Here is a 135,419-nt window from a genome sequence, read left to right as displayed (position 1 = left end):
TAGTTGAGTGAACGTCACCAACTAGTTCTCCCAAAGTAAGAAAGACATTTCAAACAATGCGATATTTACGTATAGAAATTAATTTTAATAGAGAAGTTTAGATGGTGCACCGCAATGTTTACAAAACAAAGTGAAAAGGCGAGAACGAGCGAATGAAGGCAAATTGAGAAAAGCTGTCTGGAATCAATACCTTTTTAGACTAAATTCCATATTTGGCACCAGTAACATGATGTGGCGGTTCGCTTAGCAGCGGGGGGGCGATTGATGATGTTAGTCCGGCCGTTAGTATTATCGAGGGAGGGATCTCGGGGGCTAGCGACCCCCACAAATTGGTGTCAGAAGTGGGATGGACCCCCGCGTTACCTCACGCTAAAATAAGACTAATATTTACCGGCAGGGGGGCCCCTTCGTGGAAGGCATTCGCCCGCAATCTCTTAGGGGCTAAGGAAATTAATGGATGGACGGACGTGCAGGCAGTACGTCAACTTAATATGAATCTTGATGGGCGGGCAGCCGATTTTGTAGAAGCGTTACCCGCGAGCGCACAGACACAGCTAGAGGAGCTGATGCGCCGACTCGATCAGCGTTTTGGCACGCGTGACGAGGAGGAAGCAAAATCGGCCTTAGAGGCGCGCCGTCGCCAACCTGGCGAAGATCTCCGTGATTACGCCGAGGATGTGCGCGAGTTAACAAAGATCGCACGCCCGGGGTACGCAACGGAGGTTATTGAGGAACTGGCTGCCGAGAAAATCCAGCGGTACCTGTCTCGCACGGCGTGGTGGCAGCCAGACCTGAGCTGCCCACGTCTTCCCTTTAACACCCTTGTCGAGCGCGCACGTAAGTGTGAAAGAATTCACAGCGAACGCGCGCAGCTCCGGGGGCTGGGACGAGAGCGCGCCATTGCGAGCCTGCTCTCGGAAGACGAGGAGGAGGAACAGGAGCTCGCGAGGACGGTAAGGGGCCGGGAAAGAGAGCCTCCAGTGTCCCGCGAGACAACCCCGGGATGGGTTGCCGGTATACAAACGGGTATAAAGGATGTCTCCGGCCAGGTAACCCAGATAGACAACAAGGTAAACCAAGTAGGTGAGGAAACGAATAAAAATATGGCCAAACTGCAATCCTCCGTTGAGACCATCCGATCCGAAATGGGGGACCTACGCGCCACGGTGGGAGGGTTATCTGGGAGGGTAGCCCGACTAGAGGCGGAGGGTGGACAGCGGCGTAATGGGGGGGGAGGGAGTGGGCAGGGGGCCCACTACGGAGCCGCCCCCCCTCCCCGGGCATGTTATATGTGTGATCGCCGAGGGCATCTAGTGAGAGACTGTCCTGAAATCACCCGAGCTAGGCAGGCGCGGGGGTTAAACTCCAACGCCTCCTAGTGAGCGGACCAACTAGGGGTGCAATCGACGCGGTCCCGATACAAATAGACGGTAATGAGAATAATGGCGAGCGAGTGATCCATAAACAGGTTACAACAACAACACCCAAGGGCGCGGGGACCTCGGGCGATTGGCTGCGGGAGCTGGTGGCAGGGATAACGGGAGCCACGTCGCTGGTGGAAGGCCAGGTGAACGGGCAGCGCACCCGGATCCTGCTGGACACGGGCGCCGTGGCCTCTCTCATGAGCGCCGCGCACTGCAGCATGCTCGGGGTGGACGTGGGCTGCCTGCAGGCCCCGGATCGCGCGCTGCACACGGCAAGCGGAGCCGGGATGGGGTTGCTGGGGAAGGTCTCCCTCGAGGTCCGTCTAGGAAACCAGGTGTGCACACAGGAATTCTACGTTTCGAGTGTGTTGTGCCACGAGTGCATTGCAGGAACGGACCTCCTGGAAAAGTTGGGACTTAACGTACAGCCCCGGCAACGATGCGCTACGGTGGAGGGCAGCGGGGAGCGGATTCCGTTCCTAGGACAGGAGCCGAATCGCCCACGCTTCACACCCGTGGCCGCTACGCTGGTGTCGGCCGTCACCATCGGGCCTCTCGCCGAGATGCTGGTGCCAGTGGCAACCCTCTCCACCGACCCAACCCACCGACCATCGGGCGAGGTAATGCTGACTCCTCACCCAGAGTTGGCATCGCGATACGGGGTGGTAGGGTCAGCCACACTGGTAAACGCAGATGGGGGCCGGCTGTTTATACGTGTGTTTAACCCACACAGTACCCCGGCAATGATACGACGACGCACCCCGGTAGCCACTGTACACCCCCTGCATGCTCGCCACTCGAACGACTCGGTGTTTGCACTCTGGGCGGAGGACCCTGGCCGCCCCGAGGACAGCCAGGATCTGGCCTGGCGGGTCGGCCCGACCCCCCGAGCCGAGATTGTTCCCCTGCAGGATGCGTTACATGTGCCTTGGGCAGCCTTACCTAAGGGGGGGGCCGATCAGCTGCGCGGGTTATTGCGGGAGTACGCCGACGTGTTCAGTGAGCACGATTCGGACGTGGGCCGGACCGACCTGGTCAAGCACCAAATTGACACAGGTGCAGCCCGACCCATCAAACTCCCCGCATACCGAGTGGGCGCGCCTGAACGGACCCAGATCAAAGAGGCAGTCACGGATATGCTACGCGATAACATAATCCAGCCCTCCGCGAGCCCTTGGTCTGCCCCGGTGGTACTGGTAACGAAAAAGGATGGGTCAACCCGGTTCTGCGTCGATTACCGTAAACTAAATGCAGTCACGCTCGGCGATGCCTTCCCCATACCCCGCATCGACGACACCTTCGACAGTCTCGCAGGAGCGCGGTATTTTTCCACCCTCGATCTGGCGTCCGGTTACTGGCAGGTGGAGATGACGGAGGAAGATCGGCCGAAAACCGCATTCACCACCCCGATGGGACTATTCGAGTTTCGAGTACTCCCGTTCGGACTCACCAATGCGCCTGCGACGTTCCAGCGGCTGATGGAGTTGGTGATGCGGGGCTTGCAATGGGAACAGTGCCTGATTTACTTGGTCGATGTGATAGTGTTCAGTAGATCTTTGTCTGAGCATTGGTCCAGGCTTCGAGAGGTGTTCCAGCGACTGCGAGCGGCTCATCTCAAGCTCAAGCCACGTAAGTGTTACATCGCACAACGCGAGGTGGGGTACCTCGGGCATCGCGTCAGCGAGGCAGGCGTGCACACCGATCCAGAGAAGGTACGCGCCGTAGTGGAGTGGCCACGGCCAAGGAATCTGACGGAGATCAGATCATTTTTGGGGCTCGCCACCTATTATCGTCGATTTGTAAAAGGATTCAGCGAGATTGCACGCCCTCTCACCCAACTCACCTCCCCTAAGCACCCCTACCAGTGGACGGGGGCCTGCCAGACGGCCTTCACCACTCTCAAAGACCACCTCACCCACGCCCCCACCCTCGCTTTCCCCGATTTTACCACCGATTTCATTTTGGACACCGACGCCTGCAGCAGCGGGCTGGGCGCGGTGTTGTCACAGGTACAGGAGGGGACGGAACGAGTCATCGCGTACGCCAGCCGGACCCTGAGTGGGGCCGAGCTGAACTATTGCGTGACCCGCCAAGAGTTGTACGCCGTAATTTTCGCATGCAAACAGTTCCGGCCGTATTTGTACGGCAGGAGATGTCGCGTACGCACTGACCATTATGCTCTGCAGTTCCTTCTTACATTCAAGGAGCCGCGGGGGCAGATGGCCCGGTGGTTGGCGCAGTTGCAGGAGTACAACCTGCAAATCGAGTATCGGGCTGGCCGGACGCATGCAAACGCGGACGCCTTGTCGAGGCGACCCACGGTGTTCGCCGAGACGAGGGCGGAGGAGGCCTGCCCGTGTTTCACGGGGGGACGCTGCCGGCAGGCAACGGACCCCCGCGCGGCCGCGGCCACTGACCCCCCCCCAGCGAGAGAGAGTGCAGTGTGCGCCACAGAGACCCTCGCAGGTGGCACCGAGGATCCCGTCGACCGCCCGGCAAGCGCGGGACCCGCAGCTCGGGACCCGATCGGACGGATCCAGGAGGACGTCGGCTGCGCCTTCCCGGGCCTGAACGACGAGCAGCTGAGACAGACCCAGCAGCGAGATCCGGATCTGGCGGCGGTGGAGGCGGCACTGCGAGAGAAGGAGGATGCACTACCAGGGCCCTGGAGCGGTTTGTATGCCCGGTTGTGTGTGGAAAACGGGGTGGTGAGGGAACTGGCCGACGCTGGGCAGCCTGGGTGCATCTGCGTTCCCGCCCATGTGCGACCCCAACTACTACGACTGGTACACGACCACCCGCTCGGGGGCCATGATGGGGAACGGCGCACCCGGGAGACTCTGCGTCGCCAGTATCTCTGGCCTAAATTGGCGCAAGATGTGGCCGCCTGGGTGCAGGGCTGCCGGGCCTGTCAGCAGTGTGGGCAAAAGCCGGCGAGGTACCAGGTACCCCTGAGGCCGTTCCGAGTCAGTCGGACGAATCAGTTGGTCGGAATCGACCTGCAGGGGCCCTTTCCACGATCCCACCGGGGCAACCGATATATTCTTGTAGCGGTGGAGTACTTCACCCGCTACCCCGTGGCGGTGGCTATCCCGGATAAAACAGCCCTCGTAGTGGCCCGGGCCTTCGTGGAAAACTACGTACTTAAGTGCGGGATCCCCGAACGAGTCATTACCGACCAGGGTAGTGAATTCGAGGCCGAACTATTCCAGGCGCTGTGCCGAGAGTTCGGGATCCAGAAGGACCGAACCACGGCATATCACCCCCAGGCGAACGGGATGGTAGAGAGGATGAACCAGACTCTGGCCGGGAAGCTTAAACGCATGGCGGCCGCGAATCAACAGGACTGGGACGAACACCTCCCCTATGCCCTGTTCGCCTACACCACCGCCGTTCACACATCTACAGGACAGACCCCGTTCCTAATGATGTTTGGTCGCGAGTCTCGCCTGCCCGCAGATCTGCTGTTCGGTGTCCCTCCGCCGCAACGGGAGGAAGGGAGCCACCCCGTGGAGCACTTGCTGGAGACCCTGCGAGGGGCCAGGGGCCGAGCCTACCCGCACGGAGAGGCCGCGCACCAGCGGCAAGAGCAGGGCGCCCGACCCCGTATGGAGCTCCCCTTCTACACTGCGGGCTCCGAGGTGTGGCTGTACACTCCCCGCGTCGGTGCCGGACAGGTGGGGAAGCTGACCACCTACTGGCGAGGACCCTGGATTGTGAGACGGCAGATCTCACCATGGACGGTGCTGATTCAGGGAGGAGAGAGGGGCCGGGAGATGGTGGTCAACATCCGCCGACTGAAGCCGTGGCGAGCGGCCCCCGAGGGGGGGAGCCCCGCCGTCCAAGTACCCCGAAACCCCGGGGTCCCCCCACCCCCCGTGCCCGGGGGCCTCGCGCAGTATATGGGCCCCACGGAGCCCCGGGCTCCGAGGGGCCCCGGGCGGGGCCGGGGGCGACGAGGACGGCGACCCTTAAACCCCACCGCCTCTGAGTTTGTCCCCCAGCCCGCAGGTGCCGGAGACCGAGGGGAGCCGTTGGAATGGAGGAGGAGACCACCGCCGGAGCCCCAGGAGACGGAGCCGCCACCCCCGAGGCCAGCCACAAGGGCCGGGCGAATCCCGCGGACCCCGCGGCGATACCTCGTGGGGGCAACCCAGGCGAGGTGCTCCAGTCAACCCGGGACGGGGACTGGCACCCCGGGGGGCTATGTGGTGCCACAGCGACGGGGCCGCTCGGCCGAGCCAGGGAGCCGCCCGGCTTCCACCGCCGCACTGCCCCCCATCACCCCCCCCACATAAACACGCACCCGCACCCACGTAGGGCCTCGTGGTCGGGTCACCTACCCTGAGTTTTCACCCGAGGGCCCCCTAGGGGGGTTACCCCACGGTTTCTCAGGGCCAGGGAATTGGACAGGACCCTTCCCAGGCCAAGTAACACTGCGGCGCCGTGGGCGGATTTGAGATCGCACGACCACGGCGAGCTCAGAGAGCCCCGCAGTTAGAAACGCATACAAACACAAACACGGGTCAGCAAGGCAGATAGCTGGGATCAGGACCCGGGACGACTGATTGGTCGAAAGTTCAAAGGCCGGCGGGATCGCAAAAGAGCGGGAAATCCTAGGCTCAGGATTGGTCGAGAGACCAAGGCGGTCGGGACGGGGGCGCCTAGCCTTTGATGTGAATAGTTTAAAAGAAAACGCAGGGGCAGTAGGGAACTCTCTTCTTCTGGAGTTTGGACACGGGGTCAGCGACGAAGGAGTCATCGGGCGAGCCGCTAGATTGTCTGCAGGACGATCTGAGCGCCGCAAGGTCACCAAGGACTACAGACGGTATCGTGTTGCGCGCCTTACAACACCTCAGAGCGGAGGGTAGGATCCGTAGGAGAGGGTTAGTTCGGGGTAAGGACGAGTAGGAAAGCGGTTTAGCAGAGAGCGCAGCATAGAATAGGGCTACACGGCACCAGAGTGTGGGTTAGAAGCGCCTTGCTGTCCCGCACACACACACGGGTGGCTCGGTTGGTTAGCAAGGGCTAATAAAATCTCGAGCGTAGTAACAAAACCGTGTTGTTGGGTGTTTTTGGAACGTGGTATTAGCGTGCACTGCATTCGCGAGTGTGTGGTCGTTGTACGCATAAAGGCCGTGGTCTCTGTACGATTGTGCGGGTACGGAGGTGTGTGCGTTAACGCCCGGGGAGAGCACTTTTGGTGTGTTGGCGTGACTACGCAGCCGTGTGAGAGGAGAATCGTCCTTGTACGATATTTGTGTTGACGTGCACGCGCGAGTGGGGGAGGGGACGAGTCGTCGTGTCGGCGTGTGCCCCGCTTGCGTGCGCTCGTTACTTGCGTAAGCTCTCGGCGTGCGTAATCGGCGTGCCCAAGGTGCGCGATCGTAACGTGGGCGGCCAGCGCGGCGCAGAGCGGCGCAGGAGTGGGTATCGCGTGTGGAGCTGTATGCGTGTGTGCGCGCACGTTCACGACGTGTGTAACACAGGTGCGCGATCCTAACGTGAGTGGTCAGGGTTGGGTGAGTGCCGTGCAGAGCTGTGTGTGGGTGTGCGCGTGCGTGGTTATCCATGCCTGCTACGCGGACCCGCGGTGGAGGGGAATCCTCGGGTGACGGCTCCCACACCCTGGGTGAGGAGCCTAGCGGCGGTTCGCTTAGCAGCGGGGGGGCGATTGATGATGTTAGTCCGGCCGTTAGTATTATCGAGGGAGGGATCTCGGGGGCTAGCGACCCCCACACGTTAACGCACACACCTCCGTACCCGCACAATCGTACAGAGACCACGGCCTTTATGCGTACAACGACCACACACTCGCGAATGCAGTGCACGCTAACACCACGTTCCAAAAACACCCAACAACACGGTTTTGTTACTACGCTCGAGATTTTATTAGCCCTTGCTAACCAACCGAGCCACCCGTGTGTGTGTGCGGGACAGCAAGGCGCTTCTAACCCACACTCTGGTGCCGTGTAGCCCTATTCTATGTTGCGCTCTCTGCTAAACCGCTTTCCTACTCGTCCTTACCCCGAACTAACCCTCTCCTACGGATCCTACCCTCCGCTCTGAGGTGTTGTAAGGCGCGCAACACGATACCGTCTGTAGTCCTTGGTGACCTTGCGGCGCTCAGATCGTCCTGCAGACAATCTAGCGGCTCGCCCGATGACTCCTTCGTCGCTGACCCCGTGTCCAAACTCCAGAAGAAGAGAGTTCCCTACTGCCCCTGCGTTTTCTTTTAAACTATTCACATCAAAGGCTAGGCGCCCCCGTCCCGACCGCCTTGGTCTCTCGACCAATCCTGAGCCTAGGATTTCCCGCTCTTTTGCGATCCCGCCGGCCTTTGAACTTTCGACCAATCAGTCGTCCCGGGTCCTGATCCCAGCTATCTGCCTTGCTGACCCGTGTTTGTGTTTGTATGCGTTTCTAACTGCGGGGCTCTCTGAGCTCGCCGTGGTCGTGCGATCTCAAATCCGCCCACGGCGCCGCAGTGTTACTTGGCCTGGGAAGGGTCCTGTCCAATTCCCTGGCCCTGAGAAACCGTGGGGTAACCCCCCTAGGGGGCCCTCGGGTGAAAACTCAGGGTAGGTGACCCGACCACGAGGCCCTACGTGGGTGCGGGTGCGTGTTTATGTGGGGGGGGTGATGGGGGGCAGTGCGGCGGTGGAAGCCGGGCGGCTCCCTGGCTCGGCCGAGCGGCCCCGTCGCTGTGGCACCACAGGTATCGCGTGTGGAGCTGTATGTGTGTGCGCGCACGTTCACGACGTGTGTAACACAGGTGCGCGATCCTAACGTGAGTGGTCAGTGTTGGGTGAGTGCCGTGCAGAGCTGTGTGTGGGTGTGCGCGTACGTGGTTAACTATGCCTGCTACGCGGACCCGCGGTGGAGGGGAATCCTCGGGTGACGGCTCCCACACCATGGGTGAGGAGCTTAGCGGCGGTTCGCTTAGCAGCGGGGGGGCGATTGATGATGTTAGTCCGGCCGTTAGTATTATCGAGGGAGGGATCTCGGGGGCTAGCGACCCCCACACAAGCAAGCGAACTTAATATAAAGGATTTTAAAACCCACGCTCAAAACACAATATACTGTATTGGGTTTTCTACTCATCCTTTTTAAAACAAAGGCAATGCCATGGCTGCAATTCACTAATATACATGTTTGGACATTACATTGTGTTATATTCACAAGTCCTTTTTGCAGTAAAAATCGATATTAAAGTGAACATCGCGTCCGCGTTTCTCATTGGACGCTGATGGAGAGGGAATGTACTAAAAGAGCCACTCAGCAGCGCCGCGCACTACGATCCTCTGATTTGCATCTCGCCTCCTATAAAAGGAGCTCATCGCCCGACCGACATCCACATTCGCTTCCCGTCTGTTCTGACCTGAAGCTGCGTACGACGCGTCGACATGCCCGATCCTCCTGCATCAAAGAGCGCTGGGCCGGCCAAGGTTCCTGCTCCCAAGAAGGGCTCCAAAAAGGCTGTGACCAAGGCTACGCGCAAGGATGGCAAGAAGCGACGCCACCGCAGGAAGGAGAGCTACGCCATTTACATCTACAAGGTGATGAAGCAGGTGCACCCCGATACCGGCATCTCGTCCAAGGCAATGAGCATCATGAACTCGTTCGTCAACGACATCTTCGAGCGCATCGCTTCCGAGGCGTCCCGCCTGGCGCACTACAACAAGCGCTCCACCATCACTTCTCGGGAGATCCAGACCGCAGTGCGACTGCTGCTCCCCGGCGAGCTGGCCAAGCACGCCGTGTCGGAGGGCACCAAGGCCGTCACCAAGTACACAAGCTCCAAGTGAAGCCTCGACTCCCATTAATTACAAAGGCTCTTTTCAGAGCCACCCACCTCTCCGAACCTGCTTGTACCAGTCCTAGCAGGAGTACAAAACGAAACTTCCAACAAAGCCCCGGTGCACGCGGGGACATGGTTCGCTCATTGAGTGAAATGGAGAGGTCGAACACATTTTAAGCTGTTTCCACGTGAATAAAAGCGATAACAATATTCATGGCACATCATATTCACCAGCAGGCATTTCTTGGACTTGTTTGTCCATTGATTTCATCTGCAGCCCATTCAGATATTACATTGGATATTTGGCGCCAAAACCTTGCAATGCAATATATTTAATTCGTGGTTGTATTTTCGGGCAGGAACTAACATTTTGCACGTGTACATATATGTAAAAGTAAGCGCCTAGCATGGATGACTCGTGCAGTATAATTGATCATCATCTCAATGCCAAGAGAATATATATCTATTCCTGTGATCACCTCTTTCCGACATTTTTACGTATTACTGTTTCCAATGACGTGCAGTTTCTTCACACTTTATTTAGATCATGCAGAGCACTGTAAAGTTGTTTTCGGAAAGGTGTTTGCTTGAGAAAAGAACATCCGTTAAAGACATCGACGGCGCTCAAACGGTACTACTGCATCGTGATGCGGCATTCTGAAATGATCCAAACTGTGAACATTTTGTTGATTAAGAAGAGTTGACGACTCGAGATCATTGCACGCTGCCAACCAATCAGCACGCTCCCCTTCTTCGCACGTCACGACTCCGCTGACCAGTGAGCGCGCGCTCTGGGCTACATAAGCCGCCTTCTCCCCGCCTGTGAGAATCTTTGCCCTCACCAAGCCATGGCTCGCACCAAGCAGACGGCTCGCAAGTCCACGGGCGGCAAGGCCCCCCGCAAGCAACTCGCCACCAAGGCGGCCCGAAAGAGCGCTCCGGCCACGGGCGGCGTCAAGAAGCCTCACCGCTACAGGCCCGGCACCGTCGCTCTGCGCGAGATCCGCCGCTACCAGAAGTCCACCGAGCTGCTCATCCGCAAACTGCCCTTCCAGCGCCTCGTCAGGGAGATCGCGCAGGACTTCAAGACCGACCTGCGCTTCCAGAGCTCCGCTGTCATGGCTCTGCAGGAGGCCAGCGAAGCGTACCTTGTCGCGCTCTTCGAGGACACCAACCTGTGCGCCATCCACGCCAAGCGCGTCACCATCATGCCCAAGGACATTCAGCTCGCCCGCCGCATTCGTGGCGAGCGCGCTTGAACGCCCAGCTCGGCCCTCAAAGCACAACACAAAGGCTCTTTTCAGAGCCACCACTTACTCATGAAAACGCTTCCATGTGTGTTCTTCAAAGTTCGGGTGCCGGAAACCTTCGTTTGCTGGTCACTGCTCTCACGAGTCGTCAGGCGTAAGCGACAATGAAGTTCATTTTCTATACCCCGCCGCTCATATTTTTCAACATCACACGTTGGTGTCGTATATAAGCGTTGTGAAACCATGCTTACATAATGTTCAACAAAAGGGTTATTTTGGTGAAATATATTAACTATTAAACCCAAAGATATTGGTTTATGTTGTTTCAAGCCCGAGCTGATAAGAAGTTCACATTTTGCAAACTAAGAGACTGAATTATTCACGCACATATATTTTTAGGCATTGCCCGAACAGGCGGTTAAAGGAAAATATATATACACCGTATAGGCACGTGGGCGATCAATCACGAGCTCAAGGCTATCACAATGATTTCTTATAACCAATGCGGTCCCTCAAAATGATTATTATAATCAATAATACATTGATATTTGCGGAATCCGCTTATAAGTTTGACTTGCCAGCACGTGCCCATTAATTAACTCTATCATGCTTAAAACTTGAACCTATTAAGTACGTGTATCGCATTGTTTCATTCATAAGATGCGTGCCCGCATTAAAATATATATGGATACAAATAATTAAAGTCAACATCGAATCCTCGCGTCCCGGCTTTTCATTGGTGGCTCAAGGAGAGGGCGGGACTCGACCGAGAGGAGCCAATCAGCAGCGGCGCGCTCTACGATCCTCGTCTCCGCTATAAAAGCCGCTCCGGTGGTGCGTGTTAACGTCACAAATCGTTCGTACTTTGTCTCCAGTGCTTTTTGCATCCTAGGTCGCTTAACAATGTCTGGACGCGGCAAGACCGGTGGCAAGTCTCGCGCCAAGGCAAAGTCCCGCTCTTCCCGCGCCGGCCTGCAGTTCCCCGTGGGTCGCGTTCACAGGCTGCTCCGCAAGGGCAATTACGCCCAGCGGGTCGGCGCTGGAGCACCCGTCTACCTGGCCGCCGTGCTCGAGTACCTTTCTGCCGAGATCCTCGAGCTGGCTGGCAATGCTGCCCGCGACAACAAGAAGACGAGGATCATCCCCCGACACCTGCAGCTCGCCGTGCGAAACGACGAGGAGCTCAACAAGCTCATGGGCGGCGTGACTATCGCCCAGGGCGGTGTGCTGCCCAACATCCAGGCCGTGCTGCTGCCCAAGAAGACCTCTCAGGCAAAGAAGTGAACGCGCCGCCGCCTCTACCACCACAACAACGGCTCTTTTCAGAGCCACCCACTTACTTGCAAAGAGCTCGGACAGTCGTACACAGGAGTTTTGTTATACTGGTAGGAACGAAGTGGACCAGACCACCAATAGATTAATGTGTCCGTCCGTCAACATCGCCCCCTACTGCAAACATTTGGCATGACCCTACGAAAACCTTGACTCAGTGACGCTATCCTGGCTAAACAAGTGTAACATTCCCTTATAATTCCCTCAGCTTTTAATTAAAACATTTAAATTAATGAGGCTTTCCTGGCTAAACACGTGTAACATTCCCTAATAATTCCCTGAGATAGCTTTTAATTAAAACTTTGAAATTAAATAAAACAACTAACAGCGCCCTAATAATTCCCTGAGATAGCTTTTAATTAAAACTTTGAAATTAAAAAAAAACTCACAGCGCCCTAAAGCCTACAGCTAGGCCTAAAGCCTAGAACTAGGCCTGAAACTCTCCATTCGTGTCGTACCCCCGCGTGTGTGAAAGGGAGTTATGTTTAACAATGTTACATTCCCTCATGTTTTTAAATAGAAACATTTAAATTTAAAGCTTTTACATGAATCATTAAATCATTTAAATTAAAAATTAACTCACAGCGCCCTAAAGCATACAGCTAGGCCTAAAGCCTAGAACTAGGCCTCAATCTCTCCCTTCGTATCGTCCGATTAGGTGTAGCAACATCGCCCCCTACTGCAAACACTTGGCAGGACCCTACAAAAACCTTTTGACTCAGTGGGGCTTTCCTGGCTTAACAAGTGTAATAATACATTATGTTTATATTATTTGGTTATTCGTTCCTACCAGCCCACCCCGCAGGGTCCTGTTTAATAAGGACACCGTCGTCGAGTTGCCCTCGTCCCAAATTGCTCGCAATTAAACGAATGCTCTGCTCATTCCAGATACCCTTTATGTCTTATTTAGGAACGGTATTTGAGCAGCATTCCAACATTGCATCAATCATGGAACATGGTTTAGAATAAATTGGGATGCCTATTGGAAGAAAGAATCGTGTTTTTTAAAGAATAAAACTCGCTCTTTTTGAGCGGTCAGAAAAGGGATCAAATGAGCACATCAGCTCAGGGTTGTGGCCGGTGTTAGCTGATAGTAAGCAAAAAAGTACTGGTAAACGCTGGGGATGTCAACACTCGGTAAAGTATAATATTACTTGTCAAATAAGATGGTACAAATATGTGTAGTTAAATATTTTTTACATGGTTAATAACATCTTTCCAATGATTACTCATTCGTGTTACTTAGTGCAGTAAATACGTGTTACTTATTGCAGTAAAAACAACCCATCGGATGAACCATCCTGCGCTCCTAGAATATCAACTCTGTCGGTGCATTTGTGGGGGTCGCTAGCCCCCGAGATCCCTCCCTCGATAATACTAACGGCCGGACTAACATCATCAATCGCCCCCCCGCTGCTAAGCGAACCGCCGCTAGGCTCCTCACCCAGGGTGTGGGAGCCGTCACCCGAGGATTCCCCTCCACCGCGGGTCCGCGTAGCAGGCATGGATAACCACGCACGCGCACACCCACACACAGCTCTGCACGGCACTCACCCAACCCTGACCACTCACGTTAGGATCGCGCACCTGTGTTACACACGTCGTGAACGTGCGCGCACACACGCGTACAGCTCCACACGCGATACCCACTCCTGCGCCGCTCTGCGCTGCGCTGGCCGCCCACGTTACGATCGCGCACCTTGGGCACGCCGATTACGCACGCCGAGAGCTTACGCAAGTAACGAGCGCACGCAAGCGGGGCACACGCCGACACGACGACTCGTCCCCTCCCCCACTCGCGCGTGCACGTCAACACAAATATCGTACAAGGACGATTCTCCTCTCACACGGCTGCGTAGTCACGCCAACACACCAAAAGTGCTCTCCCCGGGCGTTAACGCACACACCTCCGTACCCGCACAATCGTACAGAGACCACGGCCTTTATGCGTACAACGACCACACACTCGCGAATGCAGTGCACGCTAATACCACGTTCCAAAAACACCCAACAACACGGTTTTGTTACTACGCTCGAGATTTTATTAGCCCTTGCTAACCAACCGAGCCACCCGTGTGTGTGTGCGGGACAGCAAGGCGCTTCTAACCCACACTCTGGTGCCGTGTAGCCCTATTCTATGCTGCGCTCTCTGCTAAACCGCTTTCCTACTCGGCCTTACCCCGAACTAACCCTCTCCTACGGATCCTACCCTCCGCTCTGAGGTGTTGTAAGGCGCGCAACACGATACCGTCTGTAGTCCTTGGTGACCTTGCGGCGCTCAGATCGTCCTGCAGACAATCTAGCGGCTCGCCCGATGACTCCTTCGTCGCTGACCCCGTGTCCAAACTCCAGAAGAAGAGAGTTCCCTACTGCCCCTGCGTTTTCTTTTAAACTATTCACATCAAAGGCTAGGCGCCCCCGTCCCGACCGCCTTGGTCTCTCGACCAATCCTGAGCCTAGGATTTCCCGCTCTTTTGCGATCCCGCCGGCCTTTGAACTTTCTACCAATCAGTCGTCCCGGTTCCTGATCCCAGCTATCTGCCTTGCTGACCCGTGTTTGTGTTTGTATGCGTTTCTAACTGCGGGGCTCTCTGAGCTCGCCGTGGTCGTGCGATCTCAAATCCGTCCACGGCGCCGCAGTGTTACTTGGCCTGGGAAGGGTCCTGTCCAATTCCCTGGCCCTGAGAAACCGTGGGGTAACCCCCCTAGGGGGCCCTCGGGTGAAAACTCAGGGTAGGTGACCCGACCACGAGGCCCTACGTGGGTGCGGGTGCGTGTTTATGTGGGGGGGGTGATGGGGGGCAGTGCGGCGGTGGAAGCCGGGCGGCTCCCTGGCTCGGCCGAGCGGCCCCGTCGCTGTGGCACCACATAGCCCCCCGGGGTGCCAGTCCCCGTCCCGGGTTGACTGGAGCACCTCGCCTGGGTTGCCCCCACGAGGTATCGCCGCGGGGTCCGCGGGATTCGCCCGGCCCTTGTGGCTGGCCTCGGGGGTGGCGGCTCCGTCTCCTGGGGCTCCGGCGGTGGTCTCCTCCTCCATTCCAACGGCTCCCCTCGGTCTCTGGCACCTGCGGGCTGGGGAACAAACTCAGAGGCGGTGGGGTTTAAGGGTCGCCGTCCTCGTCGCCCCCGGCCCCGCCCGGGGCCCCTCGGAGCCCGGGGCTCCGTGGGGCCCATATACTGCGCGAGGCCCCCGGGCACGGGGGGTAGGGGGACCCCGGGGTTTCGGGGTACTTGGACGGCGGGGCTCCCCCCCTCGGGGGCTGCTCGCCACGGCTTCAGTCGGCGGATGTTGACCACCATCTCCCGGCCCCTCTCTCCTCCCTGAATCAGCACCGTCCATGGTGAGATCTGCCGTCTCACAATCCAGGGTCCTCGCCAGTAGGTGGTCAGCTTCCCTACCTGTCCGGCACCGACGCGGGGAGTGTACAGCCACACCTCGGAGCCCGCAGTGTAGAAGGGGGGCTCCATACGGGGTCGGGCGCCCTGCTCTTGCCGCTGGTGCGCGGCCTCTCCGTGCGGGTAGGCTCGGCCCCTGGCCCCTCGCAGGGTCTCCAGCAAGTGCTCCACGGGGTGGCTCCCTTCCTCCCGTTGCGGCGGAGGGACACCGAACAGCAGATCTGCGGGCAGGCGAGACTCGCGACCAAACATCATTAGGAACGGGGTCTGTCCTGTAGATGTGTGAACGGCGGTGGTGTAGGCGAACAGGGCATAGGGGAGGTGTTCGTCCCAGTCCTGTTGATTCGCGGCCGCCATGCGTTTAAGCTTCCCGGCCAGAGTCTGGTTCATCCTCTCTACCATCCCGTTCGCCTGGGGGTGATATGCCGTGGTTCGGTCCTTCTGGATCCCGAACTCTCGGCACAGCGCCTGGAATAGTTCGGCCTCGAATTCACTACCCTGGTCGGTAATGACTCGTTCGGGGATCCCGCACTTAAGTACGTAGTTTTCCACGAAGGCCCGGGCCACTACGAGGGCTGTTTTATCCGGGATAGCCACCGCCACGGGGTAGCGGGTGAAGTACTCCACCGCTACAAGAATATATCGGTTGCCCCGGTGGGATCGTGGAAAGGGCCCTTGCAGGTCGATTCCGACCAACTGATTCGTCCGACTGACTCGGAACGGCCTCAGGGGTACCTGGTACCTCGCCGGCTTTTGCCCACACTGCTGACAGGCCCGGCAGCCCTGCACCCAGGCGGCCACATCTTGCGCCAATTTAGGCCAGAGATACTGGCGACGCAGAGTCTCCCGGGTGCGCCGTTCCCCATCATGGCCCCCGAGCGGGTGGTCGTGTACCAGTCGTAGCAGCTGGGGTCGCACCTGGGCAGGAACACAGATACACCCCGGCTGGCCGGCCTCGGTTAACTCCCGTACCACTCCGTTCTGTACACACAACCGGGCATACAAACCGCTCCAGGGTCCTGGTAGGGCGCTCTTTTCCTCCCGCAGTGCCGCCTCCACTGCCGCCAGATCCGGATCTCGCTGCTGGGTCTGTCTCAGCTGCTCGTCGTTTAGGCCCGGGAAGGCACAGCCGACGTCCTCCTGGGTCCGTCCGATCGGGTCCCGAGCCGCGGGTCCCGCGCTTGCCGGGCGGTCGACGGGATCCTCAGTGCCACCTGCGAGGGTCTCTGTGGCGCACACTGCACTCTCTCTCGGGGGGGGGAGTTTAGTTTCCGCGCGCTCCTTGGGTTCTGCTGCCTGGCGGCAGCGTCCCCCCGTGAAGCACGGGCAGGCGTCTCCCTCCCTCGTCTCAGCGCGCACCGCGGGCCGTCTTGACAAGGCGTCCGCGTTCGCGTGTGTCCGCCCCGCTCGGTACTCGATCTGCAGGTTGTACTCCTGCAGCTGCGCCAGCCATCGAGCCATCTGCCCCCGCGGTTCCTTGAATGTAAGGAGGAACTGCAGTGCATAATGATCGGTGCGCACACGACATTTCCTGCCGTACAAGTACGGTCGGAACTGTTTACACGCGAAAATTACAGCATACAGTTCCTGACGGGTTACACAATAGTTCAGTTCGGCCCCGCTCAGGGTCCGACTGGCGTACGCGATGACCCGCTCCGTCCCACCCTGCACTTGCGACAGCACCGCGCCCAGCCCACTGCTGCAGGCGTCAGTGTCCAAAATAAAATCGGTGGTGAAATCTGGGAAAGCCAAGGTGGGGGTGTGGGTGAGGTGGTCTTTGAGTGTGGTGAAAGCCGTCTGGCAGGCCTCCGACCACTGATAGGGGTTCTTAGGGGAGGTGAGTTGGGTGAGGGGGCGTGCAATCTCACTGAATCCCTTTACAAATCGACGGTAATAAGTGGCGAGTCCCAAGAATGACCTGATCTCCGTCAGGTTCCTCGGCCGCGGCCAATCCACTACGGCACGCACCTTCTCGGGATCGGTGCTCACCCCTGCCTCGCTGACTCGGTGTCCGAGGTACCCCACCTCGCGTTGCGCAATGTAACACTTACGTGGCTTGAGCTTGAGATGGGCTGCTCGCAGTCGCTGGAATACTTCCCGCAGCCTGGACCAGTGTTCGGACAGCGACCTACTGAACACTATTACGTCGTCCAGGTAAATCAGGCACTGTTCCCACTGCAAGCCCCGCATCACCAACTCCATCAACCGCTGGAACGTCGCGGGCGCGTTAGTGAGTCCGAACGGCAACACTCGAAACTCAAACAGGCCCATCGGGGTGGTGAATGCTGTTTTTGGCCGATCCTCCTCCGTCATCTCCACCTGCCAGTAACCGGACGCCAGATCGAGGGTGGAAAAATACCGCGCTCCTGCGAGACTGTCGAAGGTGTCGTCGATGCGTGGGATGGGAAAAGCGTCGCCGAGGGTGACTGCGTTCAATTTTCGGTAATCAACGCAGAACCGAGTCGATCCGTCCTTTTTCGTTACCAGTACCACCGGGGCAGACCAAGGGCTCGCGGAGGGCTGGATAATGTTATTGCGTAGCATATCCGTGACTGCCTCTTTGATCTGGGTCCGTTCAGGCGCGCCCACTCGGTATGCGGGGAGTTTGATGGGTCGGGCTGCACCTGTGTCAATTTGGTGCTTGACCAGGTCGGTCCGGCCCACGTCCGAATCGTGCTCACTGAACACGTCGGCGTACTCCCGCAATAACCCGCGCAGCTGATCGGCCTCCCCCTTAGGTAAGGCTGCCCAAGGCACATGTAACGCATCCTGCAGGGGAACAATCTCGGCTCGGGGGGTCGGGCCGACCCGCCAGGCCAGATCCTGGCTGTCCTCGGGGCGGCCAGGGTCCTCCGCCCAGAGTGCGAACACCGAGTCGTTCGAGTGGCGAGCATGCAGGGGGTGTACGGTGGCTACCGGGGTGCGTCGTCGTATCATTGCCGGGGTACTGTGTGGGTTAAACACACGTATAAACAGCCGGCCCCCATCTGCGTTTACCAGTGTGGCTGACCCTACCACCCCGTATCGCGATGCCAACTCCGGGTGAGGAGTCAGCATTACCTCGCCCGATGGTCGGTGGGTTGGGTCGGTGGAGAGGGTTGCCACCGGCACCAGCATCTCGGCGAGAGGCCCGATGGTGACGGCCGACACCAGCGTAGCGGCCACAGGTGCGAAGCGGGGGCGCGTTGGTTCTCGTCCCAGGAACGGTATCCGCTCGCCGTTGCTCTCCATGGTGGCGCATCGCTGGCGGGGTTGCACGTTGAGTCCCAGCCGTTCTAAGAGGTCGGTACCTGCGATACACTCGTGACACAACGCACTCGACACGTAGAACTCCTGGGTGCACACCTGACTGCCTATGCGGACCTCTAGGGTGGCTCTCCCCAGCAGCCCCATTCCGGCTCCGCTCGCCGTGTGCAGCGCGCGGTCCGGTGCCTGCAGGTGACGCACGTCGACCCCGATCGCGCTGCAGTGCGCTGCGCTCACGAGCGAGGCCACCGCCCCCGTGTCCAGCAGAATTCGGGTACGCACTCCGTTTACCTCCCCTTCCACCAGCGACGTGGCCCCCGTGATCCCCGCCACCAGCTCCCGTAGCCAGTCGCCAGGAGTCACCGTTTCCGTGGGCGTTGTTGTTGGAACCTGTGTGGAGATCACTCGCTCGCCATTATTACCGTCTTTTTGCATCGGGACCGCTTCGAATGCACCCCCAGATGGTCCACTCTCTAGGGGGCGTTGGGGTTTAACCCCGGCGCGTTTCTAGCGCGGGCGATCTGCGGACAGTCTCTCACGAGATGCCCTCGCCGGTCACACAGGTAACACGCACGGGGGGCCGTCCCGTAGGAGCCCCCCCGTCCGTTCCCTATCCCCCCTCCGGCACGCCGCTGCCCCGACTCTGCCTCCAGTCGAGCCACTCTCCCAGTTAATCCTCCTACCTCGGCCTGGACCGTCTCTACCATTGTCTCCAGCGCAGTCATGTGTGCCCGTACTTGGGTTACCTTGTTGTCTACTTGGGTTACCCTGTCACCTACCTGGGTTACCCTGTCACCTACCTGGGTTACCTGGCCGGAGACATCCTTTATACCCGTTTGTATACCGGCAACCCATCCCGGGGTTGTCTCGCGGGACACTGGAGGTTCTCTTTCCCGGCCCCTTACCGTCCTCGCGAGCTCCTGTTCCTCCTCCTCGTCTTCCGAGAGCAGGCTCGCAATGGCGCGCTCTCGTCCCAGCCCCCGGAGCTGCGCGCGTTCGCTGTGAATTCTTTCACACTTACGTGCGCGCTCGACAAGGGTGTTAAAGGGAAGACGTGGGCAGCTCATGTCTGGCTGCCACCACGCCGTGCGAGACAGGTACCGCTGGATTTTCTCGGCAGCCAGTTCCTCAATAACCTCAGTTGCGTACCCCGGGCGTGCGATCTTTGTTAACTCGCGCACATCCTCGGCGTAATCACGGAGATCTTCGCCAGGTTGGCGACGGCGCGCCTCTAAGGCCGATTTTGCTTCCTCCTCGTCACGCGTGCCAAAACGCAAATATCGTACAAGGACGATTCTCCTCTCACACGGCTGCGTAGTCACGCCAACACACCAAAAGTGCTCTCCCCGGGCGTTAACGCACACACCTCCGTACCCGCACAATCGTACAGAGACCACGGCCTTTATGCGTACAACGACCACACACTCGCGAATGCAGTGCACGCTAATACCACGTTCCAAAAACACCCAACAACACGGTTTTGTTACTACGCTCGAGATTTTATTAGCCCTTGCTAACCAACCGAGCCACCCGTGTGTGTGTGCGGGACAGCAAGGCGCTTCTAACCCACACTCTGGTGCCGTGTAGCCCTATTCTATGCTGCGCTCTCTGCTAAACCGCTTTCCTACTCGGCCTTACCCCGAACTAACCCTCTCCTACGGATCCTACCCTCCGCTCTGAGGTGTTGTAAGGCGCGCAACACGATACCGTCTGTAGTCCTTGGTGACCTTGCGGCGCTCAGATCGTCCTGCAGACAATCTAGCGGCTCGCCCGATGACTCCTTCGTCGCTGACCCCGTGTCCAAACTCCAGAAGAAGAGAGTTCCCTACTGCCCCTGCGTTTTCTTTTAAACTATTCACATCAAAGGCTAGGCGCCCCCGTCCCGACCGCCTTGGTCTCTCGACCAATCCTGAGCCTAGGATTTCCCGCTCTTTTGCGATCCCGCCGGCCTTTGAACTTTCTACCAATCAGTCGTCCCGGTTCCTGATCCCAGCTATCTGCCTTGCTGACCCGTGTTTGTGTTTGTATGCGTTTCTAACTGCGGGGCTCTCTGAGCTCGCCGTGGTCGTGCGATCTCAAATCCGCCCACGGCGCCGCAGTGTTACTTGGCCTGGGAAGGGTCCTGTCCAATTCCCTGGCCCTGAGAAACCGTGGGGTAACCCCCCTAGGGGGCCCTCGGGTGAAAACTCAGGGTAGGTGACCCGACCACGAGGCCCTACGTGGGTGCGGGTGCGTGTTTATGTGGGGGGGGTGATGGGGGGCAGTGCGGCGGTGGAAGCCGGGCGGCTCCCTGGCTCGGCCGAGCGGCCCCGTCGCTGTGGCACCACACATTAAACGTAAGATTATATATTTTCTTTAAACATTCGACTGCAGAGTCACTTGAGTTGAATTTGAGTGGTGATGATTGTGCACCGTGCCTCGATCTTGTTCAAGGCGCGCGACCCTTCTGCAGTGCGTGAGCTACTCACCTCTTGCCACGTAAAATGTTAAACTTTCTATTTAATGTCGGTTAATTTTGAGTAATTTTCTTCAGTTTGTTGTCCATCTGAAAATCCATATATTTATTCATTTCAAAGTTCGATTAAAACGTCCAGTTAAAAGTTCGGTGACAAGGGACTGTTGACATGGCGCGCAGTTGTGGTGCCACAGCGACGGGGCCGCTCGGCCGAGCCAGGGAGCCGCCCGGCTTCCACCGCCGCACTGCCCCCCATCACCCCCCCCACATAAACACGCACCCGCACCCACGTAGGGCCTCGTGGTCGGGTCACCTACCCTGAGTTTTCACCCGAGGGCCCCCTAGGGGGGTTACCCCACGGTTTCTCAGGGCCAGGGAATTGGACAGGACCCTTCCCAGGCCAAGTAACACTGCGGCGCCGTGGGCGGATTTGAGATCGCACGACCACGGCGAGCTCAGAGAGCCCCGCAGTTAGAAACGCATACAAACACAAACACGGGTCAGCAAGGCAGATAGCTGGGATCAGGACCCGGGACGACTGATTGGTCGAAAGTTCAAAGGCCGGCGGGATCGCAAAAGAGCGGGAAATCCTAGGCTCAGGATTGGTCGAGAGACCAAGGCGGTCGGGACGGGGGCTCCTAGCCTTTGATGTGAATAGTTTAAAAGAAAACGCAGGGGCAGTAGGGAACTCTCTTCTTCTGGAGTTTGGACACGGGGTCAGCGACGAAGGAGTCATCGGGCGAGCCGCTAGATTGTCTGCAGGACGATCTGAGCGCCGCAAGGTCACCAAGGACTACAGACGGTATCGTGTTGCGCGCCTTACAACACCTCAGAGCGGAGGGTAGGATCCGTAGGAGAGGGTTAGTTCGGGGTAAGGACGAGTAGGAAAGCGGTTTAGCAGAGAGCGCAGCATAGAATAGGGCTACACGGCACCAGAGTGTGGGTTAGAAGCGCCTTGCTGTCCCGCACACACACACGGGTGGCTCGGTTGGTTAGCAAGGGCTAATAAAATCTCGAGCGTAGTAACAAAACCGTGTTGTTGGGTGTTTTTGGAACGTGGTATTAGCGTGCACTGCATTCGCGAGTGTGTGGTCGTTGTACGCATAAAGGCCGTGGTCTCTGTACGATTGTGCGGGTACGGAGGTGTGTGCGTTAACGCCCGGGGAGAGCACTTTTGGTGTGTTGGCGTGACTACGCAGCCGTGTGAGAGGAGAATCGTCCTTGTCCGATATTTGTGTTGACGTGCACGCGCGAGTGGGGGAGGGGACGAGTCGTCGTGTCGGCGTGTGCCCCGCTTGCGTGCGCTCGTTACTTGCGTAAGCTCTCGGCGTGCGTAATCGGCGTGCCCAAGGTGCGCGATCGTAACGTGGGCGGCCAGCGCGGCGCAGAGCGGCGCAGGAGTGGGTATCGCGTGTGGAGCTGTATGCGTGTGTGCGCGCACGTTCACGACGTGTGTAACACAGGTGCGCGATCCTAACGTGAGTGGTCAGGGTTGGGTGAGTGCCGTGCAGAGCTGTGTGTGGGTGTGCGCGTGCGTGGTTATCCATGCCTGCTACGCGGACCCGCGGTGGAGGGGAATCCTCGGGTGACGGCTCCCACACCCTGGGTGAGGAGCCTAGCGGCGGTTCGCTTAGCAGCGGGGGGGCGATTGATGATGTTAGTCCGGCCGTTAGTATTATCGAGGGAGGGATCTCGGGGGCTAGCGACCCCCACAAATTGGTGTCGGAAGCGGTACGGACCCCCGCGTTACCTCACGCTAAAATAAGACTGATATTTACCGGCCGGGGGGCCCCTTCGTGGAAGGCATTCGCCCGCAATCTCTTAGGGGCCAAGGAAATTAATGGATGGACGGACGCGCAGGCAGTACGTCAACTTAATATGAATCTTGATGGGCGGGCAGCCGATTTTGTAGAAGCGTTACCCGCGAGCGCACAGACACAGCTAGAGGAGCTGATGCGCCGACTCGATCAGCGTTTTGGCACGCGTGACGAGGAGGAAGCAAAATCGGCCTTAGAGGCGCGCCGTCGCCAACCTGGCGAAGATCTCCGTGATTACGCCGAGGATGTGCGCGAGTTAACAAAGATCGCACGCCCGGGGTACGCAACTGAGGTTATTGAGGAACTGGCTGCCGAGAAAATCCAGCGGTACCTGTCTCGCACGGCGTGGTGGCAGCCAGACATGAGCTGCCCACGTCTTCCCTTTAACACCCTTGTCGAGCGCGCACGTAAGTGTGAAAGAATTCACAGCGAACGCGCGCAGCTCCGGGGGCTGGGACGAGAGCGCGCCATTGCGAGCCTGCTCTCGGAAGACGAGGAGGAGGAACAGGAGCTCGCGAGGACGGTAAGGGGCCGGGAAAGAGAACCTCCAGTGTCCCGCGAGACAACCCCGGGATGGGTTGCCGGTATACAAACGGGTATAAAGGATGTCTCCGGCCAGGTAACCCAGGTAGGTGACAGGGTAACCCAGGTAGGTGACAGGGTAACCCAAGTAGACAACAAGGTAACCCAAGTACGGGCACACATGACTGCGCTGGAGACAATGGTAGAGACGGTCCAGGCCGAGGTAGGAGGATTAACTGGGAGGATAGCCCGACTAGAAGCAGAGTATGAGCAACAGCGCACGGGGGGAGGAGGGAGTGGGCAGAAAGTTCGCCACAGAGCCGCCACTCCTCCCAGGACGTGTTATGTGTGCGACCGTCGAGGGCATCTCATGAGGGACTGCCCTCAGCGCGCCCGTGCGAGGCCGATGCATAGGTCAAACACTAAGCCCCCCCTAGAGAGGGGACCACCAGGGGATGAAATCGACGTAGACCCGACCCAAACCAGCTGTAATAATAATGGCGAGCGAGTGATCCATAAACAGGTTACAACGACAACACCCAAGGGCGCATGGACCTCGGGCGATTGGCTGCGGGAGCTGGTGGCAGGGATAACGGGAGCCACGTCGCTGGTGGAAGGCCAGGTGAACGGGCAGCGCACCCGGATCCTGTTGGACACGGGCGCCGTGGCCTCTCTCATGAGCGCCGCGCACTGCAGCATGCTCGGGGTGGACGTGGGCTGCCTGCAGGCCCCGGATCGCGCGCTGCACACGGCAAGCGGAGCCGGGATGGGGTTGCTGGGGAAGGTCTCCCTCGAGGTCCGTCTAGGAAACCAGGTGTGCACACAGGAATTCTACGTTTCGAGTGTGTTGTGCCACGAGTGCATTGCAGGAACGGACCTCCTGGAAAAGTTGGGACTTAACGTACAGCCCCGGCAACGATGCGCTACGGTGGAGGGCAGCGGGGAGCGGATTCCGTTCCTAGGACAGGAGCCGAATCGCCCACGCTTCACACCCGTGGCCGCTACGCTGGTGTCGGCCGTCACCATCGGGCCTCTCGCCGAGATGCTGGTGCCAGTGGCAACCCTCTCCACCGACCCAACCCACCGACCATCGGGCGAGGTAATGCTGACTCCTCACCCGGAGTTGGCATCGCGATACGGGGTGGTAGGGTCAGCCACACTGGTAAACGCAGATGGGGGCCGGCTGTTTATACGTGTGTTTAACCCACACAGTACCCCGGCAATGATACGACGACGCACCCCGGTAGCCACCGTACACCCCCTGCACGCTCGCCACTCGAACGACTCGGTGTTCGCACTCTGGGCGGAGGACCCTGGCCGCCCCGAGGACAGCCAGGATCTGGCCTGGCGAGTCGGCCCGACCCCCCGAGCCGAGATTGTTCCCCTGCAGGATGCGCTACATGTGCCTTGGGCAGCCTTACCTAAGGGGGAGGCCGATCAGCTGCGCGGGTTATTGCGGGAGTACGCCGACGTGTTCAGTGAGCACGATTCGGACGTGGGCCGGACCGACCTGGTCAAGCACCAAATTGACACAGGTGCAGCCCGACCCATCAAACTCCCCGCATACCGAGTGGGCGCGCCTGAACGGACCCAGATCAAAGAGGCAGTCACGGATATGCTACGCGATAACATAATCCAGCCCTCCGCGAGCCCTTGGTCTGCCCCGGTGGTACTGGTAACGAAAAAGGACGGATCGACTCGGTTCTGCGTTGATTACCGAAAATTGAACGCAGTCACCCTCGGCGACGCTTTTCCCATCCCACGCATCGACGACACCTTCGACAGTCTCGCAGGAGCGCGGTATTTTTCCACCCTCGATCTGGCGTCCGGTTACTGGCAGGTGGAGATGACGGAGGAGGATCGGCCAAAAACAGCATTCACCACCCCGATGGGCCTGTTTGAGTTTCGAGTGTTGCCGTTCGGACTCACTAACGCGCCCGCGACGTTCCAGCGGTTGATGGAGTTGGTGATGCGGGGCTTGCAGTGGGAACAGTGCCTGATTTACCTGGACGACGTAATAGTGTTCAGTAGGTCGCTGTCCGAACACTGGTCCAGGCTGCGGGAAGTATTCCAGCGACTGCGAGCAGCCCATCTCAAGCTCAAGCCACGTAAGTGTTACATTGCGCAACGCGAGGTGGGGTACCTCGGACACCGAGTCAGCGAGGCAGGGGTGAGCACCGATCCCGAGAAGGTGCGTGCCGTAGTGGATTGGCCGCGGCCGAGGAACCTGACGGAGATCAGGTCATTCTTGGGACTCGCCACTTATTACCGTCGATTTGTAAAGGGATTCAGTGAGATTGCACGCCCCCTCACCCAACTCACCTCCCCTAAGAACCCCTATCAGTGGTCGGAGGCCTGCCAGACGGCTTTCACCACACTCAAAGACCACCTCACCCACACCCCCACCTTGGCTTTCCCAGATTTCACCACCGATTTTATTTTGGACACTGACGCCTGCAGCAGTGGGCTGGGCGCGGTGCTGTCGCAAGTGCAGGGTGGGACGGAGCGGGTCATCGCGTACGCCAGTCGGACCCTGAGCGGGGCCGAACTGAACTATTGTGTAACCCGTCAGGAACTGTATGCTGTAATTTTCGCGTGTAAACAGTTCCGACCGTACTTGTACGGCAGGAAATGTCGTGTGCGCACCGATCATTATGCACTGCAGTTCCTCCTTACATTCAAGGAACCGCGGGGGCAGATGGCTCGATGGCTGGCGCAGCTGCAGGAGTACAACCTGCAGATCGAGTACCGAGCGGGGCGGACACACGCGAACGCGGACGCCTTGTCAAGACGGCCCGCGGTGCGCGCTGAGACGAGGGAGGGAGACGCCTGCCCGTGCTTCACGGGGGGACGCTGCCGCCAGGCAGCAGAACCCAAGGAGCGCGCGGAAACTAAACTCCCCCCCCCGAGAGAGAGTGCAGTGTGCGCCACAGAGACCCTCGCAGGTGGCACTGAGGATCCCGTCGACCGCCCGGCAAGCGCGGGACCCGCGGCTCGGGACCCGATCGGACGGACCCAGGAGGACGTCGGCTGTGCCTTCCCGGGCCTAAACGACGAGCAGCTGAGACAGACCCAGCAGCGAGATCCGGATCTGGCGGCAGTGGAGGCGGCACTGCGGGAGGAAAAGAGCGCCCTACCAGGACCCTGGAGCGGTTTGTATGCCCGGTTGTGTGTACAGAACGGAGTGGTACGGGAGTTAACCGAGGCCGGCCAGCCGGGGTGTATCTGTGTTCCTGCCCAGGTGCGACCCCAGCTGCTACGACTGGTACACGACCACCCGCTCGGGGGCCATGATGGGGAACGGCGCACCCGGGAGACTCTGCGTCGCCAGTATCTCTGGCCTAAATTGGCGCAAGATGTGGCCGCCTGGGTGCAGGGCTGCCGGGCCTGTCAGCAGTGTGGGCAAAAGCCGGCGAGGTACCAGGTACCCCTGAGGCCGTTCCGAGTCAGTCGGACGAATCAGTTGGTCGGAATCGACCTGCAAGGGCCCTTTCCACGATCCCACCGGGGCAACCGATATATTCTTGTAGCGGTGGAGTACTTCACCCGCTACCCCGTGGCGGTGGCTATCCCGGATAAAACAGCCCTCGTAGTGGCCCGGGCCTTCGTGGAAAACTACGTACTTAAGTGCGGGATCCCCGAACGAGTCATTACCGACCAGGGTAGTGAATTCGAGGCCGAACTATTCCAGGCGCTGTGCCGAGAGTTCGGGATCCAGAAGGACCGAACCACGGCATATCACCCCCAGGCGAACGGGATGGTAGAGAGGATGAACCAGACTCTGGCCGGGAAGCTTAAACGCATGGCGGCCGCGAATCAACAGGACTGGGACGAACACCTCCCCTATGCCCTGTTCGCCTACACCACCGCCGTTCACACATCTACAGGACAGACCCCGTTCCTAATGATGTTTGGTCGCGAGTCTCGCCTGCCCGCAGATCTGCTGTTCGGTGTCCCTCCGCCGCAACGGGAGGAAGGGAGCCACCCCGTGGAGCACTTGCTGGAGACCCTGCGAGGGGCCAGGGGCCGAGCCTACCCGCACGGAGAGGCCGCGCACCAGCGGCAAGAGCAGGGCGCCCGACCCCGTATGGAGCCCCCCTTCTACACTGCGGGCTCCGAGGTGTGGCTGTACACTCCCCGCGTCGGTGCCGGACAGGTGGGAAAGCTGACCACCTACTGGCGAGGACCCTGGATTGTGAGACGGCAGATCTCACCATGGACGGTGCTGATTCAGGGAGGAGAGAGGGGCCGGGAGATGGTGGTCAACATCCGCCGACTGAAGCCGTGGCGAGCAACCCCCGAGGGGGGGAGCCCCGCCATCCAAGTACCCCGAAACCCCGGGGTCCCCCCACCCCCCGTGCCCGGGGGCCTCGCGCAGTATATGGGCCCCACGGAGCCCCGGGCTCCGAGGGGCCCCGGGCGGGGCCGGGGGCGACGAGGACGGCGACCCTTAAACCCCACCGCCTCTGAGTTTGTTCCCCAGCCCGCAGGTGCCAGAGACCGAGGGGAGCCGTTGGAATGGAGGAGGAGACCACCGCCGGAGCCCCAGGAGACGGAGCCGCCACCCCCGAGGCCAGCCACAAGGGCCGGGCGAATCCCGCGGACCCCGCGGCGATACCTCGTGGGGGCAACCCAGGCGAGGTGCTCCAGTCAACCCGGGACGGGGACTGGCACCCCGGGGGGCTATGTGGTGCCACAGCGACGGGGCCGCTCGGCCGAGCCAGGGAGCCGCCCGGCTTCCACCGCCGCACTGCCCCCATCACCCCCCCCACATAAACACGCACCCGCACCCACGTAGGGCCTCGTGGTCGGGTCACCTACCCTGAGTTTTCACCCGAGGGCCCCCTAGGGGGGTTACCCCACGGTTTCTCAGGGCCAGGGAATTGGACAGGACCCTTCCCAGGCCAAGTAACACTGCGGCGCCGTGGGCGGATTTGAGATCGCACGACCACGGCGAGCTCAGAGAGCCCCGCAGTTAGAAACGCATACAAACACAAACACGGGTCAGCAAGGCAGATAGCTGGGATCAGGAACCGGGACGACTGATTGGTAGAAAGTTCAAAGGCCGGCGGGATCGCAAAAGAGCGGGAAATCCTAGGCTCAGGATTGGTCGAGAGACCAAGGCGGTCGGGACGGGGGCGCCTAGCCTTTGATGTGAATAGTTTAAAAGAAAACGCAGGGGCAGTAGGGAACTCTCTTCTTCTGGAGTTTGGACACGGGGTCAGCGACGAAGGAGTCATCGGGCGAGCCGCTAGATTGTCTGCAGGACGATCTGAGCGCCGCAAGGTCACCAAGGACTACAGACGGTATCGTGTTGCGCGCCTTACAACACCTCAGAGCGGAGGGTAGGATCCGTAGGAGAGGGTTAGTTCGGGGTAAGGACGAGTAGGAAAGCGGTTTAGCAGAGAGCGCAGCATAGAATAGGGCTACACGGCACCAGAGTGTGGGTTAGAAGCGCCTTGCTGTCCCGCACACACACACGGGTGGCTCGGTTGGTTAGCAAGGGCTAATAAAATCTCGAGCGTAGTAACAAAACCGTGTTGTTGGGTGTTTTTGGAACGTGGTATTAGCGTGCACTGCATTCGCGAGTGTGTGGTCGTTGTACGCATAAAGGCCGTGGTCTCTGTACGATTGTGCGGGTACGGAGGTGTGTGCGTTAACGCCCGGGGAGAGCACTTTTGGTGTGTTGGCGTGACTACGCAGCCGTGTGAGAGGAGAATCGTCCTTGTACGATATTTGTGTTGACGTGCACGCGCGAGTGGGGGAGGGGACGAGTCGTCGTGTCGGCGTGTGCCCCGCTTGCGTGCGCTCGTTACTTGCGTAAGCTCTCGGCGTGCGTAATCGGCGTGCCCAAGGTGCGCGATCGTAACGTGGGCGGCCAGCGCGGCGCAGAGCGGCGCAGGAGTGGGTATCGCGTGTGGAGCTGTATGCGTGTGTGCGCGCACGTTCACGACGTGTGTAACACAGGTGCGCGATCCTAACGTGAGTGGTCAGGGTTGGGTGAGTGCCGTGCAGAGCTGTGTGTGGGTGTGCGCGTGCGTGGTTATCCATGCCTGCTACGCGGACCCGCGGTGGAGGGGAATCCTCGGGTGACGGCTCCCACACCCTGGGTGAGGAGCCTAGCGGCGGTTCGCTTAGCAGCGGGGGGGCGATTGATGATGTTAGTCCGGCCGTTAGTATTATCGAGGGAGGGATCTCGGGGGCTAGCGACCCCCACATAACACTTACGTGGCTTGAGCTTGAGATGGGCTGCTCGCAGTCGCTGGAATACTTCCCGCAGCCTGGACCAGTGTTCGGACAGCGACCTACTGAACACTATTACGTCGTCCAGGTAAATCAGGCACTGTTCCCACTGCAAGCCCCGCATCACCAACTCCATCAACCGCTGGAACGTCGCGGGCGCGTTAGTGAGTCCGAACGGCAACACTCGAAACTCAAACAGGCCCATCGGGGTGGTGAATGCTGTTTTTGGCCGATCCTCCTCCGTCATCTCCACCTGCCAGTAACCGGACGCCAGATCGAGGGTGGAAAAATACCGCGCTCCTGCGAGACTGTCGAAGGTGTCGTCGATGCGTGGGATGGGAAAAGCGTCGCCGAGGGTGACTGCGTTCAATTTTCGGTAATCAACGCAGAACCGAGTCGATCCGTCCTTTTTCGTTACCAGTACCACCGGGGCAGACCAAGGGCTCGCGGAGGGCTGGATTATGTTATTGCGTAGCATATCCGTGACTGCCTCTTTGATCTGGGTCCGTTCAGGCGCGCCCACTCGGTATGCGGGGAGTTTGATGGGTCGGGCTGCACCTGTGTCAATTTGGTGCTTGACCAGGTCGGTCCGGCCCACGTCCGAATCGTGCTCACTGAACACGTCGGCGTACTCCCGCAATAACCCGCGCAGCTGATCGGCCTCCCCCTTAGGTAAGGCTGCCCAAGGCACATGTAACGCATCCTGCAGGGGAACAATCTCGGCTCGGGGGGTCGGGCCGACCCGCCAGGCCAGATCCTGGCTGTCCTCGGGGCGGCCAGGGTCCTCCGCCCAGAGTGCGAACACCGAGTCGTTCGAGTGGCGAGCATGCAGGGGGTGTACGGTGGCTACCGGGGTGCGTCGTCGTATCATTGCCGGGGTACTGTGTGGGTTAAACACACGTATAAACAGCCGGCCCCCATCTGCGTTTACCAGTGTGGCTGACCCTACCACCCCGTATCGCGATGCCAACTCCGGGTGAGGAGTCAGCATTACCTCGCCCGATGGTCGGTGGGTTGGGTCGGTGGAGAGGGTTGCCACCGGCACCAGCATCTCGGCGAGAGGCCCGATGGTGACGGCCGACACCAGCGTAGCGGCCACAGGTGCGAAGCGGGGGCGCGTTGGTTCTCGTCCCAGGAACGGTATCCGCTCGCCGTTGCTCTCCATGGTGGCGCATCGCTGGCGGGGTTGCACGTTGAGTCCCAGCCGTTCTAAGAGGTCGGTACCTGCGATACACTCGTGACACAACGCACTCGACACGTAGAACTCCTGGGTGCACACCTGACTGCCTATGCGGACCTCTAGGGTGGCTCTCCCCAGCAGCCCCATTCCGGCTCCGCTCGCCGTGTGCAGCGCGCGGTCCGGTGCCTGCAGGTGACGCACGTCGACCCCGATCGCGCTGCAGTGCGCTGCGCTCACGAGCGAGGCCACCGCCCCCGTGTCCAGCAGAATTCGGGTACGCACTCCGTTTACCTCCCCTTCCACCAGCGACGTGGCCCCCGTGATCCCCGCCACCAGCTCCCGTAGCCAGTCGCCAGGAGTCACCGTTTCCGTGGGCGTTGTTGTTGGAACCTGTGTGGAGATCACTCGCTCGCCATTATTACCGTCTTTTTGCATCGGGACCGCTTCGAATGCACCCCCAGATGGTCCACTCTCTAGGGGGCGTTGGGGTTTAACCCCGGCGCGTTTCTAGCGCGGGCGATCTGCGGACAGTCTCTCACGAGATGCCCTCGCCGGTCACACAGGTAACACGCACGGGGGGCCGTCCCGTAGGAGCCCCCCCGTCCGTTCCCTATCCCCCCTCCGGCACGCCGCTGCCCCGACTCTGCCTCCAGTCGAGCCACTCTCCCAGTTAATCCTCCTACCTCGGCCTGGACCGTCTCTACCATTGTCTCCAGCGCAGTCATGTGTGCCCGTACTTGGGTTACCTTGTTGTCTACTTGGGTTACCCTGTCACCTACCTGGGTTACCCTGTCACCTACCTGGGTTACCTGGCCGGAGACATCCTTTATACCCGTTTGTATACCGGCAACCCATCCCGGGGTTGTCTCGCGGGACACTGGAGGTTCTCTTTCCCGGCCCCTTACCGTCCTCGCGAGCTCCTGTTCCTCCTCCTCGTCTTCCGAGAGCAGGCTCGCAATGGCGCGCTCTCGTCCCAGCCCCCGGAGCTGCGCGCGTTCGCTGTGAATTCTTTCACACTTACGTGCGCGCTCGACAAGGGTGTTAAAGGGAAGACGTGGGCAGCTCATGTCTGGCTGCCACCACGCCGTGCGAGACAGGTACCGCTGGATTTTCTCGGCAGCCAGTTCCTCAATAACCTCAGTTGCGTACCCCGGGCGTGCGATCTTTGTTAACTCGCGCACATCCTCGGCGTAATCACGGAGATCTTCGCCAGGTTGGCGACGGCGCGCCTCTAAGGCCGATTTTGCTTCCTCCTCGTCACGCGTGCCAAAACGCTGATCGAGTCGGCGCATCAGCTCCTCTAGCTGTGTCTGTGCGCTCGCGGGTAACGCTTCTACAAAATCGGCTGCCCGCCCATCAAGATTCATATTAAGTTGACGTACTGCCTGCGCGTCCGTCCATCCATTAATTTCCTTGGCCCCTAAGAGATTGCGGGCGAATGCCTTCCACGAAGGGGCCCCCCGGCCGGTAAATATCAGTCTTATTTTAGCGTGAGGTAACGCGGGGGTCCGTACCGCTTCTGACACCAATTTGTGGGGGTCGCTAGCCCCCGAGATCCCTCCCTCGATAATACTAACGGCCGGACTAACATCATCAATCGCCCCCCCGCTGCTAAGCGAACCGCCGCTAGGCTCCTCACCCAGGGTGTGGGAGCCGTCACCCGAGGATTCCCCTCCACCGCGGGTCCGCGTAGCAGGCATGGATAACCACGCACGCGCACACCCACACACAGCTCTGCACGGCACTCACCCAACCCTGACCACTCACGTTAGGATCGCGCACCTGTGTTACACACGTCGTGAACGTGCGCGCACACACGCGTACAGCTCCACACGCGATACCCACTCCTGCGCCGCTCTGCGCTGCGCTGGCCGCCCACGTTACGATCGCGCACCTTGGGCACGCCGATTACGCACGCCGAGAGCTTACGCAAGTAACGAGCGCACGCAAGCGGGGCACACGCCGACACGACGACTCGTCCCCTCCCCCACTCGCGCGTGCACGTCAACACAAATATCGTACAAGGACGATTCTCCTCTCACACGGCTGCGTAGTCACGCCAACACACCAAAAGTGCTCTCCCCGGGCGTTAACGCACACACCTCCGTACCCGCACAATCGTACAGAGACCACGGCCTTTATGCGTACAACGACCACACACTCGCGAATGCAGTGCACGCTAATACCACGTTCCAAAAACACCCAACAACACGGTTTTGTTACTACGCTCGAGATTTTATTAGCCCTTGCTAACCAACCGAGCCACCCGTGTGTGTGTGCGGGACAGCAAGGCGCTTCTAACCCACACTCTGGTGCCGTGTAGCCCTATTCTATGCTGCGCTCTCTGCTAAACCGCTTTCCTACTCGTCCTTACCCCGAACTAACCCTCTCCTACGGATCCTACCCTCCGCTCTGAGGTGTTGTAAGGCGCGCAACACGATACCGTCTGTAGTCCTTGGTGACCTTGCGGCGCTCAGATCGTCCTGCAGACAATCTAGCGGCTCGCCCGATGACTCCTTCGTCGCTGACCCCGTGTCCAAACTCCAGAAGAAGAGAGTTCCCTACTGCCCCTGCGTTTTCTTTTAAACTATTCACATCAAAGGCTAGGCGCCCCCGTCCCGACCGCCTTGGTCTCTCGACCAATCCTGAGCCTAGGATTTCCCGCTCTTTTGCGATCCCGCCGGCCTTTGAACTTTCGACCAATCAGTCGTCCCGGTTCCTGATCCCAGCTATCTGCCTTGCTGACCCGTGTTTGTGTTTGTATGCGTTTCTAACTGCGGGGCTCTCTGAGCTCGCCGTGGTCGTGCGATCTCAAATCCGCCCACGGCGCCGCAGTGTTACTTGGCCTGGGAAGGGTCCTGTCCAATTCCCTGGCCCTGAGAAACCGTGGGGTAACCCCCCTAGGGGGCCCTCGGGTGAAAACTCAGGGTAGGTGACCCGACCACGAGGCCCTACGTGGGTGCGGGTGCGTGTTTATGTGGGGGGGGTGATGGGGGGCAGTGCGGCGGTGGAAGCCGGGCGGCTCCCTGGCTCGGCCGAGCGGCCCCGTCGCTGTGGCACCACAGAAGTACTCCACCGCTACAAGAATATATCGGTTGCCCCGGTGGGATCGTGGAAAGGGCCCCTGCAGGTCGATTCCGACCAACTGATTCGTCCGACTGACTCGGAACGGCCTCAGGGGTACCTGGTACCTCGCCGGCTTTTGCCCACACTGCTGACAGGCCCGGCAGCCCTGCACCCAGGCGGCCACATCTTGCGCTAATTTAGGCCAGAGATACTGGCGACGCAGAGTCTCCCGGGTGCGCCGTTCCCCATCATGGCCCCCGAGCGGGTGGTCGTGTACCAGTCGTAGTAGTTGGGGCCGCACATGGGCGGGAACGCAGATGCACCCCGGCTGCCCAGCGTCGGCCAGTTCCCTCACCACCCCGTTTTCTACACACAACCGGGCATACAAACCGCTCCAGGGCCCTGGTAGTGCATCCTTCCTCTCTCGCAGTGCCGCCTCCACCGCCGCCAGATCCGGATCCCGCTGCTGGGTTTGTCGCAGCTGCTCGTCGTCCAAGCCCGGGAAGGCGCAGCCGACATCCTCTTGGATCCGCCCGGTTGGGGTGGGATGATCCGTCTGTCCCCGGGCTCCTTCTGCAGGGGTTCCTGCGGCGCACACTGCACTCTCTCTCGGGGGGGGGAGTTTAGTTTCCGCGCGCTCCTTGGGTTCTGCTGCCTGGCGGCAGCGTCCCCCCGTGAAGCACGGGCAGGCGTCTCCCTCCCTCGTCTCAGCGCGCACCGCGGGCCGTCTTGACAAGGCGTCCGCGTTCGCGTGTGTTCGCCCCACTCGGTACTCGATCTGCAGGTTGTACTCCTGCAGCTGCGCCAGCCATCGAGCCATCTGCCCCCGCGGTTCCTTGAATGTAAGGAGGAACTGCAGTGCATAATGATCGGTGCGCACACGACATTTCCTGCCGTACAAGTACGGTCGGAACTGTTTACACGCGAAAATTACAGCATACAGTTCCTGACGGGTTACACAATAGTTCAGTTCGGCCCCGCTCAGGGTCCGACTGGCGTATGCGATGACCCGCTCCGTCCCACCCTGCACTTGCGACAGCACCGCGCCCAGCCCACTGCTGCAGGCGTCAGTGTCCAAAATAAAATCGGTGGTGAAATCTGGGAAAGCCAAGGTGGGGGTGTGGGTGAGGTGGTCTTTGAGTGTGGTGAAAGCCGTCTGGCAGGCCTCCGACCACTGATAGGGGTTCTTAGGGGAGGTGAGTTGGGTGAGGGGGCGTGCAATCTCACTGAATCCCTTTACAAATCGACGGTAATAAGTGGCGAGTCCCAAGAATGACCTGATCTCCGTCAGGTTCCTCGGCCGCGGCCAATCCACTACGGCACGCACCTTCTCGGGATCGGTGCTCACCCCTGCCTCGCTGACTCGGTGTCCGAGGTACCCCACCTCGCGTTGCGCAATGTAACACTTACGTGGCTTGAGCTTGAGATGGGCTGCTCGCAGTCGCTGGAATACTTCCCGCAGCCTGGACCAGTGTTCGGACAGCGACCTACTGAACACTATTACGTCGTCCAGGTAAATCAGGCACTGTTCCCACTGCAAGCCCCGCATCACCAACTCCATCAACCGCTGGAACGTCGCGGGCGCGTTAGTGAGTCCGAACGGCAACACTCGAAACTCAAACAGGCCCATCGGGGTGGTGAATGCTGTTTTTGGCCGATTCTCCTCCGTCATCTCCACCTGCCAGTAACCGGACGCCAGATCGAGGGTGGAAAAATACCGCGCTCCTGCGAGACTGTCGAAGGTGTCGTCGATGCGTGGGATGGGAAAAGCGTCGCCGAGGGTGACTGCGTTCAATTTTCGGTAATCAACGCAGAACCGAGTCGATCCGTCCTTTTTCGTTACCAGTACCACCGGGGCAGACCAAGGGCTCGCGGAGGGCTGGATTATGTTATCGCGTAGCATATCCGTGACTGCCTCTTTGATCTTGGTCCGTTCAGGCGCGCCCACTCGGTATGCGGGGAGTTTGATGGGTCGGGCTGCACCTGTGTCAATTTGGTGCTTGACCAGGTCGGTCCGGCCCACGTCCGAATCGTGCTCACTGAACACGTCGGCGTACTCCCGCAATAACCCGCGCAGCTGATCGGCCTCCCCCTTAGGTAAGGCTGCCCAAGGCACATGTAACGCATCCTGCAGGGGAACAATCTCGGCTCGGGGGGTCGGGCCGACCCGCCAGGCCAGATCCTGGCTGTCCTCGGGGCGGCCAGGGTCCTCCGCCCAGAGTGCGAACACCGAGTCGTTCGAGTGGCGAGCGTGCAGGGGGTGTACGGTGGCTACCGGGGTGCGTCGTCGTATCATTGCCGGGGTACTGTGTGGGTTAAACACACGTATAAACAGCCGGCCCCCATCTGCGTTTACCAGTGTGGCTGACCCTACCACCCCGTACCGCGATGCCAACTCCGGGTGAGAAGTCAGCATTACCTCGCCCGATGGTCGGTGGGTTGGGTCGGTGGAGAGGGTTGCCACTAGCACCAGCATCTCGGCGAGAGGCCCGATGGTGACGGCCGACACCAGCGTAGCGGCCACGGGTGTGAAGCGTGGGCGATTCGGCTCCTGTCCTAGGAACGGAATCCGCTCCCCGCTGCCCTCCACCGTAGCGCATCGTTGCCGGGGCTGTACGTTAAGTCCCAACTTTTCCAGGAGGTCCGTTCCTGCAATGCACTCGTGGCACAACACACTCGAAACGTAGAATTCCTGTGTGCACACCTGGTTTCCTATGCGGACCTCTAGGGTGGCTCTCCCCAGCAGCCCCATTCCGGCTCCGCTCGCCGTGTGCAGCGCGCGGTCCGGTGCCTGCAGGTGACGCACGTCGACCCCGATCGCGCTGCAGTGCGCTGCGCTCACGAGCGAGGCCACCGCCCCCGTGTCCAGCAGAATTCGGGTACGCACTCCGTGTACCTCCCCTTCCACCAGCGACGTGGCCCCCGTGATCCCCGCCACCAGCTCCCGTAGCCAGTCGCCAGGAGTCACCGTTTCCGTGGGCGTTGTTGTTGGAACCTGTGTGGAGATCACTCGCTCGCCATTATTACCATTACCGTCTATTTGTATCGGGACCGCGTCGATTGCACCCCTAGTTGGTCCGCTCACTAGGAGGCGTTGGAGTTTAACCCGCGCCTGCCTAGCTCGGGTGATTTCAGGACAGTCTCTCACTAGATGCCCTCGGCGATCGCACATATAACATGCCCGGGGAGGGGGGGCGGCTCCGTAGTGGGCCCCCCGCCCACTCCCTCCCCCCCCATTACGCCGCTGTCCACCCTCCGCCTCTAGTCGGGCTACCCTCCCAGATAACCCTCCCACCGTGGCGCGTAGGTCCCCCATTTCAGATCGGATGGTCTCAACGGAGGATTGCAATTGGGTCATATTTTTGTTCGTTTCCTCGCGTACCTGGGTTACCTGGCCGGAGACATCCTTTATACCCGTTTGTATACCGGCAACCCATCCCGGGGTTGTCTCGCGGGACACTGGAGGTTCTCTTTCTCGGCCCCTTACCGTCCTCGCGAGCTCCTGTTCCTCCTCCTCGTCTTCCGAGAGCAGGCTCGCAATGGCGCGCTCTCGTCCCAGCCCCCGGAGCTGCGCGCGTTCGCTGTGAATTCTTTCACACTTACGTGCGCGCTCGACAAGGGTGTTAAAGGGAAGACGTGGGCAGCTCATGTCTGGCTGCCACCACGCCGTGCGAGACAGGTACCGCTGGATTTTCTCGGCAGCCAGTTCCTCAATAACCTCAGTTGCGTACCCCGGGCGTGCGATCTTTGTTAACTCGCGCACATCCTCGGCGTAATCACGGAGATCTTCGCCAGGTTGGCGACGGCGCGCCTCTAAGGCCGATTTTGCTTCCTCCTCGTCACGCGTGCCAAAACGCTGATCGAGTCGGCGCATCAGCTCCTCTAGCTGTGTCTGTGCGCTCGCGGGTAACGCTTCTACAAAATCGGCTGCCCGCCCATCAAGATTCATATTAAGTTGACGTACTGCCTGCGCGTCCGTCCATCCATTAATTTCCTTGGCCCCTAAGAGATTGCGGGCGAATGCCTTCCACGAAGGGGCCCCCCGGCCGGTAAATATCAGTCTTATTTTAGCGTGAGGTAACGCGGGGGTCCGTACCGCTTCCGACACCAATTTGTGGGGGTCGCTAGCCCCCGAGATCCCTCCCTCGATAATACTAACGGCCGGACTAACATCATCAATCGCCCCCCCGCTGCTAAGCGAACCGCCGCTAGGCTCCTCACCCAGGGTGTGGGAGCCGTCACCCGAGGATTCCCCTCCACCGCGGGTCCGCGTAGCAGGCATGGATAACCACGCACGCGCACACCCACACACAGCTCTGCACGGCACTCACCCAACCCTGACCACTCACGTTAGGATCGCGCACCTGTGTTACACACGTCGTGAACGTGCGCGCACACACGCATACAGCTCCACACGCGATACCCACTCCTGCGCCGCTCTGCGCCGCGCTGGCCGCCCACGTTACGATCGCGCACCTTGGGCACGCCGATTACGCACGCCGAGAGCTTACGCAAGTAACGAGCGCACGCAAGCGGGGCACACGCCGACACGACGACTCGTCCCCTCCCCCACTCGCGCGTGCACGTCAACACAAATATCGTACAAGGACGATTCTCCTCTCACACGGCTGCGTAGTCACGCCAACACACCAAAAGTGCTCTCCCCGGGCGTTAACGCACACACCTCCGTACCCGCACAATCATACAGAGACCACGGCCTTTATGCGTACAACGACCACACACTCGCGAATGCAGTGCACGCTAATACCACGTTCCAAAAACACCCAACAACACGGTTTTGTTACTACGCTCGAGATTTTATTAGCCCTTGCTAACCAACCGAGCCACCCGTGTGTGTGTGCGGGACAGCAAGGCGCTTCTAACCCACACTCTGGTGCCGTGTAGCCCTATTCTATGCTGCGCTCTCTGCTAAACCGCTTTCCTACTCGTCCTTACCCCGAACTAACCCTCTCCTACGGATCCTACCCTCCGCTCTGAGGTGTTGTAAGGCGCGCAACACGATACCGTCTGTAGTCCTTGGTGACCTTGCGGCGCTCAGATCGTCCTGCAGACAATCTAGCGGCTCGCCCGATGACTCCTTCGTCGCTGACCCCGTGTCCAAACTCCAGAAGAAGAGAGTTCCCTACTGCCCCTGCGTTTTCTTTTAAACTATTCACATCAAAGGCTAGGCGCCCCCGTCCCGTCCGCCTTGGTCTCTCGACCAATCCTGAGCCTAGGATTTCCCGCTCTTTTGCGATCCCGCCGGCCTTTGAACTTTCGACCAATCAGTCGTCCCGGGTCCTGATCCCAGCTATCTGCCTTGCTGACCCGTGTTTGTGTTTGTATGCGTTTCTAACTGCGGGGCTCTCTGAGCTCGCCGTGGTCGTGCGATCTCAAATCCGCCCACGGCGCCGCAGTGTTACTTGGCCTGGGAAGGGTCCTGTCCAATTCCCTGGCCCTGAGAAACCGTGGGGTAACCCCCCTAGGGGGCCCTCGGGTGAAAACTCAGGGTAGGTGACCCGACCACGAGGCCCTACGTGGGTGCGGGTGCGTGTTTATGTGGGGGGGGTGATGGGGGGCAGTGCGGCGGTGGAAGCCGGGCGGCTCCCTGGCTCGGCCGAGCGGCCCCGTCGCTGTGGCACCACACGTGGTGGACGTTTGCTTGTTGAGTTGGCGAATCTTCATCTGCTTGCACATGAATGAAAGAAATCAAGGTATTCGCGACACGTCACATTTAACAAGGCGTGATTCTTGAACGCGTTAATACAGTACCCATTTCTGGTATTTCACCGAGCGCTTGTATTTTTCCAAATTGCGTTCATAAAACGCCCGTGCGCCGTATTAGACGAGTGGTGAAACAATCCCTCGTAAGAAACAAAAAAACCCACGCTCAAAACACAATATACTGTATTGGGTATTCTCGTCATCCTTTTTAAAACAAAGGCAATGCCATGGCTGCAATTCACTAATATACATGTTTGGACATTACATTGTGTTATATTTGCAGTAAAAATCGATATTAAAGTGAACATCGCGTCCGCGTTTCTCATTGGACGCTGATGGAGAGGGATGGTACTAAAAGAGCCACTCAGCAGCGCCGCGCACTACGATCCTCTGATTTGCATCTCGCCTCCTATAAAAGGAGCTCAACGCGCGACCGACATCCACATTCGCTTCCCGTCTGTTCTGACCTGAAGCTGCCTACAACGCGTCGACATGCCCGATCCTCCCGCATCAAAGAGCGCTGGGCCGGCCAAGGTTCCTGCTCCCAAGAAGGGCTCCAAGAAGGCTGTGACCAAGGCTACGCGCAAGGATGGCAAGAAGCGACGCCACCGCAGGAAGGAGAGCTACGCCATTTACATCTACAAGGTGATGAAGCAGGTGCACCCCGATACCGGCATCTCGTCCAAGGCAATGAGCATCATGAACTCGTTCGTCAACGACATCTTCGAGCGCATCGCTTCCGAGGCGTCCCGCCTGGCGCACTACAACAAGCGCTCCACCATCACTTCTCGGGAGATCCAGACCGCAGTGCGACTGCTGCTCCCCGGCGAGCTGGCCAAGCACGCCGTGTCGGAGGGCACCAAGGCCGTCACCAAGTACACAAGCTCCAAGTGAAGCCTCGACTCCACCATTAATTACAAAGGCTCTTTTCAGAGCCACCCACTTAGTTAAAAAAGTGAACCAGATGCTGCTGCGCTTCAATTAGTTCATCGTTAACACATGACAGTGTATTACGTTGCTGTTGAATGCGTGCCATATTCTGTAAGTCAAACCCATTTACGGCGTGGCGATGGTTGCTCGCCTTGCCTCGGCCCTGATCAAGGAGCTCGACGCTTGGTGCAGTTCAATCGTGAGGATTTGTGTAGATTGGATAAGTTACGTACATTCGCCAAATTAACTATAACATTTTACCCACTCGATGTGTTTTAAGCATTGATGTGATGGGAGTAATCGAGCCCGAAAGCAGGGATCACAAACACAGGCGAGGCGGGTGGCAGCTCCCTCACTCGAACGGAGTGCAGAGTAATCTCAGCGACGTCCGAATTATGTGTTGCACCTCTTCATTCCGTCATCATGTTACTGGTGCCAAATATGGAATTTAGTCTAAAAAGGTATTGATTCCAGACAGCTTTACTCAATTTGCCTTCATTCGCTCGTTCTCGCCTTTTCACTTTGTTTTGTAAACATTGCGGTGCACCATCTAAACTTCTCTATTAAAATTAATTTCTATACGTAAATATCGCATTGTTTGCAATGTCTTTCTTACTTTGGGAGAACTAGTTGGTGACGTCCACTCAACTATTGTGTTGGAAGCCGTTTAGCTTCACACGATTATAAAGTTAGTTCATCTTGTTCACTTGAAAACAAGACCTTACACCGATTATTCACTCCACGTGCAATCTTGCAACAGATCGCGTTCCTCTCGCGTTCGCTGCGGGTGTGCCAATATCATTACAGAGTGCTTCGAAGAAGGGTCATTGCCCAAAACGTCGCATATTATACATGTCAAGGAAGTGTTATTGACGACAGTGGAGGGTTTTCTTCGTCACAGAGGTTAAAGGTCTAAGGTTTAAGGCGGAGCCATCGCGGAGGGCAGGGGTGGTCGGTGACGTCACCACGCTTCGGGTATAAAGGCGGCTGCTGCTGCAAGCTGAGCGCGCAGTCTCTCGCGAGCTTTGTCAGAAGTAGTCGGAATGTCTGGACGCGGTAAAGGCGGTAAGGGGCTCGGCAAGGGAGGCGCAAAACGCCATCGCAAGGTGCTGCGCGACAACATCCAGGGCATCACCAAGCCCGCCATCCGCCGCCTCGCTCGCCGCGGCGGTGTGAAGCGCATCTCGGGCCTCATCTACGAGGAGACCCGCGGCGTCCTGAAGGTCTTCCTTGAGAACGTCATCCGCGACGCCGTCACCTACACGGAGCACGCCAAGCGCAAGACCGTCACCGCCATGGACGTGGTCTACGCCCTCAAGCGCCAGGGCCGCACTCTCTACGGCTTCGGAGGCTGAGCGCCCATCTCTCGCACACTAAGCCAACCCAAAGGCTCTTTTCAGAGCCACCCACCTCTTCGAAACTGCTTGCGCCAGTGTTGCCAAACACTTTCTAAATGGAGCACATGTCCTGGGTTGTTGCGCGCCAATTCCTCGTGAGCGTGGTGGACGTTTGCTTGTTGAGTTGGCGAATCTTCATCTGCTTCCACATGAATGAAAGAAATCATGATATTCACGACACGTCACATTTAACAAGGCGTAATTCTTGAACGCGTTAATACAGTACCCATTTCTGGTATTTTTGCGTTAATTATTTCCAGCTGCAGCCGATTCCGATATTACGTGGAGCATTTGGCGCCACAATCTTACAGCACACTCGTCCTAATTGACGTAGCGTGCCGGAATGCTAATCTCCACCTGTACAGCACAACAGCGAAGTTATTTTTCTCCACCGAGCGCTTGTATTTTTCCAAATTGCGTTCTTAAAACGCCCGTGCGCCGTATTAGACGAGTGGTGAAACAATCCCTCGTAAGAAACAAAAAAACCCACGCTCAAAACACAATATACTGTATTGGGTTTTCCAGTCATCCTTATTAAAACAAAGGCAATGGCCATGGCTGCAATTCACTAATATACATGTTTGGACATTACATTGTGTTATATTCACAAGTCCTTTTTGCAGTAAAAACGATATTAAAGTGAGCATCGCGTCCGCGTTTCTCATTGGAGGCTGATGGAGAGGGATGGTACTAAAAGAGCCACTCAGCAGCGCCGCGCACTACGATCCTCTGATTTGCATCTCGCCTCCTATAAAAGGAGCTCATCGCCCGACCGACATCCACATTCGCTTCCCGTCTGTTCTGACCTGAAGCTGCCTACAACGCGTCGACATGCCCGATCCTCCCGCATCAAAGAGCGCTGGGCCGGCCAAGGTTCCTGCTCCCAAGAAGGGCTCCAAGAAGGCTGTGACCAAGGCTACGCGCAAGGATGGCAAGAAGCGACGCCACCGCAGGAAGGAGAGCTACGCCATTTACATCTACAAGGTGATGAAGCAGGTGCACCCCGATACCGGCATCTCGTCCAAGGCAATGAGCATCATGAACTCGTTCGTCAACGACATCTTCGAGCGCATCGCTTCCGAGGCGTCCCGCCTGGCGCACTACAACAAGCGCTCCACCATCACTTCTCGGGAGATCCAGACCGCAGTGCGACTGCTGCTCCCCGGCGAGCTGGCCAAGCACGCCGTGTCGGAGGGCACCAAGGCCGTCACCAAGTACACAAGCTCCAAGTGAAGCCTCGACTCCACCATTAATTACAAAGGCTCTTTTCAGAGCCACCCACTTAGTTAAAAAAGTGAACCAGATGCTGCTGCGCTTCAATTAGTTCATCGTTAACACATGACAGTGTATTACGTTGCTGTTGAATGCGTGCCATATTCTGTAAGTCAAACCCATTTACGGCGTGGCGATGGTTGCTCGCCTTGCCTCGGCCCTGATCAAGGAGCTCGACGCTTGGTGCAGTTCAATCGTGAGGATTTGTGTAGATTGGATAAGTTACGTACATTCGCCAAATTAACTATAACATTTTACCCACTCGATGTGTTTTAAGCATTGATGTGATGGGAGTAATCGAGCCCGAAAGCAGGGATCACAAACACAGGCGAGGCGGGTGGCAGCTCCCTCACTCGAACGGAGTGCAGAGTAATCTCAGCGACGTCCGAATTATGTGTTGCACCTCTTCATTCCGTCATCATGTTACTGGTGCCAAATATGGAATTTAGTCTAAAAAGGTATTGATTCCAGACAGCTTTACTCAATTTGCCTTCATTCGCTCGTTCTCGCCTTTTCACTTTGTTTTGTAAACATTGCGGTGCACCATCTAAACTTCTCTATTAAAATTAATTTCTATACGTAAATATCGCATTGTTTGCAATGTCTTTCTTACTTTGGGAGAACTAGTTGGTGACGTCCACTCAACTATTGTGTTGGAAGCCGTTTAGCTTCACACGATTATAAAGTTAGTTCATCTTGTTCACTTGAAAACAAGACCTTACACCGATTATTCACTCCACGTGCAATCTTGCAACAGATCGCGTTCCTCTCGCGTTCGCTGCGGGTGTGCCAATATCATTACAGAGTGCTTCGAAGAAGGGTCATTGCCCAAAACGTCGCATATTATACATGTCAAGGAAGTGTTATTGACGACAGTGGAGGGTTTTCTTCGTCACAGAGGTTAAAGGTCTAAGGTTTAAGGCGGAGCCATCGCGGAGGGCAGGGGTGGTCGGTGACGTCACCACGCTTCGGGTATAAAGGCGGCTGCTGCTGCAAGCTGAGCGCGCAGTCTCTCGCGAGCTTTGTCAGAAGTAGTCGGAATGTCTGGACGCGGTAAAGGCGGTAAGGGGCTCGGCAAGGGAGGCGCAAAACGCCATCGCAAGGTGCTGCGCGACAACATCCAGGGCATCACCAAGCCCGCCATCCGCCGCCTCGCTCGCCGCGGCGGTGTGAAGCGCATCTCGGGCCTCATCTACGAGGAGACCCGCGGCGTCCTGAAGGTCTTCCTTGAGAACGTCATCCGCGACGCCGTCACCTACACGGAGCACGCCAAGCGCAAGACCGTCACCGCCATGGACGTGGTCTACGCCCTCAAGCGCCAGGGCCGCACTCTCTACGGCTTCGGAGGCTGAGCGCCCATCTCTCGCACACTAAGCCAACCCAAAGGCTCTTTTCAGAGCCACCCACCTCTTCGAAACTGCTTGCGCCAGTGTTGCCAAACACTTTCTAAATGGAGCACATGTCCTGGGTTGTTGCGCGCCAATTCCTCGTGAGCGTGGTGGACGTTTGCTTGTTGAGTTGGCGAATCTTCATCTGCTTCCACATGAATGAAAGAAATCATGATATTCACGACACGTCACATTTAACAAGGCGTAATTCTTGAACGCGTTAATACAGTACCCATTTCTGGTATTTTTGCGTTAATTATTTCCAGCTGCAGCCGATTCCGATATTACGTGGAGCATTTGGCGCCACAATCTTACAGCACACTCGTCCTAATTGACGTAGCGTGCCGGAATGCTAATCTCCACCTGTACAGCACAACAGCGAAGTTATTTTTCTCCACCGAGCGCTTGTATTTTTCCAAATTGCGTTCTTAAAACGCCCGTGCGCCGTATTAGACGAGTGGTGAAACAATCCCTCGTAAGAAACAAAAAAACCCACGCTCAAAACACAATATACTGTATTGGGTTTTCCAGTCATCCTTATTAAAACAAAGGCAATGGCCATGGCTGCAATTCACTAATATACATGTTTGGACATTACATTGTGTTATATTCACAAGTCCTTTTTGCAGTAAAAACGATATTAAAGTGAGCATCGCGTCCGCGTTTCTCATTGGAGGCTGATGGAGAGGGATGGTACTAAAAGAGCCACTCAGCAGCGCCGCGCACTACGATCCTCTGATTTGCATCTCGCCTCCTATAAAAGGAGCTCATCGCCCGACCGACATCCACATTCGCTTCCCGTCTGTTCTGACCTGAAGCTGCCTACAACGCGTCGACATGCCCGATCCTCCCGCATCAAAGAGCGCTGGGCCGGCCAAGGTTCCTGCTCCCAAGAAGGGCTCCAAGAAGGCTGTGACCAAGGCTACGCGCAAGGATGGCAAGAAGCGACGCCACCGCAGGAAGGAGAGCTACGCCATTTACATCTACAAGGTGATGAAGCAGGTGCACCCCGATACCGGCATCTCGTCCAAGGCAATGAGCATCATGAACTCGTTCGTCAACGACATCTTCGAGCGCATCGCTTCCGAGGCGTCCCGCCTGGCGCACTACAACAAGCGCTCCACCATCACTTCTCGGGAGATCCAGACCGCAGTGCGACTGCTGCTCCCCGGCGAGCTGGCCAAGCACGCCGTGTCGGAGGGCACCAAGGCCGTCACCAAGTACACAAGCTCCAAGTGAAGCCTCGACTCCCATTAATTACAAAGGCTCTTTTCAGAGCCACCCACCTCTCCGAACCTGCTTGTACCAGTCCTAGCAGGAGTACAAAACGAAACTTCCAACAAAGTCCCGGTTCACGCGGGGACATTGTTCGCTCATTGAGTGAAGTGGAGAGATCGAACGCATTTTAACATGTTTCCACGTGAATAAAAGCGATAACAATATTCATGGCACATCATATTCACCAGCAGGCATTTCTTGGACTTGATTGTCCATTGATTTCATCTGCAGCCCATTCAGATATTACATTGGATATTTGGCGCCAAAACCTTGCAATGCAATATATTTAATTCGTGGTTGTATTTTCGGGCAGGAACTAACATTTTGCACGTGTACATATATGTAAAAGTAAGCGCCTAGCATGGATGACTCGTGCAGTATAATTGATCATCATCTCAATGCCAAGAGAATATATATCTATTCCTGTGATCACCTCTTTCCGACATTTTTACGTATTACTGTTTCCAATGAAGTGCAGTTTCTTCACACTTTATTTAGATCATGCAGAGCACTGTAAAGTTGTTTTCGGAAAGGTGTTTGCTTGAGAAAAGAACATCCGTTAAAGACATCGACGGCGCTCAAACGGTACTACTGCATCGTGATGCGGCATTCTGAAATGATCCAAACTGTGAACATTTTGTTGATTAAGAAGAGTTGACGACTCGAGATCATTGCACGCTGCCAACCAATCAGCACGCTCCCCTTCTTCGCACGTCACGACTCCGCTGACCAGTGAGCGCGCGCTCTGGGCTACATAAGCCGCCTTCTCCCCGCCTGTGAGAATCCTTGCCCTCACCAAGCCATGGCTCGCACCAAGCAGACGGCTCGCAAGTCCACGGGCGGCAAGGCCCCCCGCAAGCAACTCGCCACCAAGGCGGCCCGAAAGAGCGCTCCGGCCACGGGCGGCGTCAAGAAGCCTCACCGCTACAGGCCCGGCACCGTCGCTCTGCGCGAGATCCGCCGCTACCAGAAGTCCACCGAGCTGCTCATCCGCAAACTGCCCTTCCAGCGCCTCGTCAGGGAGATCGCGCAGGACTTCAAGACCGACCTGCGCTTCCAGAGCTCCGCTGTCATGGCTCTGCAGGAGGCCAGCGAAGCGTACCTTGTCGCGCTCTTCGAGGACACCAACCTGTGCGCCATCCACGCCAAGCGCGTCACCATCATGCCCAAGGACATTCAGCTCGCCCGCCGCATTCGTGGCGAGCGCGCTTGAACGCCCAGCTCGGCCCTCAAAGCACAACACAAAGGCTCTTTTCAGAGCCACCACTTACTCATGAAAACGCTTCCATGTGTGTTCTTCAAAGTTCGGGTGCCGGAAACCTTCGTTTGCTGGTCACTGCTCTCACGAGTCGTCAGGCGTAAGCGACAATGAAGTTCATTTTCTATACCCCGCCGCTCATATTTTTCAACATCACACGTTGGTGTCGTATATAAGCGTTGTGAAACCATGCTTACATAATGTTCAACAAAAGGGTTATTTTGGTGAAATATATTAACTATTAAACCCAAAGATATTGGTTTATGTTGTTTCAAGCCCGAGCTGATAAGAAGTTCACATTTTGCAAACTAAGAGACTGAATTATTCACGCACATATATTTTTAGGCATTGCCCGAACAGGCGGTTAAAGGAAAATATATATACACCGTATAGGCACGTGGGCGATCAATCACGAGCTCAAGGCTATCACAATGATTTCTTATAACCAATGCGGTCCCTCAAAATGATTATTATAATCAATAATACATTGATATTTGCGGAATCCGCTTATAAGTTTGACTTGCCAGCACGTGCCCATTAATTAACTCTATCATGCTTAAAACTTGAACCTATTAAGTACGTGTATCGCATTGTTTCATTCATAAGATGCGTGCCCGCATTAAAATATATATGGATACAAATAATTAAAGTCAACATCGAATCCTCGCGTCCCGGCTTTTCATTGGTGGCTCAAGGAGAGGGCGGGACTCGACCGAGAGGAGCCAATCAGCAGCGGCGCGCTCTACGATCCTCGTCTCCGCTATAAAAGCCGCTCCGGTGGTGCGTGTTAACGTCACAAATCGTTCGTACTTTGTCTCCAGTGCTTTTTGCATCCTAGGTCGCTTAACAATGTCTGGACGCGGCAAGACCGGTGGCAAGTCTCGCGCCAAGGCAAAGTCCCGCTCTTCCCGCGCCGGCCTGCAGTTCCCCGTGGGTCGCGTTCACAGGCTGCTCCGCAAGGGCAATTACGCCCAGCGGGTCGGCGCTGGAGCACCCGTCTACCTGGCCGCCGTGCTCGAGTACCTTTCTGCCGAGATCCTCGAGCTGGCTGGCAATGCCGCCCGCGACAACAAGAAGACGAGGATCATCCCCCGACACCTGCAGCTCGCCGTGCGAAACGACGAGGAGCTCAACAAGCTCATGGGCGGCGTGACTATCGCCCAGGGCGGTGTGCTGCCCAACATCCAGGCCGTGCTGCTGCCCAAGAAGACCTCTCAGGCAAAGAAGTGAACGCGCCGCCGCTTCTACCACCACAACAACGGCTCTTTTCAGAGCCACCCACTTACTTGCAAAGAGCTCGGACAGTCGTACACAGGAGTTTTGTTATACTGGTAGGAACGAAGTGGACCAGACCACCAATAGATTAATGTGTCCGTCCGTCAACATCGCCCCCTACTGCAAACATTTGGCATGACCCTACGAAAACCTTGACTCTGACGCTATCCTGGCTAAACAAGTGTAACATTCCCTTATAATTCCCTCAGCTTTTAATTAAAACATTTAAATTAATGAGGCTTTCCTGGTTAAACACGTGTAACATTCCCTAATAATTCCCTGAGATAGCTTTTAATTAAAACTTTGAAATTAAATAAAACAACTAACAGCGCCCTAATAATTCCCTGAGATAGCTTTTAATTAAAACTTTGAAATTAAAAAAAAACTCACAGCGCCCTAAAGCCTACAGCTAGGCCTAAAGCCTAGAACTAGGCCTGAAACTCTCCATTCGTGTCGTACCCCCGCGTGTGTGAAAGGGAGTTATGTTTAACAATGTTACATTCCCTCATGTTTTTAAATAGAAACATTTAAATTTAAAGCTTTTACATGAATCATTAAATCATTTAAATTAAAAATTAACTCACAGCGCCCTAAAGCATACAGCTAGGCCTAAAGCCTAGAACTAGGCCTCAATCTCTCCCTTCGTATCGTCCGATTAGGTGTAGCAACATCGCCCCCTACTGCAAACACTTGGCAGGACCCTACAAAAACCTTTTGACTCAGTGGGGCTTTCCTGGCTTAACAAGTGTAATAATACATTATGTTTATATTATTTGGTTATTCGTTCCTACCAGCCCACCCCGCAGGGTCCTGTTTAATAAGGACACCGTCGTCGAGTTGCCCTCGTCCCAAATTGCTCGCAATTAAACGAATGCTCTGCTCATTCCAGATACCCTTTATGTCTAATTTAGGAACGGTATTTGAGCAGCATTCCAACATTGCCTCAATCATGGAACATGGTTTAGAATAAATTGGGATGCCTATTGGAAGAAAGAATCGTGTTTTTTAAAGAATAAAACTCGCTCTTTTTGAGCGGTCAGAAAAGGGATCAAATGAGCACATCAGCTCAGGGTTGTGGCCGGTGTTAGCTGATAGTAAGCAAAAAAGTACTGGTAAACGCTGGGGATGTCAACACTCGGTAAAGTATAATATTACTTGTCAAATAAGATGGTACAAATATGTGTAGTTAAATATTTTTTACATGGTTAATAACATCTTTCCAATGATTACTCATTCGTGTTACTTAGTGCAGTAAATACGTGTTACTTATTGCAGTAAAAACAACCCATCGGATGAACCATCCTGCGCTCCTAGAATATCAACTCTGTCGGTGCATTAAACGTAAGATTATATATTTTCTTTAAACATTCGACTGCAGAGTCACTTGAGTTGAATTTGAGTGGTGATGATTGTGCACCGTGCCTCGATCTTGTTCAAGGCGCGCGACCCTTCTGCAGTGCGTGAGCTACTCACCTCTTGCCACGTAAAATGTTAAACTTTCTATTTAATGTCGGTTAATTTTGAGTAATTTTCTTCAGTTTGTTGTCCATCTGAAAATCCATATATTTATTCATTTCAAAGTTCGATTAAAACGTCCAGTTAAAAGTTCGGTGACAAGGGACTGTTGACATGGCGCGCAGTCCTCACCATAGCGCGAGAGGAGGAATCGCGAGCGCGCGAGGCAAAACTTAAATAGAAAATATTTCGTTGGAATTAAATATGAGTAGTCTGTTGAAGCATCTTGTCTTGCAAAAAATTCGAGTGCGTTTAAAATAGTGTTCATCAGTAACACTTTTGAAAACCGACAATCGTCATAGCATGCCCTGACCGAACAATGTCTCCCAAATGTTGGTTGTTCACTTGTTTTGAATTATAATTTATATCGTGAGCATTGTCGTATATTGCATAAGTAACGTACATTAAAGAAGTGATCTTCGTGATAATGTATCAACTAGATGCATGTAAGTATGAACGTTACGGGAGTAATCGAGCCCAAAGGCAGGCGTGATAAACACAGTGAGTATGGTGGCAACTCCCTCACCAGAGCTGAGTTCTGGATGATCTCAGCGACGTCCGCATTCAGTACGCCGCTTCTATAATAACCTCGGGCCTGGAGAACACTCGTTTCGAATTCGTGAGAGCGCTGATTTCGATTTCAAAGAGGCGAGGCGATAAAAGCGACGTCTTGAGATGGCGGAAACTGCTCCTGCTCAACCACCAGCTGCGGCTACTTCAGCGCCTAAAAGCCCCAAGAAGAAGCGCGCCGCTCCAAAGGCCAAGAAGGTCGGCCCCAGCGTGTCCGAGCTCATCCTCAAGGCTCTGGCCAGCAGCAAGGAGAGGAACGGCGTGTCTCTTCCTGCGCTCAAAAAGTCGCTTGCTGCCGGAGGATACGACGTGGAGAAGAACAATGCCCGCGTGAAGTTGGCCATCAAGAAGCTCGTGGCCAAAGACGCCGTGGCGCAAGTGAAGGGCAGCGGCGCGTCTGGCTCTTTCAAACTCAACAAGGAAAAGGCTGCCGCAAAGGCGAAGCCCAAGTCGTCAACGGCAAAGCCCGCAGCTAAAAAGCCCGCGGCAGCCAAGAAGGTGAAGAAGCCCGCGGCAGCCAAGAAGACCGCGCCCAAGAAGTCTCCCAAGAAAGCAAAGAAGCCCGCGGCTGCCAAGGCGGCCAAGAGCCCCAAAAAGGTGAAGTTGGCTGTTAAGCCCAAGAAGGCGGCGAAGAGCCCAGCCAAGCCCAAGGCTGCGAAGCCCAAGGTCGCTAAGCCCAAGACCGTCAAGGCCAAGGCCGCCAAACCCAAGGTGGCCAAGCCCAAGAAGGCCGCGGCCAAGCCCAAGAAGACTGCGCCAAAGAAGTGAATCCGATCGGACGACGCTCGATTCACTCCACCTCAACGGCTCTTTTCAGAGCCACCCACTTAGTTAAAAAAGTGAACCAGATGCTGCTGCGCTTCCATTAGTTCATCGGTAACACATGACAGTGTATTACGTTGCTGTTGAATGCGTGCCATATTCTGTAAGTCAAACCCATTTACGGCGTGGCGATGGTTGCTCGCCTTGCCTCGGCCCTGATCAAGGAGCTCGACGCTTGGTGCAGTTCAATCGTGAGGATTTGTGTAGATTGGATAAGTTACGTACATTCGCCAAATTAACTATAACATTTTACCCACTCGATGTGTTTTAAGCATTGATGTGATGGGAGTAATCGAGCCCGAAAGCAGGGATCACAAACACAGGCGAGGCGGGTGGCAGCTCCCTCACTCGAACGGAGTGCAGAGTAATCTCAGCGACGTCCGAATTATGTGTTGCACCTCTTCATTCCGTCATCATGTTACTGGTGCCAAATATGGAATTTAGTCTAAAAAGGTATTGATTCCAGACAGCTTTACTCAATTTGCCTTCATTCGCTCGTTCTCGCCTTTTCACTTTGTTTTGTAAACATTGCGGTGCACCATCTAAACTTCTCTATTAAAATTAATTTCTATACGTAAATATCGCATTGTTTGCAATGTCTTTCTTACTTTGGGAGAACTAGTTGGTGACGTTCACTCAACTATTGTGTTGGAAGCCGTTTAGCTTCACACGATTATAAAGTTAGTTCATCTTGTTCACTTGAAAACAAGACCTTACACCGATTATTCACTCCACGTGCAATCTTGCAACAGATCGCGTTCCTCTCGCGTTCGCTGCGGGTGTGCCAATATCATTACAGAGTGCTTCGAAGAAGGGTCATTGCCCAAAACGTCGCATATTATACATGTCAAGGAAGTGTTATTGACGACAGTGGAGGGTTTTCTTCGTCACAGAGGTTAAAGGTCTAAGGTTTAAGGCGGAGCCATCGCGGAGGGCAGGGGTGGTCGGTGACGTCACCACGCTTCGGGTATAAAGGCGGCTGCTGCTGCAAGCTGAGCGCGCAGTCTCTCGCGAGCTTTGTCAGAAGTAGTCGGAATGTCTGGACGCGGTAAAGGCGGTAAGGGGCTCGGCAAGGGAGGCGCAAAACGCCATCGCAAGGTGCTGCGCGACAACATCCAGGGCATCACCAAGCCCGCCATCCGCCGCCTCGCTCGCCGCGGCGGTGTGAAGCGCATCTCGGGCCTCATCTACGAGGAGACCCGCGGCGTCCTGAAGGTCTTCCTTGAGAACGTCATCCGCGACGCCGTCACCTACACGGAGCACGCCAAGCGCAAGACCGTCACTGCCATGGACGTGGTCTACGCCCTCAAGCGCCAGGGCCGCACTCTCTACGGCTTCGGAGGCTGAGCGCCCATCTCTCGCACACTAAGCCAACCCAAAGGCTCTTTTCAGAGCCACCCACCTCTTCGAAACTGCTTGCGCCAGTGTTGCCAAACACTTTCTAAATGGAGCACATGTCCTGGGTTGTTGCGCGCCAATTCCTCGTGAGCGTGGTGGACGTTTGCTTGTTGAGTTGGCGAATCTTCATCTGCTTCCACATGAATGAAAGAAATCATGATATTCACGACACGTCACATTTAACAAGGCGTAATTCTTGAACGCGTTAATACAGTACCCATTTCTGGTATTTTTGCGTTAATTATTTCCAGCTGCAGCCGATTCCGATATTACGTGGAGCATTTGGCGCCACAATCTTACAGCACACTCGTCCTAATTGACGTAGCGTGCCGGAATGCTAATCTCCACCTGTACAGCACAACAGCGAAGTTATTTTTCTCCACCGAGCGCTTGTATTTTTCCAAATTGCGTTCTTAAAACGCCCGTGCGCCGTATTAGACGAGTGGTGAAACAATCCCTCGTAAGAAACAAAAAAACCCACGCTCAAAACACAATATACTGTATTGGGTTTTCCAGTCATCCTTATTAAAACAAAGGCAATGGCCATGGCTGCAATTCACTAATATACATGTTTGGACATTACATTGTGTTATATTCACAAGTCCTTTTTGCAGTAAAAACGATATTAAAGTGAGCATCGCGTCCGCGTTTCTCATTGGAGGCTGATGGAGAGGGATGGTACTAAAAGAGCCACTCAGCAGCGCCGCGCACTACGATCCTCTGATTTGCATCTCGCCTCCTATAAAAGGAGCTCATCGCCCGACCGACATCCACATTCGCTTCCCGTCTGTTCTGACCTGAAGCTGCCTACAACGCGTCGACATGCCCGATCCTCCCGCATCAAAGAGCGCTGGGCCGGCCAAGGTTCCTGCTCCCAAGAAGGGCTCCAAGAAGGCTGTGACCAAGGCTACGCGCAAGGATGGCAAGAAGCGACGCCACCGCAGGAAGGAGAGCTACGCCATTTACATCTACAAGGTGATGAAGCAGGTGCACCCCGATACCGGCATCTCGTCCAAGGCAATGAGCATCATGAACTCGTTCGTCAACGACATCTTCGAGCGCATCGCTTCCGAGGCGTCCCGCCTGGCGCACTACAACAAGCGCTCCACCATCACTTCTCGGGAGATCCAGACCGCAGTGCGACTGCTGCTCCCCGGCGAGCTGGCCAAGCACGCCGTGTCGGAGGGCACCAAGGCCGTCACCAAGTACACAAGCTCCAAGTGAAGCCTCGACTCCCATTAATTACAAAGGCTCTTTTCAGAGCCACCCACCTCTCCGAACCTGCTTGTACCAGTCCTAGCAGGAGTACAAAACGAAACTTCCAACAAAGCCCCGGTTCACGCGGGGACATTGTTCGCTCATTGAGTGAAGTGGAGAGATCGAACGCATTTTAACATGTTTCCACGTGAATAAAAGCGATAACAATATTCATGGCACATCATATTCACCAGCAGGCATTTCTTGGACTTGATTGTCCATTGATTTCATCTGCAGCCCATTCAGATATTACATTGGATATTTGGCGCCAAAACCTTGCAATGCAATATATTTAATTCGTGGTTGTATTTTCGGGCAGGAACTAACATTTTGCACGTGTACATATATGTAAAAGTAAGCGCCTAGCATGGATGACTCGTGCAGTATAATTGATCATCATCTCAATGCCAAGAGAATATATATCTATTCCTGTGATCACCTCTTTCCGACATTTTTACGTATTACTGTTTCCAATGAAGTGCAGTTTCTTCACACTTTATTTAGATCATGCAGAGCACTGTAAAGTTGTTTTCGGAAAGGTGTTTGCTTGAGAAAAGAACATCCGTTAAAGACATCGACGGCGCTCAAACGGTACTACTGCATCGTGATGCGGCATTCTGAAATGATCCAAACTGTGAACATTTTGTTGATTAAGAAGAGTTGACGACTCGAGATCATTGCACGCTGCCAACCAATCAGCACGCTCCCCTTCTTCGCACGTCACGACTCCGCTGACCAGTGAGCGCGCGCTCTGGGCTACATAAGCCGCCTTCTCCCCGCCTGTGAGAATCTTTGCCCTCACCAAGCCATGGCTCGCACCAAGCAGACGGCTCGCAAGTCCACGGGCGGCAAGGCCCCCCGCAAGCAACTCGCCACCAAGGCGGCCCGAAAGAGCGCTCCGGCCACGGGCGGCGTCAAGAAGCCTCACCGCTACAGGCCCGGCACCGTCGCTCTGCGCGAGATCCGCCGCTACCAGAAGTCCACCGAGCTGCTCATCCGCAAACTGCCCTTCCAGCGCCTCGTCAGGGAGATCGCGCAGGACTTCAAGACCGACCTGCGCTTCCAGAGCTCCGCTGTCATGGCTCTGCAGGAGGCCAGCGAAGCGTACCTTGTCGCGCTCTTCGAGGACACCAACCTGTGCGCCATCCACGCCAAGCGCGTCACCATCATGCCCAAGGACATTCAGCTCGCCCGCCGCATTCGTGGCGAGCGCGCTTGAACGCCCAGCTCGGCCCTCAAAGCACAACACAAAGGCTCTTTTCAGAGCCACCACTTACTCATGAAAACGCTTCCATGTGTGTTCTTCAAAGTTCGGGTGCCGGAAACCTTCGTTTGCTGGTCACTGCTCTCACGAGTCGTCAGGCGTAAGCGACAATGAAGTTCATTTTCTATACCCCGCCGCTCATATTTTTCAACATCACACGTTGGTGTCGTATATAAGCGTTGTGAAACCATGCTTACATAATGTTCAACAAAAGGGTTATTTTGGTGAAATATATTAACTATTAAACCCAAAGATATTGGTTTATGTTGTTTCAAGCCCGAGCTGATAAGAAGTTCACATTTTGCAAACTAAGAGACTGAATTATTCACGCACATATATTTTTAGGCATTGCCCGAACAGGCGGTTAAAGGAAAATATATATACACCGTATAGGCACGTGGGCGATCAATCACGAGCTCAAGGCTATCACAATGATTTCTTATAACCAATGCGGTCCCTCAAAATGATTATTATAATCAATAATACATTGATATTTGCGGAATCCGCTTATAAGTTTGACTTGCCAGCACGTGCCCATTAATTAACTCTATCATGCTTAAAACTTGAACCTATTAAGTACGTGTATCGCATTGTTTCATTCATAAGATGCGTGCCCGCATTAAAATATATATGGATACAAATAATTAAAGTCAACATCGAATCCTCGCGTCCCGGCTTTTCATTGGTGGCTCAAGGAGAGGGCGGGACTCGACCGAGAGGAGCCAATCAGCAGCGGCGCGCTCTACGATCCTCGTCTCCGCTATAAAAGCCGCTCCGGTGGTGCGTGTTAACGTCACAAATCGTTCGTACTTTGTCTCCAGTGCTTTTTGCATCCTAGGTCGCTTAACAATGTCTGGACGCGGCAAAACCGGTGGCAAGTCTCGCGCCAAGGCAAAGTCCCGCTCTTCCCGCGCCGGCCTGCAGTTCCCCGTGGGTCGCGTTCACAGGCTGCTCCGCAAGGGCAATTACGCCCAGCGGGTCGGCGCTGGAGCACCCGTCTACCTGGCCGCCGTGCTCGAGTACCTTTCTGCCGAGATCCTCGAGCTGGCTGGCAATGCCGCCCGCGACAACAAGAAGACGAGGATCATCCCCCGACACCTGCAGCTCGCCGTGCGAAACGACGAGGAGCTCAACAAGCTCATGGGCGGCGTGACTATCGCCCAGGGCGGTGTGCTGCCCAACATCCAGGCCGTGCTGCTGCCCAAGAAGACCTCTCAGGCAAAGAAGTGAACGCGCCGCCGCCTCTACCACCACAACAACGGCTCTTTTCAGAGCCACCCACTTACTTGCAAAGAGCTCGGACAGTCGTACACAGGAGTTTTGTTATACTGGTAGGAACGAAGTGGACCAGACCACCAATAGATTAATGTGTCCGTCCGTCAACATCGCCCCCTACTGCAAACATTTGGCATGACCCTACGAAAACCTTGACTCTGACGCTATCCTGGCTAAACAAGTGTAACATTCCCTTATAATTCCCTCAGCTTTTAATTAAAACATTTAAATTAATGAGGCTTTCCTGGCTAAACACGTGTAACATTCCCTAATAATTCCCTGAGATAGCTTTTAATTAAAACTTTGAAATTAAATAAAACAACTAACAGCGCCCTAATAATTCCCTGAGATAGCTTTTAATTAAAACTTTGAAATTAAAAAAAAACTCACAGCGCCCTAAAGCCTACAGCTAGGCCTAAAGCCTAGAACTAGGCCTGAAACTCTCCATTCGTGTCGTACCCCCGCGTGTGTGAAAGGGAGTTATGTTTAACAATGTTACATTCCCTCATGTTTTTAAATAGAAACATTTAAATTTAAAGCTTTTACATGAATCATTAAATCATTTAAATTAAAAATTAACTCACAGCGCCCTAAAGCATTCAGCTAGGCCTAAAGCCTAGAACTAGGCCTCAATCTCTCCCTTCGTATCGTCCGATTAGGTGTAGCAACATCGCCCCCTACTGCAAACACTTGGCAGGACCCTACAAAAACCTTTTGACTCAGTGGGGCTTTCCTGGCTTAACAAGTGTAATAATACATTATGTTTATATTATTTGGTTATTCGTTCCTACCAGCCCACCCCGCAGGGTCCTGTTTAATAAGGACACCGTCGTCGAGTTGCCCTCGTCCCAAATTGCTCGCAATTAAACGAATGCTCTGCTCATTCCAGATACCCTTTATGTCTAATTTAGGAACGGTATTTGAGCAGCATTCCAACATTGCCTCAATCATGGAACATGGTTTAGAATAAATTGGGATGCCTATTGGAAGAAAGAATCGTGTTTTTTAAAGAATAAAACTCGCTCTTTTTGAGCGGTCAGAAAAGGGATCAAATGAGCACATCAGCTCAGGGTTGTGGCCGGTGTTAGCTGATAGTAAGCAAAAAAGTACTGGTAAACGCTGGGGATGTCAACACTCGGTAAAGTATAATATTACTTGTCAAATAAGATGGTACAAATATGTGTAGTTAAATATTTTTTACATGGTTAATAACATCTTTCCAATGATTACTCATTCGTGTTACTTAGTGCAGTAAATACGTGTTACTTATTGCAGTAAAAACAACCCATCGGATGAACCATCCTGCGCTCCTAGAATATCAACTCTGTCGGTGCATTAAACGTAAGATTATATATTTTCTTTAAACATTCGACTGCAGAGTCACTTGAGTTGAATTTGAGTGGTGATGATTGTGCACCGTGCCTCGATCTTGTTCAAGGCGCGCGACCCTTCTGCAGTGCGTGAGCTACTCACCTCTTGCCACGTAAAATGTTAAACTTTCTATTTAATGTCGGTTAATTTTGAGTAATTTTCTTCAGTTTGTTGTCCATCTGAAAATCCATATATTTATTCATTTCAAAGTTCGATTAAAACGTCCAGTTAAAAGTTCGGTGACAAGGGACTGTTGACATGGCGCGCAGTCCTCACCATAGCGCGAGAGGAGGAATCGCGAGCGCGCGAGGCAAAACTTAAATAGAAAATATTTCGTTGGAATTAAATATGAGTAGTCTGTTGAAGCATCTTGTCTTGCAAAAAATTCGAGTGCGTTTAAAATAGTGTTCATCAGTAACACTTTTGAAAACCGACAATCGTCATAGCATGCCCTGACCGAACAATGTCTCCCAAATGTTGGTTGTTCACTTGTTTTGAATTATAATTTATATCGTGAGCATTGTCGTATATTGCATAAGTAACGTACATTAAAGAAGTGATCTTCGTGATAATGTATCAACTAGATGCATGTAAGTATGAACGTTACGGGAGTAATCGAGCCCAAAGGCAGGCGTGATAAACACAGTGAGTATGGTGGCAACTCCCTCACCAGAGCTGAGTTCTGGATGATCTCAGCGACGTCCGCATTCAGTACGCCGCTTCTATAATAACCTCGGGCCTGGAGAACACTCGTTTCGAATTCGTGAGAGCGCTGATTTCGATTTCAAAGAGGCGAGGCGATAAAAGCGACGTCTTGAGATGGCGGAAACTGCTCCTGCTCAACCACCAGCTGCGGCTACTTCAGCGCCTAAAAGCCCCAAGAAGAAGCGCGCCGCTCCAAAGGCCAAGAAGGTCGGCCCCAGCGTGTCCGAGCTCATCCTCAAGGCTCTGGCCAGCAGCAAGGAGAGGAACGGCGTGTCTCTTCCTGCGCTCAAAAAGTCGCTTGCTGCCGGAGGATACGACGTGGAGAAGAACAATGCCCGCGTGAAGTTGGCCATCAAGAAGCTCGTGGCCAAAGACGCCGTGGCGCAAGTGAAGGGCAGCGGCGCGTCTGGCTCTTTCAAACTCAACAAGGAAAAGGCTGCCGCAAAGGCGAAGCCCAAGTCGTCAACGGCAAAGCCCGCAGCTAAAAAGCCCGCGGCAGCCAAGAAGGTGAAGAAGCCCGCGGCAGCCAAGAAGACCGCGCCCAAGAAGTCTCCCAAGAAAGCAAAGAAGCCCGCGGCTGCCAAGGCGGCCAAGAGCCCCAAAAAGGTGAAGTTGGCTGTTAAGCCCAAGAAGGCGGCGAAGAGCCCAGCCAAGCCCAAGGCTGCGAAGCCCAAGGTCGCTAAGCCCAAGACCGTCAAGGCCAAGGCCGCCAAACCCAAGGTGGCCAAGCCCAAGAAGGCCGCGGCCAAGCCCAAGAAGACTGCGCCAAAGAAGTGAATCCGATCGGACGACGCTCGATTCACTCCACCTCAACGGCTCTTTTCAGAGCCACCCACTTAGTTAAAAAAGTGAACCAGATGCTGCTGCGCTTCCATTAGTTCATCGGTAACACATGACAGTGTATTACGTTGCTGTTGAATGCGTGCCATATTCTGTAAGTCAAACCCATTTACGGCGTGGCGATGGTTGCTCGCCTTGCCTCGGCCCTGATCAAGGAGCTCGACGCTTGGTGCAGTTCAATCGTGAGGATTTGTGTAGATTGGATAAGTTACGTACATTCGCCAAATTAACTATAACATTTTACCCACTCGATGTGTTTTAAGCATTGATGTGATGGGAGTAATCGAGCCCGAAAGCAGGGATCACAAACACAGGCGAGGCGGGTGGCAGCTCCCTCACTCGAACGGAGTGCAGAGTAATCTCAGCGACGTCCGAATTATGTGTTGCACCTCTTCATTCCGTCATCATGTTACTGGTGCCAAATATGGAATTTAGTCTAAAAAGGTATTGATTCCAGACAGCTTTACTCAATTTGCCTTCATTCGCTCGTTCTCGCCTTTTCACTTTGTTTTGTAAACATTGCGGTGCACCATCTAAACTTCTCTATTAAAATTAATTTCTATACGTAAATATCGCATTGTTTGCAATGTCTTTCTTACTTTGGGAGAACTAGTTGGTGACGTTCACTCAACTATTGTGTTGGAAGCCGTTTAGCTTCACACGATTATAAAGTTAGTTCATCTTGTTCACTTGAAAACAAGACCTTACACCGATTATTCACTCCACGTGCAATCTTGCAACAGATCGCGTTCCTCTCGCGTTCGCTGCGGGTGTGCCAATATCATTACAGAGTGCTTCGAAGAAGGGTCATTGCCCAAAACGTCGCATATTATACATGTCAAGGAAGTGTTATTGACGACAGTGGAGGGTTTTTTTCGTCACAGAGGTTAAAGGTCTAAGGTTTAAGGCGGAGCCATCGCGGAGGGCAGGGGTGGTCGGTGACGTCACCACGCTTCGGGTATAAAGGCGGCTGCTGCTGCAAGCTGAGCGCGCAGTCTCTCGCGAGCTTTGTCAGAAGTAGTCGGAATGTCTGGACGCGGTAAAGGCGGTAAGGGGCTCGGCAAGGGAGGCGCAAAACGCCATCGCAAGGTGCTGCGCGACAACATCCAGGGCATCACCAAGCCCGCCATCCGCCGCCTCGCTCGCCGCGGCGGTGTGAAGCGCATCTCGGGCCTCATCTACGAGGAGACCCGCGGCGTCCTGAAGGTCTTCCTTGAGAACGTCATCCGCGACGCCGTCACCTACACGGAGCACGCCAAGCGCAAGACCGTCACTGCCATGGACGTGGTCTACGCCCTCAAGCGCCAGGGCCGCACTCTCTACGGCTTCGGAGGCTGAGCGCCCATCTCTCGCACACTAAGCCAACCCAAAGGCTCTTTTCAGAGCCACCCACCTCTTCGAAACTGCTTGCGCCAGTGTTGCCAAACACTTTCTAAATGGAGCACATGTCCTGGGTTGTTGCGCGCCAATTCCTCGTGAGCGTGGTGGACGTTTGCTTGTTGAGTTGGCGAATCTTCATCTGCTTCCACATGAATGAAAGAAATCATGATATTCACGACACGTCACATTTAACAAGGCGTAATTCTTGAACGCGTTAATACAGTACCCATTTCTGGTATTTTTGCGTTAATTATTTCCAGCTGCAGCCGATTCCGATATTACGTGGAGCATTTGGCGCCACAATCTTACAGCACACTCGTCCTAATTGACGTAGCGTGCCGGAATGCTAATCTCCACCTGTACAGCACAACAGCGAAGTTATTTTTCTCCACCGAGCGCTTGTATTTTTCCAAATTGCGTTCTTAAAACGCCCGTGCGCCGTATTAGACGAGTGGTGAAACAATCCCTCGTAAGAAACAAAAAAACCCACGCTCAAAACACAATATACTGTATTGGGTTTTCCAGTCATCCTTATTAAAACAAAGGCAATGGCCATGGCTGCAATTCACTAATATACATGTTTGGACATTACATTGTGTTATATTCACAAGTCCTTTTTGCAGTAAAAACGATATTAAAGTGAGCATCGCGTCCGCGTTTCTCATTGGAGGCTGATGGAGAGGGATGGTACTAAAAGAGCCACTCAGCAGCGCCGCGCACTACGATCCTCTGATTTGCATCTCGCCTCCTATAAAAGGAGCTCATCGCCCGACCGACATCCACATTCGCTTCCCGTCTGTTCTGACCTGAAGCTGCCTACAACGCGTCGACATGCCCGATCCTCCCGCATCAAAGAGCGCTGGGCCGGCCAAGGTTCCTGCTCCCAAGAAGGGCTCCAAGAAGGCTGTGACCAAGGCTACGCGCAAGGATGGCAAGAAGCGACGCCACCGCAGGAAGGAGAGCTACGCCATTTACATCTACAAGGTGATGAAGCAGGTGCACCCCGATACCGGCATCTCGTCCAAGGCAATGAGCATCATGAACTCGTTCGTCAACGACATCTTCGAGCGCATCGCTTCCGAGGCGTCCCGCCTGGCGCACTACAACAAGCGCTCCACCATCACTTCTCGGGAGATCCAGACCGCAGTGCGACTGCTGCTCCCCGGCGAGCTGGCCAAGCACGCCGTGTCGGAGGGCACCAAGGCCGTCACCAAGTACACAAGCTCCAAGTGAAGCCTCGACTCCCATTAATTACAAAGGCTCTTTTCAGAGCCACCCACCTCTCCGAACCTGCTTGTACCAGTCCTAGCAGGAGTACAAAACGAAACTTCCAACAAAGTCCCGGTTCACGCGGGGACATTGTTCGCTCATTGAGTGAAGTGGAGAGATCGAACGCATTTTAACATGTTTCCACGTGAATAAAAGCGATAACAATATTCATGGCACATCATATTCACCAGCAGGCATTTCTTGGACTTGATTGTCCATTGATTTCATCTGCAGCCCATTCAGATATTACATTGGATATTTGGCGCCAAAACCTTGCAATGCAATATATTTAATTCGTGGTTGTATTTTCGGGCAGGAACTAACATTTTGCACGTGTACATATATGTAAAAGTAAGCGCCTAGCATGGATGACTCGTGCAGTATAATTGATCATCATCTCAATGCCAAGAGAATATATATCTATTCCTGTGATCACCTCTTTCCGACATTTTTACGTATTACTGTTTCCAATGAAGTGCAGTTTCTTCACACTTTATTTAGATCATGCAGAGCACTGTAAAGTTGTTTTCGGAAAGGTGTTTGCTTGAGAAAAGAACATCCGTTAAAGACATCGACGGCGCTCAAACGGTACTACTGCATCGTGATGCGGCATTCTGAAATGATCCAAACTGTGAACATTTTGTTGATTAAGAAGAGTTGACGACTCGAGATCATTGCACGCTGCCAACCAATCAGCACGCTCCCCTTCTTCGCACGTCACGACTCCGCTGACCAGTGAGCGCGCGCTCTGGGCTACATAAGCCGCCTTCTCCCCGCCTGTGAGAATCTTTGCCCTCACCAAGCCATGGCTCGCACCAAGCAGACGGCTCGCAAGTCCACGGGCGGCAAGGCCCCCCGCAAGCAACTCGCCACCAAGGCGGCCCGAAAGAGCGCTCCGGCCACGGGCGGCGTCAAGAAGCCTCACCGCTACAGGCCCGGCACCGTCGCTCTGCGCGAGATCCGCCGCTACCAGAAGTCCACCGAGCTGCTCATCCGCAAACTGCCCTTCCAGCGCCTCGTCAGGGAGATCGCGCAGGACTTCAAGACCGACCTGCGCTTCCAGAGCTCCGCTGTCATGGCTCTGCAGGAGGCCAGCGAAGCGTACCTTGTCGCGCTCTTCGAGGACACCAACCTGTGCGCCATCCACGCCAAGCGCGTCACCATCATGCCCAAGGATATTCAGCTCGCCCGCCGCATTCGTGGCGAGCGCGCTTGAACGCCCAGCTCGGCCCTCAAAGCACAACACAAAGGCTCTTTTCAGAGCCACCACTTACTCATGAAAACGCTTCCATGTGTGTTCTTCAAAGTTCGGGTGCCGGAAACCTTCGTTTGCTGGTCACGGCTCTCACGAGTCGTCAGGCGTAAGCGACAATGAAGTTCATTTTCTATACCCCGCCGCTCATATTTTTCAACATCACACGTTGGTGTCGTATATAAGCGTTGTGAAACCATGCTTACATAATGTTCAACAAAAGGGTTATTTTGGTGAAATATATTAACTATTAAACCCAAAGATATTGGTTTATGTTGTTTCAAGCCCGAGCTGATAAGAAGTTCACATTTTGCAAACTAAGAGACTGAATTATTCACGCACATATATTTTTAGGCATTGCCCGAACAGGCGGTTAAAGGAAAATATATATACACCGTATAGGCACGTGGGCGATCAATCACGAGCTCAAGGCTATCACAATGATTTCTTATAACCAATGCGGTCCCTCAAAATGATTATTATAATCAATAATACATTGATATTTGCGGAATCCGCTTATAAGTTTGACTTGCCAGCACGTGCCCATTAATTAACTCTATCATGCTTAAAACTTGAACCTATTAAGTACGTGTATCGCATTGTTTCATTCATAAGATGCGTGCCCGCATTAAAATATATATGGATACAAATAATTAAAGTCAACATCGAATCCTCGCGTCCCGGCTTTTCATTGGTGGCTCAAGGAGAGGGCGGGACTCGACCGAGAGGAGCCAATCAGCAGCGGCGCGCTCTACGATCCTCGTCTCCGCTATAAAAGCCGCTCCGGTGGTGCGTGTTAACGTCACAAATCGTTCGTACTTTGTCTCCAGTGCTTTTTGCATCCTAGGTCGCTTAACAATGTCTGGACGCGGCAAGACCGGTGGCAAGTCTCGCGCCAAGGCAAAGTCCCGCTCTTCCCGCGCCGGCCTGCAGTTCCCCGTGGGTCGCGTTCACAGGCTGCTCCGCAAGGGCAATTACGCCCAGCGGGTCGGCGCTGGAGCACCCGTCTACCTGGCCGCCGTGCTCGAGTACCTTTCTGCCGAGATCCTCGAGCTGGCTGGCAATGCCGCCCGCGACAACAAGAAGACGAGGATCATCCCCCGACACCTGCAGCTCGCCGTGCGAAACGACGAGGAGCTCAACAAGCTCATGGGCGGCGTGACTATCGCCCAGGGCGGTGTGCTGCCCAACATCCAGGCCGTGCTGCTGCCCAAGAAGACCTCTCAGGCAAAGAAGTGAACGCGCCGCCGCCTCTACCACCACAACAACGGCTCTTTTCAGAGCCACCCACTTACTTGCAAAGAGCTCGGACAGTCGTACACAGGAGTTTTGTTATACTGGTAGGAACGAAGTGGACCAGACCACCAATAGATTAATGTGTCCGTCCGTCAACATCGCCCCCTACTGCAAACATTTGGCATGACCCTACGAAAACCTTGACTCTGACGCTATCCTGGCTAAACAAGTGTAACATTCCCTTATAATTCCCTCAGCTTTTAATTAAAACATTTAAATTAATGAGGCTTTCCTGGCTAAACACGTGTAACATTCCCTAATAATTCCCTGAGATAGCTTTTAATTAAAACTTTGAAATTAAATAAAACAACTAACAGCGCCCTAATAATTCCCTGAGATAGCTTTTAATTAAAACTTTGAAATTAAAAAAAAACTCACAGCGCCCTAAAGCCTACAGCTAGGCCTAAAGCCTAGAACTAGGCCTGAAACTCTCCATTCGTGTCGTACCCCCGCGTGTGTGAAAGGGAGTTATGTTTAACAATGTTACATTCCCTCATGTTTTTAAATAGAAACATTTAAATTTAAAGCTTTTACATGAATCATTAAATCATTTAAATTAAAAATTAACTCGCAGCGCCCTAAAGCATACAGCTAGGCCTAAAGCCTAGAACTAGGCCTCAATCTCTCCCTTCGTATCGTCCGATTAGGTGTAGCAACATCGCCCCCTACTGCAAACACTTGGCAGGACCCTACAAAAACCTTTTGACTCAGTGGGGCTTTCCTGGCTTAACAAGTGTAATAATACATTATGTTTATATTATTTGGTTATTCGTTCCTACCAGCCCACCCCGCAGGGTCCTGTTTAATAAGGACACCGTCGTCGAGTTGCCCTCGTCCCAAATTGCTCGCAATTAAACGAATGCTCTGCTCATTCCAGATACCTGTGGTGCCACAGCGACGGGGCCGCTCGGCCGAGCCAGGGAGCCGCCCGGCTTCCACCGCCGCACTGCCCCCCATCACCCCCCCCACATAAACACGCACCCGCACCCACGTAGGGCCTCGTGGTCGGGTCACCTACCCTGAGTTTTCACCCGAGGGCCCCCTAGGGGGGTTACCCCACGGTTTCTCAGGGCCAGGGAATTGGACAGGACCCTTCCCAGGCCAAGTAACACTGCGGCGCCGTGGGCGGATTTGAGATCGCACGACCACGGCGAGCTCAGAGAGCCCCGCAGTTAGAAACGCATACAAACACAAACACGGGTCAGCAAGGCAGATAGCTGGGATCAGGAACCGGGACGACTGATTGGTCGAAAGTTCAAAGGCCGGCGGGATCGCAAAAGAGCGGGAAATCCTAGGCTCAGGATTGGTCGAGAGACCAAGGCGGTCGGGACGGGGGCGCCTAGCCTTTGATGTGAATAGTTTAAAAGAAAACGCAGGGGCAGTAGGGAACTCTCTTCTTCTGGAGTTTGGACACGGGGTGAGCGACGAAGGAGTCATCGGGCGAGCCGCTAGATTGTCTGCAGGACGATCTGAGCGCCGCAAGGTCACCAAGGACTACAGACGGTATCGTGTTGCGCGCCTTACAACACCTCAGAGCGGAGGGTAGGATCCGTAGGAGAGGGTTAGTTCGGGGTAAGGACGAGTAGGAAAGCGGTTTAGCAGAGAGCGCAGCATAGAATAGGGCTACACGGCACCAGAGTGTGGGTTAGAAGCGCCTTGCTGTCCCGCACACACACACGGGTGGCTCGGTTGGTTAGCAAGGGCTAATAAAATCTCGAGCGTAGTAACAAAACCGTGTTGTTGGGTGTTTTTGGAACGTGGTATTAGCGTGCACTGCAGTCGCGAGTGTGTGGTCGTTGTACGCATAAAGGCCGTGGTCTCTGTACGATTGTGCGGGTACGGAGGTGTGTGCGTTAACGCCCGGGGAGAGCACTTTTGGTGTGTTGGCGTGACTACGCAGCCGTGTGAGAGGAGAATCGTCCTTGTACGATATTTGTGTTGACGTGCACGCGCGAGTGGGGGAGGGGACGAGTCGTCGTGTCGGCGTGTGCCCCGCTTGCGTGCGCTCGTTACTTGCGTAAGCTCTCGGCGTGCGTAATCGGCGTGCCCAAGGTGCGCGATCGTAACGTGGGCGGCCAGCGCGGCGCAGAGCGGCGCAGGAGTGGGTATCGCGTGTGGAGCTGTATGCGTGTGTGCGCGCACGTTCACGACGTGTGTAACACAGGTGCGCGATCCTAACGTGAGTGGTCAGGGTTGGGTGAGTGCCGTGCAGAGCTGTGTGTGGGTGTGCGCGTGCGTGGTTATCCATGCCTGCTACGCGGACCCGCGGTGGAGGGGAATCCTCGGGTGACGGCTCCCACACCCTGGGTGAGGAGCCTAGCGGCGGTTCGCTTAGCAGCGGGGGGGCGATTGATGATGTTAGTCCGGCCGTTAGTATTATCGAGGGAGGGATCTCGGGGGCTAGCGACCCCCACAAATTGGTGTCGGAAGCGGTACGGACCCCCGCGTTACCTCACGCTAAAATAAGACTGATATTTACCGGCCGGGGGGCCCCTTCGTGGAAGGCATTCGCCCGCAATCTCTTAGGGGCCAAGGAAATTAATGGATGGACGGACGCGCAGGCAGTACGTCAACTTAATATGAATCTTGATGGGCGGGCAGCCGATTTTGTAGAAGCGTTACCCGCGAGCGCACAGACACAGCTAGAGGAGCTGATGCGCCGACTCGATCAGCGTTTTGGCACACGTGACGAGGAGGAAGCAAAATCGGCCTTAGAGGCGCGCCGTCGCCAACCTGGCGAAGATCTCCGTGATTACGCCGAGGATGTGCGCGAGTTAACAAAGATCGCACGCCCGGGGTACGCAACTGAGGTTATTGAGGAACTGGCTGCCGAGAAAATCCAGCGGTACCTGTCTCGCACGGCGTGGTGGCAGCCAGACATGAGCTGCCCACGTCTTCCCTTTAACACCCTTGTCGAGCGCGCACGTAAGTGTGAAAGAATTCACAGCGAACGCGCGCAGCTCCGGGGGCTGGGACGAGAGCGCGCCATTGCGAGCCTGCTCTCGGAAGACGAGGAGGAGGAACAGGAGCTCGCGAGGACGGTAAGGGGCCGGGAAAGAGAACCTCCCGTGTCCCGCGAGACAACCCCGGGTTGGGTAGCTGGGTTACAGACCGGCATGGGAGATATAGCCGGCCAGGTAACCCAGGTGCAATCCTCCGTTGAGACCATCCGATCCGAAATGGGGGACCTAGACTCCGCGGTAGGAGGGCTAACTGGAAGGATAGCCCGACTAGAAGCAGAGTATGAGCAACAGCGCACGGGGGGAGGAGGGAGTGGGCAGAAAGTTCGCCACAGAGCCGCCACTCCTCCCAGGACGTGCTATGTGTGCGACCGTCGAGGGCATCTCATGAGGGACTGCCCTCAGCTCGCCCGTGCGAGGCCGATGCATAGGTCAAACACTAAGCCCCCCCTAGAGAGGGGACCACCGGGGGATGAAATCGACGTGGACCCGACCCAAACCAGCTGTAATAATAATGGCGAGCGAGTGATCCATAAACAGGTTACAACGACAACACCCAAGGGCGCAGGGACCTCGGGCGATTGGCTGCGGGAGCTGGTGGCAGGGATAACGGGAGCCACGTCGCTGGTGGAAGGCCAGGTGAACGGGCAGCGCACCCGGATCCTGTTGGACACGGGCGCCGTGGCCTCTCTCATGAGCGCCGCGCACTGCAGCATGCTCGGGGTGGACGTGGGCTGCCTGCAGGCCCCGGATCGCGCGCTGCACACGGCAAGCGGAGCCGGGATGGGGTTGCTGGGGAAGGTCTCCCTCGAGGTCCGTCTAGGAAACCAGGTGTGCACACAGGAATTCTACGTTTCGAGTGTGTTGTGCCACGAGTGCATTGCAGGAACGGACCTCCTGGAAAAGTTGGGACTTAACGTACAGCCCCGGCAACGATGCGCTACGGTGGAGGGCAGCGGGGAGCGGATTCCGTTCCTAGGACAGGAGCCGAACCGCCCACGCTTCACACCCGTGGCCGCTACGCTGGTGTCGGCCGTCACCATCGGGCCTCTCGCCGAGATGCTGGTGCCAGTGGCAACCCTCTCCACCGACCCAACCCACCGACCATCGGGCGAGGTAATGCTGACTCCTCACCCGGAGTTGGCATCGCGATACGGGGTGGTAGGGTCAGCCACACTGGTAAACGCAGATGGGGGCCGGCTGTTTATACGTGTGTTTAACCCACACAGTACCCCGGCAATGATACGACGACGCACCCCGGTAGCCACCGTACACCCCCTGCACGCTCGCCACTCGAACGACTCGGTGTTCGCACTCTGGGCGGAGGACCCTGGCCGCCCCGAGGACAGCCAGGATCTGGCCTGGCGGGTCGGCCCGACCCCCCGAGCCGAGATTGTTCCCCTGCAGGATGCGTTACATGTGCCTTGGGCAGCCTTACCTAAGGGGGAGGACGATCAGCTGCGCGGGTTATTGCGGGAGTACGCCGACGTGTTCAGTGAGCACGATTCGGACGTGGGCCGGACCGACCTGGTCAAGCACCAAATTGACACAGGTGCAGCCCGACCCATCAAACTCCCTGCATACCGAGTGGGCGCGCCTGAACGGACCCAGATCAAAGAGGCAGTCACGGATATGCTACGCGATAACATAATCCAGCCCTCCGCGAGCCCTTGGTCTGCCCCGGTGGTACTGGTAACGAAAAAGGACGGATCGACTCGGTTCTGCGTTGATTACCGAAAATTGAACGCAGTCACCCTCGGCGACGCTTTTCCCATCCCACGCATCGACGACACCTTCGACAGTCTCGCAGGAGCGCGGTATTTTTCCACCCTCGATCTGGCGTCCGGTTACTGGCAGGTGGAGATGACGGAGGAGGATCGGCCAAAAACAGCATTCACCACCCCGATGGGCCTGTTTGAGTTTCGAGTGTTGCCGTTCGGACTCACTAACGCGCCCGCGACGTTCCAGCGGTTGATGGAGTTGGTGATGCGGGGCTTGCAGTGGGAACAGTGCCTGATTTACCTGGACGACGTAATAGTGTTCAGTAGGTCGCTGTCCGAACACTGGTCCAGGCTGCGGGAAGTATTCCAGCGACTGCGAGCAGCCCATCTCAAGCTCAAGCCACGTAAGTGTTACATTGCGCAACGCGAGGTGGGGTACCTCGGACACCGAGTCAGCGAGGCAGGGGTGAGCACCGATCCCGAGAAGGTGCGTGCCGTAGTGGATTGGCCGCGGCCGAGGAACCTGACGGAGATCAGGTCATTCTTGGGACTCGCCACTTATTACCGTCGATTTGTAAAGGGATTCAGTGAGATTGCACGCCCCCTCACCCAACTCACCTCCCCTAAGAACCCCTATCAGTGGTCGGAGGCCTGCCAGACGGCTTTCACCACACTCAAAGACCACCTCACCCACACCCCCACCTTGGCTTTCCCAGATTTCACCACCGATTTTATTTTGGACACTGACGCCTGCAGCAGTGGGCTGGGCGCGGTGCTGTCGCAAGTGCAGGGTGGGACGGAGCGGGTCATCGCGTACGCCAGTCGGACCCTGAGCGGGGCCGAACTGAACTATTGTGTAACCCGTCAGGAACTGTATGCTGTAATTTTCGCGTGTAAACAGTTCCGACCGTACTTGTACGGCAGGAAATGTCGTGTGCGCACCGATCATTATGCACTGCAGTTCCTCCTTACATTCAAGGAACCGCGGGGGCAGATGGCTCGATGGCTGGCGCAGCTGCAGGAGTACAACCTGCAGATCGAGTACCGAGCGGGGCGGACACACGCGAACGCGGACGCCTTGTCAAGACGGCCCGCGGTGCGCGCTGAGACGAGGGAGGGAGACGCCTGCCCGTGCTTCACGGGGGGACGCTGCCGCCAGGCAGCAGAACCCAAGGAGCGCGCGGAAACTAAACTCCCCCCCCCGAGAGAGAGTGCAGTGTGCGCCGCAGGAACCCCTGCAGAAGGAGCCCGGGGACAGACGGATCATCCCACCCCAACCGGGCGGATCCAAGAGGATGTCGGCTGCGCCTTCCCGGGCTTGGACGACGAGCAGCTGCGACAAACCCAGCAGCGGGATCCGGATCTGGCGGCGGTGGAGGCGGCACTGCGAGAGAGGAAGGATGCACTACCAGGGCCCTGGAGCAGTTTGTATGCCCGGTTGTGTGTAGAAAACGGGGTGGTGAGGGAACTGGCCGACGCTGGGCAGCCGGGGTGCATCTGCGTTCCCGCCCATGTGCGACCCCAACTACTACGACTGGTACACGACCACCCGCTCGGGGGCCATGATGGGGAACGGCGCACCCGGGAGACTCTGCGTCGCCAGTATCTCTGGCCTAAATTAGCGCAAGATGTGGCCGCCTGGGTGCAGGGCTGCCGGGCCTGTCAGCAGTGTGGGCAAAAGCCGGCGAGGTACCAGGTACCCCTGAGGCCGTTCCGAGTCAGTCGGACGAATCAGTTGGTCGGAATCGACCTGCAGGGGCCCTTTCCACGATCCCACCGGGGCAACCGATATATTCTTGTAGCGGTGGAGTACTTCACCCGCTACCCCGTGGCGGTGGCTATCCCGGATAAAACAGCCCTCGTAGTGGCCCGGGCCTTCGTGGAAAACTACGTACTTAAGTGCGGGATCCCCGAACGAGTCATTACCGACCAGGGTAGTGAATTCGAGGCCGAACTATTCCAGGCGCTGTGCCGAGAGTTCGGGATCCAGAAGGACCGAACCACGGCATATCACCCCCAGGCGAACGGGATGGTAGAGAGGATGAACCAGACTCTGGCCGGGAAGCTTAAACGCATGGCGGCCGCGAATCAACAGGACTGGGACGAACACCTCCCCTATGCCCTGTTCGCCTACACCACCGCCGTTCACACATCTACAGGACAGACCCCGTTCCTAATGATGTTTGGTCGCGAGTCTCGCCTGCCCGCAGATCTGCTGTTCGGTGTCCCTCCGCCGCAACGGGAGGAAGGGAGCCACCCCGTGGAGCAATTGCTGGAGACCCTGCGAGGGGCCAGGGGCCGAGCCTACCCGCACGGAGAGGCCGCGCACCAGCGGCAAGAGCAGGGCGCCCGACCCCGTATGGAGCCCCCCTTCTACACTGCGGGCTCCGAGGTGTGGCTGTACACTCCCCGCGTCGGTGCCGGACAGGTGGGGAAGCTGACCACCTACTGGCGAGGACCCTGGATTGTGAGACGGCAGATCTCACCATGGACGGTGCTGATTCAGGGAGGAGAGAGGGGCCGGGAGATGGTGGTCAACATCCGCCGACTGAAGCCGTGGCGAGCAGCCCCCGAGGGGGGGAGCCCCGCCGTCCAAGTACCCCGAAACCCCGGGGTCCCCCCACCCCCCGTGCCCGGGGGCCTCGCGCAGTATATGGGCCCCACGGAGCCCCGGGCTCCGAGGGGCCCCGGGCGGGGCCGGGGGCGACGAGGACGGCGACCCTTAAACCCCACCGCCTCTGAGTTTGTTCCCCAGCCCGCAGGTGCCGGAGACCGAGGGGAGCCGTTGGAATGGAGGAGGAGACCACCGCCGGAGCCCCAGGAGACGGAGCCGCCACCCCCGAGGCCAGCCACAAGGGCCGGGCGAATCCCGCGGACCCCGCGGCGATACCTCGTGGGGGCAACCCAGGCGAGGTGCTCCAGTCAACCCGGGACGGGGACTGGCACCCCGGGGGGCTATGTGGTGCCACAGCGACGGGGCCGCTCGGCCGAGCCAGGGAGCCGCCCGGCTTCCACCGCCGCACTGCCCCCCATCACCCCCCCCACATAAACACGCACCCGCACCCACGTAGGGCCTCGTGGTCGGGTCACCTACCCTGAGTTTTCACCCGAGGGCCCCCTAGGGGGGTTACCCCACGGTTTCTCAGGGCCAGGGAATTGGACAGGACCCTTCCCAGGCCAAGTAACACTGCGGCGCCGTGGGCGGATTTGAGATCGCACGACCACGGCGAGCTCAGAGAGCCCCGCAGTTAGAAACGCATACAAACACAAACACGGGTCAGCAAGGCAGATAGCTGGGATCAGGAACCGGGACGACTGATTGGTCGAAAGTTCAAAGGCCGGCGGGATCGCAAAAGAGCGGGAAATCCTAGGCTCAGGATTGGTCGAGAGACCAAGGCGGTCGGGACGGGGGCGCCTAGCCTTTGATGTGAATAGTTTAAAAGAAAACGCAGGGGCAGTAGGGAACTCTCTTCTTCTGGAGTTTGGACACGGGGTGAGCGACGAAGGAGTCATCGGGCGAGCCGCTAGATTGTCTGCAGGACGATCTGAGCGCCGCAAGGTCACCAAGGACTACAGACGGTATCGTGTTGCGCGCCTTACAACACCTCAGAGCGGAGGGTAGGATCCGTAGGAGAGGGTTAGTTCGGGGTAAGGACGAGTAGGAAAGCGGTTTAGCAGAGAGCGCAGCATAGAATAGGGCTACACGGCACCAGAGTGTGGGTTAGAAGCGCCTTGCTGTCCCGCACACACACACGGGTGGCTCGGTTGGTTAGCAAGGGCTAATAAAATCTCGAGCGTAGTAACAAAACCGTGTTGTTGGGTGTTTTTGGAACGTGGTATTAGCGTGCACTGCAGTCGCGAGTGTGTGGTCGTTGTACGCATAAAGGCCGTGGTCTCTGTACGATTGTGCGGGTACGGAGGTGTGTGCGTTAACGCCCGGGGAGAGCACTTTTGGTGTGTTGGCGTGACTACGCAGCCGTGTGAGAGGAGAATCGTCCTTGTACGATATTTGTGTTGACGTGCACGCGCGAGTGGGGGAGGGGACGAGTCGTCGTGTCGGCGTGTGCCCCGCTTGCGTGCGCTCGTTACTTGCGTAAGCTCTCGGCGTGCGTAATCGGCGTGCCCAAGGTGCGCGATCGTAACGTGGGCGGCCAGCGCGGCGCAGAGCGGCGCAGGAGTGGGTATCGCGTGTGGAGCTGTATGCGTGTGTGCGCGCACGTTCACGACGTGTGTAACACAGGTGCGCGATCCTAACGTGAGTGGTCAGGGTTGGGTGAGTGCCGTGCAGAGCTGTGTGTGGGTGTGCGCGTGCGTGGTTATCCATGCCTGCTACGCGGACCCGCGGTGGAGGGGAATCCTCGGGTGACGGCTCCCACACCCTGGGTGAGGAGCCTAGCGGCGGTTCGCTTAGCAGCGGGGGGGCGATTGATGATGTTAGTCCGGCCGTTAGTATTATCGAGGGAGGGATCTCGGGGGCTAGCGACCCCCACATACCCTTTATGTCTAATTTAGGAACGGTATTTGAGCAGCATTCCAACATTGCCTCAATCATGGAACATGGTTTAGAATAAATTGGGATGCCTATTGGAAGAAAGAATCGTGTTTTTTAAAGAATAAAACTCGCTCTTTTTGAGCGGTCAGAAAAGGGATCAAATGAGCACATCAGCTCAGGGTTGTGGCCGGTGTTAGCTGATAGTAAGCAAAAAAGTACTGGTAAACGCTGGGGATGTCAACACTCGGTAAAGTATAATATTACTTGTCAAATAAGATGGTACAAAAATGTGTAGTTAAATATTTTTTACATGGTTAATAACATCTTTCCAATGATTACTCATTCGTGTTACTTAGTGCAGTAAATACGTGTTACTTATTGCAGTAAAAACAACCCATCGGATGAACCATCCTGCGCTCCTAGAATATCAACTCTGTCGGTGCATTAAACGTAAGATTATATATTTTCTTTAAACATTCGACTGCAGAGTCACTTGAGTTGAATTTGAGTGGTGATGATTGTGCACCGTGCCTCGATCTTGTTCAAGGCGCGCGACCCTTCTGCAGTGCGTGAGCTACTCACCTCTTGCCACGTAAAATGTTAAACTTTCTATTTAATGTCGGTTAATTTTGAGTAATTTTCTTCAGTTTGTTGTCCATCTGAAAATCCATATATTTATTCATTTCAAAGTTCGATTAAAACGTCCAGTTAAAAGTTCGGTGACAAGGGACTGTTGACATGGCGCGCAGTCCTCACCATAGCGCGAGAGGAGGAATCGCGAGCGCGCGAGGCAAAACTTAAATAGAAAATATTTCGTTGGAATTAAATATGAGTAGTCTGTTGAAGCATCTTGTCTTGCAAAAAATTCGAGTGCGTTTAAAATAGTGTTCATCAGTAACACTTTTGAAAACCGACAATCGTCATAGCATGCCCTGACCGAACAATGTCTCCCAAATGTTGGTTGTTCACTTGTTTTGAATTATAATTTATATCGTGAGCATTGTCGTATATTGCATAAGTAACGTACATTAAAGAAGTGATCTTCGTGATAATGTATCAACTAGATGCATGTAAGTATGAACGTTACGGGAGTAATCGAGCCCAAAGGCAGGCGTGATAAACACAGTGAGTATGGTGGCAACTCCCTCACCAGAGCTGAGTTCTGGATGATCTCAGCGACGTCCGCATTCAGTACGCCGCTTCTATAATAACCTCGGGCCTGGAGAACACTCGTTTCGAATTCGTGAGAGCGCTGATTTCGATTTCAAAGAGGCGAGGCGATAAAAGCGACGTCTTGAGATGGCGGAGACTGCTCCTGCTCAACCACCAGCTGCGGCTACTTCAGCGCCTAAAAGCCCCAAGAAGAAGCGCGCCGCTCCAAAGGCCAAGAAGGTCGGCCCCAGCGTGTCCGAGCTCATCCTCAAGGCTCTGGCCAGCAGCAAGGAGAGGAACGGCGTGTCTCTTCCTGCGCTCAAAAAGTCGCTTGCTGCCGGAGGATACGACGTGGAGAAGAACAATGCCCGCGTGAAGTTGGCCATCAAGAAGCTCGTGGCCAAAGACGCCGTGGCGCAAGTGAAGGGCAGCGGCGCGTCTGGCTCTTTCAAACTCAACAAGGAAAAGGCTGCCGCAAAGGCGAAGCCCAAGTCGTCAACGGCAAAGCCCGCAGCTAAAAAGCCCGCGGCAGCCAAGAAGGTGAAGAAGCCCGCGGCAGCCAAGAAGACCGCGCCCAAGAAGTCTCCCAAGAAAGCAAAGAAGCCCGCGGCTGCCAAGGCGGCCAAGAGCCCCAAAAAGGTGAAGTTGGCTGTTAAGCCCAAGAAGGCGGCGAAGAGCCCAGCCAAGCCCAAGGCTGCGAAGCCCAAGGTCGCTAAGCCCAAGACCGTCAAGGCCAAGGCCGCCAAACCCAAGGTGGCCAAGCCCAAGAAGGCCGCGGCCAAGCCCAAGAAGACTGCGCCAAAGAAGTGAATCCGATCGGACGACGCTCGATTCACTCCACCTCAACGGCTCTTTTCAGAGCCACCCACTTAGTTAAAAAAGTGAACCAGATGCTGCTGCGCTTCAATTAGTTCATCGTTAACACATGACAGTGTATTACGTTGCTGTTGAATGCGTGCCATATTCTGTAAGTCAAACCCATTTACGGCGTGGCGATGGTTGCTCGCCTTGCCTCGGCCCTGATCAAGGAGCTCGACGCTTGGTGCAGTTCAATCGTGAGGATTTGTGTAGATTGGATAAGTTACGTACATTCGCCAAATTAACTATAACATTTTACCCACTCGATGTGTTTTAAGCATTGATGTGATGGGAGTAATCGAGCCCGAAAGCAGGGATCACAAACACAGGCGAGGCGGGTGGCAGCTCCCTCACTCGAACGGAGTGCAGAGTAATCTCAGCGACGTCCGAATTATGTGTTGCACCTCTTCATTCCGTCATCATGTTACTGGTGCCAAATATGGAATTTAGTCTAAAAAGGTATTGATTCCAGACAGCTTTACTCAATTTGCCTCCATTCGCTCGTTCTCGCCTTTTCACTTTGTTTTGTAAACATTGCGGTGCACCATCTAAACTTCTCTATTAAAATTAATTTCTATACGTAAATATCGCATTGTTTGCAATGTCTTTCTTACTTTGGGAGAACTAGTTGGTGACGTTCACTCAACTATTGTGTTGGAAGCCGTTTAGCTTCACACGATTATAAAGTTAGTTCATCTTGTTCACTTGAAAACAAGACCTTACACCGATTATTCACTCCACGTGCAATCTTGCAACAGATCGCGTTCCTCTCGCGTTCGCTGCGGGTGTGCCAATATCATTACAGAGTGCTTCGAAGAAGGGTCATTGCCCAAAACGTCGCATATTATACATGTCAAGGAAGTGTTATTGACGACAGTGGAGGGTTTTCTTCGTCACAGAGGTTAAAGGTCTAAGGTTTAAGGCGGAGCCATCGCGGAGGGCAGGGGTGGTCGGTGACGTCACCACGCTTCGGGTATAAAGGCGGCTGCTGCTGCAAGCTGAGCGCGCAGTCTCTCGCGAGCTTTGTCAGAAGTAGTCGGAATGTCTGGACGCGGTAAAGGCGGTAAGGGGCTCGGCAAGGGAGGCGCAAAACGCCATCGCAAGGTGCTGCGCGACAACATCCAGGGCATCACCAAGCCCGCCATCCGCCGCCTCGCTCGCCGCGGCGGTGTGAAGCGCATCTCGGGCCTCATCTACGAGGAGACCCGCGGCGTCCTGAAGGTCTTCCTTGAGAACGTCATCCGCGACGCCGTCACCTACACGGAGCACGCCAAGCGCAAGACCGTCACTGCCATGGACGTGGTCTACGCCCTCAAGCGCCAGGGCCGCACTCTCTACGGCTTCGGAGGCTGAGCGCCCATCTCTCGCACACTAAGCCAACCCAAAGGCTCTTTTCAGAGCCACCCACCTCTTCGAAACTGCTTGCGCCAGTGTTGCCAAACACTTTCTAAATGGAGCACATGTCCTGGGTTGTTGCGCGCCAATTCCTCGTGAGCGTGGTGGACGTTTGCTTGTTGAGTTGGCGAATCTTCATCTGCTTCCACATGAATGAAAGAAATCATGATATTCACGACACGTCACATTTAACAAGGCGTAATTCTTGAACGCGTTAATACAGTACCCATTTCTGGTATTTTTGCGTTAATTATTTCCAGCTGCAGCCGATTCCGATATTACGTGGAGCATTTGGCGCCACAATCTTACAGCACACTCGTCCTAATTGACGTAGCGTGCCGGAATGCTAATCTCCACCTGTACAGCACAACAGCGAAGTTATTTTTCTCCACCGAGCGCTTGTATTTTTCCAAATTGCGTTCTTAAAACGCCCGTGCGCCGTATTAGACGAGTGGTGAAACAATCCCTCGTAAGAAACAAAAAAACCCACGCTCAAAACACAATATACTGTATTGGGTTTTCCAGTCATCCTTATTAAAACAAAGGCAATGGCCATGGCTGCAATTCACTAATATACATGTTTGGACATTACATTGTGTTATATTCACAAGTCCTTTTTGCAGTAAAAACGATATTAAAGTGAGCATCGCGTCCGCGTTTCTCATTGGAGGCTGATGGAGAGGGATGGTACTAAAAGAGCCACTCAGCAGCGCCGCGCACTACGATCCTCTGATTTGCATCTCGCCTCCTATAAAAGGAGCTCATCGCCCGACCGACATCCACATTCGCTTCCCGTCTGTTCTGACCTGAAGCTGCCTACAACGCGTCGACATGCCCGATCCTCCCGCATCAAAGAGCGCTGGGCCGGCCAAGGTTCCTGCTCCCAAGAAGGGCTCCAAGAAGGCTGTGACCAAGGCTACGCGCAAGGATGGCAAGAAGCGACGCCACCGCAGGAAGGAGAGCTACGCCATTTACATCTACAAGGTGATGAAGCAGGTGCACCCCGATACCGGCATCTCGTCCAAGGCAATGAGCATCATGAACTCGTTCGTCAACGACATCTTCGAGCGCATCGCTTCCGAGGCGTCCCGCCTGGCGCACTACAACAAGCGCTCCACCATCACTTCTCGGGAGATCCAGACCGCAGTGCGACTGCTGCTCCCCGGCGAGCTGGCCAAGCACGCCGTGTCGGAGGGCACCAAGGCCGTCACCAAGTACACAAGCTCCAAGTGAAGCCTCGACTCCCATTAATTACAAAGGCTCTTTTCAGAGCCACCCACCTCTCCGAACCTGCTTGTACCAGTCCTAGCAGGAGTACAAAACGAAACTTCCAACAAAGCCCCGGTTCACGCGGGGACATTGTTCGCTCATTGAGTGAAGTGGAGAGATCGAACGCATTTTAACATGTTTCCACGTGAATAAAAGCGATAACAATATTCATGGCACATCATATTCACCAGCAGGCATTTCTTGGACTTGATTGTCCATTGATTTCATCTGCAGCCCATTCAGATATTACATTGGATATTTGGCGCCAAAACCTTGCAATGCAATATATTTAATTCGTGGTTGTATTTTCGGGCAGGAACTAACATTTTGCACGTGTACATATATGTAAAAGTAAGCGCCTAGCATGGATGACTCGTGCAGTATAATTGATCATCATCTCAATGCCAAGAGAATATATATCTATTCCTGTGATCACCTCTTTCCGACATTTTTACGTATTACTGTTTCCAATGAAGTGCAGTTTCTTCACACTTTATTTAGATCATGCAGAGCACTGTAAAGTTGTTTTCGGAAAGGTGTTTGCTTGAGAAAAGAACATCCGTTAAAGACATCGACGGCGCTCAAACGGTACTACTGCATCGTGATGCGGCATTCTGAAATGATCCAAACTGTGAACATTTTGTTGATTAAGAAGAGTTGACGACTCGAGATCATTGCACGCTGCCAACCAATCAGCACGCTCCCCTTCTTCGCACGTCACGACTCCGCTGACCAGTGAGCGCGCGCTCTGGGCTACATAAGCCGCCTTCTCCCCGCCTGTGAGAATCTTTGCCCTCACCAAGCCATGGCTCGCACCAAGCAGACGGCTCGCAAGTCCACGGGCGGCAAGGCCCCCCGCAAGCAACTCGCCACCAAGGCGGCCCGAAAGAGCGCTCCGGCCACGGGCGGCGTCAAGAAGCCTCACCGCTACAGGCCCGGCACTGTCGCTCTGCGCGAGATCCGCCGCTACCAGAAGTCCACCGAGCTGCTCATCCGCAAACTGCCCTTCCAGCGCCTCGTCAGGGAGATCGCGCAGGACTTCAAGACCGACCTGCGCTTCCAGAGCTCCGCTGTCATGGCTCTGCAGGAGGCCAGCGAAGCGTACCTTGTCGCGCTCTTCGAGGACACCAACCTGTGCGCCATCCACGCCAAGCGCGTCACCATCATGCCCAAGGACATTCAGCTCGCCCGCCGCATTCGTGGCGAGCGCGCTTGAACGCCCAGCTCGGCCCTCAAAGCACAACACAAAGGCTCTTTTCAGAGCCACCACTTACTCATGAAAACGCTTCCATGTGTGTTCTTCAAAGTTCGGGTGCCGGAAACCTTCGTTTGCTGGTCACTGCTCTCACGAGTCGTCAGGCGTAAGCGACAATGAAGTTCATTTTCTATACCCCGCCGCTCATATTTTTCAACATCACACGTTGGTGTCGTATATAAGCGTTGTGAAACCATGCTTACATAATGTTCAACAAAAGGGTTATTTTGGTGAAATATATTAACTATTAAACCCAAAGATATTGGTTTATGTTGTTTCAAGCCCGAGCTGATAAGAAGTTCACATTTTGCAAACTAAGAGACTGAATTATTCACGCACATATATTTTTAGGCATTGCCCGAACAGGCGGTTAAAGGAAAATATATATACACCGTATAGGCACGTGGGCGATCAATCACGAGCTCAAGGCTATCACAATGATTTCTTATAACCAATGCGGTCCCTCAAAATTATTATTATAATCAATAATACATTGATATTTGCGGAATCCGCTTATAAGTTTGACTTTCCAGCACGTGCCCATTAATTAACTCTATCATGCTTAAAACTTGAACCTATTAAGTACGTGTATCGCATTGTTTCATTCATAAGATGCGTGCCCGCATTAAAATATATATGGATACAAATAATTAAAGTCAACATCGAATCCTCGCGTCCCGGCTTTTCATTGGTGGCTCAAGGAGAGGGCGGGACTCGACCGAGAGGAGCCAATCAGCAGCGGCGCGCTCTACGATCCTCGTCTCCGCTATAAATGCCGCTCCGGTGGTGCGTGTTAACGTCACAAATCGTTCGTACTTTGTCTCCAGTGCTTTTTCCATCCTAGGTCGCTTAACAATGTCTGGACGCGGCAAGACCGGTGGCAAGTCTCGCGCCAAGGCAAAGTCCCGCTCTTCCCGCGCCGGCCTGCAGTTCCCCGTGGGTCGCGTTCACAGGCTGCTCCGCAAGGGCAATTACGCCCAGCGGGTCGGCGCTGGAGCACCCGTCTACCTGGCCGCCGTGCTCGAGTACCTTTCTGCCGAGATCCTCGAGCTGGCTGGCAATGCCGCCCGCGACAACAAGAAGACGAGGATCATCCCCCGACACCTGCAGCTCGCCGTGCGAAACGACGAGGAGCTCAACAAGCTCATGGGCGGCGTGACTATCGCCCAGGGCGGTGTGCTGCCCAACATCCAGGCCGTGCTGCTGCCCAAGAAGACCTCTCAGGCAAAGAAGTGAACGCGCCGCCGCCTCTACCACCACAACAACGGCTCTTTTCAGAGCCACCCACTTACTTGCAAAGAGCTCGGACAGTCGTACACAGGAGTTTTGTTATACTGGTAGGAACGAAGTGGACCAGACCACCAATAGATTAATGTGTCCGTCCGTCAACATCGCCCCCTACTGCAAACATTTGGCATGACCCTACGAAAACCTTGACTCTGACGCTATCCTGGCTAAACAAGTGTAACATTCCCTTATAATTCCCTCAGCTTTTAATTAAAACATTTAAATTAATGAGGCTTTCCTGGCTAAACACGTGTAACATTCCCTAATAATTCCCTGAGATAGCTTTTAATTAAAACTTTGAAATTAAATAAAACAACTAACAGCGCCCTAATAATTCCCTGAGATAGCTTTTAATTAAAACTTTGAAATTAAAAAAAAACTCACAGCGCCCTAAAGCCTACAGCTAGGCCTAAAGCCTAGAACTAGGCCTGAAACTCTCCATTCGTGTCGTACCCCCGCGTGTGTGAAAGGGAGTTATGTTTAACAATGTTACATTCCCTCATGTTTTTAAATAGAAACATTTAAATTTAAAGCTTTTACATGAATCATTAAATCATTTAAATTAAAAATTAACTCACAGCGCCCTAAAGCATACAGCTAGGCCTAAAGCCTAGAACTAGGCCTCAATCTCTCCCTTCGTATCGTCCGATTAGGTGTAGCAACATCGCCCCCTACTGCAAACACTTGGCAGGACCCTACAAAAACCTTTTGACTCAGTGGGGCTTTCCTGGCTTAACAAGTGTAATAATACATTATGTTTATATTATTTGGTTATTCGTTCCTACCAGCCCACCCCGCAGGGTCCTGTTTAATAAGGACACCGTCGTCGAGTTGCCCTCGTCCCAAATTGCTCGCAATTAAACGAATGCTCTGCTCATTCCAGATACCCTTTATGTCTAATTTAGGAACGGTATTTGAGCAGCATTCCAACATTGCCTCAATCATGGAACATGGTTTAGAATAAATTGGGATGCCTATTGGAAGAAAGAATCGTGTTTTTTAAAGAATAAAACTCGCTCTTTTTGAGCGGTCAGAAAAGGGATCAAATGAGCACATCAGCTCAGGGTTGTGGCCGGTGTTAGCTGATAGTAAGCAAAAAAGTACTGGTAAACGCTGGGGATGTCAACACTCGGTAAAGTATAATATTACTTGTCAAATAAGATGGTACAAATATGTGTAGTTAAATATTTTTTACATGGTTAATAACATCTTTCCAATGATTACTCATTCGTGTTACTTAGTGCAGTAAATACGTGTTACTTATTGCAGTAAAAACAACCCATCGGATGAACCATCCTGCGCTCCTAGAATATCAACTCTGTCGGTGCATTAAACGTAAGATTATATATTTTCTTTAAACATTCGACTGCAGAGTCACTTGAGTTGAATTTGAGTGGTGATGATTGTGCACCGTGCCTCGATCTTGTTCAAGGCGCGCGACCCTTCTGCAGTGCGTGAGCTACTCACCTCTTGCCACGTAAAATGTTAAACTTTCTATTTAATGTCGGTTAATTTTGAGTAATTTTCTTCAGTTTGTTGTCCATCTGAAAATCCATATATTTATTCATTTCAAAGTTCGATTAAAACGTCCAGTTAAAAGTTCGGTGACAAGGGACTGTTGACATGGCGCGCAGTCCTCACCATAGCGCGAGAGGAGGAATCGCGAGCGCGCGAGGCAAAACTTAAATAGAAAATATTTCGTTGGAATTAAATATGAGTAGTCTGTTGAAGCATCTTGTCTTGCAAAAAATTCGAGTGCGTTTAAAATAGTGTTCATCAGTAACACTTTTGAAAACCGACAATCGTCATAGCATGCCCTGACCGAACAATTGTGGGGGTCGCTAGCCCCCGAGATCCCTCCCTCGATAATACTAACGGCCGGACTAACATCATCAATCGCCCCCCCGCTGCTAAGCGAACCGCCGCTAGGCTCCTCACCCAGGGTGTGGGAGCCGTCACCCGAGGGTTCCCCTCCACCGCGGGTCCGCGTAGCAGGCATGGATAACCACGCACGCGCACACCCACACACAGCTCTGCACGGCACTCACCCAACCCTGACCACTCACGTTAGGATCGCGCACCTGTGTTACACACGTCGTGAACGTGCGCGCACACACGCATACAGCTCCACACGCGATACCCACTCCTGCGCCGCTCTGCGCCGCGCTGGCCGCCCACGTTACGATCGCGCACCTTGGGCACGCCGATTACGCACGCCGAGAGCTTACGCAAGTAACGAGCGCACGCAAGCGGGGCACACGCCGACACGACGACTCGTCCCCTCCCCCACTCGCGCGTGCACGTCAACACAAATATCGTACAAGGACGATTCTCCTCTCACACGGCTGCGTAGTCACGCCAACACACCAAAAGTGCTCTCCCCGGGCGTTAACGCACACACCTCCGTACCCGCACAATCGTACAGAGACCACGGCCTTTATGCGTACAACGACCACACACTCGCGAATGCAGTGCACGCTAATACCACGTTCCAAAAACACCCAACAACACGGTTTTGTTACTACGCTCGAGATTTTATTAGCCCTTGCTAACCAACCGAGCCACCCGTGTGTGTGTGCGGGACAGCAAGGCGCTTCTAACCCACACTCTGGTGCCGTGTAGCCCTATTCTATGCTGCGCTCTCTGCTAAACCGCTTTCCTACTCGTCCTTACCCCGAACTAACCCTCTCCTACGGATCCTACCCTCCGCTCTGAGGTGTTGTAAGGCGCGCAACACGATACCGTCTGTAGTCCTTGGTGACCTTGCGGCGCTCAGATCGTCCTGCAGACAATCTAGCGGCTCGCCCGATGACTCCTTCGTCGCTGACCCCGTGTCCAAACTCCAGAAGAAGAGAGTTCCCTACTGCCCCTGCGTTTTCTTTTAAACTATTCACATCAAAGGCTAGGCGCCCCCGTCCCGACCGCCTTGGTCTCTCGACCAATCCTGAGCCTAGGATTTCCCGCTCTTTTGCGATCCCGCCGGCCTTTGAACTTTCTACCAATCAGTCGTCCCGGTTCCTGATCCCAGCTATCTGCCTTGCTGACCCGTGTTTGTGTTTGTATGCGTTTCTAACTGCGGGGCTCTCTGAGCTCGCCGTGGTCGTGCGATCTCAAATCCGCCCACGGCGCCGCAGTGTTACTTGGCCTGGGAAGGGTCCTGTCCAATTCCCTGGCCCTGAGAAACCGTGGGGTAACCCCCCTAGGGGGCCCTCGGGTGAAAACTCAGGGTAGGTGACCCGACCACGAGGCCCTACGTGGGTGCGGGTGCGTGTTTATGTGGGGGGGGTGATGGGGGCAGTGCGGCGGTGGAAGCCGGGCGGCTCCCTGGCTCGGCCGAGCGGCCCCGTCGCTGTGGCACCACATAGCCCCCCGGGGTGCCAGTCCCCGTCCCGGGTTGACTGGAGCACCTCGCCTGGGTTGCCCCCACGAGGTATCGCCGCGGGGTCCGCGGGATTCGCCCGGCCCTTGTGGCTGGCCTCGGGGGTGGCGGCTCCGTCTCCTGGGGCTCCGGCGGTGGTCTCCTCCTCCATTCCAACGGCTCCCCTCGGTCTCTGGCACCTGCGGGCTGGGGAACAAACTCAGAGGCGGTGGGGTTTAAGGGTCGCCGTCCTCGTCGCCCCCGGCCCCGCCCGGGGCCCCTCGGAGCCCGGGGCTCCGTGGGGCCCATATACTGCGCGAGGCCCCCGGGCACGGGGGGTGGGGGGACCCCGGGGTTTCGGGGTACTTGGATGGCGGGGCTCCCCCCCTCGGGGGTTGCTCGCCACGGCTTCAGTCGGCGGATGTTGACCACCATCTCCCGGCCCCTCTCTCCTCCCTGAATCAGCACCGTCCATGGTGAGATCTGCCGTCTCACAATCCAGGGTCCTCGCCAGTAGGTGGTCAGCTTCCCCACCTGTCCGGCACCGACGCGGGGAGTGTACAGCCACACCTCGGAGCCCGCAGTGTAGAAGGGGGGCTCCATACGGGGTCGGGCGCCCTGCTCTTGCCGCTGGTGCGCGGCCTCTCCGTGCGGGTAGGCTCGGCCCCTGGCCCCTCGCAGGGTCTCCAGCAAGTGCTCCACGGGGTGGCTCCCTTCCTCCCGTTGCGGCGGAGGGACACCGAACAGCAGATCTGCGGGCAGGCGAGACTCGCGACCAAACATCATTAGGAACGGGGTCTGTCCTGTAGATGTGTGAACGGCGGTGGTGTAGGCGAACAGGGCATAGGGGAGGTGTTCGTCCCAGTCCTGTTGATTCGCGGCCGCCATGCGTTTAAGCTTCCCGGCCAGAGTCTGGTTCATCCTCTCTACCATCCCGTTCGCCTGGGGGTGATATGCCGTGGTTCGGTCCTTCTGGATCCCGAACTCTCGGCACAGCGCCTGGAATAGTTCGGCCTCGAATTCACTACCCTGGTCGGTAATGACTCGTTCGGGGATCCCGCACTTAAGTACGTAGTTTTCCACGAAGGCCCGGGCCACTACGAGGGCTGTTTTATCCGGGATAGCCACCGCCACGGGGTAGCGGGTGAAGTACTCCACCGCTACAAGAATATATCGGTTGCCCCGGTGGGATCGTGGAAAGGGCCCTTGCAGGTCGATTCCGACCAACTGATTCGTCCGACTGACTCGGAACGGCCTCAGGGGTACCTGGTACCTCGCCGGCTTTTGCCCACACTGCTGACAGGCCCGGCAGCCCTGCACCCAGGCGGCCACATCTTGCGCCAATTTAGGCCAGAGATACTGGCGACGCAGAGTCTCCCGGGTGCGCCGTTCCCCATCATGGCCCCCGAGCGGGTGGTCGTGTACCAGTCGTAGCAGCTGGGGTCGCACCTGGGCAGGAACACAGATACACCCCGGCTGGCCGGCCTCGGTTAACTCCCGTACCACTCCGTTCTGTACACACAACCGGGCATACAAACCGCTCCAGGGTCCTGGTAGGGCGCTCTTTTCCTCCCGCAGTGCCGCCTCCACTGCCGCCAGATCCGGATCTCGCTGCTGGGTCTGTCTCAGCTGCTCGTCGTTTAGGCCCGGGAAGGCACAGCCGACGTCCTCCTGGGTCCGTCCGATCGGGTCCCGAGCCGCGGGTCCCGCGCTTGCCGGGCGGTCGACGGGATCCTCAGTGCCACCTGCGAGGGTCTCTGTGGCGCACACTGCACTCTCTCTCGGGGGGGGGAGTTTAGTTTCCGCGCGCTCCTTGGGTTCTGCTGCCTGGCGGCAGCGTCCCCCCGTGAAGCACGGGCAGGCGTCTCCCTCCCTCGTCTCAGCGCGCACCGCGGGCCGTCTTGACAAGGCGTCCGCGTTCGCGTGTGTCCGCCCCGCTCGGTACTCGATCTGCAGGTTGTACTCCTGCAGCTGCGCCAGCCATCGAGCCATCTGCCCCCGCGGTTCCTTGAATGTAAGGAGGAACTGCAGTGCATAATGATCGGTGCGCACACGACATTTCCTGCCGTACAAGTACGGTCGGAACTGTTTACACGCGAAAATTACAGCATACAGTTCCTGACGGGTTACACAATAGTTCAGTTCGGCCCCGCTCAGGGTCCGACTGGCGTACGCGATGACCCGCTCCGTCCCGCCCTGCACTTGCGACAGCACCGCGCCCAGCCCACTGCTGCAGGCGTCAGTGTCCAAAATAAAATCGGTGGTGAAATCTGGGAAAGCCAAGGTGGGGGTGTGGGTGAGGTGGTCTTTGAGTGTGGTGAAAGCCGTCTGGCAGGCCTCCGACCACTGATAGGGGTTCTTAGGGGAGGTGAGTTGGGTGAGGGGGCGTGCAATCTCACTGAATCCCTTTACAAATCGACGGTAATAAGTGGCGAGTCCCAAGAATGACCTGATCTCCGTCAGGTTCCTCGGCCGCGGCCAATCCACTACGGCACGCACCTTCTCGGGATCGGTGCTCACCCCTGCCTCGCTGACTCGGTGTCCGAGGTACCCCACCTCGCGTTGCGCAATGTAACACTTACGTGGCTTGAGCTTGAGATGGGCTGCTCGCAGTCGCTGGAATACTTCCCGCAGCCTGGACCAGTGTTCGGACAGCGACCTACTGAACACTATTACGTCGTCCAGGTAAATCAGGCACTGTTCCCACTGCAAGCCCCGCATCACCAACTCCATCAACCGCTGGAACGTCGCGGGCGCGTTAGTGAGTCCGAACGGCAACACTCGAAACTCAAACAGGCCCATCGGGGTGGTGAATGCTGTTTTTGGCCGATCCTCCTCCGTCATCTCCACCTGCCAGTAACCGGACGCCAGATCGAGGGTGGAAAAATACCGCGCTCCTGCGAGACTGTCGAAGGTGTCGTCGATGCGTGGGATGGGAAAAGCGTCGCCGAGGGTGACTGCGTTCAATTTTCGGTAATCAACGCAGAACCGAGTCGATCCGTCCTTTTTCGTTACCAGTACCACCGGGGCAGACCAAGGGCTCGCGGAGGGCTGGATTATGTTATCGCGTAGCATATCCGTGACTGCCTCTTTGATCTGGGTCCGTTCAGGCGCGCCCACTCGGTATGCGGGGAGTTTGATGGGTCGGGCTGCACCTGTGTCAATTTGGTGCTTGACCAGGTCGGTCCGGCCCACGTCCGAATCGTGCTCACTGAACACGTCGGCGTACTCCCGCAATAACCCGCGCAGCTGATCGGCCTCCCCCTTAGGTAAGGCTGCCCAAGGCACATGTAGCGCATCCTGCAGGGGAACAATCTCGGCTCGGGGGGTCGGGCCGACTCGCCAGGCCAGATCCTGGCTGTCCTCGGGGCGGCCAGGGTCCTCCGCCCAGAGTGCGAACACCGAGTCGTTCGAGTGGCGAGCGTGCAGGGGGTGTACGGTGGCTACCGGGGTGCGTCGTCGTATCATTGCCGGGGTACTGTGTGGGTTAAACACACGTATAAACAGCCGGCCCCCATCTGCGTTTACCAGTGTGGCTGACCCTACCACCCCGTATCGCGATGCCAACTCCGGGTGAGGAGTCAGCATTACCTCGCCCGATGGTCGGTGGGTTGGGTCGGTGGAGAGGGTTGCCACTGGCACCAGCATCTCGGCGAGAGGCCCGATGGTGACGGCCGACACCAGCGTAGCGGCCACGGGTGTGAAGCGTGGGCGATTCGGCTCCTGTCCTAGGAACGGAATCCGCTCCCCGCTGCCCTCCACCGTAGCGCATCGTTGCCGGGGCTGTACGTTAAGTCCCAACTTTTCCAGGAGGTCCGTTCCTGCAATGCACTCGTGGCACAACACACTCGAAACGTAGAATTCCTGTGTGCACACCTGGTTTCCTAGACGGACCTCGAGGGAGACCTTCCCCAGCAACCCCATCCCGGCTCCGCTTGCCGTGTGCAGCGCGCGATCCGGGGCCTGCAGGCAGCCCACGTCCACCCCGAGCAGGCTGCAGTGCGCGGCGCTCATGAGAGAGGCCACGGCGCCCGTGTCCAACAGGATCCGGGTGCGCTGCCCGTTCACCTGGCCTTCCACCAGCGACGTGGCTCCCGTTATCCCTGCCACCAGCTCCCGCAGCCAATCGCCCGAGGTCCATGCGCCCTTGGGTGTTGTCGTTGTAACCTGTTTATGGATCACTCGCTCGCCATTATTATTACAGCTGGTTTGGGTCGGGTCTACGTCGATTTCATCCCCTGGTGGTCCCCTCTCTAGGGGGGGCTTAGTGTTTGACCTATGCATCGGCCTCGCACGGGCGCGCTGAGGGCAGTCCCTCATGAGATGCCCTCGACGGTCGCACACATAACACGTCCTGGGAGGAGTGGCGGCTCTGTGGCGAACTTTCTGCCCACTCCCTCCTCCCCCCGTGCGCTGTTGCTCATACTCTGCTTCTAGTCGGGCTATCCTCCCAGTTAATCCTCCTACCTCGGCCTGGACCGTCTCTACCATTGTCTCCAGCGCAGTCATGTGTGCCCGTACTTGGGTTACCTTGTTGTCTACTTGGGTTACCCTGTCACCTACCTGGGTTACCCTGTCACCTACCTGGGTTACCTGGCCGGAGACATCCTTTATACCCGTTTGTATACCGGCAACCCATCCCGGGGTTGTCTCGCGGGACACTGGAGGTTCTCTTTCCCGGCCCCTTACCGTCCTCGCGAGCTCCTGTTCCTCCTCCTCGTCTTCCGAGAGCAGGCTCGCAATGGCGCGCTCTCGTCCCAGCCCCCGGAGCTGCGCGCGTTCGCTGTGAATTCTTTCACACTTACGTGCGCGCTCGACAAGGGTGTTAAAGGGAAGACGTGGGCAGCTCATGTCTGGCTGCCACCACGCCGTGCGAGACAGGTACCGCTGGATTTTCTCGGCAGCCAGTTCCTCAATAACCTCAGTTGCGTACCCCGGGCGTGCGATCTTTGTTAACTCGCGCACATCCTCGGCGTAATCACGGAGATCTTCGCCAGGTTGGCGACGGCGCGCCTCTAAGGCCGATTTTGCTTCCTCCTCGTCACGCGTGCCAAAACGCTGATCGAGTCGGCGCATCAGCTCCTCTAGCTGTGTCTGTGCGCTCGCGGGTAACGCTTCTACAAAATCGGCTGCCCGCCCATCAAGATTCATATTAAGTTGACGTACTGCCTGCGCGTCCGTCCATCCATTAATTTCCTTGGCCCCTAAGAGATTGCGGGCGAATGCCTTCCACGAAGGGGCCCCCCGGCCGGTAAATATCAGTCTTATTTTAGCGTGAGGTAACGCGGGGGTCCGTACCGCTTCCGACACCAATTTGTGGGGGTCGCTAGCCCCCGAGATCCCTCCCTCGATAATACTAACGGCCGGACTAACATCATCAATCGCCCCCCCGCTGCTAAGCGAACCGCCGCTAGGCTCCTCACCCAGGGTGTGGGAGCCGTCACCCGAGGGTTCCCCTCCACCGCGGGTCCGCGTAGCAGGCATGGATAACCACGCACGCGCACACCCACACACAGCTCTGCACGGCACTCACCCAACCCTGACCACTCACGTTAGGATCGCGCACCTGTGTTACACACGTCGTGAACGTGCGCGCACACACGCATACAGCTCCACACGCGATACCCACTCCTGCGCCGCTCTGCGCCGCGCTGGCCGCCCACGTTACGATCGCGCACCTTGGGCACGCCGATTACGCACGCCGAGAGCTTACGCAAGTAACGAGCGCACGCAAGCGGGGCACACGCCGACACGACGACTCGTCCCCTCCCCCACTCGCGCGTGCACGTCAACACAAATATCGTACAAGGACGATTCTCCTCTCACACGGCTGCGTAGTCACGCCAACACACCAAAAGTGCTCTCCCCGGGCGTTAACGCACACACCTCCGTACCCGCACAATCGTACAGAGACCACGGCCTTTATGCGTACAACGACCACACACTCGCGAATGCAGTGCACGCTAATACCACGTTCCAAAAACACCCAACAACACGGTTTTGTTACTACGCTCGAGATTTTATTAGCCCTTGCTAACCAACCGAGCCACCCGTGTGTGTGTGCGGGACAGCAAGGCGCTTCTAACCCACACTCTGGTGCCGTGTAGCCCTATTCTATGCTGCGCTCTCTGCTAAACCGCTTTCCTACTCGTCCTTACCCCGAACTAACCCTCTCCTACGGATCCTACCCTCCGCTCTGAGGTGTTGTAAGGCGCGCAACACGATACCGTCTGTAGTCCTTGGTGACCTTGCGGCGCTCAGATCGTCCTGCAGACAATCTAGCGGCTCGCCCGATGACTCCTTCGTCGCTGACCCCGTGTCCAAACTCCAGAAGAAGAGAGTTCCCTACTGCCCCTGCGTTTTCTTTTAAACTATTCACATCAAAGGCTAGGCGCCCCCGTCCCGACCGCCTTGGTCTCTCGACCAATCCTGAGCCTAGGATTTCCCGCTCTTTTGCGATCCCGCCGGCCTTTGAACTTTCTACCAATCAGTCGTCCCGGTTCCTGATCCCAGCTATCTGCCTTGCTGACCCGTGTTTGTGTTTGTATGCGTTTCTAACTGCGGGGCTCTCTGAGCTCGCCGTGGTCGTGCGATCTCAAATCCGCCCACGGCGCCGCAGTGTTACTTGGCCTGGGAAGGGTCCTGTCCAATTCCCTGGCCCTGAGAAACCGTGGGGTAACCCCCCTAGGGGGCCCTCGGGTGAAAACTCAGGGTAGGTGACCCGACCACGAGGCCCTACGTGGGTGCGGGTGCGTGTTTATGTGGGGGGGGTGATGGGGGCAGTGCGGCGGTGGAAGCCGGGCGGCTCCCTGGCTCGGCCGAGCGGCCCCGTCGCTGTGGCACCACACAATGTCTCCCAAATGTTGGTTGTTCACTTGTTTTGAATTATAATTTATATCGTGAGCATTGTCGTATATTGCATAAGTAACGTACATTAAAGAAGTGATCTTCGTGATAATGTATCAACTAGATGCATGTAAGTATGAACGTTACGGGAGTAATCGAGCCCAAAGGCAGGCGTGATAAACACAGTGAGTATGGTGGCAACTCCCTCACCAGAGCTGAGTTCTGGATGATCTCAGCGACGTCCGCATTCAGTACGCCGCTTCTATAATAACCTCGGGCCTGGAGAACACTCGTTTCGAATTCGTGAGAGCGCTGATTTCGATTTCAAAGAGGCGAGGCGATAAAAGCGACGTCTTGAGATGGCGGAAACTGCTCCTGCTCAACCACCAGCTGCGGCTACTTCAGCGCCTAAAAGCCCCAAGAAGAAGCGCGCCGCTCCAAAGGCCAAGAAGGTCGGCCCCAGCGTGTCCGAGCTCATCCTCAAGGCTCTGGCCAGCAGCAAGGAGAGGAACGGCGTGTCTCTTCCTGCGCTCAAAAAGTCGCTTGCTGCCGGAGGATACGACGTGGAGAAGAACAATGCCCGCGTGAAGTTGGCCATCAAGAAGCTCGTGGCCAAAGACGCCGTGGCGCAAGTGAAGGGCAGCGGCGCGTCTGGCTCTTTCAAACTCAACAAGGAAAAGGCTGCCGCAAAGGCGAAGCCCAAGTCGTCAACGGCAAAGCCCGCAGCTAAAAAGCCCGCGGCAGCCAAGAAGGTGAAGAAGCCCGCGGCAGCCAAGAAGACCGCGCCCAAGAAGTCTCCCAAGAAAGCAAAGAAGCCCGCGGCTGCCAAGGCGGCCAAGAGCCCCAAAAAGGTGAAGTTGGCTGTTAAGCCCAAGAAGGCGGCGAAGAGCCCAGCCAAGCCCAAGGCTGCGAAGCCCAAGGTCGCTAAGCCCAAGACCGTCAAGGCCAAGGCCGCCAAACCCAAGGTGGCCAAGCCCAAGAAGGCCGCGGCCAAGCCCAAGAAGACTGCGCCAAAGAAGTGAATCCGATCGGACGACGCTCGATTCACTCCACCTCAACGGCTCTTTTCAGAGCCACCCACTTAGTTAAAAAAGTGAACCAGATGCTGCTGCGCTTCCATTAGTTCATCGGTAACACATGACAGTGTATTACGTTGCTGTTGAATGCGTGCCATATTCTGTAAGTCAAACCCATTTACGGCGTGGCGATGGTTGCTCGCCTTGCCTCGGCCCTGATCAAGGAGCTCGACGCTTGGTGCAGTTCAATCGTGAGGATTTGTGTAGATTGGATAAGTTACGTACATTCGCCAAATTAACTATAACATTTTACCCACTCGATGTGTTTTAAGCATTGATGTGATGGGAGTAATCGAGCCCGAAAGCAGGGATCACAAACACAGGCGAGGCGGGTGGCAGCTCCCTCACTCGAACGGAGTGCAGAGTAATCTCAGCGACGTCCGAATTATGTGTTGCACCTCTTCATTCCGTCATCATGTTACTGGTGCCAAATATGGAATTTAGTCTAAAAAGGTATTGATTCCAGACAGCTTTACTCAATTTGCCTTCATTCGCTCGTTCTCGCCTTTTCACTTTGTTTTGTAAACATTGCGGTGCACCATCTAAACTTCTCTATTAAAATTAATTTCTATACGTAAATATCGCATTGTTTGCAATGTCTTTCTTACTTTGGGAGAACTAGTTGGTGACGTTCACTCAACTATTGTGTTGGAAGCCGTTTAGCTTCACACGATTATAAAGTTAGTTCATCTTGTTCACTTGAAAACAAGACCTTACACCGATTATTCACTCCACGTGCAATCTTGCAACAGATCGCGTTCCTCTCGCGTTCGCTGCGGGTGTGCCAATATCATTACAGAGTGCTTCGAAGAAGGGTCATTGCCCAAAACGTCGCATATTATACATGTCAAGGAAGTGTTATTGACGACAGTGGAGGGTTTTCTTCGTCACAGAGGTTAAAGGTCTAAGGTTTAAGGCGGAGCCATCGCGGAGGGCAGGGGTGGTCGGTGACGTCACCACGCTTCGGGTATAAAGGCGGCTGCTGCTGCAAGCTGAGCGCGCAGTCTCTCGCGAGCTTTGTCAGAAGTAGTCGGAATGTCTGGACGCGGTAAAGGCGGTAAGGGGCTCGGCAAGGGAGGCGCAAAACGCCATCGCAAGGTGCTGCGCGACAACATCCAGGGCATCACCAAGCCCGCCATCCGCCGCCTCGCTCGCCGCGGCGGTGTGAAGCGCATCTCGGGCCTCATCTACGAGGAGACCCGCGGCGTCCTGAAGGTCTTCCTTGAGAACGTCATCCGCGACGCCGTCACCTACACGGAGCACGCCAAGCGCAAGACCGTCACCGCCATGGACGTGGTCTACGCCCTCAAGCGCCAGGGCCGCACTCTCTACGGCTTCGGAGGCTGAGCGCCCATCTCTCGCACACTAAGCCAACCCAAAGGCTCTTTTCAGAGCCACCCACCTCTTCGAAACTGCTTGCGCCAGTGTTGCCAAACACTTTCTAAATGGAGCACATGTCCTGGGTTGTTGCGCGCCAATTCCTCGTGAGCGTGGTGGACGTTTGCTTGTTGAGTTGGCGAATCTTCATCTGCTTCCACATGAATGAAAGAAATCATGATATTCACGACACGTCACATTTAACAAGGCGTAATTCTTGAACGCGTTAATACAGTACCCATTTCTGGTATTTTTGCGTTAATTATTTCCAGCTGCAGCCGATTCCGATATTACGTGGAGCATTTGGCGCCACAATCTTACAGCACACTCGTCCTAATTGACGTAGCGTGCCGGAATGCTAATCTCCACCTGTACAGCACAACAGCGAAGTTATTTTTCTCCACCGAGCGCTTGTATTTTTACAAATTGCGTTCTTAAAACGCCCGTGCGCCGTATTAGACGAGTGGTGAAACAATCCCTCGTAAGAAACAAAAAAACCCACGCTCAAAACACAATATACTGTATTGGGTTTTCCAGTCATCCTTATTAAAACAAAGGCAATGGCCATGGCTGCAATTCACTAATATACATGTTTGGACATTACATTGTGTTATATTCACAAGTCCTTTTTGCAGTAAAAACGATATTAAAGTGAGCATCGCGTCCGCGTTTCTCATTGGAGGCTGATGGAGAGGGATGGTACTAAAAGAGCCACTCAGCAGCGCCGCGCACTACGATCCTCTGATTTGCATCTCGCCTCCTATAAAAGGAGCTCATCGCCCGACCGACATCCACATTCGCTTCCCGTCTGTTCTGACCTGAAGCTGCCTACAACGCGTCGACATGCCCGATCCTCCCGCATCAAAGAGCGCTGGGCCGGCCAAGGTTCCTGCTCCCAAGAAGGGCTCCAAGAAGGCTGTGACCAAGGCTACGCGCAAGGATGGCAAGAAGCGACGCCACCGCAGGAAGGAGAGCTACGCCATTTACATCTACAAGGTGATGAAGCAGGTGCACCCCGATACCGGCATCTCGTCCAAGGCAATGAGCATCATGAACTCGTTCGTCAACGACATCTTCGAGCGCATCGCTTCCGAGGCGTCCCGCCTGGCGCACTACAACAAGCGCTCCACCATCACTTCTCGGGAGATCCAGACCGCAGTGCGACTGCTGCTCCCCGGCGAGCTGGCCAAGCACGCCGTGTCGGAGGGCACCAAGGCCGTCACCAAGTACACAAGCTCCAAGTGAAGCCTCGACTCCACCATTAATTACAAAGGCTCTTTTCAGAGCCACCCACCTCTCCGAACCTGCTTGTACCAGTCCTAGCAGGAGTACAAAACGAAACTTCCAACAAAGCCCCGGTTCACGCGGGGACATTGTTCGCTCATTGAGTGAAGTGGAGAGATCGAACGCATTTTAACATGTTTCCACGTGAATAAAAGCGATAACAATATTCATGGCACATCATATTCACCAGCAGGCATTTCTTGGACTTGATTGTCCATTGATTTCATCTGCAGCCCATTCAGATATTACATTGGATATTTGGCGCCAAAACCTTGCAATGCAATATTTAATTCGTGGTTGTATTTTCGGGCAGGAACTAACATTTTGCACGTGTACATATATGTAAAAGTAAGCGCCTAGCATGGATGACTCGTGCAGTATAATTGATCATCATCTCAATGCCAAGAGAATATATATCTATTCCTGTGATCACCTCTTTCCGACATTTTTACGTATTACTGTTTCCAATGAAGTGCAGTTTCTTCACACTTTATTTAGATCATGCAGAGCACTGTAAAGTTGTTTTCGGAAAGGTGTTTGCTTGAGAAAAGAACATCCGTTAAAGACATCGACGGCGCTCAAACGGTACTACTGCATCGTGATGCGGCATTCTGAAATGATCCAAACTGTGAACATTTTGTTGATTAAGAAGAGTTGACGACTCGAGATCATTGCACGCTGCCAACCAATCAGCACGCTCCCCTTCTTCGCACGTCACGACTCCGCTGACCAGTGAGCGCGCGCTCTGGGCTACATAAGCCGCCTTCTCCCCGCCTGTAAGAATCTTTGCCCTCACCAAGCCATGGCTCGCACCAAGCAGACGGCTCGCAAGTCCACGGGCGGCAAGGCCCCCCGCAAGCAACTCGCCACCAAGGCGGCCCGAAAGAGCGCTCCGGCCACGGGCGGCGTCAAGAAGCCTCACCGCTACAGGCCCGGCACCGTCGCTCTGCGCGAGATCCGCCGCTACCAGAAGTCCACCGAGCTGCTCATCCGCAAACTGCCCTTCCAGCGCCTCGTCAGGGAGATCGCGCAGGACTTCAAGACCGACCTGCGCTTCCAGAGCTCCGCTGTCATGGCTCTGCAGGAGGCCAGCGAAGCGTACCTTGTCGCGCTCTTCGAGGACACCAACCTGTGCGCCATCCACGCCAAGCGCGTCACCATCATGCCCAAGGATATTCAGCTCGCCCGCCGCATTCGTGGCGAGCGCGCTTGAACGCCCAGCTCGGCCCTCAAAGCACAACACAAAGGCTCTTTTCAGAGCCACCACTTACTCATGAAAACGCTTCCATGTGTGTTCTTCAAAGTTCGGGTGCCGGAAACCTTCGTTTGCTGGTCACGGCTCTCACGAGTCGTCAGGCGTAAGCGACAATGAAGTTCATTTTCTATACCCCGCCGCTCATATTTTTCAACATCACACGTTGGTGTCGTATATAAGCGTTGTGAAACCATGCTTACATAATGTTCAACAAAAGGGTTATTTTGGTGAAATATATTAACTATTAAACCCAAAGATATTGGTTTATGTTGTTTCAAGCCCGAGCTGATAAGAAGTTCACATTTTGCAAACTAAGAGACTGAATTATTCACGCACATATATTTTTAGGCATTGCCCGAACAGGCGGTTAAAGGAAAATATATATACACCGTATAGGCACGTGGGCGATCAATCACGAGCTCAAGGCTATCACAATGATTTCTTATAACCAATGCGGTCCCTCAAAATGATTATTATAATCAATAATACATTGATATTTGCGGAATCCGCTTATAAGTTTGACTTGCCAGCACGTGCCCATTAATTAACTCTATCATGCTTAAAACTTGAACCTATTAAGTACGTGTATCGCATTGTTTCATTCATAAGATGCGTGCCCGCATTAAAATATATATGGATACAAATAATTAAAGTCAACATCGAATCCTCGCGTCCCGGCTTTTCATTGGTGGCTCAAGGAGAGGGCGGGACTCGACCGAGAGGAGCCAATCAGCAGCGGCGCGCTCTACGATCCTCGTCTCCGCTATAAAAGCCGCTCCGGTGGTGCGTGTTAACGTCACAAATCGTTCGTACTTTGTCTCCAGTGCTTTTTGCATCCTAGGTCGCTTAACAATGTCTGGACGCGGCAAGACCGGTGGCAAGTCTCGCGCCAAGGCAAAGTCCCGCTCTTCCCGCGCCGGCCTGCAGTTCCCCGTGGGTCGCGTTCACAGGCTGCTCCGCAAGGGCAATTACGCCCAGCGGGTCGGCGCTGGAGCACCCGTCTACCTGGCCGCCGTGCTCGAGTACCTTTCTGCCGAGATCCTCGAGCTGGCTGGCAATGCCGCCCGCGACAACAAGAAGACGAGGATCATCCCCCGACACCTGCAGCTCGCCGTGCGAAACGACGAGGAGCTCAACAAGCTCATGGGCGGCGTGACTATCGCCCAGGGCGGTGTGCTGCCCAACATCCAGGCCGTGCTGCTGCCCAAGAAGACCTCTCAGGCAAAGAAGTGAACGCGCCGCCGCCTCTACCACCACAACAACGGCTCTTTTCAGAGCCACCCACTTACTTGCAAAGAGCTCGGACAGTCGTACACAGGAGTTTTGTTATACTGGTAGGAACGAAGTGGACCAGACCACCAATAGATTAATGTGTCCGTCCGTCAACATCGCCCCCTACTGCAAACATTTGGCATGACCCTACGAAAACCTTGACTCAGTGACGCTATCCTGGCTAAACAAGTGTAACATTCCCTTATAATTCCCTCAGCTTTTAATTAAAACATTTAAATTAATGAGGCTTTCCTGGCTAAACACGTGTAACATTCCCTAATAATTCCCTGAGATAGCTTTTAATTAAAACTTTGAAATTAAATGAAACAACTAACAGCGCCCTAATAATTCCCTGAGATAGCTTTTAATTAAAACTTTGAAATTAAAAAAAAACTCACAGCGCCCTAAAGCCTACAGCTAGGCCTAAAGCCTAGAACTAGGCCTGAAACTCTCCATTCGTGTCGTACCCCCGCGTGTGTGAAAGGGAGTTATGTTTAACAATGTTACATTCCCTCATGTTTTTAAATAGAAACATTTAAATTTAAAGCTTTTACATGAATCATTAAATCATTTAAATTAAAAATTAACTCACAGCGCCCTAAAGCATACAGCTAGGCCTAAAGCCTAGAACTAGGCCTCAATCTCTCCCTTCGTATCGTCCGATTAGGTGTAGCAACATCGCCCCCTACTGCAAACACTTGGCAGGACCCTACAAAAACCTTTTGACTCAGTGGGGCTTTCCTGGCTTAACAAGTGTAATAATACATTATGTTTATATTATTTGGTTATTCGTTCCTACCAGCCCACCCCGCAGGGTCCTGTTTAATAAGGACACCGTCGTCGAGTTGCCCTCGTCCCAAATTGCTCGCAATTAAACGAATGCTCTGCTCATTCCAGATACCCTTTATGTCTAATTTAGGAACGGTATTTGAGCAGCATTCCAACATTGCATCAATCATGGAACATGGTTTAGAATAAATTGGGATGCCTATTGGAAGAAAGAATCGTGTTTTTTAAAGAATAAAACTCGCTCTTTTTGAGCGGTCAGAAAAGGGATCAAATGAGCACATCAGCTCAGGGTTGTGGCCGGTGTTAGCTGATAGTAAGCAAAAAAGTACTGGTAAACGCTGGGGATGTCAACACTCGGTAAAGTATAATATTACTTGTCAAATAAGATGGTACAAATATGTGTAGTTAAATATTTTTTACATGGTTAATAACATCTTTCCAATGATTACTCATTCGTGTTACTTAGTGCAGTAAATACGTGTTACTTATTGCAGTAAAAACAACCCATCGGATGAACCATCCTGCGCTCCTAGAATATCAACTCTGTCGGTGCATTAAACGTAAGATTATATATTTTCTTTAAACATTCGACTGCAGAGTCACTTGAGTTGAATTTGAGTGGTGATGATTGTGCACCGTGCCTCGATCTTGTTCAAGGCGCGCGACCCTTCTGCAGTGCGTGAGCTACTCACCTCTTGCCACGTAAAATGTTAAACTTTCTATTTAATGTCGGTTAATTTTGAGTAATTTTCTTCAGTTTGTTGTCCATCTGAAAATCCATATATTTATTCATTTCAAAGTTCGATTAAAACGTCCAGTTAAAAGTTCGGTGACAAGGGACTGTTGACATGGCGCGCAGTCCTCACCATAGCGCGAGAGGAGGAATCGCGAGCGCGCGAGGCAAAACTTAAATAGAAAATATTTCGTTGGAATTAAATATGAGTAGTCTGTTGAAGCATCTTGTCTTGCAAAAAATTCGAGTGCGTTTTAAATAGTGTTCATCAGTAACACTTTTGAAAACCGACAATCGTCATAGCATGCCCTGACCGAACAATGTCTCCCAAATGTTGGTTGTTCACTTGTTTTGAATTATAATTTATATCGTGAGCATTGTCGTATATTGCATAAGTAACGTACATTAAAGAAGTGATCTTCGTGATAATGTATCAACTAGATGCATGTAAGTATGAACGTTACGGGAGTAATCGAGCCCAAAGGCAGGCGTGATAAACACAGTGAGTATGGTGGCAACTCCCTCACCAGAGCTGAGTTCTGGATGATCTCAGCGACGTCCGCATTCAGTACGCCGCTTCTATAATAACCTCGGGCCTGGAGAACACTCGTTTCGAATTCGTGAGAGCGCTGATTTCGATTTCAAAGAGGCGAGGCGATAAAAGCGACGTCTTGAGATGGCGGAAACTGCTCCTGCTCAACCACCAGCTGCGGCTACTTCAGCGCCTAAAAGCCCCAAGAAGAAGCGCGCCGCTCCAAAGGCCAAGAAGGTCGGCCCCAGCGTGTCCGAGCTCATCCTCAAGGCTCTGGCCAGCAGCAAGGAGAGGAACGGCGTGTCTCTTCCTGCGCTCAAAAAGTCGCTTGCTGCCGGAGGATACGACGTGGAGAAGAACAATGCCCGCGTGAAGTTGGCCATCAAGAAGCTCGTGGCCAAAGACGCCGTGGCGCAAGTGAAGGGCAGCGGCGCGTCTGGCTCTTTCAAACTCAACAAGAAAAAGGCTGCCGCAAAGGCGAAGCCCAAGTCGTCAACGGCAAAGCCCGCAGCTAAAAAGCCCGCGGCAGCCAAGAAGGTGAAGAAGCCAGCGGCAGCCAAGAAGACCGCGCCCAAGAAGTCTCCCAAGAAAGCAAAGAAGCCCGCGGCTGCCAAGGCGGCCAAGAGCCCCAAAAAGGTGAAGTTGGCTGTTAAGCCCAAGAAGGCGGCGAAGAGCCCAGCCAAGCCCAAGGCTGCGAAGCCCAAGGTCGCTAAGCCCAAGACCGTCAAGGCCAAGGCCGCCAAACCCAAGGTGGCCAAGCCCAAGAAGGCCGCGGCCAAGCCCAAGAAGACTGCGCCAAAGAAGTGAATCCGATCGGACGACGCTCGATTCACTCCACCTCAACGGCTCTTTTCAGAGCCACCCACTTAGTTAAAAAAGTGAACCAGATGCTGCTGCGCTTCCATTAGTTCATCGGTAACACATGACAGTGTATTACGTTGCTGTTGAATGTGTGGGGGTCGCTAGCCCCCGAGATCCCTCCCTCGATAATACTAACGGCCGGACTAACATCATCAATCGCCCCCCCGCTGCTAAGCGAACCGCCGCTAGGCTCCTCACCCAGGGTGTGGGAGCCGTCACCCGAGGATTCCCCTCCACCGCGGGTCCGCGTAGCAGGCATGGATAACCACGCACGCGCACACCCACACACAGCTCTGCACGGCACTCACCCAACCCTGACCACTCACGTTAGGATCGCGCACCTGTGTTACACACGTCGTGAACGTGCGCGCACACACGCATACAGCTCCACACGCGATACCCACTCCTGCGCCGCTCTGCGCCGCGCTGGCCGCCCACGTTACGATCGCGCACCTTGGGCACGCCGATTACGCACGCCGAGAGCTTACGCAAGTAACGAGCGCACGCAAGCGGGGCACACGCCGACACGACGACTCGTCCCCTCCCCCACTCGCGCGTGCACGTCAACACAAATATCGTACAAGGACGATTCTCCTCTCACACGGCTGCGTAGTCACGCCAACACACCAAAAGTGCTCTCCCCGGGCGTTAACGCACACACCTCCGTACCCGCACAATCGTACAGAGACCACGGCCTTTATGCGTACAACGACCACACACTCGCGAATGCAGTGCACGCTAATACCACGTTCCAAAAACACCCAACAACACGGTTTTGTTACTACGCTCGAGATTTTATTAGCCCTTGTTAACCAACCGAGCCACCCGTGTGTGTGTGCGGGACAGCAAGGCGCTTCTAACCCACACTCTGGTGCCGTGTAGCCCTATTCTATGCTGCGCTCTCTGCTAAACCGCTTTCCTACTCGTCCTTACCCCGAACTAACCCTCTCCTACGGATCCTACCCTCTGCTCTGAGGTGTTGTAAGGCGCGCAACACGATACCGTCTGTAGTCCTTGGTGACCTTGCGGCGCTCAGATCGTCCTGCAGACAATCTAGCGGCTCGCCCGATGACTCCTTCGTCGCTGACCCCGTGTCCAAACTCCAGAAGAAGAGAGTTCCCTACTGCCCCTGCGTTTTCTTTTAAACTATTCACATCAAAGGCTAGAGGACCCTGGATTGTGAGACGGCAGATCTCACCATGGACGGTGCTGATTCAGGGAGGAGAGAGGGGCCGGGAGATGGTGGTCAACATCCGCCGACTGAAGCCGTGGCGAGCAGCCCCCGAGGGGGGGAGCCCCGCCGTCCAAGTACCCCGAAACCCCGGGGTCCCCCCACCCCCCGTGCCCGGGGGCCTCGCGCAGTATATGGGCCCCACGGAGCCCCGGGCTCCGAGGGGCCCCGGGCGGGGCCGGGGGCGACGAGGACGGCGACCCTTAAACCCCACCGCCTCTGAGTTTGTCCCCCAGCCCGCAGGTGCCGGAGACCGAGGGGAGCCGTTGGAATGGAGGAGGAGACCACCGCCGGAGCCTCAGGAGACGGAGCCGCCACCCCCCGAGGCCAGCCACAAGGGCCGGGCGAATCCCGCGGACCCCGCGGCGATACCTCGTGGGGGCAACCCAGGCGAGGTGCTCCAGTCAACCCGGGACGGGGACTGGCACCCCGGGGGGCTATGTGGTGCCACAGCGACGGGGCCGCTCGGCTGAGCCAGGGAGCCGCCCGGCTTCCACCGCCGCACTGCCCCCCATCACCCCCCCCCACATAAACACGCACCCGCACCCACGTAGGGCCTCGTGGTCGGGTCACCTACCCTGAGTTTTCACCCGAGGGCCCCCTAGGGGGGTTACCCCACGGTTTCTCAGGGCCAGGGAATTGGACAGGACCCTTCCCAGGCCAAGTAACACTGCGGCGCCGTGGGCGGATTTGAGATCGCACGACCACGGCGAGCTCAGAGAGCCCCGCAGTTAGAAATGCATACAAACACAAACACGGGTCAGCAAGGCAGATAGCTGGGATCAGGACCCGGGACGACTGATTGGTCGAAAGTTCAAAGGCCGGCGGGATCGCAAAAGAGCGGGAAATCCTAGGCTCAGGATTGGTCGAGAGACCAAGGCGGTCGGGACGGGGGCGCCTAGCCTTTGATGTGAATAGTTTAAAAGAAAACGCAGGGGCAGTAGGGAACTCTCTTCTTCTGGAGTTTGGACACGGGGTCAGCGACGAAGGAGTCATCGGGCGAGCCGCTAGATTGTCTGCAGGACGATCTGAGCGCCGCAAGGTCACCAAGGACTACAGACGGTATCGTGTTGCGCGCCTTACAACACCTCAGAGCGGAGGGTAGGATCCGTAGGAGAGGGTTAGTTCGGGGTAAGGACGAGTAGGAAAGCGGTTTAGCAGAGAGCGCAGCATAGAATAGGGCTACACGGCACCAGAGTGTGGGTTAGAAGCGCCTTGCTGTCCCGCACACACACACGGGTGGCTCGGTTGGTTAGCAAGGGCTAATAAAATCTCGAGCGTAGTAACAAAACCGTGTTGTTGGGTGTTTTTGGAACGTGGTATTAGCGTGCACTGCATTCGCGAGTGTGTGGTCGTTGTACGCATAAAGGCCGTGGTCTCTGTACGATTGTGCGGGTACGGAGGTGTGTGCGTTAACGCCCGGGGAGAGCACTTTTGGTGTGTTGGCGTGACTACGCAGCCGTGTGAGAGGAGAATCGTCCTTGTACGAGATTTGTGTTGACGTGCACGCGCGAGTGGGGGAGGGGACGAGTCGTCGTGTCGGCGTGTGCCCCGCTTGCGTGCGCTCGTTACTTGCGTAAGTGTGGGGGTCGCTAGCCCCCGAGATCCCTCCCTCGATAATACTAACGGCCGGACTAACATCATCAATCGCCCCCCCGCTGCTAAGCGAACCGCCGCTAGGCTCCTCACCCAGGGTGTGGGAGCCGTCACCCGAGGATTCCCCTCCACCGCGGGTCCGCGTAGCAGGCATGGATAACCACGCACGCGCACACCCACACACAGCTCTGCACGGCACTCACCCAACCCTGACCACTCACGTTAGGATCGCGCACCTGTGTTACACACGTCGTGAACGTGCGCGCACACACGCATACAGCTCCACACGCGATACCCACTCCTGCGCCGCTCTGCGCCGCGCTGGCCGCCCACGTTACGATCGCGCACCTTGGGCACGCCGATTACGCACGCCGAGAGCTTACGCAAGTAACGAGCGCACGCAAGCGGGGCACACGCCGACACGACGACTCGTCCCCTCCCCCACTCGCGCGTGCACGTCAACACAAATATCGTACAAGGACGATTCTCCTCTCACACGGCTGCGTAGTCACGCCAACACACCAAAAGTGCTCTCCCCGGGCGTTAACGCACACACCTCCGTACCCGCACAATCGTACAGAGACCACGGCCTTTATGCGTACAACGACCACACACTCGCGAATGCAGTGCACGCTAATACCACGTTCCAAAAACACCCAACAACACGGTTTTGTTACTACGCTCGAGATTTTATTAGCCCTTGCTAACCAACCGAGCCACCCGTGTGTGTGTGCGGGACAGCAAGGCGCTTCTAACCCACACTCTGGTGCCGTGTAGCCCTATTCTATGCTGCGCTCTCTGCTAAACCGCTTTCCTACTCGTCCTTACCCCGAACTAACCCTCTCCTACGGATCCTACCCTCCGCTCTGAGGTGTTGTAAGGCGCGCAACACGATACCGTCTGTAGTCCTTGGTGACCTTGCGGCGCTCAGATCGTCCTGCAGACAATCTAGCGGCTCGCCCGATGACTCCTTCGTCGCTGACCCCGTGTCCAAACTCCAGAAGAAGAGAGTTCCCTACTGCCCCTGCGTTTTCTTTTAAACTATTCACATCAAAGGCTAGGCGCCCCCGTCCCGACCGCCTTGGTCTCTCGACCAATCCTGAGCCTAGGATTTCCCGCTCTTTTGCGATCCCGCCGGCCTTTGAACTTTCGACCAATCAGTCGTCCCGGGTCCTGATCCCAGCTATCTGCCTTGCTGACCCGTGTTTGTGTTTGTATGCGTTTCTAACTGCGGGGCTCTCTGAGCTCGCCGTGGTCGTGCGATCTCAAATCCGCCCACGGCGCCGCAGTGTTACTTGGCCTGGGAAGGGTCCTGTCCAATTCCCTGGCCCTGAGAAACCGTGGGGTAACCCCCCTAGGGGGCCCTCGGGTGAAAACTCAGGGTAGGTGACCCGACCACGAGGCCCTACGTGGGTGCGGGTGCGTGTTTATGTGGGGGGGGTGATGGGGGGCAGTGCGGCGGTGGAAGCCGGGCGGCTCCCTGGCTCGGCCGAGCGGCCCCCGTCGCTGTGGCACCACATAGCCCCCCGGGGTGCCAGTCCCCGTCCCGGGTTGACTGGAGCACCTCGCCTGGGTTGCCCCCACGAGGTATCGCCGCGGGGTCCGCGGGATTCGCCCGGCCCTTGTGGCTGGCCTCGGGGGTGGCGGCTCCGTCTCCTGGGGCTCCGGCGGTGGTCTCCTCCTCCATTCCAACGGCTCCCCTCGGTCTCCGGCACCTGCGGGCTGGGGGACAAACTCAGAGGCGGTGGGGTTTAAGGGTCGCCGTCCTCGTCGCCCCCGGCCCCGCCCGGGGCCCCTCGGAGCCCGGGGCTCCGTGGGGCCCATATACTGCGCGAGGCCCCCGGGCACGGGGGGTGGGGGGACCCCGGGGTTTCGGGGTACTTGGACGGCGGGGCTCCCCCCCTCGGGGGCTGCTCGCCACGGCTTCAGTCGGCGGATGTTGACCACCATCTCCCGGCCCCTCTCTCCTCCCTGAATCAGCACCGTCCATGGTGAGATCTGCCGTCTCACAATCCAGGGTCCTCGCCAGTAGGTGGTCAGCTTCCCCACCTGTCCGGCACCGACGCGGGGAGTGTACAGCCACACCTCGGAGCCCGCAGTGTAGAAGGGGGGCTCCATACGGGGTCGGGCGCCCTGCTCTTGCCGCTGGTGCGCGGCCTCTCCGTGCGGGTAGGCTCGGCCCCTGGCCTCTCGCAGGGTCTCCAGCAAGTGCTCCATGGGGTGGCTCCCTTCCTCCCGTTGCGGCGGAGGGACACCGAACAGCAGATCTGCGGGCAGGCGAGACTCGCGACCAAACATCATTAGGAACGGGGTCTGTCCTGTAGATGTGTGAACGGCGGTGGTGTAGGCGAACAGGGCATAGGGGAGGTGTTCGTCCCAGTCCTGTTGATTCGCGGCCGCCATGCGTTTAAGCTTCCCGGCCAGAGTCTGGTTCATCCTCTCTACCATCCCGTTCGCCTGGGGGTGATATGCCGTGGTTCGGTCCTTCTGGATCCCGAACTCTCGGCACAGCGCCTGGAATAGTTCGGCCTCGAATTCACTACCCTGGTCGGTAATGACTCGTTCGGGGATCCCGCACTTAAGTACGTAGTTTTCCACGAAGGCCCGGGCCACTACGAGGGCTGTTTTATCCGGGATAGCCACCGCCACGGGGTAGCGGGTGAAGTACTCCACCGCTACAAGAATATATCGGTTGCCCCGGTGGGATCGTGGAAAGGGCCCCTGCAGGTCGATTCCGACCAACTGATTCGTCCGACTGACTCGGAACGGCCTCAGGGGTACCTGGTACCTCGCCGGCTTTTGCCCACACTGCTGACAGGCCCGGCAGCCCTGCACCCAGGCGGCCACATCTTGCGCTAATTTAGGCCAGAGATACTGGCGACGCAGAGTCTCCCGGGTGCGCCGTTCCCCATCATGGCCCCCGAGCGGGTGGTCGTGTACCAGTCGTAGTAGTTGGGGCCGCACATGGGCGGGAACGCAGATGCACCCCGGCTGCCCAGCGTCGGCCAGTTCCCTCACCACCCCGTTTTCTACACACAACCGGGCATACAAACCGCTCCAGGGCCCTGGTAGTGCATCCTTCCTCTCTCGCAGTGCCGCCTCCACCGCCGCCAGATCCGGATCCCGCTGCTGGGTTTGTCGCAGCTGCTCGTCGTCCAAGCCCGGGAAGGCGCAGCCGACATCCTCTTGGATCCGCCCGGTTGGGGTGGGATGATCCGTCTGTCCCCGGGCTCCTTCTGCAGGGGTTCCTGCGGCGCACACTGCACTCTCTCTCGGGGGGGGGAGTTTAGTTTCCGCGCGCTCCTTGGGTTCTGCTGCCTGGCGGCAGCGTCCCCCCGTGAAGCACGGGCAGGCGTCTCCCTCCCTCGTCTCAGCGCGCACCGCGGGCCGTCTTGACAAGGCGTCCGCGTTCGCGTGTGTTCGCCCCACTCGGTACTCGATCTGCAGGTTGTACTCCTGCAGCTGCGCCAGCCATCGAGCCATCTGCCCCCGCGGTTCCTTGAATGTAAGGAGGAACTGCAGTGCATAATGATCGGTGCGCACACGACATTTCCTGCCGTACAAGTACGGTCGGAACTGTTTACACGCGAAAATTACAGCATACAGTTCCTGACGGGTTACACAATAGTTCAGTTCGGCCCCGCTCAGGGTCCGACTGGCGTATGCGATGACCCGCTCCGTCCCACCCTGCACTTGCGACAGCACCGCGCCCAGCCCACTGCTGCAGGCGTCAGTGTCCAAAATAAAATCGGTGGTGAAATCTGGGAAAGCCAAGGTGGGGGTGTGGGTGAGGTGGTCTTTGAGTGTGGTGAAAGCCGTCTGGCAGGCCTCCGACCACTGATAGGGGTTCTTAGGGGAGGTGAGTTGGGTGAGGGGGCGTGCAATCTCACTGAATCCCTTTACAAATCGACGGTAATAAGTGGCGAGTCCCAAGAATGACCTGATCTCCGTCAGGTTCCTCGGCCGCGGCCAATCCACTACGGCACGCACCTTCTCGGGATCGGTGCTCACCCCTGCCTCGCTGACTCGGTGTCCGAGGTACCCCACCTCGCGTTGCGCAATGTAACACTTACGTGGCTTGAGCTTGAGATGGGCTGCTCGCAGTCGCTGGAATACTTCCCGCAGCCTGGACCAGTGTTCGGACAGCGACCTACTGAACACTATTACGTCGTCCAGGTAAATCAGGCACTGTTCCCACTGCAAGCCCCGCATCACCAACTCCATCAACCGCTGGAACGTCGCGGGCGCGTTAGTGAGTCCGAACGGCAACACTCGAAACTCAAACAGGCCCATCGGGGTGGTGAATGCTGTTTTTGGCCGATTCTCCTCCGTCATCTCCACCTGCCAGTAACCGGACGCCAGATCGAGGGTGGAAAAATACCGCGCTCCTGCGAGACTGTCGAAGGTGTCGTCGATGCGTGGGATGGGAAAAGCGTCGCCGAGGGTGACTGCGTTCAATTTTCGGTAATCAACGCAGAACCGAGTCGATCCGTCCTTTTTCGTTACCAGTACCACCGGGGCAGACCAAGGGCTCGCGGAGGGCTGGATTATGTTATCGCGTAGCATATCCGTGACTGCCTCTTTGATCTGGGTCCGTTCAGGCGCGCCCACTCGGTATGCGGGGAGTTTGATGGGTCGGGCTGCACCTGTGTCAATTTGGTGCTTGACCAGGTCGGTCCGGCCCACGTCCGAATCGTGCTCACTGAACACGTCGGCGTACTCCCGCAATAACCCGCGCAGCTGATCGGCCTCCCCCTTAGGTAAGGCTGCCCAAGGCACATGTAACGCATCCTGCAGGGGAACAATCTCGGCTCGGGGGGTCGGGCCGACCCGCCAGGCCAGATCCTGGCTGTCCTCGGGGCGGCCAGGGTCCTCCGCCCAGAGTGCGAACACCGAGTCGTTCGAGTGGCGAGCGTGCAGGGGGTGTACGGTGGCTACCGGGGTGCGTCGTCGTATCATTGCCGGGGTACTGTGTGGGTTAAACACACGTATAAACAGCCGGCCCCCATCTGCGTTTACCAGTGTGGCTGACCCTACCACCCCGTACCGCGATGCCAACTCCGGGTGAGGAGTCAGCATTACCTCGCCCGATGGTCGGTGGGTTGGGTCGGTGGAGAGGGTTGCCACTAGCACCAGCATCTCGGCGAGAGGCCCGATGGTGACGGCCGACACCAGCGTAGCGGCCACGGGTGTGAAGCGTGGGCGATTCGGCTCCTGTCCTAGGAACGGAATCCGCTCCCCGCTGCCCTCCACCGTAGCGCATCGTTGCCGGGGCTGTACGTTAAGTCCCAACTTTTCCAGGAGGTCCGTTCCTGCAATGCACTCGTGGCACAACACACTCGAAACGTAGAATTCCTGTGTGCACACCTGGTTTCCTATGCGGACCTCTAGGGTGGCTCTCCCCAGCAGCCCCATTCCGGCTCCGCTCGCCGTGTGCAGCGCGCGGTCCGGTGCCTGCAGGTGACGCACGTCGACCCCGATCGCGCTGCAGTGCGCTGCGCTCACGAGCGAGGCCACCGCCCCCGTGTCCAGCAGAAATCGGGTACGCACTCCGTGTACCTCCCCTTCCACCAGCGACGTGGCCCCCGTGATCCCCGCCACCAGCTCCCGTAGCCAGTCGCCAGGAGTCACCGTTTCCGTGGGCGTTGTTGTTGGAACCTGTGTGGAGATCACTCGCTCGCCATTATTACCATTACCGTCTATTTGTATCGGGACCGCGTCGATTGCACCCCTAGTTGGTCCGCTCACTAGGAGGCGTTGGAGTTTAACCCGCGCCTGCCTAGCTCGGGTGATTTCAGGACAGTCTCTCACTAGATGCCCTCGGCGATCGCACATATAACATGCCCGGGGAGGGGGGGCGGCTCCGTAGTGGGCCCCCCGCCCACTCCCTCCCCCCCCATTACGCCGCTGTCCACCCTCCGCCTCTAGTCGGGCTACCCTCCCAGATAACCCTCCCACCGTGGAGCGTAGGTCCCCCATTTCAGATCGGATGGTCTCAACGGAGGATTGCAATTGGGTCATATTTTTGTTCGTTTCCTCGCGTACCTGGGTTACCTGGCCGGAGACATCCTTTATACCCGTTTGTATACCGGCAACCCATCCCGGGGTTGTCTCGCGGGACACTGGAGGTTCTCTTTCTCGGCCCCTTACCGTCCTCGCGAGCTCCTGTTCCTCCTCCTCGTCTTCCGAGAGCAGGCTCGCAATGGCGCGCTCTCGTCCCAGCCCCCGGAGCTGCGCGCGTTCGCTGTGAATTCTTTCACACTTACGTGCGCGCTCGACAAGGGTGTTAAAGGGAAGACGTGGGCAGCTCATGTCTGGCTGCCACCACGCCGTGCGAGACAGGTACCGCTGGATTTTCTCGGCAGCCAGTTCCTCAATAACCTCAGTTGCGTACCCCGGGCGTGCGATCTTTGTTAACTCTTGCACATCCTCGGCGTAATCACGGAGATCTTCGCCAGGTTGGCGACGGCGCGCCTCTAAGGCCGATTTTGCTTCCTCCTCGTCACGCGTGCCAAAACGCTGATCGAGTCGGCGCATCAGCTCCTCTAGCTGTGTCTGTGCGCTCGCGGGTAACGCTTCTACAAAATCGGCTGCCCGCCCATCAAGATTCATATTAAGTTGACGTACTGCCTGCGCGTCCGTCCATCCATTAATTTCCTTGGCCCCTAAGAGATTGCGGGCGAATGCCTTCCACGAAGGGGCCCCCCGGCCGGTAAATATCAGTCTTATTTTAGCGTGAGGTAACGCGGGGGTCCGTACCGCTTCCGACACCAATTTGTGGGGGTCGCTAGCCCCCGAGATCCCTCCCTCGATAATACTAACGGCCGGACTAACATCATCAATCGCCCCCCCGCTGCTAAGCGAACCGCCGCTAGGCTCCTCACCCAGGGTGTGGGAGCCGTCACCCGAGGATTCCCCTCCACCGCGGGTCCGCGTAGCAGGCATGGATAACCACGCACGCGCACACCCACACACAGCTCTGCACGGCACTCACCCAACCCTGACCACTCACGTTAGGATCGCGCACCTGTGTTACACACGTCGTGAACGTGCGCGCACACACGCATACAGCTCCACACGCGATACCCACTCCTGCGCCGCTCTGCGCCGCGCTGGCCGCCCACGTTACGATCGCGCACCTTGGGCACGCCGATTACGCACGCCGAGAGCTTACGCAAGTAACGAGCGCACGCAAGCGGGGCACACGCCGACACGACGACTCGTCCCCTCCCCCACTCGCGCGTGCACGTCAACACAAATATCGTACAAGGACGATTCTCCTCTCACACGGCTGCGTAGTCACGCCAACACACCAAAAGTGCTCTCCCCGGGCGTTAACGCACACACCTCCGTACCCGCACAATCGTACAGAGACCACGGCCTTTATGCGTACAACGACCACACACTCGCGAATGCAGTGCACGCTAATACCACGTTCCAAAAACACCCAACAACACGGTTTTGTTACTACGCTCGAGATTTTATTAGCCCTTGCTAACCAACCGAGCCACCCGTGTGTGTGTGCGGGACAGCAAGGCGCTTCTAACCCACACTCTGGTGCCGTGTAGCCCTATTCTATGCTGCGCTCTCTGCTAAACCGCTTTCCTACTCGTCCTTACCCCGAACTAACCCTCTCCTACGGATCCTACCCTCCGCTCTGAGGTGTTGTAAGGCGCGCAACACGATACCGTCTGTAGTCCTTGGTGACCTTGCGGCGCTCAGATCGTCCTGCAGACAATCTAGCGGCTCGCCCGATGACTCCTTCGTCGCTGACCCCGTGTCCAAACTCCAGAAGAAGAGAGTTCCCTACTGCCCCTGCGTTTTCTTTTAAACTATTCACATCAAAGGCTAGGCGCCCCCGTCCCGACCGCCTTGGTCTCTCGACCAATCCTGAGCCTAGGATTTCCCGCTCTTTTGCGATCCCGCCGGCCTTTGAACTTTCGACCAATCAGTCGTCCCGGGTCCTGATCCCAGCTATCTGCCTTGCTGACCCGTGTTTGTGTTTGTATGCGTTTCTAACTGCGGGGCTCTCTGAGCTCGCCGTGGTCGTGCGATCTCAAATCCGCCCACGGCGCCGCAGTGTTACTTGGCCTGGGAAGGGTCCTGTCCAATTCCCTGGCCCTGAGAAACCGTGGGGTAACCCCCCTAGGGGGCCCTCGGGTGAAAACTCAGGGTAGGTGACCCGACCACGAGGCCCTACGTGGGTGCGGGTGCGTGTTTATGTGGGGGGGGTGATGGGGGGCAGTGCGGCGGTGGAAGCCGGGCGGCTCCCTGGCTCGGCCGAGCGGCCCCGTCGCTGTGGCACCACACGTGGTGGACGTTTGCTTGTTGAGTTGGCGAATCTTCATCTGCTTGCACATGAATGAAAGAAATCAAGGTATTCGCGACACGTCACATTTAACAAGGCGTGATTCTTGAACGCGTTAATACAGTACCCATTTCTGGTATTTCACCGAGCGCTTGTATTTTTCCAAATTGCGTTCATAAAACGCCCGTGCGCCGTATTAGACGAGTGGTGAAACAATCCCTCGTAAGAAACAAAAAAACCCACGCTCAAAACACAATATACTGTATTGGGTATTCTCGTCATCCTTTTTAAAACAAAGGCAATGCCATGGCTGCAATTCACTAATATACATGTTTGGACATTACATTGTGTTATATTTGCAGTAAAAATCGATATTAAAGTGAACATCGCGTCCGCGTTTCTCATTGGACGCTGATGGAGAGGGATGGTACTAAAAGAGCCACTCAGCAGCGCCGCGCACTACGATCCTCTGATTTGCATCTCGCCTCCTATAAAAGGAGCTCAACGCGCGACCGACATCCACATTCGCTTCCCGTCTGTTCTGACCTGAAGCTGCCTACAACGCGTCGACATGCCCGATCCTCCCGCATCAAAGAGCGCTGGGCCGGCCAAGGTTCCTGCTCCCAAGAAGGGCTCCAAGAAGGCTGTGACCAAGGCTACGCGCAAGGATGGCAAGAAGCGACGCCACCGCAGGAAGGAGAGCTACGCCATTTACATCTACAAGGTGATGAAGCAGGTGCACCCCGATACCGGCATCTCGTCCAAGGCAATGAGCATCATGAACTCGTTCGTCAACGACATCTTCGAGCGCATCGCTTCCGAGGCGTCCCGCCTGGCGCACTACAACAAGCGCTCCACCATCACTTCTCGGGAGATCCAGACCGCAGTGCGACTGCTGCTCCCCGGCGAGCTGGCCAAGCACGCCGTGTCGGAGGGCACCAAGGCCGTCACCAAGTACACAAGCTCCAAGTGAAGCCTCGACTCCCATTAATTACAAAGGCTCTTTTCAGAGCCACCCACCTCTCCGAACCTGCTTGTACCAGTCCTAGCAGGAGTACAAAACGAAACTTCCAACAAAGCCCCGGTTCACGCGGGGACATTGTTCGCTCATTGAGTGAAGTGGAGAGATCGAACGCATTTTAACATGTTTCCACGTGAATAAAAGCGATAACAATATTCATGGCACATCATATTCACCAGCAGGCATTTCTTGGACTTGATTGTCCATTGATTTCATCTGCAGCCCATTCAGATATTACATTGGATATTTGGCGTGCCTGCTACGCGGACCCGCGGTGGAGGGGAATCCTCGGGTGACGGCTCCCACACCCTGGGTGAGGAGCCTAGCGGCGGTTCGCTTAGCAGCGGGGGGGCGATTGATGATGTTAGTCCGGCCGTTAGTATTATCGAGGGAGGGATCTCGGGGGCTAGCGACCCCCACAAATTGGTGTCGGAAGCGGTACGGACCCCCGCGTTACCTCACGCTAAAATAAGACTGATATTTACCGGCCGGGGGGCCCCTTCGTGGAAGGCATTCGCCCGCAATCTCTTAGGGGCCAAGGAAATTAATGGATGGACGGACGCGCAGGCAGTACGTCAACTTAATATGAATCTTGATGGGCGGGCAGCCGATTTTGTAGAAGCGTTACCCGCGAGCGCACAGACACAGCTAGAGGAGCTGATGCGCCGACTCGATCAGCGTTTTGGCACACGTGACGAGGAGGAAGCAAAATCGGCCTTAGAGGCGCGCCGTCGCCAACCTGGCGAAGATCTCCGTGATTACGCCGAGGATGTGCGCGAGTTAACAAAGATCGCACGCCCGGGGTACGCAACTGATGTTATTGAGGAACTGGCCGCCGAGAAAATCCAGCGGTACCTGTCTCGCACGGCGTGGTGGCAGCCAGACATGAGCTGTCCACGTCTTCCCTTTAACACCCTTGTCGAGCGCGCACGTAAGTGTGAAAGAATTCACAGCGAACGCGCGCAGCTCCGGGGGCTGGGACGAGAGCGCGCCATTGCGAGCCTGCTCTCGGAAGACGAGGAGGAGGAACAGGAGCTCGCGAGGACGGTAAGGGGCCGGGAAAGAGAGCCTCCAGTGTCCCGCGAGACAACCCCGGGATGGGTTGCCGGTATACAAATGGGTATAAAGGATGTCTCCGGCCAAGTAACCCAGGTACGCGAGGAAACGAATAAAAATATGACCCAACTGCAATCCTCCGTTGAGACCATCCGATCCGAAATGGGGGACCTAGACTCCACGGTAGGAGGGCTAACTGGAAGGATAGCCCGACTAGAAGCAGAGTATGAGCAACAGCGCATGGGGGGAGGAGGGAGTGGGCAGAAAGTTCGCCACAGAGCCGCCACTCCTCCCAGGACGTGTTATGTGTGCGACCGTCGAGGGCATCTCATGAGGGACTGCCCTCAGCTCGCCCGTGCGAGGCCGATGCATAGGTCAAACACTAAGCCCCCCCTAGAGAGGGGACCACCGGGGGATGAAATCGACGTAGACCCGACCCAAACCAGCTGTAATAATAATGGCGAGCGAGTGATCCATAAACAGGTTACAACGACAACACCCAAGGGCGCAGGGACCTCGGGCGATTGGCTGCGGGAGCTGGTGGCAGGGATAACGGGAGCCACGTCGCTGGTGGAAGGCCAGGTGAACGGGCAGCGCACCCGGATCCTGTTGGACACGGGCGCCGTGGCCTCTCTCATGAGCGCCGCGCACTGCAGCATGCTCGGGGTGGACGTGGGCTGCCTGCAGGCCCCGGATCGCGCGCTGCACACGGCAAGCGGAGCCGGGATGGGGTTGCTGGGGAAGGTCTCCCTCGAGGTCCGTCTAGGAAACCAGGTGTGCACACAGGAATTCTACGTTTCGAGTGTGTTGTGCCACGAGTGCATTGCAGGAACGGACCTCCTGGAAAAGTTGGGACTTAACGTACAGCCCCGGCAACGATGCGCTACGGTGGAGGGCAGCGGGGAGCGGATTCCGTTCCTAGGACAGGAGCCGAATCGCCCACGCTTCACACCCGTGGCCGCTACGCTGGTGTCGGCCGTCACCATCGGGCCTCTCGCCGAGATGCTGGTGCCAGTGGCAACCCTCTCCACCGACCCAACCCACCGACCATCGGGCGAGGTAATGCTGACTCCTCACCCGGAGTTGGCATCGCGATACGGGGTGGTAGGGTCAGCCACACTGGTAAACGCAGATGGGGGCCGGCTGTTTATACGTGTGTTTAACCCACACAGTACCCCGGCAATGATACGACGACGCACCCCGGTAGCCACCGTACACCCCCTGCACGCTCGCCACTCGAACGACTCGGTGTTCGCACTCTGGGCGGAGGACCCTGGCCGCCCCGAGGACAGCCAGGATCTGGCCTGGCGGGTCGGCCCGACCCCCCGAGCCGAGATTGTTCCCCTGCAGGATGCGTTACATGTGCCTTGGGCAGCCTTACCTAAGGGGGAGGCCGATCAGCTGCGCGGGTTATTGCGGGAGTACGCCGACGTGTTCAGTGAGCACGATTCGGACGTGGGCCGGACCGACCTGGTCAAGCACCAAATTGACACAGGTGCAGCCCGACCCATCAAATTCCCTGCATACCGAGTGGGCGCGCCTGAACGGACCCAGATCAAAGAGGCAGTCACGGATATGCTACGCGATAACATAATCCAGCCCTCCGCGAGCCCTTGGTCTGCCCCGGTGGTACTGGTAACGAAAAAGGACGGATCGACTCGGTTCTGCGTTGATTACCGAAAATTGAACGCAGTCACCCTCGGCGACGCTTTTCCCATCCCACGCATCGACGACACCTTCGACAGTCTCGCAGGAGCGCGGTATTTTTCCACCCTCGATCTGGCGTCCGGTTACTGGCAGGTGGAGATGACGGAGGAGGATCGGCCAAAAACAGCATTCACCACCCCGATGGGCCTGTTTGAGTTTCGAGTGTTGCCGTTCGGACTCACTAACGCGCCCGCGACGTTCCAGCGGTTGATGGAGTTGGTGATGCGGGGCTTGCAGTGGGAACAGTGCCTGATTTACCTGGACGACGTAATAGTGTTCAGTAGGTCGCTGTCCGAACACTGGTCCAGGCTGCGGGAAGTATTCCAGCGACTGCGAGCAGCCCATCTCAAGCTCAAGCCACGTAAGTGTTACATTGCGCAACGCGAGGTGGGGTACCTCGGACACCGAGTCAGCGAGGCAGGGGTGAGCACCGATCCCGAGAAGGTGCGTGCCGTAGTGGATTGGCCGCGGCCGAGGAACCTGACGGAGATCAGGTCATTCTTGGGACTCGCCACTTATTACCGTCGATTTGTAAAGGGATTCAGTGAGATTGCACGCCCCCTCACCCAACTCACCTCCCCTAAGAACCCCTATCAGTGGTCGGAGGCCTGCCAGACGGCTTTCACCACACTCAAAGACCACCTCACCCACACCCCCACCTTGGCTTTCCCAGATTTCACCACCGATTTTATTTTGGACACTGACGCCTGCAGCAGTGGGCTGGGCGCGGTGCTGTCGCAAGTGCAGGGTGGGACGGAGCGGGTCATCGCATACGCCAGTCGGACCCTGAGCGGGGCCGAACTGAACTATTGTGTAACCCGTCAGGAACTGTATGCTGTAATTTTCGCGTGTAAACAGTTCCGACCGTACTTGTACGGCAGGAAATGTCGTGTGCGCACCGATCATTATGCACTGCAGTTCCTCCTTACATTCAAGGAACCGCGGGGGCAGATGGCTCGATGGCTGGCGCAGCTGCAGGAGTACAACCTGCAGATCGAGTACCGAGCGGGGCGAACACACGCGAACGCGGACGCCTTGTCAAGACGGCCCGCGGTGCGCGCTGAGACGAGGGAGGGAGACGCCTGCCCGTGCTTCACGGGGGGACGCTGCCGCCAGGCAGCAGAACCCAAGGAGCGCGCGGAAACTAAACTCCCCCCCCCGAGAGAGAGTGCAGTGTGCGCCGCAGGAACCCCTGCAGAAGGAGCCCGGGGACAGACGGATCATCCCACCCCAACCGGGCGGATCCAAGAGGATGTCGGCTGCGCCTTCCCGGGCTTGGACGACGAGCAGCTGCGACAAACCCAGCAGCGGGATCCGGATCTGGCGGCGGTGGAGGCGGCACTGCGAGAGAGGAAGGATGCACTACCAGGGCCCTGGAGCGGTTTGTATGCCCGGTTGTGTGTAGAAAACGGGGTGGTGAGGGAACTGGCCGACGCTGGGCAGCCGGGGTGCATCTGCGTTCCCGCCCATGTGCGACCCCAACTACTACGACTGGTACACGACCACCCGCTCGGGGGCCATGATGGGGAACGGCGCACCCGGGAGACTCTGCGTCGCCAGTATCTCTGGCCTAAATTAGCGCAAGATGTGGCCGCCTGGGTGCAGGGCTGCCGGGCCTGTCAGCAGTGTGGGCAAAAGCCGGCGAGGTACCAGGTACCCCTGAGGCCGTTCCGAGTCAGTCGGACGAATCAGTTGGTCGGAATCGACCTGCAGGGGCCCTTTCCACGATCCCACCGGGGCAACCGATATATTCTTGTAGCGGTGGAGTACTTCACCCGCTACCCCGTGGCGGTGGCTATCCCGGATAAAACAGCCCTCGTAGTGGCCCGGGCCTTCGTGGAAAACTACGTACTTAAGTGCGGGATCCCCGAACGAGTCATTACCGACCAGGGTAGTGAATTCGAGGCCGAACTATTCCATGCGCTGTGCCGAGAGTTCGGGATCCAGAAGGACCGAACCACGGCATATCACCCCCAGGCGAACGGGATGGTAGAGAGGATGAACCAGACTCTGGCCGGGAAGCTTAAACGCATGGCGGCCGCGAATCAACAGGACTGGGACGAACACCTCCCCTATGCCCTGTTCGCCTACACCACCGCCGTTCACACATCTACAGGACAGACCCCGTTCCTAATGATGTTTGGTCGCGAGTCTCGCCTGCCCGCAGATCTGCTGTTCGGTGTCCCTCCGCCGCAACGGGAGGAAGGGAGCCACCCCGTGGAGCACTTGCTGGAGACCCTGCGAGGGGCCAGGGGCCGAGCCTACCCGCACGGAGAGGCCGCGCACCAGCGGCAAGAGCAGGGCGCCCGACCCCGTATGGAGCCCCCCTTCTACACTGCGGGCTCCGAGGTGTGGCTGTACACTCCCCGCGTCGGTGCCGGACAGGTGGGGAAGCTGACCACCTTCTGGCGAGGACCCTGGATTGTGAGACGGCAGATCTCACCATGGACGGTGCTGATTCAGGGAGGAGAGAGGGGCCGGGAGATGGTGGTCAACATCCGCCGACTGAAGCCGTGGCGAGCAGCCCCCGAGGGGGGGAGCCCCGCCGTCCAAGTACCCCGAAACCCCGGGGTCCCCCCACCCCCCGTGCCCGGGGGCCTCGCGCAGTATATGGGCCCCACGGAGCCCCGGGCTCCGAGGGGCCCCGGGCGGGGCCGGGGGCGACGAGGACGGCGACCCTTAAACCCCACCGCCTCTGAGTTTGTTCCCCAGCCCGCAGGTGCCAGAGACCGAGGGGAGCCGTTGGAATGGAGGAGGAGACCACCGCCGGAGCCCCAGGAGACGGAGCCGCCACCCCCGAGGCCAGCCACAAGGGCCGGGCGAATCCCGCGGACCCCGCGGCGATACCTCGTGGGGGCAACCCAGGCGAGGTGCTCCAGTCAACCCGGGACGGGGACTGGCACCCCGGGGGGCTATGTGGTGCCACAGCGACGGGGCCGCTCGGCCGAGCCAGGGAGCCGCCCGGCTTCCACCGCCGCACTGCCCCCCATCACCCCCCCCACATAAACACGCACCCGCACCCACGTAGGGCCTCGTGGTCGGGTCACCTACCCTGAGTTTTCACCCGAGGGCCCCCTAGGGGGGTTACCCCACGGTTTCTCAGGGCCAGGGAATTGGACAGGACCCTTCCCAGGCCAAGTAACACTGCGGCGCCGTGGGCGGATTTGAGATCGCACGACCATGGCGAGCTCAGAGAGCCCCGCAGTTAGAAACGCATACAAACACAAACACGGGTCAGCAAGGCAGATAGCTGGGATCAGGACCCGGGACGACTGATTGGTCGAAAGTTCAAAGGCCGGCGGGATCGCAAAAGAGCGGGAAATCCTAGGCTCAGGATTGGTCGAGAGACCAAGGCGGTCGGGACGGGGGCGCCTAGCCTTTGATGTGAATAGTTTAAAAGAAAACGCAGGGGCAGTAGGGAACTCTCTTCTTCTGGAGTTTGGACACGGGGTCAGCGACGAAGGAGTCATCGGGCGAGCCGCTAGATTGTCTGCAGGACGATCTGAGCGCCGCAAGGTCACCAAGGACTACAGACGGTATCGTGTTGCGCGCCTTACAACACCTCAGAGCGGAGGGTAGGATCCGTAGGAGAGGGTTAGTTCGGGGTAAGGACGAGTAGGAAAGCGGTTTAGCAGAGAGCGCAGCATAGAATAGGGCTACACGGCACCAGAGTGTGGGTTAGAAGCGCCTTGCTGTCCCGCACACACACACGGGTGGCTCGGTTGGTTAGCAAGGGCTAATAAAATCTCGAGCGTAGTAACAAAACCGTGTTGTTGGGTGTTTTTGGAACGTGGTATTAGCGTGCACTGCATTCGCGAGTGTGTGGTCGTTGTACGCATAAAGGCCGTGGTCTCTGTACGATTGTGCGGGTACGGAGGTGTGTGCGTTAACGCCCGGGGAGAGCACTTTTGGTGTGTTGGCGTGACTACGCAGCCGTGTGAGAGGAGAATCGTCCTTGTACGATATTTGTGTTGACGTGCACGCGCGAGTGGGGGAGGGGACGAGTCGTCGTGTCGGCGTGTGCCCCGCTTGCGTGCGCTCGTTACTTGCGTAAGCTCTCGGCGTGCGTAATCGGCGTGCCCAAGGTGCGCGATCGTAACGTGGGCGGCCAGCGCGGCGCAGAGCGGCGCAGGAGTGGGTATCGCGTGTGGAGCTGTATGCGTGTGTGCGCGCACGTTCACGACGTGTGTAACACAGGTGCGCGATCCTAACGTGAGTGGTCAGGGTTGGGTGAGTGCCGTGCAGAGCTGTGTGTGGGTGTGCGCGTGCGTGGTTATCCATGCCTGCTACGCGGACCCGCGGTGGAGGGGAATCCTCGGGTGACGGCTCCCACACCCTGGGTGAGGAGCCTAGCGGCGGTTCGCTTAGCAGCGGGGGGGCGATTGATGATGTTAGTCCGGCCGTTAGTATTATCGAGGGAGGGATCTCGGGGGCTAGCGACCCCCACAGTTACTTATTGCAGTAAAAACAACCCATCGGATGAACCATCCTGCGCTCCTAGAATATCAACTCTGTCGGTGCATTAAACGTAAGATTATATATTTTCTTTAAACATTCGACTGCAGAGTCACTTGAGTTGAATTTGAGTGGTGATGATTGTGCACCGTGCCTCGATCTTGTTCAAGGCGCGCGACCCTTCTGCAGTGCGTGAGCTACTCACCTCTTGCCACGTAAAATGTTAAACTTTCTATTTAATGTCGGTTAATTTTGAGTAATTTTCTTCAGTTTGTTGTCCATCTGAAAATCCATATATTTATTCATTTCAAAGTTCGATTAAAACGTCCAGTTAAAAGTTCGGTGACAAGGGACTGTTGACATGGCGCGCAGTCCTCACCATAGCGCGAGAGGAGGAATCGCGAGCGCGCGAGGCAAAACTTAAATAGAAAATATTTCGTTGGAATTAAATATGAGTAGTCTGTTGAAGCATCTTGTCTTGCAAAAAATTCGAGTGCGTTTAAAATAGTGTTCATCAGTAACACTTTTGAAAACCGACAATCGTCATAGCATGCCCTGACCGAACAATGTCTCCCAAATGTTGGTTGTTCACTTGTTTTGAATTATAATTTATATCGTGAGCATTGTCGTATATTGCATAAGTAACGTACATTAAAGAAGTGATCTTCGTGATAATGTATCAACTAGATGCATGTAAGTATGAACGTTACGGGAGTAATCGAGCCCAAAGGCAGGCGTGATAAACACAGTGAGTATGGTGGCAACTCCCTCACCAGAGCTGAGTTCTGGATGATCTCAGCGACGTCCGCATTCAGTACGCCGCTTCTATAATAACCTCGGGCCTGGAGAACACTCGTTTCGAATTCGTGAGAGCGCTGATTTCGATTTCAAAGAGGCGAGGCGATAAAAGCGACGTCTTGAGATGGCGGAAACTGCTCCTGCTCAACCACCAGCTGCGGCTACTTCAGCGCCTAAAAGCCCCAAGAAGAAGCGCGCCGCTCCAAAGGCCAAGAAGGTCGGCCCCAGCGTGTCCGAGCTCATCCTCAAGGCTCTGGCCAGCAGCAAGGAGAGGAACGGCGTGTCTCTTCCTGCGCTCAAAAAGTCGCTTGCTGCCGGAGGATACGACGTGGAGAAGAACAATGCCCGCGTGAAGTTGGCCATCAAGAAGCTCGTGGCCAAAGACGCCGTGGCGCAAGTGAAGGGCAGCGGCGCGTCTGGCTCTTTCAAACTCAACAAGGAAAAGGCTGCCGCAAAGGCGAAGCCCAAGTCGTCAACGGCAAAGCCCGCAGCTAAAAAGCCCGCGGCAGCCAAGAAGGTGAAGAAGCCCGCGGCAGCCAAGAAGACCGCGCCCAAGAAGTCTCCCAAGAAAGCAAAGAAGCCCGCGGCTGCCAAGGCGGCCAAGAGCCCCAAAAAGGTGAAGTTGGCTGTTAAGCCCAAGAAGGCGGCGAAGAGCCCAGCCAAGCCCAAGGCTGCGAAGCCCAAGGTCGCTAAGCCCAAGACCGTCAAGGCCAAGGCCGCCAAACCCAAGGTGGCCAAGCCCAAGAAGGCCGCGGCCAAGCCCAAGAAGACTGCGCCAAAGAAGTGAATCCGATCGGACGACGCTCGATTCACTCCACCTCAACGGCTCTTTTCAGAGCCACCCACTTAGTTAAAAAAGTGAACCAGATGCTGCTGCGCTTCAATTAGTTCATCGTTAACACATGACAGTGTATTACGTTGCTGTTGAATGCGTGCCATATTCTGTAAGTTGTGGTGCCACAGCGACGGGGCCGCTCGGCCGAGCCAGGGAGCCGCCCGGCTTCCACCGCCGCACTGCCCCCCATCACCCCCCCCACATAAACACGCACCCGCACCCACGTAGGGCCTCGTGGTCGGGTCACCTACCCTGAGTTTTCACCCGAGGGCCCCCTAGGGGGGTTACCCCACGGTTTCTCAGGGCCAGGGAATTGGACAGGACCCTTCCCAGGCCAAGTAACACTGCGGCGCCGTGGGCGGATTTGAGATCGCACGACCACGGCGAGCTCAGAGAGCCCCGCAGTTAGAAACGCATACAAACACAAACACGGGTCAGCAAGGCAGATAGCTGGGATCAGGACCCGGGACGACTGATTGGTCGAAAGTTCAAAGGCCGGCGGGATCGCAAAAGAGCGGGAAATCCTAGGCTCAGGATTGGTCGAGAGACCAAGGCGGTCGGGACGGGGGCGCCTAGCCTTTGATGTGAATAGTTTAAAAGAAAACGCAGGGGCAGTAGGGAACTCTCTTCTTCTGGAGTTTGGACACGGGGTCAGCGACGAAGGAGTCATCGGGCGAGCCGCTAGATTGTCTGCAGGACGATCTGAGCGCCGCAAGGTCACCAAGGACTACAGACGGTATCGTGTTGCGCGCCTTACAACACCTCAGAGCGGAGGGTAGGATCCGTAGGAGAGGGTTAGTTCGGGGTAAGGACGAGTAGGAAAGCGGTTTAGCAGAGAGCGCAGCATAGAATAGGGCTACACGGCACCAGAGTGTGGGTTAGAAGCGCCTTGCTGTCCCGCACACACACACGGGTGGCTCGGTTGGTTAGCAAGGGCTAATACAATCTCGAGCGTAGTAACAAAACCGTGTTGTTGGGTGTTTTTGGAACGTGGTATTAGCGTGCACTGCATTCGCGAGTGTGTGGTCGTTGTACGCATAAAGGCCGTGGTCTCTGTACGATTGTGCGGGTACGGAGGTGTGTGCGTTAACGCCCGGGGAGAGCACTTTTGGTGTGTTGGCGTGACTACGCAGCCGTGTGAGAGGAGAATCGTCCTTGTACGATATTTGTGTTGACGTGCACGCGCGAGTGGGGGAGGGGACGAGTCGTCGTGTCGGCGTGTGCCCCGCTTGCGTGCGCTCGTTACTTGCGTAAGCTCTCGGCGTGCGTAATCGGCGTGCCCAAGGTGCGCGATCGTAACGTGGGCGGCCAGCGCGGCGCAGAGCGGCGCAGGAGTGGGTATCGCGTGTGGAGCTGTATGCGTGTGTGCGCGCACGTTCACGACGTGTGTAACACAGGTGCGCGATCCTAACGTGAGTGGTCAGGGTTGGGTGAGTGCCGTGCAGAGCTGTGTGTGGGTGTGCGCGTGCGTGGTTATCCATGCCTGCTACGCGGACCCGCGGTGGAGGGGAATCCTCGGGTGACGGCTCCCACACCCTGGGTGAGGAGCCTAGCGGCGGTTCGCTTAGCAGCGGGGGGGCGATTGATGATGTTAGTCCGGCCGTTAGTATTATCGAGGGAGGGATCTCGGGGGCTAGCGACCCCCACAAATTGGTGTCGGAAGCGGTACGGACCCCCGCGTTACCTCACGCTAAAATAAGACTGATATTTACCGGCCGGGGGGCCCCTTCGTGGAAGGCATTCGCCCGCAATCTCTTAGGGGCCAAGGAAATTAATGGATGGACGGACGCGCAGGCAGTACGTCAACTTAATATGAATCTTGATGGACGGGCAGCCGATTTTGTAGAAGCGTTACCCGCGAGTGCACAGACACAGCTAGAGGAGTTGATGCGCCGACTCGATCAGCGTTTTGGCACGCGTGACGAGGAGGAAGCAAAATCGGCCTTAGAGGCGCGCCGTCGTCAACCTGGCGAGGATCTTCGTGATTACGCCGAGGATGTGCGCGAGTTAACAAAGATCGCACGCCCGGGGTACGCAACTGATGTTATTGAGGAACTGGCCGCCGAGAAAATCCAGCGGTACCTGTCTCGCACGGCGTGGTGGCAGCCAGACATGAGCTGCCCACGTCTTCCCTTTAACACCCTTGTCGAGCGCGCACGTAAGTGTGAAAGAATTCACAGCGAACGCGCGCAGCTCCGGGGGCTGGGACGAGAGCGCGCCATTGCGAGCCTGCTCTCGGAAGACGAGGAGGAGGAACAGGAGCTCGCGAGGACGGTAAGGGGCCGGGAAAGAGAGCCTCCAGTGTCCCGCGAGACAACCCCGGGATGGGTTGCCGGTATACAAACGGGTATAAAGGATGTCTCCGGCCAAGTAACCCAGGTACGCGAGGAAACGAATAAAAATATGACCCAACTGCAATCCTCCGTTGAGACCATCCGATCCGAAATGGGGGACCTAGACTCCACGGTAGGAGGGCTAACTGGAAGGATAGCCCGACTAGAAGCAGAGTATGAGCAACAGCGCACGGGGGGAGGAGGGAGTGGGCAGAAAGTTCGCCACAGAGCCGCCACTCCTCCCAGGACGTGTTATGTGTGCGACCGTCGAGGGCATCTCATGAGGGACTGCCCTCAGCTCGCCCGTGCGAGGCCGATGCATAGGTCAAACACTAAGCCCCCCCTAGAGAGGGGACCACCGGGGGATGAAATCGACGTAGACCCGACCCAAACCAGCTGTAATAATAATGGTGAGCGAGTGATCCATAAACAGGTTACAACGACAACACCCAAGGGCGCAGGGACCTCGGGCGATTGGCTGCGGGAGCTGGTGGCAGGGATAACGGGAGCCACGTCGCTGGTGGAAGGCCAGGTGAACGGGCAGCGCACCCGGATCCTGCTGGACACGGGCGCCGTGGCCTCTCTCATGAGCGCCGCGCACTGCAGCATGCTCGGGGTGGACGTGGGCTGCCTGCAGGCCCCGGATCGCGCGCTGCACACGGCAAGCGGAGCCGGGATGGGGTTGCTGGGGAAGGTCTCCCTCGAGGTCCGTCTAGGAAACCAGGTGTGCACACAGGAATTCTACGTTTCGAGTGTGTTGTGCCACGAGTGCATTGCAGGAACGGACCTCCTGGAAAAGTTGGGACTTAACGTACAGCCCCGGCAACGATGCGCTACGGTGGAGGGCAGCGGGGAGCGGATTCCGTTCCTAGGACAGGAGCCGAATCGCCCACGCTTCACACCCATGGCCGCTACGCTGGTGTCGGCCGTCACCATCGGGCCTCTCGCCGAGATGCTGGTGCCAGTGGCAACCCTCTCCACCGACCCAACCCACCGACCATCGGGCGAGGTAATGCTGACTCCTCACCCGGAGTTGGCATCGCGATACGGGGTGGTAGGGTCAGCCACACTGGTAAACGCAGATGGGGGCCGGCTGTTTATACGTGTGTTTAACCCACACAGTACCCCGGCAATGATACGACGACGCACCCCGGTAGCCACCGTACACCCCCTGCACGCTCGCCACTCGAACGACTCGGTGTTCGCACTCTGGGCGGAGGACCCTGGCCGCCCCGAGGACAGCCAGGATCTGGCCTGGCGGGTCGGCCCGACCCCCCGAGCCGAGATTGTTCCCCTGCAGGATGCGTTACATGTGCCTTGGGCAGCCTTACCTAAGGGGGAGGCCGATCAGCTGCGCAGGTTATTGCGGGAGTACGCCGACGTGTTCAGTGAGCACGATTCGGACGTGGGACGGACCGACCTGGTCAAGCACCAAATTGACACAGGTGCAGCCCGACCCATCAAACTCCCCGCATACCGAGTGGGCGCGCCTGAACGGACCCACATCAAAGAGGCAGTCACGGATATGCTACGCGATAACATAATCCAGCCCTCCGCGAGCCCTTGGTCTGCCCCGGTGGTACTGGTAACGAAAAAGGACGGATCGACTCGGTTCTGCGTTGATTACCGAAAATTGAACGCAGTCACCCTCGGCGACGCTTTTCCCATCCCACGCATCGACGACACCTTCGACAGTCTCGCAGGAGCGCGGTATTTTTCCACCCTCGATCTGGCGTCCGGTTACTGGCAGGTGGAGATGACGGAGGAGGATCGGCCAAAAACAGCATTCACCACCCCGATGGGCCTGTTTGAGTTTCGAGTGTTGCCGTTCGGACTCACTAACGCGCCCGCGACGTTCCAGCGGTTGATGGAGTTGGTGATGCGGGGCTTGCAGTGGGAACAGTGCCTGATTTACCTGGACGACGTAATAGTGTTCAGTAGGTCGCTGTCCGAACACTGGTCCAGGCTGCGGGAAGTATTCCAGCGACTGCGAGCAGCCCATCTCAAGCTCAAGCCACGTAAGTGTTACATTGCGCAACGCGAGGTGGGGTACCTCGGACACCGAGTCAGCGAGGCAGGGGTGAGCACCGATCCCGAGAAGGTGCGTGCCGTAGTGGATTGGCCGCGGCCGAGGAACCTGACGGAGATCAGGTCATTCTTGGGACTCGCCACTTATTACCGTCGATTTGTAAAGGGATTCAGTGAGATTGCACGCCCCCTCACCCAACTCACCTCCCCTAAGAACCCCTATCAGTGGTCGGAGGCCTGCCAGACGGCTTTCACCACACTCAAAGACCACCTCACCCACACCCCCACCTTGGCTTTCCCAGATTTCACCACCGATTTTATTTTGGACACTGACGCCTGCAGCAGTGGGCTGGGCGCGGTGCTGTCGCAAGTGCAGGGTGGGACGGAGCGGGTCATCGCATACGCCAGTCGGACCCTGAGCGGGGCCGAACTGAACTATTGTGTAACCCGTCAGGAACTGTATGCTGTAATTTTCGCGTGTAAACAGTTCCGACCGTACTTGTACGGCAGGAAATGTCGTGTGCGCACCGATCATTATGCACTGCAGTTCCTCCTTACATTCAAGGAACCGCGGGGGCAGATGGCTCGATGGCTGGCGCAGCTGCAGGAGTACAACCTGCAGATCGAGTACCGAGCGGGGCGAACACACGCGAACGCGGACGCCTTGTCAAGACGGCCCGCGGTGCGCGCTGAGACGAGGGAGGGAGACGCCTGCCCGTGCTTCACGGGGGGACGCTGCCGCCAGGCAGCAGAACCCAAGGAGCGCGCGGAAACTAAACTCCCCCCCCCGAGAGAGAGTGCAGTGTGCGCCGCAGGAACCCCTGCAGAAGGAGCCCGGGGACAGACGGATCATCCCACCCCAACCGGGCGGATCCAAGAGGATGTCGGCTGCGCCTTCCCGGGCTTGGACGACGAGCAGCTGCGACAAACCCAGCAGCGGGATCCGGATCTGGCGGCGGTGGAGGCGGCACTGCGAGAGAGGAAGGATGCACTACCAGGGCCCTGGAGCGGTTTGTATGCCCGGTTGTGTGTAGAAAACGGGGTGGTGAGGGAACTGGCCGACGCTGGGCAGCCGGGGTGCATCTGCGTTCCCGCCCATGTGCGGCCCCAACTACTACGACTGGTACACGACCACCCGCTCGGGGGCCATGATGGGGAACGGCGCACCCGGGAGACTCTGCGTCGCCAGTATCTCTGGCCTAAATTAGCGCAAGATGTGGCCGCCTGGGTGCAGGGCTGCCGGGCCTGTCAGCAGTGTGGGCAAAAGCCGGCGAGGTACCAGGTACCCCTGAGGCCGTTCCGAGTCAGTCGGACGAATCAGTTGGTCGGAATCGACCTGCAGGGGCCCTTTCCACGATCCCACCGGGGCAACCGATATATTCTTGTAGCGGTGGAGTACTTCACCCGCTACCCCGTGGCGGTGGCTATCCCGGATAAAACAGCCCTCGTAGTGGCCCGGGCCTTCGTGGAAAACTACGTACTTAAGTGCGGGATCCCCGAACGAGTCATTACCGACCAGGGTAGTGAATTCGAGGCCGAACTATTCCAGGCGCTGTGCCGAGAGTTCGGGATCCAGAAGGACCGAACCACGGCATATCACCCCCAGGCGAACGGGATGGTAGAGAGGATGAACCAGACTCTGGCCGGGAAGCTTAAACGCATGGCGGCCGCGAATCAACAGGACTGGGACGAACACCTCCCCTATGCCCTGTTCGCCTACACCACCGCCGTTCACACATCTACAGGACAGACCCCGTTCCTAATGATGTTTGGTCGCGAGTCTCGCCTGCCCGCAGATCTGCTGTTCGGTGTCCCTCCGCCGCAACGGGAGGAAGGGAGCCACCCCATGGAGCACTTGCTGGAGACCCTGCGAGAGGCCAGGGGCCGAGCCTACCCGCACGGAGAGGCCGCGCACCAGCGGCAAGAGCAGGGCGCCCGACCCCGTATGGAGCCCCCCTTCTACACTGCGGGCTCCGAGGTGTGGCTGTACACTCCCCGCGTCGGTGCCGGACAGGTGGGGAAGCTGACCACCTACTGGCGAGGACCCTGGATTGTGAGACGGCAGATCTCACCATGGACGGTGCTGATTCAGGGAGGAGAGAGGGGCCGGGAGATGGTGGTCAACATCCGCCGACTGAAACCGTGGCGAGCGGCCCCCGAGGGGGGGAGCCCCGCCGTCCAAGTACCCCGAAACCCCGGGGTCCCCCCACCCCCCGTGCCCGGGGGCCTCGCGCAGTATATGGGCCCCACGGAGCCCCGGGCTCCGAGGGGCCCCGGGCGGGGCCGGGGGCGACGAGGACGGCGACCCTTAAACCCCACCGCCTCTGAGTTTGTCCCCCAGCCCGCAGGTGCCGGAGACCGAGGGGAGCCGTTGGAATGGAGGAGGAGACCACCGCCGGAGCCCCAGGAGACGGAGCCGCCACCCCCGAGGCCAGCCACAAGGGCCGGGCGAATCCCGCGGACCCCGCGGCGATACCTCGTGGGGGCAACCCAGGCGAGGTGCTCCAGTCAACCCGGGACGGGGACTGGCACCCCGGGGGGCTATGTGGTGCCACAGCGACGGGGCCGCTCGGCCGAGCCAGGGAGCCGCCCGGCTTCCACCGCCGCACTGCCCCCCATCACCCCCCCCACATAAACACGCACCCGCACCCACGTAGGGCCTCGTGGTCGGGTCACCTACCCTGAGTTTTCACCCGAGGGCCCCCTAGGGGGGTTACCCCACGGTTTCTCAGGGCCAGGGAATTGGACAGGACCCTTCCCAGGCCAAGTAACACTGCGGCGCCGTGGGCGGATTTGAGATCGCACGACCACGGCGAGCTCAGAGAGCCCCGCAGTTAGAAACGCATACAAACACAAACACGGGTCAGCAAGGCAGATAGCTGGGATCAGGACCCGGGACGACTGATTGGTCGAAAGTTCAAAGGCCGGCGGGATCGCAAAAGAGCGGGAAATCCTAGGCTCAGGATTGGTCGAGAGACCAAGGCGGTCGGGACGGGGGCGCCTAGCCTTTGATGTGAATAGTTTAAAAGAAAACGCAGGGGCAGTAGGGAACTCTCTTCTTCTGGAGTTTGGACACGGGGTCAGCGACGAAGGAGTCATCGGGCGAGCCGCTAGATTGTCTGCAGGACGATCTGAGCGCCGCAAGGTCACCAAGGACTACAGACGGTATCGTGTTGCGCGCCTTACAACACCTCAGAGCGGAGGGTAGGATCCGTAGGAGAGGGTTAGTTCGGGGTAAGGACGAGTAGGAAAGCGGTTTAGCAGAGAGCGCAGCATAGAATAGGGCTACACGGCACCAGAGTGTGGGTTAGAAGCGCCTTGCTGTCCCGCACACACACACGGGTGGCTCGGTTGGTTAGCAAGGGCTAATACAATCTCGAGCGTAGTAACAAAACCGTGTTGTTGGGTGTTTTTGGAACGTGGTATTAGCGTGCACTGCATTCGCGAGTGTGTGGTCGTTGTACGCATAAAGGCCGTGGTCTCTGTACGATTGTGCGGGTACGGAGGTGTGTGCGTTAACGCCCGGGGAGAGCACTTTTGGTGTGTTGGCGTGACTACGCAGCCGTGTGAGAGGAGAATCGTCCTTGTACGATATTTGTGTTGACGTGCACGCGCGAGTGGGGGAGGGGACGAGTCGTCGTGTCGGCGTGTGCCCCGCTTGCGTGCGCTCGTTACTTGCGTAAGCTCTCGGCGTGCGTAATCGGCGTGCCCAAGGTGCGCGATCGTAACGTGGGCGGCCAGCGCGGCGCAGAGCGGCGCAGGAGTGGGTATCGCGTGTGGAGCTGTATGCGTGTGTGCGCGCACGTTCACGACGTGTGTAACACAGGTGCGCGATCCTAACGTGAGTGGTCAGGGTTGGGTGAGTGCCGTGCAGAGCTGTGTGTGGGTGTGCGCGTGCGTGGTTATCCATGCCTGCTACGCGGACCCGCGGTGGAGGGGAATCCTCGGGTGACGGCTCCCACACCCTGGGTGAGGAGCCTAGCGGCGGTTCGCTTAGCAGCGGGGGGGCGATTGATGATGTTAGTCCGGCCGTTAGTATTATCGAGGGAGGGATCTCGGGGGCTAGCGACCCCCACAAAGTCAAACCCATTTACGGCGTGGCGATGGTTGCTCGCCTTGCCTCGGCCCTGATCAAGGAGCTCGACGCTTGGTGCAGTTCAATCGTGAGGATTTGTGTAGATTGGATAAGTTACGTACATTCGCCAAATTAACTATAACATTTTACCCACTCGATGTGTTTTAAGCATTGATGTGATGGGAGTAATCGAGCCCGAAAGCAGGGATCACAAACACAGGCGAGGCGGGTGGCAGCTCCCTCACTCGAACGGAGTGCAGAGTAATCTCAGCGACGTCCGAATTATGTGTTGCACCTCTTCATTCCGTCATCATGTTACTGGTGCCAAATATGGAATTTAGTCTAAAAAGGTATTGATTCCAGACAGCTTTTGTGGTGCCACAGCGACGGGGCCGCTCGGCCGAGCCAGGGAGCCGCCCGGCTTCCACCGCCGCACTGCCCCCCATCACCCCCCCCACATAAACACGCACCCGCACCCACGTAGGGCCTCGTGGTCGGGTCACCTACCCTGAGTTTTCACCCGAGGGCCCCCTAGGGGGGTTACCCCACGGTTTCTCAGGGCCAGGGAATTGGACAGGACCCTTCCCAGGCCAAGTAACACTGCGGCGCCGTGGGCGGATTTGAGATCGCACGACCACGGCGAGCTCAGAGAGCCCCGCAGTTAGAAACGCATACAAACACAAACACGGGTCAGCAAGGCAGATAGCTGGGATCAGGACCCGGGACGACTGATTGGTCGAAAGTTCAAAGGCCGGCGGGATCGCAAAAGAGCGGGAAATCCTAGGCTCAGGATTGGTCGAGAGACCAAGGCGGTCGGGACGGGGGCGCCTAGCCTTTGATGTGAATAGTTTAAAAGAAAACGCAGGGGCAGTAGGGAACTCTCTTCTTCTGGAGTTTGGACACGGGGTCAGCGACGAAGGAGTCATCGGGCGAGCCGCTAGATTGTCTGCAGGACGATCTGAGCGCCGCAAGGTCACCAAGGACTACAGACGGTATCGTGTTGCGCGCCTTACAACACCTCAGAGCGGAGGGTAGGATCCGTAGGAGAGGGTTAGTTCGGGGTAAGGACGAGTAGGAAAGCGGTTTAGCAGAGAGCGCAGCATAGAATAGGGCTACACGGCACCAGAGTGTGGGTTAGAAGCGCCTTGCTGTCCCGCACACACACACGGGTGGCTCGGTTGGTTAGCAAGGGCTAATAAAATCTCGAGCGTAGTAACAAAACCGTGTTGTTGGGCGTTTTTGGAACGTGGTATTAGCGTGCACTGCATTCGCGAGTGTGTGGTCGTTGTACGCATAAAGGCCGTGGTCTCTGTACGATTGTGCGGGTACGGAGGTGTGTGCGTTAACGCCCGGGGAGAGCACTTTTGGTGTGTTGGCGTGACTACGCAGCCGTGTGAGAGGAGAATCGTCCTTGTACGATATTTGTGTTGACGTGCACGCGCGAGTGGGGGAGGGGACGAGTCGTCGTGTCGGCGTGTGCCCCGCTTGCGTGCGCTCGTTACTTGCGTAAGCTCTCGGCGTGCGTAATCGGCGTGCCCAAGGTGCGCGATCGTAACGTGGGCGGCCAGCGCGGCGCAGAGCGGCGCAGGAGTGGGTATCGCGTGTGGAGCTGTATGCGTGTGTGCGCGCACGTTCACGACGTGTGTAACACAGGTGCGCGATCCTAACGTGAGTGGTCAGGGTTGGGTGAGTGCCGTGCAGAGCTGTGTGTGGGTGTGCGCGTGCGTGGTTATCCATGCCTGCTACGCGGACCCGCGGTGGAGGGGAATCCTCGGGTGACGGCTCCCACACCCTGGGTGAGGAGCCTAGCGGCGGTTCGCTTAGCAGCGGGGGGGCGATTGATGATGTTAGTCCGGCCGTTAGTATTATCGAGGGAGGGATCTCGGGGGCTAGCGACCCCCACAAAGTCAAACCCATTTACGGCGTGGCGATGGTTGCTCGCCTTGCCTCGGCCCTGATCAAGGAGCTCGACGCTTGGTGCAGTTCAATCGTGAGGATTTGTGTAGATTGGATAAGTTACGTACATTCGCCAAATTAACTATAACATTTTACCCACTCGATGTGTTTTAAGCATTGATGTGATGGGAGTAATCGAGCCCGAAAGCAGGGATCACAAACACAGGCGAGGCGGGTGGCAGCTCCCTCACTCGAACGGAGTGCAGAGTAATCTCAGCGACGTCCGAATTATGTGTTGCACCTCTTCATTCCGTCATCATGTTACTGGTGCCAAATATGGAATTTAGTCTAAAAAGGTATTGATTCCAGACAGCTTTTGTGGTGCCACAGCGACGGGGCCGCTCGGCCGAGCCAGGGAGCCGCCCGGCTTCCACCGCCGCACTGCCCCCCATCACCCCCCCCACATAAACACGCACCCGCACCCACGTAGGGCCTCGTGGTCGGGTCACCTACCCTGAGTTTTCACCCGAGGGCCCCCTAGGGGGGTTACCCCACGGTTTCTCAGGGCCAGGGAATTGGACAGGACCCTTCCCAGGCCAAGTAACACTGCGGCGCCGTGGGCGGATTTGAGATCGCACGACCACGGCGAGCTCAGAGAGCCCCGCAGTTAGAAACGCATACAAACACAAACACGGGTCAGCAAGGCAGATAGCTGGGATCAGGACCCGGGACGACTGATTGGTCGAAAGTTCAAAGGCCGGCGGGATCGCAAAAGAGCGGGAAATCCTAGGCTCAGGATTGGTCGAGAGACCAAGGCGGTCGGGACGGGGGCGCCTAGCCTTTGATGTGAATAGTTTAAAAGAAAACGCAGGGGCAGTAGGGAACTCTCTTCTTCTGGAGTTTGGACACGGGGTCAGCGACGAAGGAGTCATCGGGCGAGCCGCTAGATTGTCTGCAGGACGATCTGAGCGCCGCAAGGTCACCAAGGACTACAGACGGTATCGTGTTGCGCGCCTTACAACACCTCAGAGCGGAGGGTAGGATCCGTAGGAGAGGGTTAGTTCGGGGTAAGGACGAGTAGGAAAGCGGTTTAGCAGAGAGCGCAGCATAGAATAGGGCTACACGGCACCAGAGTGTGGGTTAGAAGCGCCTTGCTGTCCCGCACACACACACGGGTGGCTCGGTTGGTTAGCAAGGGCTAATAAAATCTCGAGCGTAGTAACAAAACCGTGTTGTTGGGCGTTTTTGGAACGTGGTATTAGCGTGCACTGCATTCGCGAGTGTGTGGTCGTTGTACGCATAAAGGCCGTGGTCTCTGTACGATTGTGCGGGTACGGAGGTGTGTGCGTTAACGCCCGGGGAGAGCACTTTTGGTGTGTTGGCGTGACTACGCAGCCGTGTGAGAGGAGAATCGTCCTTGTACGATATTTGTGTTGACGTGCACGCGCGAGTGGGGGAGGGGACGAGTCGTCGTGTCGGCGTATGCCCCGCTTGCGTGCGCTCGTTACTTGCGTAAGCTCTCGGCGTGCGTAATCGGCGTGCCCAAGGTGCGCGATCGTAACGTGGGCGGCCAGCGCGGCGCAGAGCGGCGCAGGAGTGGGTATCGCGTGTGGAGCTGTATGCGTGTGTGCGCGCATGTTCACGACGTGTGTAACACAGGTGCGCGATCCTAACGTGAGTGGTCAGGGTTGGGTGAGTGCCGTGCAGAGCTGTGTGTGGGTGTGCGCGTGCGTGGTTATCCATGCCTGCTACGCGGACCCGCGGTGGAGGGGAATCCTCGGGTGACGGCTCCCACACCCTGGGTAAGGAGCCTAGCGGCGGTTCGCTTAGCAGCGGGGGGGCGATTGATGATGTTAGTCCGGCCGTTAGTATTATCGAGGGAGGGATCTCGGGGGCTAGCGACCCCCACAAATTGGTGTCAGAAGCGGTACGGACCCCCGCGTTACCTCACGCTAAAATAAGACTAATATTTACCGGCAGGGGGGCCCCTTCGTGGAAGGCATTCGCCCGCAATCTCTTAGGGGCTAAGGAAATTAATGGATGGACGGACGTGCAGGCAGTACGTCAACTTAATATGAATCTTGATGGGCGGGCAGCCGATTTTGTAGAAGCGTTACCCGCGAGCGCACAGACACAGCTAGAGGAGCTGATGCGCCGACTCGATCAGCGTTTTGGCACGCGTGACGAGGAGGAAGCAAAATCGGCCTTAGAGGCGCGCCGTCGCCAACCTGGCGAAGATCTCCGTGATTACGCCGAGGATGTGCGCGAGTTAACAAAGATCGCACGCCCGGGGTACGCAACTGAGGTTATTGAGGAACTGGCTGCCGAGAAAATCCAGCGGTACCTGTCTCGCACGGCGTGGTGGCAGCCAGACATGAGCTGCCCACGTCTTCCCTTTAACACCCTTGTCGAGCGCGCACGTAAGTGTGAAAGAATTCACAGCGAACGCGCGCAGCTCCGGGGGCTGGGACGAGAGCGCGCCATTGCATGCCTGCTCTCGGAAGACGAGGAGGAGGAACAGGAGCTCGCGAGGACGGTAAGGGGCCGGGAAAGAGAGCCTCCAGTGTCCCGCGAGACAACCCCGGGATGGGTTGCCGGTATACAAACGGGTATAAAGGATGTCTCCGGCCAGGTAACCCAGATAGACAACAAGGTAAACCAAGTAGGTGAGGAAACGAATAAAAATATGACCCAACTGCAATCCTCCGTTGAGACCATCCGATCCGAAATGGGGGACCTAGACTCCACGGTAGGAGGGCTAACTGGAAGGATAGCCCGACTAGAAGCAGAGTATGAGCAACAGCGCACGGGGGGAGGAGGGAGTGGGCAGAAAGTTCGCCACAGAGCCGCCACTCCTCCCAGGACGTGTTATGTGTGCGACCGTCGAGGGCATCTCATGAGGGACTGCCCTCAGCTCGCCCGTGCGAGGCCGATGCATAGGTCAAACACTAAGCCCCCCCTAGAGAGGGGACCACCGGGGGATGAAATCGACGTAGACCCGACCCAAACCAGCTGTAATAATAATGGCGAGCGAGTGATCCATAAACAGGTTACAACGACAACACCCAAGGGCGCAGGGACCTCGGGCGATTGGCTGCGGGAGCTGGTGGCAGGGATAACGGGAGCCACGTCGCTGGTGGAAGGCCAGGTGAACGGGCAGCGCACCCGGATCCTGTTGGACACGGGCGCCGTGGCCTCTCTCATGAGCGCCGCGCACTGCAGCATGCTCGGGGTGGACGTGGGCTGCCTGCAGGCCCCGGATCGCGCGCTGCACACGGCAAGCGGAGCCGGGATGGGGTTGCTGGGGAAGGTCTCCCTCGAGGTCCGTCTAGGAAACCAGGTGTGCACACAGGAATTCTACGTTTCGAGTGTGTTGTGCCACGAGTGCATTGCAGGAACGGACCTCCTGGAAAAGTTGGGACTTAACGTACAGCCCCGGCAACGATGCGCTACGGTGGAGGGCAGCGGGGAGCGGATTCCGTTCCTAGGACAGGTGCCGAATCGCCCACGCTTCACACCCGTGGCCGCTACGCTGGTGTCGGCCGTCACCATCGGGCCTCTCGCCGAGATGCTGGTGCCAGTGGCAACCCTCTCCACCGACCCAACCCACCGACCATCGGGCGAGGTAATGCTGACTCCTCACCCGGAGTTGGCATCGCGATACGGGGTGGTAGGGTCAGCCACACTGGTAAACGCAGATGGGGGCCGGCTGTTTATACGTGTGTTTAACCCACACAGTACCCCGGCAATGATACGACGACGCACCCCGGTAGCCACCGTACACCCCCTGCACGCTCGCCACTCGAACGACTCGGTGTTCGCACTCTGGGCGGAGGACCC

General features: G+C 56.5%; 33 protein-coding genes across 33 annotated transcripts in view; all 33 read left to right on the top strand.

Annotated features, from left to right (window-relative positions):
• LOC144948074 (histone H2B type 3-B-like) overlaps positions 1–9,232 on the top strand; it is a 10,129-nt gene extending 897 nt beyond the window's left edge. Inside the window, exon 2 of the mRNA XM_078877502.1 lies at positions 8,812–9,232. Within this exon, the coding sequence (XP_078733628.1) occupies positions 8,812–9,232 (421 nt within the window). The remainder of the gene's footprint in view (positions 1–8,811) is intronic.
• An 841-nt stretch (positions 9,233–10,073) lies between these two features.
• LOC144948073 (histone H3) lies at positions 10,074–10,484 on the top strand. The gene has a single exon (XM_078877501.1). The coding sequence runs from the start codon at positions 10,074–10,076 to the stop codon at positions 10,482–10,484; it is 411 nt and encodes a 136-aa protein (XP_078733627.1).
• An 894-nt stretch (positions 10,485–11,378) lies between these two features.
• On the top strand, positions 11,379–11,759 carry LOC144948198 (histone H2A). Its single transcript, XM_078877629.1, has one exon. It carries the CDS (start codon positions 11,379–11,381, stop codon positions 11,757–11,759), a length of 381 nt encoding a protein of 126 aa, XP_078733755.1.
• Positions 11,760–39,948: 28,189 nt separating this feature from the next.
• LOC144948072 (histone H2B type 3-B) lies at positions 39,949–40,350 on the top strand. The gene has a single exon (XM_078877499.1). It carries the CDS (start codon positions 39,949–39,951, stop codon positions 40,348–40,350), a length of 402 nt encoding a protein of 133 aa, XP_078733625.1.
• Positions 40,351–41,429: 1,079 nt separating this feature from the next.
• On the top strand, positions 41,430–41,741 carry LOC144948071 (histone H4). Its single transcript, XM_078877498.1, has one exon. The coding sequence runs from the start codon at positions 41,430–41,432 to the stop codon at positions 41,739–41,741; it is 312 nt and encodes a 103-aa protein (XP_078733624.1).
• A 98-nt stretch (positions 41,742–41,839) lies between these two features.
• LOC144948070 (histone H2B type 3-B-like) lies at positions 41,840–43,016 on the top strand. Its single transcript, XM_078877497.1, has 2 exons — positions 41,840–41,850; positions 42,596–43,016. The coding sequence occupies exons 1-2, from the start codon at positions 41,840–41,842 to the stop codon at positions 43,014–43,016; spliced, it is 432 nt and encodes a 143-aa protein (XP_078733623.1).
• Positions 43,017–44,095: 1,079 nt separating this feature from the next.
• On the top strand, positions 44,096–44,407 carry LOC144948068 (histone H4). Its single transcript, XM_078877496.1, has one exon. The coding sequence runs from the start codon at positions 44,096–44,098 to the stop codon at positions 44,405–44,407; it is 312 nt and encodes a 103-aa protein (XP_078733622.1).
• A 98-nt stretch (positions 44,408–44,505) lies between these two features.
• LOC144948067 (histone H2B type 3-B-like) lies at positions 44,506–45,682 on the top strand. The gene is made up of 2 exons (XM_078877495.1): positions 44,506–44,516; positions 45,262–45,682. Exons 1-2 carry the CDS (start codon positions 44,506–44,508, stop codon positions 45,680–45,682), a joined length of 432 nt encoding a protein of 143 aa, XP_078733621.1.
• Positions 45,683–46,523: 841 nt separating this feature from the next.
• Positions 46,524–46,934, top strand: LOC144948066 (histone H3). The gene has a single exon (XM_078877494.1). The coding sequence runs from the start codon at positions 46,524–46,526 to the stop codon at positions 46,932–46,934; it is 411 nt and encodes a 136-aa protein (XP_078733620.1).
• Positions 46,935–47,828: 894 nt separating this feature from the next.
• On the top strand, positions 47,829–48,209 carry LOC144948197 (histone H2A). The gene has a single exon (XM_078877627.1). It carries the CDS (start codon positions 47,829–47,831, stop codon positions 48,207–48,209), a length of 381 nt encoding a protein of 126 aa, XP_078733753.1.
• A 2,235-nt stretch (positions 48,210–50,444) lies between these two features.
• On the top strand, positions 50,445–51,107 carry LOC144948196 (histone H1.2-like). The gene has a single exon (XM_078877626.1). The coding sequence runs from the start codon at positions 50,445–50,447 to the stop codon at positions 51,105–51,107; it is 663 nt and encodes a 220-aa protein (XP_078733752.1).
• A 1,089-nt stretch (positions 51,108–52,196) lies between these two features.
• LOC144948065 (histone H4) lies at positions 52,197–52,508 on the top strand. The gene has a single exon (XM_078877493.1). The coding sequence runs from the start codon at positions 52,197–52,199 to the stop codon at positions 52,506–52,508; it is 312 nt and encodes a 103-aa protein (XP_078733619.1).
• Positions 52,509–52,606: 98 nt separating this feature from the next.
• Positions 52,607–53,783, top strand: LOC144948064 (histone H2B type 3-B-like). Its single transcript, XM_078877492.1, has 2 exons — positions 52,607–52,617; positions 53,363–53,783. Exons 1-2 carry the CDS (start codon positions 52,607–52,609, stop codon positions 53,781–53,783), a joined length of 432 nt encoding a protein of 143 aa, XP_078733618.1.
• An 841-nt stretch (positions 53,784–54,624) lies between these two features.
• Positions 54,625–55,035, top strand: LOC144948063 (histone H3). The gene has a single exon (XM_078877491.1). The coding sequence runs from the start codon at positions 54,625–54,627 to the stop codon at positions 55,033–55,035; it is 411 nt and encodes a 136-aa protein (XP_078733617.1).
• Positions 55,036–55,929: 894 nt separating this feature from the next.
• On the top strand, positions 55,930–56,310 carry LOC144948195 (histone H2A). Its single transcript, XM_078877625.1, has one exon. The coding sequence runs from the start codon at positions 55,930–55,932 to the stop codon at positions 56,308–56,310; it is 381 nt and encodes a 126-aa protein (XP_078733751.1).
• A 2,235-nt stretch (positions 56,311–58,545) lies between these two features.
• Positions 58,546–59,208, top strand: LOC144948193 (histone H1.2-like). Its single transcript, XM_078877624.1, has one exon. The coding sequence runs from the start codon at positions 58,546–58,548 to the stop codon at positions 59,206–59,208; it is 663 nt and encodes a 220-aa protein (XP_078733750.1).
• Positions 59,209–60,297: 1,089 nt separating this feature from the next.
• On the top strand, positions 60,298–60,609 carry LOC144948062 (histone H4). Its single transcript, XM_078877490.1, has one exon. It carries the CDS (start codon positions 60,298–60,300, stop codon positions 60,607–60,609), a length of 312 nt encoding a protein of 103 aa, XP_078733616.1.
• Positions 60,610–60,707: 98 nt separating this feature from the next.
• LOC144948061 (histone H2B type 3-B-like) lies at positions 60,708–61,884 on the top strand. Its single transcript, XM_078877488.1, has 2 exons — positions 60,708–60,718; positions 61,464–61,884. The coding sequence occupies exons 1-2, from the start codon at positions 60,708–60,710 to the stop codon at positions 61,882–61,884; spliced, it is 432 nt and encodes a 143-aa protein (XP_078733614.1).
• Positions 61,885–62,725: 841 nt separating this feature from the next.
• Positions 62,726–63,136, top strand: LOC144948060 (histone H3). The gene has a single exon (XM_078877487.1). It carries the CDS (start codon positions 62,726–62,728, stop codon positions 63,134–63,136), a length of 411 nt encoding a protein of 136 aa, XP_078733613.1.
• An 894-nt stretch (positions 63,137–64,030) lies between these two features.
• LOC144948192 (histone H2A) lies at positions 64,031–64,411 on the top strand. Its single transcript, XM_078877623.1, has one exon. It carries the CDS (start codon positions 64,031–64,033, stop codon positions 64,409–64,411), a length of 381 nt encoding a protein of 126 aa, XP_078733749.1.
• Positions 64,412–74,940: 10,529 nt separating this feature from the next.
• LOC144948191 (histone H1.2-like) lies at positions 74,941–75,603 on the top strand. The gene has a single exon (XM_078877622.1). It carries the CDS (start codon positions 74,941–74,943, stop codon positions 75,601–75,603), a length of 663 nt encoding a protein of 220 aa, XP_078733748.1.
• Positions 75,604–76,692: 1,089 nt separating this feature from the next.
• On the top strand, positions 76,693–77,004 carry LOC144948059 (histone H4). Its single transcript, XM_078877486.1, has one exon. The coding sequence runs from the start codon at positions 76,693–76,695 to the stop codon at positions 77,002–77,004; it is 312 nt and encodes a 103-aa protein (XP_078733612.1).
• A 98-nt stretch (positions 77,005–77,102) lies between these two features.
• On the top strand, positions 77,103–78,279 carry LOC144948057 (histone H2B type 3-B-like). The gene is made up of 2 exons (XM_078877485.1): positions 77,103–77,113; positions 77,859–78,279. The coding sequence occupies exons 1-2, from the start codon at positions 77,103–77,105 to the stop codon at positions 78,277–78,279; spliced, it is 432 nt and encodes a 143-aa protein (XP_078733611.1).
• An 841-nt stretch (positions 78,280–79,120) lies between these two features.
• Positions 79,121–79,531, top strand: LOC144948056 (histone H3). Its single transcript, XM_078877484.1, has one exon. It carries the CDS (start codon positions 79,121–79,123, stop codon positions 79,529–79,531), a length of 411 nt encoding a protein of 136 aa, XP_078733610.1.
• Positions 79,532–80,368: 837 nt separating this feature from the next.
• On the top strand, positions 80,369–80,806 carry LOC144948190 (histone H2A). Its single transcript, XM_078877621.1, has one exon. The coding sequence runs from the start codon at positions 80,426–80,428 to the stop codon at positions 80,804–80,806; it is 381 nt and encodes a 126-aa protein (XP_078733747.1). The 5' UTR covers positions 80,369–80,425.
• Positions 80,807–91,420: 10,614 nt separating this feature from the next.
• On the top strand, positions 91,421–92,083 carry LOC144948189 (histone H1.2-like). The gene has a single exon (XM_078877620.1). It carries the CDS (start codon positions 91,421–91,423, stop codon positions 92,081–92,083), a length of 663 nt encoding a protein of 220 aa, XP_078733746.1.
• A 1,089-nt stretch (positions 92,084–93,172) lies between these two features.
• LOC144948055 (histone H4) lies at positions 93,173–93,484 on the top strand. Its single transcript, XM_078877483.1, has one exon. The coding sequence runs from the start codon at positions 93,173–93,175 to the stop codon at positions 93,482–93,484; it is 312 nt and encodes a 103-aa protein (XP_078733609.1).
• Positions 93,485–93,582: 98 nt separating this feature from the next.
• Positions 93,583–94,759, top strand: LOC144948054 (histone H2B type 3-B-like). Its single transcript, XM_078877482.1, has 2 exons — positions 93,583–93,593; positions 94,339–94,759. Exons 1-2 carry the CDS (start codon positions 93,583–93,585, stop codon positions 94,757–94,759), a joined length of 432 nt encoding a protein of 143 aa, XP_078733608.1.
• An 841-nt stretch (positions 94,760–95,600) lies between these two features.
• On the top strand, positions 95,601–96,011 carry LOC144948053 (histone H3). The gene has a single exon (XM_078877481.1). The coding sequence runs from the start codon at positions 95,601–95,603 to the stop codon at positions 96,009–96,011; it is 411 nt and encodes a 136-aa protein (XP_078733607.1).
• Positions 96,012–96,848: 837 nt separating this feature from the next.
• Positions 96,849–97,286, top strand: LOC144948188 (histone H2A). The gene has a single exon (XM_078877619.1). It carries the CDS (start codon positions 96,906–96,908, stop codon positions 97,284–97,286), a length of 381 nt encoding a protein of 126 aa, XP_078733745.1. The 5' UTR covers positions 96,849–96,905.
• A 1,099-nt stretch (positions 97,287–98,385) lies between these two features.
• On the top strand, positions 98,386–100,186 carry LOC144948187 (histone H1.01-like). The gene is made up of 2 exons (XM_078877618.1): positions 98,386–98,404; positions 99,555–100,186. Exons 1-2 carry the CDS (start codon positions 98,386–98,388, stop codon positions 100,184–100,186), a joined length of 651 nt encoding a protein of 216 aa, XP_078733744.1.
• Positions 100,187–111,946: 11,760 nt separating this feature from the next.
• LOC144948052 (histone H2B type 3-B) lies at positions 111,947–112,348 on the top strand. Its single transcript, XM_078877480.1, has one exon. It carries the CDS (start codon positions 111,947–111,949, stop codon positions 112,346–112,348), a length of 402 nt encoding a protein of 133 aa, XP_078733606.1.
• Positions 112,349–120,536: 8,188 nt separating this feature from the next.
• On the top strand, positions 120,537–121,199 carry LOC144948186 (histone H1.2-like). Its single transcript, XM_078877616.1, has one exon. The coding sequence runs from the start codon at positions 120,537–120,539 to the stop codon at positions 121,197–121,199; it is 663 nt and encodes a 220-aa protein (XP_078733742.1).
• The last annotated feature ends 14,220 nt before the right edge of the window (positions 121,200–135,419 follow it).

The sequence above is a fragment of the Lampetra fluviatilis genome, chromosome 48, assembly GCF_964198595.1.
Source record: "Lampetra fluviatilis chromosome 48, kcLamFluv1.1, whole genome shotgun sequence".
NCBI classification, from domain to species: Eukaryota; Metazoa; Chordata; class Hyperoartia; order Petromyzontiformes; family Petromyzontidae; genus Lampetra; species Lampetra fluviatilis.
The sequence above is the reverse complement of the archived record's forward strand: the minus strand, read 5'-3'. Positions and strand labels throughout refer to the sequence as shown.

Coding starts and splice junctions, on each gene's coding strand:
- LOC144948052 (XM_078877480.1), top strand. CDS start 111,947: ATGCCCGATCCTCCCGCATCAAAGAGCGCTGGGCCGGCCAAGGTTCCT.
- LOC144948193 (XM_078877624.1), top strand. CDS start 58,546: ATGGCGGAAACTGCTCCTGCTCAACCACCAGCTGCGGCTACTTCAGCG.
- LOC144948053 (XM_078877481.1), top strand. CDS start 95,601: ATGGCTCGCACCAAGCAGACGGCTCGCAAGTCCACGGGCGGCAAGGCC.
- LOC144948063 (XM_078877491.1), top strand. CDS start 54,625: ATGGCTCGCACCAAGCAGACGGCTCGCAAGTCCACGGGCGGCAAGGCC.
- LOC144948188 (XM_078877619.1), top strand. CDS start 96,906: ATGTCTGGACGCGGCAAGACCGGTGGCAAGTCTCGCGCCAAGGCAAAG.
- LOC144948065 (XM_078877493.1), top strand. CDS start 52,197: ATGTCTGGACGCGGTAAAGGCGGTAAGGGGCTCGGCAAGGGAGGCGCA.
- LOC144948072 (XM_078877499.1), top strand. CDS start 39,949: ATGCCCGATCCTCCCGCATCAAAGAGCGCTGGGCCGGCCAAGGTTCCT.
- LOC144948189 (XM_078877620.1), top strand. CDS start 91,421: ATGGCGGAAACTGCTCCTGCTCAACCACCAGCTGCGGCTACTTCAGCG.
- LOC144948186 (XM_078877616.1), top strand. CDS start 120,537: ATGGCGGAAACTGCTCCTGCTCAACCACCAGCTGCGGCTACTTCAGCG.
- LOC144948196 (XM_078877626.1), top strand. CDS start 50,445: ATGGCGGAAACTGCTCCTGCTCAACCACCAGCTGCGGCTACTTCAGCG.
- LOC144948192 (XM_078877623.1), top strand. CDS start 64,031: ATGTCTGGACGCGGCAAGACCGGTGGCAAGTCTCGCGCCAAGGCAAAG.
- LOC144948066 (XM_078877494.1), top strand. CDS start 46,524: ATGGCTCGCACCAAGCAGACGGCTCGCAAGTCCACGGGCGGCAAGGCC.
- LOC144948062 (XM_078877490.1), top strand. CDS start 60,298: ATGTCTGGACGCGGTAAAGGCGGTAAGGGGCTCGGCAAGGGAGGCGCA.
- LOC144948198 (XM_078877629.1), top strand. CDS start 11,379: ATGTCTGGACGCGGCAAGACCGGTGGCAAGTCTCGCGCCAAGGCAAAG.
- LOC144948197 (XM_078877627.1), top strand. CDS start 47,829: ATGTCTGGACGCGGCAAGACCGGTGGCAAGTCTCGCGCCAAGGCAAAG.
- LOC144948056 (XM_078877484.1), top strand. CDS start 79,121: ATGGCTCGCACCAAGCAGACGGCTCGCAAGTCCACGGGCGGCAAGGCC.
- LOC144948071 (XM_078877498.1), top strand. CDS start 41,430: ATGTCTGGACGCGGTAAAGGCGGTAAGGGGCTCGGCAAGGGAGGCGCA.
- LOC144948073 (XM_078877501.1), top strand. CDS start 10,074: ATGGCTCGCACCAAGCAGACGGCTCGCAAGTCCACGGGCGGCAAGGCC.
- LOC144948068 (XM_078877496.1), top strand. CDS start 44,096: ATGTCTGGACGCGGTAAAGGCGGTAAGGGGCTCGGCAAGGGAGGCGCA.
- LOC144948190 (XM_078877621.1), top strand. CDS start 80,426: ATGTCTGGACGCGGCAAGACCGGTGGCAAGTCTCGCGCCAAGGCAAAG.
- LOC144948191 (XM_078877622.1), top strand. CDS start 74,941: ATGGCGGAGACTGCTCCTGCTCAACCACCAGCTGCGGCTACTTCAGCG.
- LOC144948195 (XM_078877625.1), top strand. CDS start 55,930: ATGTCTGGACGCGGCAAAACCGGTGGCAAGTCTCGCGCCAAGGCAAAG.
- LOC144948055 (XM_078877483.1), top strand. CDS start 93,173: ATGTCTGGACGCGGTAAAGGCGGTAAGGGGCTCGGCAAGGGAGGCGCA.
- LOC144948059 (XM_078877486.1), top strand. CDS start 76,693: ATGTCTGGACGCGGTAAAGGCGGTAAGGGGCTCGGCAAGGGAGGCGCA.
- LOC144948060 (XM_078877487.1), top strand. CDS start 62,726: ATGGCTCGCACCAAGCAGACGGCTCGCAAGTCCACGGGCGGCAAGGCC.